General features: G+C 43.5%; 3 protein-coding genes across 5 annotated transcripts in view; 1 reads left to right on the top strand and 2 right to left on the bottom strand.

Annotated features, from left to right (window-relative positions):
- RNASEH2B (ribonuclease H2 subunit B) overlaps positions 1-10,826 on the top strand; it is a 46,254-nt gene extending 35,428 nt beyond the window's left edge. For 2 of the 3 annotated variants that reach the window (XM_077752598.1, XM_077752599.1), the window contains 4 exons: positions 2,633-2,714; positions 4,309-4,351; positions 8,609-8,689; positions 10,382-10,826. In XM_077752598.1, coding sequence (XP_077608724.1) covers positions 2,633-2,714; positions 4,309-4,351; positions 8,609-8,689; positions 10,382-10,498 — 323 coding nt within the window. In that variant the 3' untranslated portion in view covers positions 10,499-10,826. The remainder of the gene's footprint in view (positions 1-2,632; positions 2,715-4,308; positions 4,352-8,608; positions 8,690-10,381) is intronic. The other variant, XM_077752600.1, reaches the window with a different exon arrangement.
- Positions 10,827-38,886: 28,060 nt separating this feature from the next.
- LOC144222155 (guanylate cyclase soluble subunit beta-2-like) lies at positions 38,887-116,686 on the bottom strand. Its single transcript, XM_077752669.1, has 16 exons — positions 116,628-116,686; positions 103,537-103,610; positions 89,761-89,855; positions 76,846-77,006; positions 72,731-72,830; positions 71,691-71,887; positions 70,572-70,683; positions 69,053-69,156; positions 67,084-67,300; positions 64,323-64,643; positions 61,077-61,225; positions 60,362-60,508; positions 53,794-53,948; positions 51,386-51,537; positions 48,661-48,756; positions 38,887-39,128 (listed from the first exon to the last, which is right to left on the bottom strand). Exons 3-16 carry the CDS (start codon positions 89,825-89,827, stop codon positions 38,983-38,985), a joined length of 2,124 nt encoding a protein of 707 aa, XP_077608795.1. The 5' UTR covers positions 89,828-89,855; positions 103,537-103,610; positions 116,628-116,686; the 3' UTR covers positions 38,887-38,982.
- Positions 116,687-122,210: 5,524 nt separating this feature from the next.
- On the bottom strand, positions 122,211-142,408 carry CUNH13orf42 (chromosome unknown C13orf42 homolog). The gene is made up of 4 exons (XM_077752668.1): positions 141,992-142,408; positions 124,646-124,778; positions 123,560-123,800; positions 122,211-122,385 (listed from the first exon to the last, which is right to left on the bottom strand). The coding sequence occupies exons 1-4, from the start codon at positions 142,406-142,408 to the stop codon at positions 122,211-122,213; spliced, it is 966 nt and encodes a 321-aa protein (XP_077608794.1).
- Positions 142,409-144,179: the final 1,771 nt, after the last annotated feature.

Here is a 144,179-nt window from a genome sequence, read left to right as displayed (position 1 = left end):
TTTCAGAACCAAGTAGTATTTCTACCGTAGATCACTTCTGTCACTAATCAGTGCTTAAATCATTCCTTCGGCAACTATTTACTCTGCACTAAAAACCACCCTAACAACTCTAGCTGTCGTTCATTGAGGGTGTGTTGTGTGCCAAGCCCTTTGCCGATTTGCCAGTGTAAGAGTAAGTCTCGCTTTACAGTAAGAGTGTGGAGGCTGCGCCCAAAGTCACATGACTGGTAGTGGAGAAGCCGAGCTGACGGAGCCAGCCTAGCTCTAGGCCCGCACCCTTACCCTTTCTGTTGGACTGCTGTCTGTCCCTGGGCTTCAGCGGGCTGCATCTGTTTGCTTCTTACTCTCCAGAAGTGTTAAGTCCTACTGCTGATCTTAGTATTTTGATTTTAGATGAAAATTGATTCCCTTGGCAATTTTTTTCTTTTAGGTTATTAAGGTACATTTTTTTGCTTTTCCCAGTGTCGCATCCCCTCATTTTTGTACGTGTACTTGAGAAAAACAGCTATACAATACAATTAACATTCTCAAATGGTGGGACAGAAATTATTCCGAGGGTACCCACGTGGCTCAGTCGGTTAAACGTCCGACTCTTGATTTCTGCTCAGATCATGATCTCATGATTCATGAGATCAACCCCACCTCAAGCTCCATGCTGACAGTGCAAATCCTGCTTGGGATTCTCTCTCTCTGCCCCTCTGCTGTGCTCACTCTCATTCTCTCAAAATAAATAAATATTAAAAAAGAAAAAAGAAATGATTGGGACTTTAAACTCCAATTCACCATTCTCCTGTTCTGGACAGGCATACAACTCCAAAGCATCAGAATTTCATCATTCAAAAAATTAAGCCTAGGACCAGGGATCTGTTTGTGATTGAAGGTAATTCAGGCCGTGTTTGATTTGCAGAAATCTACCTTAAAACATCGTACACATGTAGATGGCAGCAGGCTCCTGGCATCCCAGAAGTGGTGGACAGCTCTGCTGAGCTGAGATTGCTGAGTTTACTAACATCACTGGTTTTGATTTGCTTTAACAAAAGAGAAGGGTCAAATGAATGGATGGACCACAGATTTTTTTTTTTTAAGTAGGAGAAGGGATGTTAGACATTTTTTAGATAGATCTCATTTTATTTTTTTATATTTTTAAAAATTTTTATGATTTTTTTATTATTGAGAAAGAGAAACAGAGCAGGGGAGGGGGGATGGGCAGAGAGAAAGGGAGACACAGAATCCAAAGCAGGCTCCAGGCTCTGAGCTGTCAGCACAGAGCCTGATGTGGGACTTAAACCCACGCACTGGGAGATCATGGCTGGAGCCAAAGTCGGATGCTTAACCGACTGAGCCACCCAGGCGCCCCAATAGATCTCATTTTAAAAGTGAAGAATCATAGTGTCAGAGAAGGAGATGACTTATCCAGGGTCACCCGTCATAGCTAGTAGGCTTCTGTCTCTGAATCCAGTGTTTGAACCAATCTCTAAATATAAGAGTCTGGGGGTGGTTATCTTGCCATTTAGGGTCCTAGCCATAAAGTCAGCTTTACAGTATTTTTCATAATTTCCGTTTTTTTAGATCTTTAGTTCAGTATGCTACCAGAAGAGGCAAACCAATCATGTGTTGGCTTTCTTAGTTCCCTTTGTCTCTATACAACTTATTGGATAATTACTAACCTAGAACCAAGAGCACATTTAAAGAAGTGTCCCATGGTAACTTTCAGTTCTATGTTGGCGGTAAGGGTCTCTCACTGAAGACTCTTTGAGATTCTGTGGTCCAGGCAGCAGTGACTTCAAAAGTTGGGCAAATTATTATCTCAGTTTTAAAGCAGAAGAGAAAGAAAAGAAGAGGCAAATGAATATTCCAGCAACAAACCTGAGATAATGATTTTGGTGATTTATATCCCCATACGTTTATCCCGTGTATTATGTTTTATTAGCCTCTAGTATTCTGCATAAAATACTGAATTAAAAACCAGGGTTTTAAAGCAGATTTTGTTTTATGTTACTGTATTTCACTGATACCACAGCTGCATTTTAGTACTAAGTGTCCAGGTGTTTTAGAATTAGTGATTACATGTTCTACCGAGGTTAGTTTTTTACATTTTTGAAGGCATTTTTATTAGTTTGAGAGTATATATAATGTTCAGAACTCTTATAAAGCATATGCTTGACAGGTACATGTCACGTATTATGTCTCTCAGATGAACATATTCGTTACTATTCATTAATTAGATTTATTCTATGTTGAAACAGACCTAGAAAAGATTACTCTTTAAAAGACATGAATATGTCATCTTATTACAGCTGATTTTGAGCTTTATTTGTATTCAAAGGCCCCAACTAAGAAAACAACCCTGAATTTTTGTTTCAACTGTCATTTAGTGGGCAACTGCTGTGTTATATCATCTCCTCATATCTTTGATACCATCCTGTCATATCTCACCCATGAAATCACTCACCACCCTAGCAACTAGACATTAGCATCCCCATTTTACAAATGATGAAACTGAGGCTATGAACTTAAGTGAGACTCTAAGGCCAGATAGAGCCAGAATTTTAACTCTGGTCAGTTTGACTATAAAACTACCATAATTGTTACTAATTCTTTTTTCTTTCACTCTCCATTCTGTTTCTTTCAGAGGATTATATTTGTTATGCCCATGGTCTGATATCTGATTACATCCCTAAAGAACTAAGTGATGACTTGTCTAAATATTTAAAGTAAGTATCATTCATCTTTAGTCATAATTAGGAAGTACCTGCAATAGGTTCCTTTATGGCTTATCACATCACTGTTTTTGATAAGAGAGTATCCTTAAGTTCTGTTCTAGACTGTGGTTTGAAGGTAATTTTTAGTGGACACTGATGGATTGGAACAAATTGATTTGGTAGATACTGATTGCAGAAACTCATGTTAGGACTGGATATTTGGATTGGTATGATTTTAGAGGGTAAACAGTATTAAAATTGATCCCCAGTTACACTTAACTAATTTGGTTCTTATTATTTTAAGAGAAATAAAAGAAGGAAAGAAGAGAAGGCATGCGGAATGTTCTTGAAAATTACATTTAAATAAAGGCTTTGTACCATATTCACTGTCATTAGATCCTCCCCAAATACCTTCATTATTCCCAGCACTTGAAGTTCAAAAGATGAAACATAGTCTGTGTCAGAGGGCAGAAAATGAGTTTAAGAAGGACTTGATTTGTGCTATGTCCTTCATAAAGATATTTAATGTAATATAAAGGATACCTTAGGCAGAAAAGAACATGTTTATTTTCTAGATTTTAGCAACTATTGTTAAGATTCTATTGGTGTGATAATAGCTTTTCCGGATTTTCTAGTAGCATTCTCCTCTGATACATAAATATAACATGACTTCTTAACAGATACATAGTTGCTATTTTTAGCAAATTGCTTAGGTCCTACNGCTTAACCGACTAAGCCACCCAGGCGCCCCATTTAGGTCTTAATTTAAAAAACAGTTAGTGGTGGCACCTGGGTGGCTCAGTTGGTTAGGCACCTGACTCTTGGTTTCAGCTCTGGTCATGATCTCATGCATCAGGCTCTCTGCTGGGGGCACGAAGCCTGCTTAGGATTCATTCTCTCTCTCTCTCTCTCTCTCTCTCCCCCTCTCCCCCCTCTCCCTTTGTCTCTGCCCCTTCCCCACTCATGTTGTCTCCATCTCTCTCAAAAATAAACGTTTAAAAAAAAAAAACAGTGGAAACTGGTTTCTATAGTAGTTAAAGTGGTTGGAAAACCTGCTTTAAATCAATAACCCTATCTTTCTGTTTAATATTTCCCTGGGTTTCTCGGTGCCTGTTTGTCTCATTAGAGACCTATGTCTCTGTACTCCCATTATTTTTTAGATTCCTTTCTTTACTCTGAAGTGTTTAAAGATTTGGGGAGACAGGTCAATTAAACTTCTCTTTAACTGAAGGAAAGTAAAGCTTGTGTGACTTTTTGTCAACAGTTAAAATAATTTTTCACTTTCAAATATGTGCTGCATTCATCATTTTTGAAGAAAAAAATACTACAATGCCAAATGCAAATTTCTAGAGGCTAAAGTAAAGCAATTCCATTTCAACAATGAGTTCTAATTTTGTTTTTTTAGTTCAGACAATTACTCTACAAAGAGAATGAAGATTTCTTCATTTAGAGAAATTTCATTCCTTACACTGAGGTATTTGTACAGTTAGATACACAGAGGTGAAGCTATTCCATAAAAGGGGCACTTGCTCACCCTAAGTTGGCCCAGTCTCTGTTTGCTGGTCTATGAAAAACCATGCCTCTGATTCTTATTTTTCACTCCTAGGCTTCCAGAACCTTCAGCTTCATTGCCAAACCCTCCATCAAAGGTAAGGAGCTGTCCCTAAGCTATCTTTGGGACACTTGGAAAAATATTTCATTTTTACCACATAAGTTTAGTTTGTTCTAATACATTTTAAAGCTTTTTTTTAAGTTTATTTATTTATTTTGAGAGGGAGAGAGCACAAGCAGGGGAGGAGCAGAGAGAGAGGGAGGGAGGGAGATGGAGAGAGAGAGAGGGAGAGAGAGAGAGAGAGAGAGAGAATCCTAAGCAGGCTCCACACCATCAGTGCAGAGCCTGACATGGGGCTCAAACTCACAAACTGTGAGATCATGACCTGAGCCGAGATCAAGAGTCAGATGCTTAACCGACTGAACCACCCAGGCACCTCCATTTTAAAGCTTTCTAAATCCACCTTGCATGGACTGATGTTGTGTGAATTGAAGACTATAATGAGCTGTCCATCGGCATTTTTTATTTTTGTAGATTTTACCTGAATGGTAAATAAAGTGCTATGAAAAACAGATAAGACTTGCTTTTGGCCAGATACCTACATAGAAATCTTGTAGATACATAAAGAAAGTTCAATCTTCTTGAGTTAGCCAGATCCTGTAATTAACTTTCTTAATCATCAGCAAGACTCCATGTATAACTTAAACTCATTTTGCCAGATCTAATTGTTACTGGCACAGAAGTGAACAGAGCATGATTTTTGTAACACAAAGAATCCTTTGAGCAAGAATAGCCAAACTTTTTTTTCTTCTGTGCTTGAAATGATCAACACGATCTGTATTACACAAAACCCTTCCTCTTCCAGCTGTTCTCCGACCGCCACCCACCGCTCCCCTGTTCCGTGGGCCGCGGCTTGTTTTTGTCTCCCAGATACGGAGACTGGAGAAGGCAGCCATGAACCACACCTGACGGCACACTGCGGCGTCCCCCAGTCCAGGCCTGATCTCAGACAAGTGGGCGCTGCTCAGAGACAGGGAAATAAACACACGTACCAGCTTGTCAGTGAGGTCATTCTCCTGCCCGCAGAATAATGGATGCCTTGAGAATGTAAAGTGGACACGTCACGGACGTTAAAGAACTTTCCTTTTTCCTGGCTTTCAAGATGGCCAATGTGCTTGGGTTTTTTTTGTTTGTTTGTTTCTCTTTTTTGTATCATGTCCTGTTTGAAGGACAAAAGTCATTCCTTTGACTTTTAGAAAAGGACAGATTTAAAGTGCATCAGCGGTAGCTATGGGCCATTTTCAGCAGATTATCAGAGGAGGGGCATCCTTTTCTCTGGAGGAATAGCACTGGGCAGCTGGGCAGCTGCTAAGGTCATTCTAGGTCAGGACCCACACTTCTTCCACTCTGGTAGTTAATCTCTGACAGTAAGTAGCTCCGGGGGACAGAGGCATGATTGCCTTGCTGTAACTAAGAAGACGGCATATTTGTTTCTTTCTTATATCTCTCCTTCCAAAACCTAAGCCTCTTTCTTCCTCCCAAATACCTGTCTTCCGTAGTAACTTAGAGATCATCCGTGAACAGATCTAAGCCTGTTCTTGAACGTTCTGGCCTCTGATGCCGTCCCGGGTAATGCATTTCATATGTTTACTTTTAACCCGGTTTTCTGTTTTCCTATTTTAATTTCCAAAGTTTAAATCGTTTGTGATGTCATTCATCACTTATGATTTAGACCGGAGGTCAGTGGACTTACTCTGCGAAGTCCAGACAGCGAATTCTTGAGGCTTCCTGCAGCAGCTGCTTTCTGTCACGGCTGCTCAGCCCTGCTGTGGTAGCGCAGGCACAGCCACGGACGGTTCCGAAACTTCCTAAACGAAGGCAGGCGGCTGCATTCCAGCCAAACTTCATTTATCAAAACAGGCAGCCTGCGTGGCTCCGCCTGGAGGCAGTTTGCCAAGCCCCGATTTAGATCTCCCAATCCTGTTTCCCCTAAATCTCAGCCTCATCTCCCGGACTGTTCAGCCGCTCTCTGAGGTCCCCCGGCCTGTGGTGTCTTCCTGGGGCTGCAGCGTACAGAGTGCAAACTGCACCGGATGGCGTAGCACAGTTTCAACGCACGTCGGATAATGTCTTCTGCTGGCCTCTTGTCCGCGTCCAGGATTTGATTGATTTTTACAGTAACAGAGTTGACCGTTTTCAGGAAATATGTTCCAGTGGCTATTAGGTATCTTCGTATCTGCCTGTAATGATAGCACGAAACCTGTCATCCTTAATATGTTTTGCATCATTTTCTTACTGTCACGGGTTTGCCTATGTTGAAGCTTGGCTTCCGCCCGTCACCCCCTTCCATCATCTGAATTTATCGCGGCAGCTGAGCTGAGTGCAGTCGATGGGAAACGCTCCCGAGTTCCTTCTTGCAGCTCATTCGTAAGAATCAGACCATCCTAGCATGGGTCTCTGCGGTATTCTGCTATTCGTGCCCCTCTTTCCAGAACTGTACCCACTTAGTCATACCCTTTGTTACTGTCTTTCTGAGCCCTTTTTCTATTTCTTCTGAAACACTCCCCCAAATCTATAGTGATTTGATCTTTTAAATAACAAAAATTCAGATAAGTGTAACTATGATTCTTTCAAATGTGTTCAACGTGTGCTGTGAATAACATTCAAGAAAGTTCCGTGCAGAGCCTTCCACAATCAGTTTTTATTATTATAAGCACTGATAACCGGTGTCTTGCTTGGTAGTGAACCAGTTAAACACCAGGACAAGTCCATCATCTTATGAAGCATTTTATATTTATAAGGAAGCACTTTTCATCTTAAACTCTTGTCTTGAACGTTTTTCATTTGACTTCCTTTTCAGGGAAAAGTAAATACGCCCAAGGGTTTATAATGACACCTGTAGTAGAACATTTTGCGACCGAGAAGAAGCCAACCACCTTATAACGTTAAGTTTTTTGCAGTTTGCAGTAATCAGGGCCTTTCCCATTATTCCCTTGAATTCCACTCTCCTGGCTGAAGAGACTTTTCTAGTGAAAATATGCATCACCTAAACACCCTTTACTGATCTTAATTTAAGTAGAGACATTTATTCTTAAGTTCATACTTTGCTGGTAGGTAGTTCATTCGTGATAAGCTAGTCTTTTTCTTTTGAAGGTCCCCTTCTTAGAGATTGCGGTGTGCCCAAGCGAAGATTTGACCTTATGGATTTCCAGTATTCCCCCATTTTTTTAAAGTGCCACATGATGTTACAGATTTCCAGGAGCCCCCCGCCTCCCGCACATTGTTTAGAATGAAGCCTTTCTAAACAATGTTTTATTCCCTTGGGTTTCATACGTGTGCTGGGGCATCTTTTCGCCCTAGCTCTGCAGGTCTTTGTTTAGCAAAAGCTGGGCTATGAGGAGGGAAGCTGGGAACGAATCTGCATTTCCTAGGGAAGAGTCACGTAGGGTCTTGCCCACCAGGTATCTGTCTCCACAACCTGAAGATCTATAGAAGACCAGGTTGTTGTCACTGTGCAGTCAGTTCTCTGTGTTAATCATCAAGACTTACCTGCCCTGTTGTGCACCTTTTACACAGTAAATGTGTCACATTCCTTCTATAATGGGAACATTAAGGCCACAGTCTGTCTCTGACAAGATTCTCCCATTCCTTGAGGCAATGGCTCCCGTGGATGGTGACAACATGAAGTAGAGGTGGGCTTGGTTGCACTGGGCCTCATGGAAAGAGCACTTGTTCAGAAATGGAGATCTCAGCCCTTGTCCTCTGCTCGGTGGCCTTAACCATTTGTTTAACCTCTCTGTGCTTCCTTCTTCTGCTGGCTGTGTGCTTTGCAAGGTTTGTCCTTGTGTGAACAAAATGAGATAGTTGAATTGAAAGGAGGTAAGAACGTGAAGCTATACAAAAATGGTAATGACAGAATAATGGTGTGCCTTATTCCTCACTGGACATTATACCATCCCAGGGGGGTTCTGGCTGGACACCTGGCCCCCTTAAAGGAAATTCTTATCCTTGACTTCTGTGCCTGCCTTTACCCCCTTAGACTCTCCTGGAATCAGCAGTCACCTAGATGCCTCCTGGTCCTGGTACATACACAATATGTGATCAGTACCACTAGGCGGCCCAACGGGCTGGGTCATGGGCTCACCTGATCATGACCCCCCATCACCAAGGCTGCTTCTCAGAAGGGACGTATGGCTTCATTCCCCAGATAATTGACAAAATTCAAAGTAAGCCCTTTGCAGGGTCTGCTGTTCCATTTGGCTTGATGTGGGTCCAGCTTGACCTGGTTGTTTTCATAAAAATGGATTGATGTGTCGAGGTGACGTGACACCACTTCACTGCTCTAACATTGCAGAAAGTAAAGTTATCTGACGAGCCTGTAGAAGCAAAGGAAGATTACACTAAGTTTAACAGGAAAGATTGGAAGATCGAAAAGGTACGTGTGTCCAGTGGTAGTGGCATATTCTTGCATCCAGAAGGTGATCCTGCATGAGCACGTTGCATTCTTGCAAGCATGCAAGAATGATTGCATGCTTGATTGTGGTTTTAGTTTTAACCATGAAGGATTATTAACTTGCATTTCTGCGACTCACTAATTAATTCCAAATTGTGAATGACGATGAATATGTCAAGTCACGAAGACTTGTTACAAATGAAGGCAGTATGCTTAGCAAGAGCATGCCTACCCTTTGCTGTATATTAAGGGTAGGAGGGCACAAAGGGAGGGAGCTTCCAAGGTCATTTTTTTGTCAACTCTGACTGCCTGGAAGCTTCTCAGAACTTATGATGATGACCGAAATTATTAATTACTAACATTAAATAAGGTACAAATAATTTTCTAATTTGTGTTTATTGTTTTGTTGAGTTTTTTTTTTAACAGTTTTAAGTTTTCCTGAGGATTATATAATAGGAATTGTTTCTCCTTGTGATTTTTCTTATTCTTTTTATGCTTAAGACCTTGCACATCCCAAGATAAATTAACTTCCACCTAGATTTTAACATTTAACCCCCTGCCTTAGAGTTTAGTCTTTGTTTATAATTTTTCCCTTTAATCTACATGTAATTCATCTGGGCATGTGATGTCTGCGGAGAACCCAAGCTGAAATCTGGCAAGATAGCTAGTCATCTCAATGGCTTCTGTACGCAGGGCTNCCCGAAACTGCTGCTTTCTGTTGTATCTACTTGGGCACCGCCCCCAGGGAAATGAGGGGCTGGACCAGGATGTCTGTTAAATACAGGGGCTAACTGCCACTTTTCACCATCCCATCAGAAAATAAGCCTCCTAAAATATAAGTGATAGAACATGAGAAACAAGGTTTCAGAGATCATACGCTGTGCCCTTAAAAGGTTCTCTGTCAGTGACTATCTCACAGTTCACAGGGAGACACGGGAGTTTTTTCCTTCACTGCTTCCCATCACATATGCTTCTGCTGGCGAGGCTGTGATGCACTCAAGGATAATCGGCTACTATTTACCTTCTGTTAGTGCTCCTTCCAGGACGTTGCAGAACAAAACAAAACAAAACAGAACAGAACAAAACAACAGTGACCAGAGAAAGAGAGAAAGTTACTTGAAGTCAGCTTTTTGATAAGTTCTTTGTTGTAGGAAACCTGGTGGGGGGTGGTGCGGGGGTATCCTGATGGTCCGGTTTGCTCTCCAGTACAGGTTATCTTTTGAATATAATATAGTGCTGGCCTTGGTTTCCCGGAGAGCCTATGAATAAACTCCAGCAGTAAATTGTTGTGAATTATTCATCGTGCCATAATACCAGGCTGTAATTCCTCAGCTGACAATCGCAGCCTCTGTCAGTTCCTTTGTTGGTGTTGTGATTGCACTTAAAACACCCTCCAGAATTATTCCCCTAAAGGAAACCATTGGTTGTAACGTTCCACTCCTTAGAAGGCGGCCGTTTTGTCTCCTGCTTCTTTTAACATATTTTATGTCTTAGATCTGAATTCTGAATAGAAATCAGAACTTTAAAAAATAATAATAATCATTCCCTTATGAAGCACGTTACCAGCAAATACTTCCCTTAATGAACCTTGAGACATGCATGGTCTTGTTGGATTTGCAGGTATGATTCATAAATGTGCATTTGTAACAATCGTCCTCTTATTTTCCTTAACAGAAAAATAGCAAAATGACTGCGGCTCAGAAGGCTTTGGCGAAAGTTGACAAGAGTGGGATGAAAAGTATCGATTCCTTTTTTGCTGCAAAAAATAAAAAAAAAATTGAAAAGACTTGAAACTTTGAAAATGAAATCTAGCAAAAAAATATTTGCCTTTTATATGTTCAGTTTTTGTCCTTCCTCCATGCCCTCTACCTCCTAACCCTTAATTACCACCTTTTGAAAAAAATTTAAAAAAATAAAATAAATTAGGCCAATTTTCAGAGTCGAACATTTCTTGGCATTTGATTTTTGTGTTTCTGAACAAAATATGGGAAAGTAATTGGGTTACTTCATGGCCTGTGGCCTTCAGAGTCTTGTTTGACATCGTGAAAAGTCATCAAGTGAATAGAGTTAATCTGTAGCTAGCATCACAGTTTCCTCAATAAATGGACATGTGACAATATTTGAGTGTATGCCTGTTATTTTATGCAGCTTTGCCACATGGTCGCTATAGCCGTGTGATTTTCAGCATACCAAGAGAATTCAGATAACAGAGCTATCAGAGAAACTGCTAGTTTCTGAAAGCTTTTAGTTTTTGGTACATCTTTTAATACTTTCTATCTTATGAGTACATGTTCTCTGCAGAAAATGGAGAAGGGTATAAAATTAAAATTCAAATCTCTCACCTTGACGTTACCTGGAGATAATATGGCACGTGTTTTTATAATAGTTTTTCTAAGGAATTATTAATTTTATAATCTTTTTTCTTGACAACATCATTTCATAAGCATTTTACCAGGCTGCCAAAGTATTTCTCATAAATATACTTTTTAAATGATGGTCATTTTTAATTATTTGGATATTTGACTATTTATTGACATGACCATGACATTTGGATTCCTTACACTGTTTTCACTGTTTGAAGAATCACATTATAAGTATTGTCCAAAACCTTTATTTTTTAATTTTTTAGTGTTTATTTATTTATTTTTGAGAGAGAGAGAGGGAGAGAACAAGCAGGGCGGGATAACGAGAAAGGAAGACACAGAATCCGAAGTAGACTCCCAGCTCTGAGCTGTCAGCACAGAGCCCCGTGTGGCACTTGAACTCACGGACTGCAAGATCATGACCAACTGAGCTGAAGTTGGATGCTCAACTGACTAAGCCACCCAGGCGCCCCTTTGGCCAAAACCTTTAGTTCCTCCCTTAGAATGGATTTTTAGATGTGGGATTCCCAGTTTATAACTAAATTTTCCAAATACATACTTGTGGGAAGATATTGCACAGAAAGTGTATAGGATCTTGCACTGTATTAAAAGATAGTATCTGCTCTTGTCTTATTCAGTGTCACCTCGTTAGCTTTGAATGTCAAATAAGTGGGGGAAAAGGCATTTTATTGTGGTTTTAATTTATATTTTCCTGATTAGTAATAATATTGAATATTTTTTCACATTTCCTTCACCATTTGTCATCTTACAGAGAATTTGTCTGCTTACGTCCTCTGTTAAATTGTTGAAGTGTCAGTATTTTTCTTATGGACCCTAAAGATATTCTATAACTTAAAGACATTCATTTTTGTCCACTGTATTTGTTACAAATTTTTTTTATGGCCTGTAAATTGTCTTTAATTTTGTATATGATTTTTTTGTCATGCAGATGTGTTTGGATTTTATGTAGACATATAAATAAATGTCTACATTTATTCATATAATGTATATGTTTATATTTATATATTTATAAATAAAATATATATAAAAAATAAAAATGTATATATATACATATACATACATATATATTTATGTGTGTGTGTATATATATATATATATATAAACTTTTCCTTTACATTGATGTTAGAAAGATGTTTCCCTTTGCAGGAAAGTTAACTACTTATTTTCTTCTAATTTTTCAATAATTAATTTTTCGTTTTATATTTAATTACTTAAATCATCTACAGAATTTGTGTTTAAATATGCTGTGAGATAAAGTTCTAATTTAATTGTTTTCTCACTTATTTATTTTTCCATTGGATCTTTGGATTATTTTGTCAGGTTCTAAGAATAAGCTCCAATGGGATTTTTTATTGAGATATTGTTAGATCAATAATATTTGGAGAAAACCAGATATGTTTATAAAATTCATTGTTGTTATTCAGGCATGTAGTATTTCTCTATATTTCCTAAAATCCTAACCATGCCTTTCACTAACATTTAGTCCTCCATCTCCGTATAGGTTTTAGATATTTCTTTTTAGGCATATCTCTAAGGTATTTTTGTTGCTATTAATGAAATCTTTTTGTTGTTGTTGTTAGATCTTCTAACTGGCTGTTTTCTAGTAAAGTTCTACATTTTTATATATTTATCTTTTAAATAACCAATTTACTAAACTGTTAATTTAAACATTTTTATTATATTCATATTGGATTTTTGATGCATCAGATACATAATCTTACCTCAAAAAATTATGTGCAATTCTAATATTTGCATCTCTTTTATATGTTTCATATTCTTTTACATGGGTTAATGCCTGGAATAGTGTTAAAGTGTAATCATGGTAGTCAATCTGTCTAGTTTGTGATTTGATTAGTGTACATTTCTGTTAATTCTGACACTAGCTGTTGTTAATATGATAAAGAATATCTATTTTTGACATTTCCTTTCATACTTAGTTTCCTTAAAGTTTTAATTAGTAATTGGTGTTGGCTGTTGTCATACCTTTGTCACATCTCTCGAGATGACAAGAGAGTTTTTATCACTATTGAACTGTACTTGAGTTTCTACCATAAGCCCTACCTCACATTAGATAAAGAATACTGTAGCGCATGCTTCGTTTCTGGTTTAGCCGTGTCACGTCTAGTTTTTAATTTGTTTTTCTGGGGTTTTACCTAGAATTTTGAATATAGAATTGCATCTATATTCAAAAGTAATATTGCTGTTATGTTTAGTGTTTGAGTTTTGCTACCTTTCCATGTTGACCAATGTTCCGGAAGGAATAATTTTCCATAGGAACATTCTATTATCAGAACATAGTAAAGAAAACTGTTAATAAAACCATCTAGCACTGAGACTTCTTTTTCACTGTTGTTGCAGTCTTTAATCTGGAAGAATTTCCCACCTGTTCTTCATCTTACTTGATCTTGACTTTATTGAATACAAGCCAGTTATTTTGTAGAATGTTCTGCACTTTGAGGTTATCTAATGTTTTCTCTTGATTAGATTTGAGTGATAACTAATGGGCACCCACAGAGGTCACAGTATGCACCATATCAGGAGTCACAGTGTGCCCAGTACCAATGATGTTCACCTTGATTAAGGTGGTGGTAACCTTTGATACAGGTGTATACACGGTAGACTTACTACTTTATAAATATAATAAATAATAGGTAATTTACAGATAAATACTCTGGGATTTTTAAGTATACTATTCCTCATCAAACATTCACCCACAAGCTTTAGAATTGACGGGCGATTTTTCAAACTCCTTCATTTCTTCTATTTTTATTTCTTTTATATTTATCTGGCATTTTAAAAATAAGGAATAGCTAGCCCTACTCTACTTATTTTTCATCTATGAAATTATATCAGTACGGACTTGTAGATTTTTTACTTTGTCCACTGTGTTTTATTAAATTACTTTGTTTCTCATATTGTCCCAGAGGGCCAGTGGGAAGCCTTCTAGCTGGCTTCTGTATCTTCATGGTATGTTTTTATTATTCTTTAATACTTCCTTTCTTCTTCTGTGACAGTGTGTTCCAGACTCTTATACCCCTGCCCAAGACATGAGTCGACCTTTTTCCTAAAAATCCAGGGCTCATTATCCTGGAGAATGGTATTTAGAAACCAAAATCTAGGCACAAAATGTGCTCATTGCTTCTATCGATCAATGTGCATGCTTTTTGTGGATTTCTCTCCCACCCCCCAGTTCACCACAAGTTTTGATCAGGAATGGGTATTGAATTTTGCCACATATTTTTTTCCTAATTTATTGAAATGATCATGTAGTTTTCCTTTAATTAAGGAATATCCCTTGGGGCAGCTAAGGTCATGAACTGACAGTTTGTGGGTTCAAGCCCCACGTCAGGCTCTGTGCTGACAACTCAGAGCCTGGAGCCTGTTTCAAACTCTGTGTCTCCTTCTCTCTCTGCCCCTCCCCTGCTCTTGCTCTGTCTCTCTCTCTCTCAAAAATGAATAAACATTTTAAAAAAAGGAATGTCTCTTAATATGTGAAGTATAATGATTGATTTTGGAAAGTTAAACTATTGTTACATTCCTGGGAGAAACACTACTTGGTTTATAGTGTATTATTCTTTTCACACACGGTATTATGTTTTACTTCCTAATGTTTTATAAAGGACTTCGTATCTCTATTTATGAGGGATGTTGCTCTATGGTTTTCCTTATTTGTAATAATTCTGTCTAGTTTTAGTATCTGAGTAAAACTGAATTAGCAAATGAATTGAGAAATATCCTCTCATCACCTATTTTCTGAAAGAGTTTATATGAGATTAGTAGTTGTTGCTTCCATTTATGTTGGACAGAATTCACCAAATGAATCTATTTGGGCCTGGAATTTTCTTTCTGGTGAAGTTTTTAATTACTAATTCAATTTCTGTAATAGAAAGCTATTCTAATTTTCTTCTGTGTGTGCACGAGTTTTAGTAATTTCTGTCTTTCAAAGAAATGTGTCTGTTTCATCTGTGTTGTCAAATATTGGTATAAGTTATTTTTCATATTTTTATTATCTTTTTTTTATATCTGTGGATCAGTAGTGATTTTATTTTTTCATACCTGATTGGTCATGTGTGTCTTTTTTGTTTTCTTGGTTGATCCAGCTAAAAAATTTTGAACTTCTTTGATCCTGTCAAAGAATCATTGTCTTATGGTTTGCGTGATTTCTGATGAGACATCTGTGATGATTTTTCTATTTCTTCTACATTATATAAAGCGTGTTCCCTTTCCTCCCTGGTTTCTTTTAAGATATTTCTTCCTTTATTATTAGTTTTCAGCAAGTTTATGATGACGTGTTGATGTGGTTTTCTTTGTGTTAACTTGTTTGTGGGTCTATCGAGTTTCTTGAATCTTTGAGTTTGTAATTTTTATCAAATTTGGAAAATTTCTGGTCAGTTCTTCTTTAAATATTTTTCTGCTTTTTGTTCTCCTCACCCCCCTGAGCTTCTAGGATTTCATCCAAATGTAGGTTAGACCACCTGATAATAGCCCACCAGTCCTCTCACTGAATTTCTGGGTTTTGTTTTATGTTCCATTTTAGACAGTTCTCTTATATTTTCAAGTTTACTTTGTCTTATACTGTTTTGTCTCCCATTAATTTCAGCTAGTAAAATTTTATTTCAAATATGGGAATTTTCAGTTCTGGATCCTCCATTTGGATCTTTTTTATGTCTATCTATTTCTCTTCTCAAATGATCAAACCCAGGAAATTTACAATAATGCAATACTGTTAACTGATTTACCACCTTATTTGAGTTTCACCTGTTTTTACACTAATGGTTTTCTATTCCAGAATCTTTTGAAAAAGAATTTTAAGTTTTTTTTTATTTTGAGAGACAGAGAGAGAGAGTGAGCAGGAGAGGGGCAGAGAGAGAGAGGAAGAAAGAGAATCCCAAGCAGGGCTCAAACTCATGAACTGCAAGTACATTACCTGAGCCAAAACCAAGAGTTGGATGCTTAACTAACTGATGCTTAATGGCTAACTAGGTGTCCCTTTGCTCCAGAATCTCATCCTCCATCATCACACATTGCATTAGTTGTCATATCTCCTCTATTTTTTCTAACATGTGAGTCTCTCAATATTCTTTTGTCTTTCAGTGACTTTGATAGTTTTGAGAATACTTGGTCAGTTATTTTGTAAAAATGCCCCTCAATTTTTGAAACTATGCTAATATCCTATTTTTCATGTGATAATTTCACAATACTAATAACTGACGGTTCTAATAACCACACACACTGTATAGCATTTATGTAGTAGTAGTGTTCTGAGTACTTTACATACTCATTGAATCCTCACAGTAGTTACGGTCATAGGGCAGGGTGACACAGGACCAAGAGAGTGACATCTAACCCAAAGAGCTTACTGAAATCCCTTGGTCCTTTGCTTCTTTTACTTCCATTATTTCTCTTTTTGATTAATGTGCTGAGTTTGGGGTCAGCTTCAAAAATTTCTGCAAACTATAAAACCACTTATGTACAGCCTCCGTCATGTTCACCAAACCATACATATTTCTGAAAACGGATCTCAGATGATCAACATTCTCTTTTATGTCTGGTTTCTCTTCATTGTAGATGTCCCCTGTACCCTGGCTCTCAGCCTCTCTCTTCTTTCAAGGCTTATACTTCTCTGGTTCTGCATTCCCGAGATTCTCCATCAGGTTTAATGTGGATGTCAAGCGCATTGTGCTGTGTTAGTTCGGGTGTGTTTCCAGTGTGCTGCAGCCCATTCCCAGGATTGCGTTTCTCTTATGAGGAGACTTAGCAAGACACAAAGGCAATTTGGAAGTGAGAAACTAAAAAACATTCATTTACTTACCAAATGTAATGTTGCTTTTGTTATATGCAAACTTATGACAGTAACAGGAAATAGATCTCTTAATCTAAAAATGTAATAAAGGGAAAAGCGAGCAACCATGTTTCCAACTAAACTAAAAAGTTTTAAAAAGGAAAAGCAATTGGTCTAAAAAGACCAATTAATTTTAAGTAGCTGGATTATACTGTCCCTGGTTGTAATCCTGATCCTGCCTTAACTCTGTGGGCCCAGAAACAAATCACTAGCTTTGGCCGGCCCGCAGTCGTGTCTTCCCTGTGAACTGAGACTAGATCAGTGAGTGTTTTTATGTCCTTCCCTGCAATTGCTGCTGCATGGAGAGTCTCAGCTCCTTTATACTCAGGAGAAAAATGCTTTTAGAGTTAGTATCCATCCAGTACTTACCATGCATCAGGCACTCCTCTGAGATCTTTAAATGGATTATCTTACCTGTCTCACTAGAAGAAAGTCTGAAGGAAATCTGCCAACACGCTCATTCTGGCTCTTGCAGTGTGCCTGGTACAGATTTGCCTCTTTTCCTCATTTTCCTTAGATTACATTACCTTGCAGTCAAAAGAAACATGAAGAGCACAGTTCTTAGGAAGTAATAACAAAGGCTGACCAAGTGCTTTGCTGATTTTAAGCACTTTTCACATGGATTTATGTGGTTGATCCTTCCAGAATCCATATGGTACCATTGGTATTATTTTCCCCATTTTACAGTTGAAAAAGCTAAGGTCACCGTTATTTGGCCAAGGTCACACAGCTGATAAAGAGCTGAGCCAGCAGCTCACCTCAGGACCTCTGACTCCCAGATCAAACTGCCTCCCTGCACAGGGACTGACTTGCATTGCACTCTGGGAAGTCACACCCTCACTAGATTTCAAAGATAGTCTCCTCACTTGGTTAGGATGGACTTCCTCTGTTATTAAAGGTGATGTAACTTGACTAGACACCACGTATCACATGTGTCCTCCCACCTAGCCCTCTCTTCAGGACTCATCCGAGCTTTGGGCAGCTCCAGAGTTAGCCGCACCGAACAGTCAAACCTCTCTGTGGAAGACAAAGCGCTCCTGGTCCAGGAAGGGGGGTGCACTGGAATTTTCTTATTGTCCTTAGGAGCCGGCCACAGGCTTTGACTCACCTGAATAATGGGAAGAGAAAATCAAATTTATACACCTTTCATGCACTGGTGTTTATATACTTCTTAGGGTCATTAGACTGACAAAGTGGTTTCCTACCTTATGTTTAATAGTCCTTTATGGTTTCCACAGCAATCACTTCTCAGTAGCTGCACTGATCTTTGTGACAACCCTCTGAGGTAGACCAGAAAGGGAAGGTATCCCTGTTCCACGTTGGTCACAGTGGGTGGCACAGACTGAAAGAGGCAGAGCCCACCACTGCCCTTTGACCCTCCGGCCCAGGCCTCTTTCCTTTCCACCTACGTTGGTGGTACCTCATTTGCAACATTGTGTGTGTAGCTTTATGGCCCTTTCTCCTTCACTAGTCTGTTTCAATTGTGAATTTTATCTTAAGGAAGGAAAAATTCGATTTACTGTGCTTCATCTTCTTGCTCGATTCAAAACGAATTCTGCAGGTTCGTTTATTCTCGCAGTAGTGAGCCAGAATTTAAGTAAAGCCTCTACTTAGCTGGTGCATTTGCATGTCACGGCTTCAATTCGGCTGTCAGCTTTTTAGCATTCACTGTGCTTTTGTTAATAAATTTTATTTTGATGGTCTCAAATTAATCAAGCCTATTTGAGAGGGAGGAAAAACACCAAAGGTGATGTATAGAGGAATCGACTTCTTCATAGATGTTAAAAGAGTTGTTACCTTACACATGTGTTTTAATCGGAATATGCGTGAAGTTAAAGTCATGGTATTCATTTTTTAAAAATTTTTTTAAATGTTTTATTTATTTCTAGGAGGGAGAGAGAGAGAGAGAGAGACAGCGTGAGCAGGGGAGGGTCAGAGAGAGAGGGAGTCACAGACTGAAACAGGCTCCAGGCTCTGAGCTGGCAGTCAGCACAGAGCCCAACACGGGGCTCGAACCCACGAACCGCGAGATCATGACCTAAGCGAAAGTCGGACGCTTAACCGACTAAGCCACCCAGGCGCCCCTATTCATTCTTTTAAAAGAGAAAAAAGCCAAGGGACAAGCGCAGATTCATATATTCCTTTAAAAACATATACCGAGCATTTGCTACACACCAGATGTCCTAGGCACTAGAAATGCAGTTGTAAACGTGGCCCAAAAAATACCTGCCTTTGAGAAGTTTCTGCTCTATGAGCAGAGAGGTAGGCATGTCACGTGGTGCCAGGACTGTAGCAGAAGGGAGGAGAGGGTGATAGGCCCGGGGAGGCAGGGGGTTTGGGAAGGTCTGACCTCAGCTTATCCACATTATGGCACAGAAATCAGATTTCCATTGACTTAAAAAAAATCTTTGAGAACACAGCTCCAGAATACATGATGTTTGAACGTGGACACAGAAAACAGCATATTGTAATTACATGTATTCAGATTCGGTCTTCTTTAGGGACTCCTACTTCCACCAGCAGGTCTATAGTTGCCTACTTTTTTATCCACTGGAGTCCACATAAGGCCTCCTACTTTTTAATAAAAGGATCTGGGCTTTAACAAAAAAGAAAGAAAAAGGAAGAGTAGAAAGACGATTTAAGAATCAATCACCCTAGAACCTTGTTTTCATGTTTCTTATATTTTGTTTTCTAAAATGATGGTGTCCATTCTATAAATTTCGGTGAACTTAAGACTTTATCTTTCACTCCATTTGAACAGTGAAAGAAAATATGATTCCGACCCACCCCTGCTCCTCGAGGAGACTAATATTATCTCTAGGAGGAGCTTGAGGATGGAGGCTGGCCACAACAGGAGCCCTGTCCCTTCCTTACCTGAGTCTTCCCTCCCAAGCAAACGTTTAACTGGTGCTGTTTCTCAGACCTGGAACAGCCCACCTTATTTTCTGTTCTGGAAGTTGCAGATGGTGCTTGGAGTGTCAGGTGACTGCTTCTCCTCAGCAGAATACAACATATGTTTTCCTTTTCTCTCTAGATGGCAGCACAAAGACAGAAAAGGGACAAGTGACAGCAGTTCCACGCAAAGCTTGGCTTCTTCTTCTAGAACTTAAGATACCCTTCAAAGGGCTAAGACATTTTCTTCAGCACCTTCTGGAAATTCTCCAAATGCTAAAAGGTGTATTTTAAAGAAGTAACCACTAATGGTTTATTTCTTTGATTACTAACCCCCCAGTCCATTCGGTGAACGGCATGTGGCCCTAGAGGCGATTTTGCCTCTGGAACTTGAAAACAGCCCCCGCGTGGGAATCTATGGTCTGCAGAGCTCCAGCCACGCCACCTCTCTGCCCACAGCCTGTTTCATGGCCTCGTGCTTCTGATTTCAAAGCAGTGGGAGGAGAAGGCTTGTGAAATTGGGGTCCTTTCGAAAACTGGCCCATGTTGGCCTAGAACTAATGCTTTCCTAGGGTCAGGTGACCATGTTTTAGGTATGTGTGTGCTGACTGTAAGTACTTGATTCCATACACTAAAAGCTTGGACCAACCAAGTTTCTACCCTTACAAGAAAAAGAAAGAAAAGGAAGGAAAGAAGGAAGGAAGGGAGGGAGGAAGGAAGGAAGGAAAGAGAGAGAGAGGGAGAGAGAGAGAGAGAAAGAAGAGAAAGAAGAGAAAGAAAAGAAAAGGAGAAAGAAAGGAAAAAGCTGGACTTTTCTTTATTCTTCATTGATTTGTCAGCTTCTAATTCAACATAATAGCTAAACATGTGTATCTTATGATCTGCTGGAGTTATAAACATTGATTCATTTTTAAAAGAAGTCTAGTATATGTGTTATTACTACTTTTTAAAGTGAGGACATAAGACATGGGGGGAAGTTGAAAGTAGATGCCAAAAAACTTCGTGGGGAGTGTGATGCACAATGAGTATGATTCAGGGGGCAGTGGAGGGATGTGTGCAAAGAATCCAGGGATTGGAGCTGGCTTGTCCACTGGACACACAAAGGGAGTAGAGTCGAAGCCGCTCAGTAGTCTTCCTGCATTCGAATGGGACCCCGAACCTCTTGTTCTGGAAATAATTTTGTTTCTGGTTCTATAACTCCAGCAGGTAAGAAGAGCCTGATTCTGGAAAGTACCTTGTAATTTTTTACACATCTTCCACATGTAGAAATTTGCATTAACCTTGAAGGACTTTTAATATTCCCATGCTCTGTAGTTGATACGTGAACCATCCTCTTCAGAAACCTGACTCTAGAGAATCAGCTGTGGAATGCGGGTGTGCTACAGGCTCCCAAGAAGGTGCACTAGGCAGAAATGACCTGTTCGGAATCCAGACCATTTGGATAAGAACCAAGAGCCTGACACCGAGTTCAACATACAGTTGTAGGGGTAAAATCTGGCCTTTTCTGACCTCTCCTTGCATAATCTCCAGCACTGTCCTCAGAGCCCAGTGTGTATTTGGGCTCAAAGCAGCCACCAGCACTGCAACCACCAAAGCAACTACCACTACTGCAGAGTGTGCTGTGTGTCCTCGAACAAGTCGGTTTGCCTCTCAGGACCTGGTATCAGGGCAGGAGAACCAGCTGATATGATGCCTGTCCCTTCTCTCTTTCTCCTCCAGAAAGACACTTCTGGGAAGCCTTGGGTGGGCGCCAGGCTCCCACATGGATGGGGCTGCTCACCTTGAGAAAGGCTTGTTGGGACGGTCCTGTGTCTTCCGCTAGATCCACTTACTGATTGTGTCCTTGCTCCTCTGCTTCTTTCTTTTCTCCTCTCTCTCTCTCTCTTGCTATACACACACATACACACACACGTACACACACACACACATATACACACACACACACAGTCACCCAAATATAACGCACACCTTGGTGGCCAAAGTCACTGACTACGGGTGACACCTAAGTTGTTACTGGAAGCCCCACTCTCTTACCCGTGCGCCAACCTCCTATTTCGCTGGCCTCTGAACTTTGAAGAACTACTATCACTTTAAATTCAACATACCTAAAATTATAAACATACATTACCTTTTTTATCTTTGCACAGTAATTCATGAGACATTCCCCAAGAGTTTAAAAGACAAGAGAAGGCGAAAACAACCTCTGCCCTCAGCTCTGCTCGGGCTCCTCTAGGTGACTGTTTCATTGGCCCAGAATCAGCTGCTTTTCTTAGCTGTTCAATTTCCAGTCCTTTTTCCAGCTGGCAGCCCCCCACTCACTTTTCGTGCGGTCTATTTCATTGCTTTCTCTATGTTGTTTTAATGCTATATACTTATATAGGTTGTACATATCGTATATTACTATGTTGTCTTATTGGCTCCTTATTCAGAAATACTTCACAGGAAAACTAAAATTAAAATAGATCAATGACAATAAAACCCCAGCACTTTCGAAAAACAAAAAGCCCATTCCTCCGACGTGCCCACTGCCACCCAGTATAAGGCCGTTTCCCACCCGCGCTGTCGGGAGTCCTGAGGGTAGAGACCGAACGGCCTGTGTCTCTTGTGCCCACAGAGCTGACTGTGTCTCACGTGCTCCACACTCAGCACAGGAGTAACCGCTGCACAAATAAAATGAGATCCTCCTTCCTGGTCAAATTGTCAAGGACTTTTAGAAAACAGTCCCGCACAGAGCCGGAGAGGAAGCTGGGAATGAACACTGCTAGGGAGAATATAAAAAAGGGCAACTTCTGGAGGCCGAGTGGGAAAAAAATATCAAAGGCCTTAAAAAGCTGCGATCCCGGGGCGACTGGGTGGCTTAGTCAGTTAAGCGTCCGGCTTTCGCTTAGGTCATGATCTCGCGGTTCGTGGGTTCGAGCCCCGCGTTGGGCTCTGTGCTGACTGCCAGCTCAGAGCCTGGAGCCTGTTTCAGTCTGTGACTCCCTCTCTCTCTGACCCTCCCCTGCTCACGCTGTCTCTCTCTCCTAGAAATAAAATAAAACATTAAAAAAAAAAAAAAGCTGTGATCCCTTTGCCTCAGCTATGCCCACCATTAGAAATAGAAGAAATAATCACGAATGTGTGCAAAGCTTTAGCTCCCCTGGGTGACCCCTCACGGGAGGGAGGGCAAGAAGAGAATGAGGAAGCTGCACATGATTTCTCCCCACTCCACCTGTGGTTTTGACCCTTATGATCTGGCTGTGTGCCCTTCATGCACTGCTGTGATAAATCTTAGCTGGGGATACAGCTATCTGCCAACTCCTATGGGTCCTTATAGCAGAGCTTCAAACAAGGGAGTGGTCTTGACGACTCCCCCAACACCACTGTGTCCCCAGAAACTTGCACGGCGTTTGACATTTATGAAGTGGTTTAGTACCTATTTTTTAAATGAAAGTGAAAATGACTTCAGAGGGCTGGGGCTAAATCTATCCTGTGGAAATTCTCAAAAGAACTAAGAAATATTATAATTTATTAACTATATCCCCATGACCCAAATAAAGAATGTACATACCGCCCAAAAAAGCGGAATAAAAAATGATTCAGGAAATTTAATACAGTCAAAGCCAGTCAGAATTTTTTCTCATGACAATGAATTTTCTGTGCCTAAAGTGGGGGGAGTCGTGGGGAGCAACAGGCTAGAACCTTCACTCTGGCCCAGAAGAGTAGTCCCTGGCTCCCCCACCACACACGGGCTATCACCTAGAGGGACACTCAGTGTGGGCAGTAGTGAGTGCTTCCCAACTTCGGCTGCACATTGGGAATCATCTGGAAGTTTTAAAGCACAACAACGCTGGAGTCTTTGCTCTAGGGATTCTGATAGAATTGGTCTGAGGTGTAGTCCGGGCACCAGGATTTCAAGGTGCAGCCCCTCCCGACACCCCCAATGCCCTTCTCCCCCACCTCCCAGGCCCTGCCTTTTTGACAATCATGCTTCACAAGATCCAGGCTTCCACTCAAGGCCAATTTATTCTTATTTTTGAAAGAGTTCGTGAAACTTCTGTTTTCCAGTGTCTTAGCTCACAACCCATAGGCAGGCACACTGATAAGAGGAATAAATAGCACCTTGTCACTCAATAGCTCAAGAGGGGAGCAGTTAGGACGAGCAATTAGAAGAACGCAAAACCATAAAAATCGGGGTGATCTCAGAGTGGGCCCCTCCTAAGAGCATCCCTGTAGTTCGTGAAAACGTTGTGTTCAAGAGTGACCAGTCCACACCACCACTTAGCACCACGCTTCATTTTACGTAGAAGCTGAGGCCAATTAATTTTAATATTGATTGTGAGCATGTGGCAAGAGGTCAACATCAGTAATAAGGACGCATGTGTTACTGTCTTGGGGAAGCTCTTTCCTCCAGCAAACGTAAACCCATTTTTGCTATTTTTTAACTTTTCTCTAGGGAAGAGATCACAGACTGGGAGGCGCAGCAGCTGTTAATTGGCAAAGCCATGAGCTATCCTTGTAAGACCCAGCATGGCCGCTCAGGGAATCCGGATCTTGAAAGCCAGGCAGGGGAGTTTGGCTTGGAAATGGATGGAAATGTAGGTTCTCAAACAGAATCGAAGCGCCACAAATAGAAATTCCGATTGTGGGATGTAGACTGGAAGATTCCCTGGCGAAGGGGTGCTTGGCTGGGAAGATTGGGACGTAGGCAGGGGTGGCCTGAGGGGAGGCCCCGGGGCTGGGGAATGAACCGCCCATGCGCAGACTGTGCGCGCCCAGCCCTTCCTCAGAATGAGAAGCAGATAAGAACTCCGGAGGAGGCAGCCCCAGCTCCTAGCGGTTTGGAGAATCTCTTTGGAATATGATTTCACTTTTCTCTGCCAGGTGCCATGGCCTAAAGGTGGCAGCGATAATTCCAAGTTAAGTGGTGGTTCAAACCTGTGCTCCAAGGAGACATCACAAAGGCCGACTAACGGGTCTGTGAAGAGCGCCTGTCCAGGGGCTCTGGGGCCGGGCAGGCCCAGGCAGGGCCCCAGGAGACCCCCCATCTACCCAGGTGCGGAGGAGTCAGCTTTCAAAGCCCCTCAAGTCAGCTCTCTGTGGTTAACAAGCCCAGAGGTAAGTAATCACTAAATGGGCACTAATCATTTTACTGCTCATTTATCTTCCCAGCGAATGCTTTTCAACACAAGTGTTTACATTTCCAAAGAATAAAGACTTGTAAAAAGGGTGGTGGGGTTTATGGCTGCAGGAAACTGGCTCCCAGTTTGCTCTGCTGACAGGTTTATGAGGCCAAGGAAGTTCATAAGGTAAAAAGAATTTCTAAGCAAATATATTTTGAGGAAATGAATTTTTTGCCTTTTTTCCTTTTAATAAATATGAAGGTTATTTGCATTGATTTCATTAGTGAACAATGAAAAATAGCCAAAATGCGGTATGTAATGTTTTTTAAATGTGGACAAAAGTACAAGTGGGTTTTTTGTTTCCTTTGTCTTGTTTTAAAAGATGAGCTCAGTGAAAGATGCCTTGGGCCTTCTAATGCATGTATTTTGTCTATTTTTAAAATGGCTGATTTGGCTAAAATTAATTAAAGTTTTAGTAAATGAATACCGTGTTGTTTAGAATATAGTTTCCAGAGCATTAGCCTGAACAGGCATAACGTAGTTACCTTAGCACAGCCTAGATTTAGCCATTGGGGGATTAATAGCAGAGGGGGTCCAATTACCTTGGTTGCACTCATGATTATATCAATACGGTGTGTATTAAAACATCTGGTCTTTTAAATAATTACCATGGAGATGGGAAGGAAGGCAGGGAAGCAGAAGGCCTTAGTGACTGGGAATGTTACCACGGCCCATGCGTTTCAGGCAGGACGGGCCTGCACACCAAAGAGAGTTGCCCTGGGAAGAGCACTGGGCCCCAAAACCAAAAAGGTCCCAGGATTTCTGTCTTGGCTCTGCCGTCTTGAACAAGTTATCCAACCTCTTAGAACCTCATTTTCCATGACTCTAAAATGGAGCTGATAATAATACCTGCCCCCAGGAACATTAATGTATGTTAAGTTCCTAGCACAGAGCCAAGCAGATGGTAACTTCTCTCTACAACTTAATTCTCTTCTGTCTACTTCAGGGCTCCAAACTTCTCCCCACCCAAGTATCCTCATGCCTAAGTTTCACCACTAGTGATTACTTTCTTGGAGTAAAACCTTGGGTTGTCCACTCTGTGGAATCTTAAGGCTTTGGAGATTCTTTCCCTTCATTGGAGATATGAGGTCCAGAGAGATAACTTGCCCAAATGATAAGCTAAGAAAATATCCTGAATACTTTAAATCCATTTTGCAACTTCAAAACATCACATGCTCTCGAAAGTGAATCCCATATTGTTTTTCTTTAAAAGATTTTCAAAATTAGCTGCTTTAATCCTTCAGACTCTTGACACTGAATTTGAAATTTGAACATCCATGTACTTTTCTTGTATGAGTATAAAGATGGAAGGTCTGTCTGTCTCTTTCTCCTCCTTGAAGTTGTGGAAAGCAAAAGTAAAACAAGAAAGGAAATAAAATATCCATTTGCAGCAAAAGTAGGAGGGAGTTAAGACTCAGAACAGCAAAGTAGAGGGAAGGCCTGCAGACAGCAGGGGAGCATGCTGGGAAGTGGAGAAGCAGAGAGAAGAGTACGTGGCCTCAGATATTAGGATGAGTCAGTAAAATACCATTGTTAAAAGGGCAAGATGAGGTGAGGAACAGAATCTGAGTCTCATGATTTACTACAGAGGGAAAAACGTACAAATAAGGGCAGCAAGAACTTTCTGGACCCAATTTGGTTGTGATAAATAGAAACAATAGGGTTAACACACACACACACACACACACACACACACACACTCACACCTAAAGGGAAAGCCCATCTGTCAGCAGCAGAAACGAGAGGTGCTTTTTTAAAACCCTATTGCTGCCTGTCTTGATTGGCCGGGGAAACGAGATCTAAAACTCCTGCACAAAATCTTGATTCAAAAAAAGAAAAAATTCCTACTAGGCTAGGATGTGACCCTTCAACTGTTTGGTTCAAGGAAAACTCACTGACCCCAGAAGTAAGACATTGAAAAGAACCCTCCCCAAATTATTCCAGAGACTCAAGACATAAAACAAGATCAGGAAGACAAAGTGGCAGATAAAATGTTCCCAAAGAACAGATGGAAATAATATAAAGTATTGTACTACAAATGCAAAATATTTAGTGATACAGTCACCTCTACCAAGTTGGGGCACAGTAAAGAGGCACAGCCTTCCATGAGTAGTGACAGCAAGACAAGACACCAAGAGTGAGTTAATGACATCCAGGGTAGAAATGGGAGAAATAAATGAACCATCAAAGAAATGAGGATGAATTGGGAGAGAAAATGGATGATAATAAAACATCATAAGGAACATAGAGGATCAAAATGAGAAAAGCAAACAAAATGAAATGGATATGGGTGTAGGAAAGATGTATTAGGCAGGACACAAAAGTGAGCATAATATTGAATTAAAAACCTGATAATAATTTAAAATAATGTAAAAAAATTTTTAAATGAAATAATTTTAAAATACCGACGCAAAAATACAAAGTAAAGTTCTACCAAATTAGACTGAAGCAACTCCTTAAGAGAATAATATAGCATGACAAAGTGGCATTTATTCCATGCAAAGATGGTTCAATTTCAGAAGGTCTGCTTCTATGCATTCACCATATAAATGATCAAAGAAAAAAACTATGTATTTATCCCTTAGGTGCTTTGAAGATATGTAGTGAAATTCAACTTCCATTATTGATCTAAAAAATTCAGTGAAATAGGAGTTGATGTGCACCTGCTAGGGTAGGCCAACTTGAAAGTCAAGTCAACATATGTTTAAAGGAGAAATACTGGGGCTCAGCTGGTTGAGCATTTGACTCTTGATTTAGGCTCAGATTATCATCCCAGGGTCTTGGGATCGAGCCCCACGTTGGGCTCCATGCTGAACACGGAGCCTGCTTGGGATTCTCACTCTCTCTCTCCCCCTTCCCACTCATGCTTTCTCTCTCTCTCTAAAAATAAATAAAGGAGAAACACCAGTATCATGACTACTAATGTTAAAAATAAGCTAAAAGTATTATAAACAAGAAAGGAATTAGACACATAAAGATTGAAAAGATGTAAAATTATCATGATTTGCAAATTATATATTTCTATGATTGGATGACCCAGAGGATCACCTGAAAAAGATTACAAAAATAAGAATTGAGTGAGTTGGCTTAATAGAAAATCAATATATAATTTTCAAAAGCTTTCATTTGTTTATGAAAGCAACCGATTAGGGGGTGTAATGGAAGGCTTTTTTATACTTAGAATAACAATGAAGAAGCTAAAATAACCAAGAATAAGCCTAAGAAATGTCCAAATCCTTATGAAATAAAAACTTTAACCTGAGCCTGAAAGACACATAAGCAATTTTAAATAAATGCAGGAATACCATATGCTTGGGTAAAAGGAGTGTCTTAAAGATGTCAAATCTCCCTAAATGAAATCTCCTGTGTTGTAATTCCAACCAGTAAACTGCCAGATTATTTGTGTAACTCAACAAGTTGACTCTAAAGCTCACATAAGAAAATAAGTTAAGGAGAATGTTTAGAAGAATCCTTTAAAATAAGAATAACAAGACAGGGGGTGCCTGGGAGACTCAGTCGGTTGAGTGTCTGACTTTGGCTCAGGTCGTGATCTTGTGAGATCTTGTGAGATCTTGTGGGCTCGAGCCCCATGTCGGGCTCTGTGCTGACAGCTCAGAGCTGGAGCCTGCATCAGATGGTCTCCTCTCTCTCTCTGCCCCTGCCCCACTCATGCTGTGTCTCTCTGATTTCTTTCTCTCAAAAATAAATAAACATTAAAAGTTAAAAAAAAAAAAATAACAGGACACCTGGGTGGCTCAGTCTGTTAAGCAGCCGATGTCAGTTCAGGTCATCATCTTGCGGTCTGTGAGTTTGAGCCCTACTCCGTGCTGACAGCTCAGAGCATGGAGCCTACTTCAGATTTTGTGTCTCCCTCTCTCCTCTGCCCCTCCTCTGCTTGCTCTCAATCTCTCTCTCTCTCTCTCTCTCTCTCCCCCTCTCTCAAAAATAATAAACGTTAAAAATTTTTTAAAAAATAAAAAAAGAATAACAAGGCCTACACTAGCCATCTCACATACTAAACTGTAGCTCTATGTTACAAAAATTAAGAGTGCAGTATGGAGGAAATGAATAGATGATAAAAAATCAGAATAAACATACTACAAGTAGACCTAAATGCATACTAAAACTTAGTATATGATAAAGGTAAAATTTCAGATCAGTAGCAAAAATATGGATCTATTTCATTCATGATTTTAAGACAAGTAGCCATTTAGAAAAAATAAAGTTAGGNAAAAAAAAAAGAAAAAATAAAGTTAGATGTGTGTATCGGGGTGAATTCTAAATGGATCAAAGATTAAATGATAAAAGATAAAAGAAGAAATATGGGAGACTTAAAAATATAATTCTTCCTGGCGAGAATCAATATAAGCAAAGTCCAAATACAAAATAAATGGGAAAGACTATTTGTACCTCATTTCACAAAGACCTAATTTTCTAGAAACTGAGAAGTAAAAGAACAAGCCAGTAGAAAAAATGCACAAGGATTTGGCACTTTAAATGAATGGAAACTCACCAAATTGCAAATTCATCTGTCTTTTGACTCATATCCAGTTCTGGGAATTTATAAACCTGCAACCTTGCAAAACAATATATAGGTAAGATTACTCATGACATCATAGGTTGACATAACAGAAGATTGGAAATAACCCTAATGTGTATCTATAAGGGGCTAACTAAATAAATTATGCATATCTGCATAATGTGTTTAGGTTATCAATTGCTATATAGCCAAATGACCTCAAAATATAATGGTTAGAACAAAAACATATTATCATCTGTCAGTGTTCTGTGGGTTGAACAGACTCAGCTGGGCTGGTCTCACTTCAGAATTCTCATGGGGTGGCAGTCAGATGTTGGCTGGGCTGAAATCATCCGAAGCATCCACGGTCCTCATTGCCGTGTCTGGTGCACAGGCCAACATGGCTAAAATAGCTGGGGACTGGCTGAGATCTCTTTGCACGAGGTCTCTCCGCATGGCTAGCTTGGCTGCCACACAGCATGATGGCCGCGGGATAGTCAGACTTCTCCCCAAACATCTTTCCCCCCAGGGGAATGTCCCAAGAAGCAGGAAGTAGCAGTAGCCAACCTCTTGATGCCTGACCTATATGCACGGCCTCACTTGCACTGTATTCTGTTAAGTGAACAAGTCATTTTGACCAGCACATATACAAGGGGAGGGAAGTAGACACTACCTCTCAATGGGACAAGGAGCAAAGAATGTGGGGCTGTCTTCAATGGGTCACCTAACGAAAACCTACACAGTTGCAAAGAAAAGAATGAGGATGTTCTCTATACACTGACATGAAAAAATGTCAGGTTCTATTGTTAAGTGAAAAAAGTTAAGTGTAGAGCAATGTAGATAATATCTTTTGTGTAAGGTAGGTAGGTGTGGGGGATAAAAACAGCTATGTGTGTGTGCCTCTAGTTTCATAATGAAAATATTAACAAGAAATTAATTTAACATGCTTATCTATGAGACCAGTGGGTAGATATGTTCAGAAATCAGAGAAAAACATCTTAATGTATGCCTTTTTATGGTATTTTGGCTTTTGAAATAAATTGGAAAAAAACCCCTTAAATCCGAAGATGCTCCATGTTGCTCATTTCCTCAGGGTGCTGGAGCTATCTGGGACCCGTGGAGTGAACTCTCCTTTGACAATCCCATTGGTTTCCAAGACATCTTCATCTCACCATTGCAATAATAAAAATCAGCCCAGAAAACAGTCCATGTGGTCACAGGTTTAGTTACGGCTAATGGCCCCTACTAAGTAATATTGTCCAGAAATTCAGTGCCATATTTGTGCTGGCCAGGGGGTACGTAAGGGGAGTTATTTTCTCTTCCTCAATCCTAAACTGCCATTTAAAATGCAATTTTAGAGGTGCCTAGTGGCTCAGTTGGTTAAGTGTCTGACTCTTGATTTTGACTCAGATCATGATCTCATGGTTGGTGAGACCAAGCCCTAAATAGGGCTCTGTGCTGACAGCAGAGAGCCTGCTTGGGATTCTCTGTCTCCCTCTCTTTCGGTCCCTTCCCGGCTTGTACTCTCTCTCTCTCTCAAAATAAATGAATAAACTTTAAAAATAAATAAATAAGATGTAATTTTCAAATGTTGAAGTTGTCTAAGTAGAAGTTAGCCAACGGTGTGCTAGTTCATGAGGGCGAATTGTTAAATATTCAGGAGTTTCCCAAGCCATTTGTTAAACCACTGGTAGCTTAAAATCCACCATGGTGGCTACTTCCAGTACATATAAACAAATAAGCTAGTGTCAGGCTGCAGTGGGTGTGTGAATGAAAAACACAGGCGAGTGTCGAAGAGCAGGAACTGGAGGAACACTCCCTTATGCCAGGGATCAGGCAATGTGGCTTATGAAAATGATATGACTTCATCAGTGAGACTTGGCGTTTCCACTTTTTCTATTTCTGTAAGAAACTGTACAGACGTGGGCTGTTAAAGGATTTTTCTTAAACGGTTAATATTTATTACACAGTTACATGCACAAGACACTATGTGCTTTGCAAGCATTATCTCACTAGCCATCCTACCAACTTTTTGAAATAGGGACTAAAGAGATGACCCTGAGAGCCCAAAGGTGGAAAATGATTTGCATAAGCCAATGAGCCCCAAAGCCGGACTCCAAAATTGGTGGCTTGGCTCCAGTGCCCATTCATTTAAGCAACATGCTATAAGCCCTTTACATTATTCCTTGGAAAACTAAGAAAGTCAACCATAATTCTAGCTTGTAAAGATGACTGCTATTAACATGTTGATCTAAATCAGTGGCTTTCAGCCGTTCCTTCAATTCAATCCATCTGAGGACTGTGACTCACTTCAGTCTTTCCCTTTGAAAAGATTTTCTCAAGGGTGTGAAGGGTGTAATCTGAAAAATCCCACATGTGTTTTTTTACATGGTCTGCTTGCTGTCTCATTTTATTTCTTCTTCTAATAAATGACATGGTTTTTCAAAGTTCACGTTGTCCATAATCACGTATAAAGAAAGTTGATATGTTTTTACTAGAATGATTAATGGAAAGCTTTCCTGCACTGTCGCATTCCCACTGTACCCTCATTGTACAGCGATCTGCTTTACTTTTCTTAAGATGCTAAGTACCATGGTGATGTGCACAAGTAGGCACATACAGAGTTACAGTACCTATATGACCCGAGAGCCAGGTTCATATTCACACACACACACACACACACACACACACACACACACACACACACACACACAGCTTTTTAGAAGAGATGGGTCAACATCAATTTTGATTTTGCTAATCATACTCACTTTGAAAAAACTCACAATCACANTACATAGGCACACATACACACACACACACACACACACACACACACACACACACACACACACAGCTTTTTAGAAGAGATGGGTCAACATCAATTTTGATTTTGCTAATCATACTCACTTTGAAAAAACTCACAATCACAAGTTTACCATAATTTTCAAATAAATGTGTTAAAGACAAGAAAAAAGCAAAACCAAACATACTTCTTTAATCAGAGGTGTTTTTTTAAAAAAAATAAAGCTTTCAAAATGGTAAATGGTTGAATCTGAAAAATTTTTAGAGATTTCTCTGTGAACTGATTTATTTTTTGTCAAATGTTTACTTAAAAATACTTTTGATATGGGGGTTCCTGGGGGCTCAGTCATTCAGCATCCAGCTTTGGCTCACTCAGATCATGATCTCATGGCTTGTGAGTTCAAGTCGCCTCGGGCTCTGTGCTGACAGCTCAGAGCCTGGAGCCTGCTTTGGATTCTGTGTCACCCTTTCTCTCTGCCCCTTCCCCGTTCAAGCTCTCGCTCTCACTCTCTCTCTCTCTTAAAAATAAACATTAAAAAATACTTTTGATAGGTAAAGAACATATAATGAAGATGTTAAAGTTCTCTGTGGAGAGATATTATATGCTAAACAATCATGGACACTAACCAATTGAATGATATTAGCTATGACATATATTTTGAGGCTCTTAACCTCTGTTTTAGCTCTTTTTGATCTAAAAACAATTTAATGTTTATTTATTTATGGGGCGGGGGCAGAGGGAGAGGGAGAGAGAGAGAATCCCAAGCAAGCTCTGCACTCTCAGTGCAGAGCCTGACATGGAGCTCGATCTCATGAACCATGAGATCATGACCTGAGCCAATATTGAGTCAGGTGCTTAACCAACAGCCATCCCAGTGCCCCAGATTTTTTTTTTTAATTTAAAAAAGTTAATGTTTATTTATTTTTGAGAAAGAGAGAGAAAAAAACAGAGCAAGAGCAGGGGAGGGGCAGAGAGAGGGAGACACAGAATCCAAAGCAGGCTCCAGGCTCCAAGCTGTCAGCACAGAGTCTGACTTGGGGCTCAAACCCAGTAACCATGAGATCATGACCTGAGCAGAAGCCGGGCACTTAACTACTGAGCTACCCAGGTGCCCCCATTTTTAGTTTTTTAAATTCTTGAGTTTTAATTAGTATTCGCATTTTCTTTGCTCCTATATTTCTTCCCTTTGGTCCTTAGTGCTTGGCCTCCATGACACAAATCCTTGCGGGGCTGAGGCTCCTCAGGATGACTGGCCCCACCCATGGGATGAGGGTCCTGCCACTTTGCTGAGCTCCTGAGTGACCCATTCACGAGTGATCTGTAACTTCAGTCCCTTGTGCTTGTCACTAGTGTTTTCAATCCTTTTTAATTAAGGTCTTTGTGTAAGAGAATACTTTAATGATATTTTTCATTTCTGCAATGCAAGCGTATTATTCTAATATCTTCAAACAAATGTGTTCAACAGAAATGAAAAAAGCAAAACTAATTTTCCATAAGCAGAAATTTAATTTATTTCCTAGCCTATGACAAAGCTAATAGTCTAAAAAGTTGTCAATCTTTCTTAAATGTTTTTCCACCCTTGAATAGGGTAAAACGAGTCACGATCAGAGGGTGATGTGTGTGTGACTGGTGTTTATTAGTCACTAGCCAGTTAGCCAACTTTTTGCCTCCAGACACCTCTGGTTTCATTGGATTAATATTTTCTCCCTGCAGTGGTGCTTCATGAACTTTCAAAGTGGCACTTGTTGATCTGAGAAAGCATTAGCGATTCCTATGTAAAGTTGTTTTATTTATTTCGTCATATGCTTAGTTTAAAAATACGGTTTCTGAAAAACAAAATGTCTTTCCTTCTTTTCTCAGTTTTATTTGGCATCATTATTTCATGTTAATCCAAGACAGCCGAGTCATGGGGGAAATTCAGGGACTGCTCAAGTCCAAAGCCATGGGCCAATGCCTGCCCTGAGTTGTTTCTTCCCCGACAAAAGAGAGCAATGATCAGGATTTGGGGGCACTTTACTTCTTGGTAATATAAGTGAATTTAAACTCAGTTTTAGACACATTGAGCGATGAATCTTACTTCATGTTTCAGGCTCCAACTAACCATTTGTTTAAACTGCTGGATATTTTATGGGAAAAAAATCAGTTTTAACTTTCATTTAGGTACCTCCTATTTAATTAATCCAACTATGTGTGTCTGACCCTGGGGGCTTTGTCGAGAGAACAGGAGCAAGCATGCATCTTCCCCCTGACTGTCTGTGGAAAGGTCAGAGAGGCTGCACCCAAGCAGCCAGAGCTGAGACCAGACTTTGGGTGGGAGTCAGGGGCTAGAGCTGACGCCCATTTCTTGCCCTCAGCTCCGTGCCTCTTCCCCTTCTGTAACACTGGATGGTAACAGTGCCCACCTCACACTCATAGGACCAGAGCACTTGGCTGGGGCTTGGCACCTAACATGTATGCAACCAGCGGTAGCCATGAGAATATTGCAGCCACGATTCCCAGCCAGCATGAGCACCTATATGTCTAACATTGAGTGTTGACAGGAAACTGCTCGTCACATAGACCTCAGGCTACCACCAGCTCCTCTCCTCTTTAAGCCAACTGGAGCCCTCTGTTAGAGGGAAGCAAAACAAGTGAAAACACTCTGAAGCTGTGCATTAGGAAGCTGAAAAACAGAGGCGGAGAGGGGCGTCCGCCTGTGTTTGAATGCACATTGTTATCGGTTTTCTAATGCTGCCTTCACGGGGATGAGTTAAGCAGTTCGTTGACATATCATTATCACGTTTTGAAGTTAAACAGCCACAGGATCTATGAACTCGCATCACACAGCTCATTATTCCTCGATTTTTCTGCACTCTTGAAAAATATTCTATTTATTTAACCATCCCCTGGGAGCACTGGTCGCCTTTGTCCCCATGACACAGCCAGTGGTGTAAAACTTCTGCATCTGTCAGATTTCTCCATGTGGAGCATAATTGCCTGATTTCCATTTGAAAGTGCGGCCTTGACGTTACAGCTACATAGACCCACCAATGATAACAATGATGCCCTGACATCTACAAGGGAGCGGGGGTGCATAATGCTGTAATCAACATGCGCACCAACTGCACGCTCGCCTTCAGACGGACCAGGTCTCAGTTTACAGCTGCAGATGAAGTGTTCCTTGGGAACAAAAAATTAAAAAATTTTTTTTAAAAAGACTAAAGAAAAAGAAACCAACAGATTAGCATCCGTGTGAGTCTGTGGAGCCAGATGGCTTTCTGTGGAAATCGAGCTTTCCCGCCTTCTTCCAGTAACCCCGACTAGCAGACAGCAAGCCTGCTAAGAGGGGAGAGAAATGATCTCATTCCTCAGCCAGGCACATGGTTTGCCTTCTTTCTCGGGCTGAAGGAAAGTTGGAATAGGAGATAGGGTGAGAAGGAAGAGGTGGAGGAGGTGGGCTGTGGTAAAGAATGAGTACTGGTACCTAGAGGAAGGGTGAGGCCCCAGCCCCTGCCAGCCCCCAGCGTTTGAAAACCAGGCTCAGGTGGCCCTGGAAAAAGCCCAAGTGGATGGGATAAGGGGTGGCAGGAGGCGCATCCTGGCATCTCATGTCCTCCACCCTCGCCCATGAGCTCCACCCCCAGAGGCTTGGTGTGTAAGGGCTGGCAGGTTGGCTGGCTGTAGAAGCCACAGGATTAAGCTCTGGGCTCCCTTGGGAAAGGATGGTGGCTGGTGTTTTCAAGTTCGTACTAATTAAAATGTCCACCTCTTTCCATGGGCTGGAGGCCAGGGAGTCTGTAATAGTCCTTGGCTCGCAAGACCAGGTCAGAAGCCCTCTGCTTAGACCTGAGTCTGCCGTGCCCAGGACTGTGGCCTGCACTGAGGGGAGCTGAGGGGCTGGCACCAGACGGGGTGACTGGGTGGAATGAACCTAACAGGTGGTAGGTGTGGGAGGGTCCCTCTCCAAGGTCCTAAGGCCCAGAGGGGGCTCCGTGTGGACTCATTGTGCCTTCCCTGGTGAGCAAAGCATTTGCGGCTCATAAATAACAGTCTGTTTCTGGAGTGACAGCCAGGTGTTCAGCTGATGGACATCGGGCAGACCCCCAGAGGTTGTAGGTAGAGCATAGCACCTGCAGAGGCGTACGGAGGTGCAAGCATCCCCCACACCGACCTGCCCTCTTAGTGGATGTTCACCCCGCTTGGCAAGGAGGCTCCCGAGGGCTCCAGCAGTGAGGAGTGCATCCAAGGAAGAGTGCTCCCTGGAGAGTGCCGGGGGCTCCCAGAGCATGGCGGCAGCCTGGCCGGCTTTCCCTGGACACCTGAAGTTTGTCTCCACCAGTGTATACTCCCGAGTAAATAGTAGACTCCAGAGGGATACCAAATGCAGGATGTAGTCATTCATTTACAGCTGGAAATAATTATTTCAATCATAATAAACACTGAACAAAATCCTCTCCATTTTCATGCAAGGCTAGGGCACCTGCTTCACAATTGCTGGCAGTCTTAGGTATAAAAACCGAGCATTCAAGGGGCATATTCTACTGGGGCCAAGGAAGCAAAGCAAGGTGCCGGCGCGGAGCCCAGGCTGCAGGCTCCTGCTCTCCTCCCTCCAAAACCAAAACAAAAAGCCGCCACTCCACCAAACAGCTGTTTTGCTCTCATTTCTCTGGCAATGCTGCCACCTAACAGTGTTCATAGTCTTGGGTTGGGTTCTGGCTCACAGCTGAGCTAAAGGACTTTGAAGGAAAGTATATGGGGAAAGAACAAGAATTGTGAGCTGGATCATTTTTTCCTTGTTTAATAGGCATGTTTAAAGAAAACAGAAATTCCTAGCATTTGAAGAGGGCTTGCAAAGCATGGGTACCTCTTCGAAATGCTTTGTGTGAATAGCTCATGACATTCCTATGTGGCAGGTCCTCTAATTATCCCCATTTTACAAAAGGGACACTGAAGCACAGAGATGTTAAGCAACTTTCTCAAACTTACACAGCTGGTAAGTTGAATCCTGAAGTGGGGTTCAAACCTGGTTCCACCTGGCTCCAGGGTCCATACCTCAGGCCATCCTGCATTTATTTGACCCAAGAACATTGAGCAGAATGTGTCTATCCTGGGTGGGCTATTTGCCAGCACCATCATCAGTGTGATCTCAGGCTGCTGAATCTGCGTGAGTTTGTTCCTTACCTGTTGAGTAGGAACCGCAAGAGCTGACTTATTATGGGATTGTTGCCAGCAGCAGAGGTAACGTGTAACATGTATACGAGGCCAGTGCCTAGCGTGTGTTTGGTGGCCAATATACATTAGTAGCTACTACTATTGTGACTATCACGGTCATATTTGTGCTCGTATTTCACTGAATCCTCACCAAAAAAGAAACCCTGTGAGATGAGCAGGACAGCTGTCACTAACCTTATTTTATAGCTGGTGAGACTGAGATACCAAGATGTCAAGTGGTAGAGTCAGGACAAGAACGCATATCTCTTGACTCTGCACTGCACACTTTGTCTAATCTGACTGAGCGGTCGTCCTGCTGCCCTGCAGGCTGTACCTGCCCATTTCTAGACACAAGACACAGTTGCCTCCCAGTAGGATGGAGCGAGGAATTCAGCTCGTGTTGCCTTCCCCTCCCGTTCAGCGCCTGGGATTGGCTGGGGGACAGAGTCAGGTCCTGACTGAGCCATCCTGGGAATTGTCAGAGACAGTCAATGCCTCTTGGGACAGGGAAGGTCCTAGCAATGATGAATCCCAGAACTAGGCGTGCCTTCAGATTTTCTTTATTATCTAGGTAAAATATACATGCTAAGCTCCTGGCCACCCCCAAATGCAGACACAGGGTCCATAGACCACATCTCTGCCTCCTGCCTGCCCCCAGCCCACGTCTCTGAGAACATCTCCAGCACTCTCTGCGGCAGAAGGTGTTTCCATACCCACAGCTACAAGTAGTAGAGGAGCCTTCTGTGTCGTGAAGGCAGCTGGCCAAGGGGCCTGGGTGTCTGGCTTCATTCTGCTCTGCTTCCCTATCTTTCCTAGGTCTGCCCTTCCTGTGATTTTCACATTTTCCCCTCCGTCTTATGTTCAGAAAATCTCTGGGGAATGCAGCTTTTGTTCTGTTGCTTCACACAATTCCCAGGGCTGGGAATGAAAATGATTTCCTTTCACAACCCCTGGCCGAGTGCCTTTCACGTCCCGGCTGTGTTATGGGGTGATTTATAAACTGCGGGGTCTGGGTCTCTTTCCTCCGCCTCCTCCTCCCCCTTCCCTCCCACCATCATTTAAAACAAGACATTGCACACAGCGTGCTCAGAGGTCAGGGTGTCCTCTGAAGTTGGCCACTGGGGCTTTCGCTCAGAGGCGAAGATTCGGTGGAACCCTAGCAATGAGAGCGTGAAAGCCATTCACCCCTGTTAGAAGAAAACAGAAAGAGGCCCCACAGCTGAACTTCTCATCTGTGGGAGCAAACAAGACGCCGTCTCAAAGTTGGAGGGGGGAGTGGGTAGCTTTGAACTGAGAATGTAAAAGCACGTTTTCCGAACTTGCCAGGATTGGGTTTCATTTCTAGACTTTTATTCTCAAAGGAACCATGAGGAAGAGATGTAGCTTAAGACGTTTTGAAGTGAGAAATAAAGAAGTTACTTTCTTTTGTCTCCATAGAACTGAGTAAGGGAAAAATTAAGCCAGCGGGTTCATTTTCCCTCTGTTACAGCAGAGCGCAGAAACCAGACTGCAGAGCGTCATTAGGAAAGTGAGGTGTCTCTGTCTGATCTGAAGACCGCTGTCTGTCAGCTGCCTCCACGGAGCCCTGTCCTGCCTCTGAACTCCCTTCAGGTGTCATTTCATCAGAAGCTGAAACAAGACAATGAGGTGAGCAAATCAGTCAAGCTTCGGACTGGCTTCTGTCTGAGCCAGGCTCCAGACAACACAGTGTGGCCACCCTGGGCTTCCTTTCCTATCTCCCAAACAGGAGAATGTCTTCGTAGCCAAGGCTGAGAAAGCCCACACGGGCCTCGGCCTTGCTGCTGTTGTATTTCTTTTGTCTTACATTGTGTCATCTTGTTGGTCACATACCAAATCTTTACTTGTGTGTAACTCACAGACTAGCACTAAGCCTCCAAACTTGCTGGCCCTGTGACTGTGTAGGAAGTCTGAGCAGCAGTATGAGAAGGCCGAGGGTCACACCCAGTATGGCCACAATTCATTGTTAACCTCCCTGGGCGTTGTTTGTCCTCATCTGAAAAGTGGGGAAATAATGATTACACCTATCTCGCAAGACTGTTGGAATAACTAAATCAGATGATTTATATAAGGTGATTAACGCAATGATAACATAGAGTATGAACTCAAAAGGCCAGTTCTTATTCTAAGTATGGAAGAGAGCCCAGGGAGAGAAGGTGCTAGAAAAGAACTACCCCTGGGAATGAGCCACACAGGGAGGAAGGGTAGGGAACAGGACTCAGAGAAGAAACGGAAGCAAGAAGGTTGATGGAAGACCTTCTCTCCATCTCTTCCTGCTTTCCCTGTGGTTTCATTTGGAAAAGTTAGCATCTAAGATTTTAAAGTCATGTATCATTCCTGTTTCTCTCTCTCTCTCTCTCTCTCTTTTACACTAATCATTGTTCCAGAGACATTCAAGTTCAGAGAGGTTCACATATTAGATTTGCGGCTCTAGTGTTTTAGAAATTAGGAAATGTGGGAGGGGCTTCTATCTTCAGCCTTCTGCTCCCAAATTAGTGAATGACTTCTTTCACCATTAGGGACTGTTAGCACTTCAGACTTCTTCCTGAACCCGTTTCAGTGATAAACCTTAAGAACTTAAAAGCAATGGGTAGTTTTCAGCACAAACAGTTTGCTGATGTTCTGGTCATTAAAGAACGGTAGTGATGATGTACTAATGATGATGTGGAAAAATTTGGGCTTACTGGGCCTGTCGCCAGTTTCTTCCCTGTCTCTAGCCCAGGATGAGGTGAGAATTTGGGAAAGGACCCTGGAGCAAACAAAGAGGAAGTTCTATGATTCTAGGACCATGTCACTGGGGCAACTCCTGGTGATGGCTCATAGAGGAGTATTCAGCTCATGCCTAAGGTGGGGCTAATCTGACAAGGAATCAAGGTTTGTAAGACCCTCACATGTGGCATTTTTATAGGGTATAGCCAAACAGGAGTTACTTAAGTGGGGATGCCATTAGCTGTATGTTCATTTGAACTCCATAGTACATCCTCCCCCCTCTCATCCCTGCCTTGCAAAATAGTGAATCATGCTTAGCAATGTTATGCTCTTTGGAAACTGTTAATTATTCAGATATGGGTGTTTCTTTTTTGTTTTTGTGTTTTGCTAATTCTCTACAAGTTTTCTTACTCTAAATATGCTTCATCCCTTTCACTTTGAATCACAGAACTTATTGCAGTATAGCTTTTCTTTGTAAAATAAGCACTATTATAATCTTTAAAAGGAAGCAAAGTTTTAAAAAATGGAAAACACAAGATTAATGATAAGGACAATGTGTTTGAAAAGTGTGAGATCAGTTTTGCTGTGGCCTAATGGCAAGCAGAGAGGAACAGAGCTGATTGCTATTGAGAGGACATGGCTACAGCCAGGTCTGTCACTTAACCATCGGCACTAAAGGGGGCAACGGAACTCCCCATCTAATGTCTCTCTGTGCCTCAGTTTCTCCAAATGTAAAAGGATTACTACACAATACATCTGCCTCCCACTCAACTCATAGAAAAGTTATGAGAACCTGTAAGAGAAAATCTCCACAAGATAATATTGTGAGTGCAGAAATTTGTTTTGTGTCTTTGGAATTGTACCAAAAGCGGGGGTCCCTCATAGCGAAGATACAAACTGAACAAGAAGGGGTTGGAGATGCTAAAATAAGGGAATCCAGCAAAGGAAACCTTTTTCTTTGCCTATCGACAGGGAGTTTCTGTTTATGATGTGCCCGTGCTTCCTGACAGCACCATCATTTCTTTGTAACCAAGACGAATAATCTGTTTTCTGGTTTGCTTCTCCCAAAGAATTTGGAAGTAAACTCAACACTAGGAAATAATATTTCACAGACCCTTTAATCTCCCCATTATTTGATACTTTCTCATGTTTTTCTTCCTTCTAATTTCTCTTCTTAAAAAGTTTTCAACCTACTTTTCCTCACTGCTTCATTTCTCTCGTTCCCACGGCACATTTTTCTCTCTTCTAACCTGGTCAGTTTGTTGTTGTTGTTGTTTTACTTTCTTGCCTGTGTGTAACTGTGGTCCTCTTCTCCATTTCTACCCACATTTCCCTTGCACTCTTATTACACTCACTATCTTCCTCTTTCCTTTTGCTGTCCTTGAAGAAAAAGTCCCTGATGGACAAGGAGAGAAAAAATGACCAGGTAGCATTGTGTTGGGAGAACGGAGACAACATATTGAAAGCTACCAGGCCCAACACAGCTTTACTTGAGCCAATGCCACCTGACAATCCAAACAAGCCTTGAATGGCATGGAATAGCAAGATCTTCCTTGAATTTTTACTCATATATATTGGACACTTTACCCAATCCAATTCCACATTCCAGATGAGGAAAGAACTTCCTTGTTTACGTGAGATGAGTTCTCATTCATCATCTTTTGCTCTTATAATACCATTGCTCACACCCCTCAGGACTGCCTACTAGTATCATCATTTTGCTACATTAATGTTCATTATTGTGCATCATTGGGAAATGTAGTGCTATGGTTAAGTTTCTTGCTTGAGTATTACAATGTGCATCTTCCATGGATTACTGATATCGAGGTAACTAAAATAATCTAGACGTCAAAACTAAGTTGAACTATGTTAGTCTTTCCTGGAAACTTTAGAGGCAACTTTAGGACTCACAGAATATCAGGGACCTCACAGATGTATTACAAATTTGCAGAAGTACACAATAATTGGAGTTTCCATTTGATGTGATGTAAATTGGCTTTTGGTCTACAACAGCGCAAATCACATGGGAAACAACTATATCACGTCAAGCACATTATGTCCTTTTTAAAATGTCCCTCTTCTGTTTTGAACTGTGTTTAAATGTTCAAGGGAAAGAAATCCATCACCTCCCAAGTTACAAAACAGCGTATGTGTGACAGTCCCCGTTCTGTGCAGAGAAGCGCCCACATATACACATGCATGTGGACCCTAACATGCTCAAGTTTGGGAGATAGGCATCAAAACATTGTAGTAGCCTCTCTGGGTGATGGAATTACAGGTGCTTTTGCTTTCTTCTTTTGGTTCATCTGCACTTTCTGGTTTTAACATAATGGTAATAATTAAATATTCCTTCTATAATATAAATGAATAAACAAATAATCTTCAGTTGAACAAACCAACACAGCCCAGGAAAGAATTAAAAGCAGCACCAAAACCCACTTCAATATCTATTAAAAATGAATTAAGTAAAAAGAATGGTTATAGAAAGAACCTTCCCTGGCTTCGGGAATAACTATTGCTTATGTAGCATTGTCACATGTGAACTTAGGGGGTGCTGTATGTCAGTAGTGGTAGCCAAGAGGAGTTCTGGGAAATGTTATTGCCTTGGGAAATATACATGGAATTTGGGTCCCTGGCTGGTCATTACAAACAGGACTCCATGAGTCATGAAGAATATGACATGGAGTTATAAGAAGGAGTCTTACATTTGCGACTGAAATAATTCCTTGTCTGCATTCTGCGCCTGTATGAACCTCCTAGATAGAATAAGATGTGGGAAACTGTGTCTTAGTTTCAGTTCTGATTTTCCATGACTGGGGCAGGGGCTTTGGCCTAAGCCTGAAGTCTGACTCTCAGTTGGGTCTTCTCAGTTGTCCCTAGGACTTTACCCAGTTTGGGTGCTCCCCACATGAAGCCTGTAGTTGGGGGTCCCCTCCCACCTGTATGTCTCACCTGACCTGGCCTTTACTCCAAATGATCTCCATGTGTGCAGAACACTGTCTCTCCTCCTCCTTGGTTCAATCTGAGTTAATTTTCCAATGAATCCACCTGCACTAGGGGAAAGTCAGACTGACCACATCATACTGTTCATAGGTGTGAACAGGAAAAGGAGTCACAAATTCTAGAAGTGATATTCTTTGGAGGAAACTCCACCAGTGAGAGAATTTTATCTAGTGATAAAAATGGTGCAGTGGGGCCATCAGGTTTCATGGGGGTGTTTGCCATTCTAGAATTCCTCTCCCCCTTGTCTCCTATTTCTGTCCATGGGCAAAAGAGGTCACGACCTGGAGAAACTAGATCTCCAGCTTCCAGAAGCCCCTGCATTCTCCAGAGATCAGAGAAGAGGCCACATCCTTGATCTGCCTGTCCCTGCCATCACATATTTGTTAAGTGAGTGATTCCCAACAATAAGGTCCCTAATTGACTAAGCAGTTGGCATATGTGACATGCCTTCAGCACTTTACAGTTTTCAGATAATACATAGCTTCTCAAATGTTCCTCAAAGTGACCAGTAAAGCAGGCACTCTGCTTTCAGGCTGAGAAACAAGAAACAAAGTGGACTTGCCCAAACTGACACAGCTGCTTACTCGGCACCAGGATGTGGACACAGGTCCAGGAATTCTGATTTGAAGCTAATGCCCATTCTACCATGATGGTAGTTCCCTAGCCTGGCAGCTCATCAGAATGCCCTGTGGAGATGGTTAACAAACCAGAGTTAAAAGACCCCCTCTGAGCCTACTAAGTCACTCTTGGGGTGACGCCCAACCATCCAAGTCTGATGCCATCCCATGCCTATTGGCTCCTGATGCTACATCCTAGTCGATGATGCCAAGGCTTATAGGTGACTCTAGAGGCCAGTCCTCACACTGACAATGTTCTTCCATTAGTAAACTCCTCATTTGTGAAGAGTTCATTTATACTTCTAGCATCTTCCTTCTACAGAACATTGTTGGGTTAACAGTTCAACTTCTAGAAAGCCTGAGGTTAAAAACAGCTATGCCTCAGGGATACAACGCACAGCATAGGGAATACAGTCAATGGTACTGTAATAGCATGGTGACAGATGGTGATCACACCGTGGTGAACACAGCATAATGTATACACACTCGTTGAATCACTATGTCGTACACTTGAAACTAATGTGACATTGTGTGCCAAGGGTACTTCAATATTAATAAATAAATAAATATGAAGACCAGTCTTCTAGCAAAAACAGCTGTGCCATTCATCAGCCCCAAGTAGAAAAGGTCAGGAAGACTTGACAGCCATGCTTAGAGAGGCCTCAGAAAGGCCGCTGAATGGTCTGAGGGCCAGGAATACAGGCCCAGGCTCCTTCGCCTGGCTCCCAACCAGCTGGGCCCCAGCTCACTGGATGCATCTGGGAAAGGCACTTAACTTGTATTGTCAGGACCCTGCAAAGTGAGGTGCAAGGACCTGCCAATTAAGTGACCGCAGACTCCTCCACCCATTAAGAGGATTGCATGGGGTGGGAAAGTTCCTCCTGTCAGGAAGACTGAGTCAGATTTGAGAGAACGGGCGAAGCCCCCAGCAGGTAGACCACTAAGCTCCGAGAGAGACCCCTGTCACTAACACCCTCCAGCGGAGCAGGTAGGAGTTGTAACAAGTCCTCCAAACTGACTTAACCTGCCATGAACCCAGCAAGTGGACACCCTTGGACTGATTTACAAGAAGGGGTCACCTCCAGAGAGGAGCCTGGGCTACGTGCCTAAGTGCTGTATGCAGGTCAGTCTGCAACCCATTATTATAATTGTCGGGAGAATCAGTTAGGAGACAAGTTGAAGCAAGTTGAAATTTGAAAAACACATTAACAGAGGTCTGACAAGATGCCAGAAGAGCCTGCCAGCAGGGACAAGCTGGAAGGCCAAATTTTTAGTCAATACTGAAAGGTGGTTGCTTAAATACCTGAGTCAACACACACTGATTTCTCTCCGGCTCAATACTCCTGTTTAATTGCACTGGGGAGTCTCTCCCCTGACACTTCTAACACCCAAATACAGAGTGGAGTAAAAGAAAAGAATATTATTGAAGTGCAAATGAGGTCCTGGGTGCAGCCTGCAGGCCCGGGTCCTGCTGGAGTGGCTCCTATTGCCAGGGCAGGCTGACATTCTGGCTGGGGCTCACAGAATTCAGGGAGACCCCCCCCTTTGAAAGAGGGCCTAGGAAAGGGGTGAGTGTCACATCTCAGCTGGCCCGCAGAGAGGGGTCTGTGTGGTTTGCTCCTGGCCTCTGAGCTCCGTGCAGAGAGGGGGAATGGGAGGCAGAGCAGTGCCTCTTCCCACATCTGGGAGCCAGGTCAGATGGAAATGAGTGCCCCTGGAACATGATCGGAAATGTGGCGACCAGGTGACAACCTGGTGAGGTTGATGGCAGATTTGACCAATGAGGTGAGTCTTAAATGTCCTCCTGACTGCCTAGAGGTTGGGAAACCGGCAAAACTTGGAGGTAACAAGAGCCAATATCCTAATCTTCAGGGTTCTGACAGGTTTTGGCTACTAATAGAAGCATGTTCCCATACTAACGCCCACATAGGGGCCAGGTGGAAGGGCCCCAAGGCTGGAGGTAAGAGTGGGGGCTCCTGCAGTGACCTTCTGGCAGCCCTCACCTAGCTCAGTGCAAAGCATGACATTAGCAGATGTAGCCCCAAACCCACGAGAACTGAGACCTAAATCACAATGTCAAGGCAGGTCCAGGGAGCAGATAACATGAATCCTTCAAGGGGAAATTCTATGTCTGCTGCCAACCATCAGAGATAAGGAAGAAGCCTGTGTATCATGGGAAACTCAACTCCAGTTCCCTGGGGAAGTTGTTAAAAGCAATTTCTGATCTGGTAGGTCTGAGTTTGGATAGCCAGAGGGAGGTCCAGTGGCTCTGCTGTGCTTTGTCCTCATTTCCAAGCCTCTGACTCCTACCACACGTTTTATCATTCACCTACACTGTGTGAGCTGGTCCTCACTAATACGCCTGCGAATCGCACCCAGAAACAACCAGAAAGTGGCTCAGTCAGAGCCCAGAGAATGTGAGAGAAACATGGCAGAGCACTGTGAAGCCTGGAGGTCCACATGCAGCGAGCCGCCTACCAACTGGAGAAACTGAAATCGTTTTGGTCCATTGCTCATGTGAATACAGGCTGCCTGAGACAAACAAGCATAAAGATCAAGTCCTACTTCTTCCAAGTTGTGGGACCTCATTGAAATTTTATCACCTTTATGAACTTCAACTTTCTTACCTCTGTTAGGGGAACAGTCACAGGACTCTTGTGTCAAATGAGATAAGTGGGCAAAATGCCCAAGACTAACTAGTTGCCCCACAAATGCCAGTTCTCCACCCATCCAGTTTTCACCCCCAAACTGAAGTGACCTCAGTTTCTCCTTCTATAGTTGTTGGTATTGGTGTATGTCCGGGAAAGCAGCAGTTGGAGGAGATACTGTATCAGGGGCCCAACTGAGAAACTTCTGTCTCCATTTTCTGCAAGAAGTCCGGCCCCTGCCCAGCCCTGTTCATCTCTCCTGTGGAGGGATCCCCAGGTAGCACAAGCTTGAGCAATGAATTTGTTTCCCTTCCTAGAGCATGAAGCGTTCTTAGGCCTCCCATTCTGAGCTGTTTATGGAGCAGTCATTTAGGTACTCGAGTGGCACAGGCTTCTCCCATGGGATGTTCCCAAGGAGTTCCCATAGCTTCCTGCCTTGCCCCTTACTTACACTCAGACTTTCCATATGTGGACAGGAAAGCTCAAGACCACACTGGCCAGGGCTCCTGCTCACCTTTTGTCCCCTACTGTCCCCTTCCTCTTCTACCCCCCTTTAGACACACTGGCCTTCTTATTCTTCTTTGAATTGGCCATGCTCATGTTTGCTTAGGGCCTGGAGCTGTCTGAAAGTCCCATGGCTGTGACTTGCCGCACAGCTGGCCCTTGACCATGCATTTCAGCTTAAATGCTGTCTCAAAGAAGCCTTCATTGCCCTCTTCTCCATTGCTCAGTTTTTCGTTTTCTTCCTAACATTTGTCACTACCTAATGTGATCTTACGTATTTCTTCTAGGGTGTGTGTCTCCCACTACTAAAATGCAGGCTGTATGAAGTTAGGGACTCATGTCTTCTGTTCAGTGAGCAATGGCCAATCCCAGCATAGGTCCTGGCCTCCACTCTCTGTTTCCCTGGAGCATCCACAGTTTTCTAAAAGATGTTGTTGAATTAATCTGTGAACGCTGCATACTATTTACAGCTTGACCGTTTTTCAGAAACATGCAGTTGTAGGAAGGCAGGGAGTTGGGGTGGGAGTACCTCTGGGTCATGGCAGAAAGTCTACTCAGAGCTTCTTATGACCCAGAATCCAAGATTGCCCTGGGCCCCAATCAGAGTAAGGGATGTTTTGCCTTGTCTCCTCTCACCAGAATTAAATGCAAGGGTCTCATCAGTCCCTCAATCTCAGATTCTGGGATTGAACTAGAGGGAAGTATTCAGACATGGGAACAATACCCAATGCCAAGGGCTCAAGCAACATTCCAAAGCTACTGTCTAATAAAAATACCTATGGCTAAACTCTTTATATAGAGTTTATTAACCTGTACTAACTCTTCACATGGGTTGTCTCATTTTCTTTAGAAATGGTCTCAGTGACCAGGCAGGGTTTGGAAAAATCCTTGAGAGATAGTCCTCTGTAACAGACACTGCTGTCTTGCCTCAAAAGCTTAATCCTGCCTTGGACCCTCTCACATGGAGTTTCCAGAAAGCAAGAAGGTGACAGTGGCTGCACAAAGCCAGAGAGGAAAAGTTGGGGGGTGGACTGCCGTGACAGCAATTCACTCTGCAGGCTCATCCCTGTGTCTTCGTCACCGCTTGGTGTCCCCATCCTTAAAACCCATCCTCAAACCTGAGTTGTGCATGGCTCTTGAGTGGAAGGCTCTCCCGGGCAGTAAAGAGTGGACATGGATTGAGGGAAGCCTTCTACCCCTACCTCCTTCAGGAAGAAAACAGAGAAGAGGGTCACCGGGACTGTACTTCTGTTGTTGCTGCTCTGAGCACCCTGTGATGGGAAAAGTGTGGAAGTCTCTGGCATTCCTTATTCACAGATGGCGTGCCACTGAGGGCATGATGTCCAGAGAAACTTTGTTTAGTGGGCATCTGGAGACCAATATGTCTTTCCGAGTATTAGACATTCTGTTGGAGGGGGGCACAGAGAGCCCTTCCAGAATGAGGGCCCTGGCACACTTGGGGTGGGGAGGTGGGTGGGATGAGGGAGTATGAAAACAGAACACATTCAGAGTGCAGTAAGCAGCCATCAGAAGCAGCCTGCCCCAGGGCCCCAGACTCCACCTGAGCTGTCCCACCCCCCACGAGCCACACCTCTGAACCCACCCAATCTCTTTATGTGCCCTGCAGCCCTGGGGAGTGTCTGTAGTGGTCACTGGACTCACCATCTGCTGTGTCACTCTTCAGGGACAACTGCCTGCTGTCCTTGTACTGCATGATGGCAACAGCTGTGCTGTCTTGACAACCTTGAGCACTTGCTTCTGCAAATAAGCACGTGGGGAAGGAAAAGGGAGGATGGCAAGCCGACCTCACGAGCTGCAGAGGTGGGGGCCTTTCTTTGATGCCTCTCAACATCAGCAGCCCCAGGGGCATTTCCTCGGGTGCCCATCGTGTGAAGGACTTACTGGACAGCGGTTCCAACTGTTAAATGTCACTGCTGGGGAGATTGTATGACATTTAGTATGTTTCATGCATTCACCAGCTAGAAGGTGAATCAGTAAATGCACTTGCTTTGTAGAACAAAAGGGAGGAAGGAGAATGGTTTGAGAAAGAGCTCTCTGTGGTGCCTTCCTTTCTTGCTCCTTTTTCCTCACATGTGTCCCCTCATGCCAGGTGGGGGAGGAGCTCGGACCCGCAATGACACTGGGGGCTCACTACTGAGGCCCCCTCACCCTGCCCCACTACAGTCTACCCAGAGTTCTTAGAGCTGGCTGCAATTCCAATCTACTCACATTCATCTCCTTGGACTTCCTCCCGCACTTCCCCCAAATCACCCAAAAAGCTAATGTGTGTGTCCTATGGGAGATAATCTGAGGAAAGAGGCCAATTTGGGAAGAACATTAACATTCATAGTAGTGTTTCTGTGTCCCCCTCCTCCATCATGGGCTTTGAGAGGCTCGGTCTTGCTGTGTGGGACAAAGTCCCTTGGCCCCTGGAGGTTAATGGGATCATGTTCTGGGCCATCTCCAGCACTGCACTGCAGTGGGGGTGGGAGGGGCAGGCACTCACTCCCCCAGGGCTCAAGCCTCAGCTCACCCAGGAGATCCTAGGCTGATGGCGAAAGTGGAGTGACCCCAGGCTGATGGGGAAAGGCAAGTGCACTTGCAAGGAAAGAAGCAAGGAAAGAAAAGAGGCTGAGATCTTTCTGCCATTTCTCTGCATGGAGATACCTGGCCAAGGAGGTCAGGAGGGGGCTGACATCTGCCCAGAGGAATGGGTGACTTTCCTTTACCATAAACTATACCTGGGGAGATATTTACCCTCCAAAGTGTGCTTTTTCCTAGTTTGCACAATGATTCTGTTTAGGATCCAGAAGGGATCTAATGGGCTACCCCCCCCCACACACACACACACACATCTTTTCTCTTTCTCAAGGTTTACAGTGAAATCTTTAACTGAGGCACCCTTACTCATATTTGACTTTGTTGACTTTGTTTTCCCAGCTCAGAACTGAAAGTGGTTAAGAGTCTACTGACACACACCATGTTCTAGAATCCTGTTTCTCAAATGGTCCCATTTGAGAACTCCTGCAGGGACATCAAGGGAGAAAGCAGTACGCAGTCTGAGCTGGGTGCACCGTCTGAGCAGGATTCTGCCCTGTCCTGATGCTAAAGCCTCCAGCTCCGTCTTTTCTCTCCCACAATCAGGTGGCAGAACACCTCTCCCCACTTACTGTGTCTAGTTCTGACAACAAAGAAAAGAAAAGGGGGGAAAACCTTACTTACCCCTTTCTAGCAATCCTGCCTGTGGGGAGGGCATGTTGGTGAGAGAGAGAAGGTGATGTCATGGGTGAGGCACCTTAAGCCTAGAAATTTAGAGGCCAAAAACTCCGCTAAAGGTGCCCTCTGCTCTATCCTAGCCAAAGCTATTCCCAATGTTTAAGTTTAGATCTCTCTATCTCAGTGTCTTTATCAGTAAAATGTGACCCCAATCCCATCGCAGCCCACAGGGATGGTAACATGAGGTGAAGGCACTATGAAAACAATTATTAAAGTTCTTCCAATACCCATCTCTTTATTGGGATTGACCTACTTAAAGAAAATAGTAACCTTAATTCATGTGTCCCAAAGAGACTTCCTGCACATATGAGCAATGAGAAACCTCTGGATTTTGAGATTTTTCCTTTGCAGGCCCCTGGAGTAACTAAAGATTAGCTCCTGTCAGAATGAATCCATTTCCGCCTCCACTTTACTTTGGAGGCTCAGGGAGGTTTGCCTCCTGCTACTGGCTTTCCCCTTTGGGTCAGCACCCCCCCAGCACTGACCAGGGCAGATGTCACAGGGCCCTGACCACGTGGGGTGGAGGGACCCCCCCGGCGGTTGATGGAGACCTCCTCAGAGGATTCCAGCTGCCGCGGCACCCAGAGCCAAATGGTGATCCCTGGGCTGGCTTAGTACTGGGTTGTTTTAATCTAAACTCACCCTCCCGTCCTTCCTGGAGCCCCGTGAGTCACAGATTTTGTCCTTCTACCCAGTTTTAGAAGTCAGCAGAAAATGAGAAAGGCGGAAGGTTTCTGTGTGGGGGGAAAGCCTGTCCTGGAGCCTACTCGGAGGCTGAGGAGCAGAGCGTGAGATTCTCAAGTCCCCCAGCTACAGGCGAGGCGGATGGGAAAAGACCCCCTTTCTGGGACAGGCAAGAACCTTGAAAATGAATGCATGAGGGACCGTTTAGACTGGACCCATCAGCCCAGCTCAGGGGACATCAAACTATCCCAGATGCAAGTGTTCATCCTGGGTGTTCTGACCCGTGGGAGCCTCTACCCAATGGGAGTGGTGCAAAGGGGTGACCCACCCATGCTGACCCTGCATTCCCGAGGGCCACACTAAACACATCTGAAGCTGTTAGTGGAAAAAGCATCCGACACTGAGATGCGGCTTCTGTTGTGCTCACCCTTGTGATCAAGCAGGCTGAGAGGTCTACCCATGATCTCCTCCTCTGAGGCATGCAGGTTCCGGATCAGAAAGTACGTGGTCATTTTCCCTTTCCCTTTCACTTCGATTTCACCCCTCTCAATTATTTCAAACCCTTGATTTTCCAGAGCTCTGCAGAGAGGGAAAAAAATTCCATCAGATATCAAAAATCATGGGTCTATAACTTGAGCATTGGCAACAACGGAGAGGGCGATGCAGGAGAAGTCTGGGTCCTGGGGTGCACAATGGGCTGGGGGTGCGGGTGATCCCAGGACATTGGCCAGACCAGCTGAGTGGGGCAAAGAGGCAGCTGGGGAGAGAAGTGAGCATGGAGCTCAAATATGCTGAACAGGGTGCCAAAGGCAGAGTGAGTGCACAAGGGACCCACCCAAACCCATGACTATCCCATCTTCCCTTCCTCCAACACATTGCTCAGACCCACAGCCCACACGGTGTGGCAACCATGTCTTCTATGCTGGTGTGTGCACCAGCCCCTCAGACTCCAGATTTCATCCATGCGTGTAGTGGCACCTCTACCTAGGATGCTCCATGGTTCCTTTGAATTCAGCATGTTCAAACCCGAACTCATCATCTGCCACTGTGAACTGGAAGCGCTCATACCTGTCCTGGTCTCCAGTGGTGAGATTCAGGTCCCTGTCACCCAGGATGGAGGCCTGGGAGATATTCAAGACTTCTCCCTCTTTCTCATTCTCCATTTCTAGCAATTACCAGGTTCAGCTGATTTTACTTTTCCCAGAATTCCCACCACCAGTGCTGCTCTGGTTCAAACCCAACTCCTTTTTTTTTTTTTTTAATGTTTTATTTATTTCTGACAGAGAGAGAGGTAGTGTGAGCAGGGGAGGGTCACAGAGAGAGGGAGACACAGAATCCGAAACAGGCTCCAGGCTCTGAGCTGGCTGTCAGCACAGAGCCCGACCTGGGGCTCGAACCCATGAACCGTGAGATCATGACCTGAGCCGAAGTTGGACATTTAACCGACTGAGCCATCCAGGCGCCCTCAAACCCAACTCCTAATAGACCTTCTCTGTCTTGTTTCCTGATGCTCAAATCTGTCCTTGCGCACTCTTTTTTTTTTTTTTAAGTTTATTTATTTTGAGAGAGAGAGAGAGAAAGAGCAAGTGGAGGAGGGACAGAGAGGAGAGAGAGATAATCCCAAACAGGCTCCACACCATCAGCGCGGAACCTGATGCGGGGCTCGAACTCACAAACCATGAGGTCATGACTTGAGTCAGTAGGATGTTTAACCGACTAAGGCACAAGGGTGGCCCCTGTCCTTGCACGGCCTTGAGTGTCAGCATCAAACAGGACCCTGACCCCGCCATTCTCCAATCTCAGCTCCCCAGCAGCACTACTTTGTGCTCCACATTGTCCACTCAAGCAAGCTAAATTGTTCGTAGTTCTTTGCTCCTACTTTACATCTGTACTTGTACTGCTGGGTTTTCACGCCCAGAACCTCAGCTTTGGCTAAATCCTACTCTGAACTCCTTGTTCAAGATTCAGCTCAGGAATCTCTTCCTCCCCAAAGGATTTCTTTACTGGATTAGGCACTCCTGCTTAGGCTCTTAAAACACACACACTCGAATTACCTCAGGCATAAGAGTACAGTGGATAAAGCGGGGACTCAGAGCCTGACCCCCACATCGTATCTGGGCTATTTTCTTTCCTAACCTACTTGGGGCCTGAAGCAAGTTGCTAACTTTTTGTGTCTGATTTTTTTTTCCTCCTCCATAGATAAGAATAATACAGTACATTTTCACAGAGCTGTTGCAAGAGTAAATGAGCATATGTAAAAGAACTCAGAACAGAATTTGGTTGGCTTCCGGTAAGGTGTCAAGAAACCATAAGTATTATTTTATGCTTATCTTTACCATTGTATTTATCACACTTCCAAGTAATTATTAGTGAATACTTCTTTCTTTTTCTGCTAGACCAAGGGTCAGCACACTTTCTTGTAAATGACCAGAGAGTAAATATTTTCAGCTTTGCAGGCCATACAGCCTCTGCCACAGCTACTCCACTCTGCTGTTGTCACCTGAGAGTAGCCACAGACAACGTGTAAATAAAAAAGCGTGGCTGTGTTCCAATAAAACTTTATTTACAAAAAACAAGCAGTGGACTGGGTTTGGCCAATGACCATACTTTGCCAATCCCTGCTTTAGACTGTATGCTCCTTGGGAGCAAAACTATCTTATGGAAGAGGCTGAAGAATATTTATCGTCTGACACGGTGTGTTCTGTAAGCCAGTGTGGCACGAGAGGAAAACCACCACGGGTTTCCTTCACTACCCCCATCCCATGGCTGCGAGGCACTGTGTGCATTCTGGAAGTAGGAAAAGACAAAGGAAGGCATGAATAAATGAATGGCTACCTGTAGGCCGTGGGGCTGAGGTGCACTTTGTTGGGAAGCCCGTGACTTTCCATCCTGGAAGCTGTGTTCACAGTGTCACCAAACAAACAGTACCGCGGCATCTTGTCTCCCACCACACCTGCTAAGACTGGTCCCGTATGGATCCCCACTCTGATCTGTACAGATAGAACCTCATTGAAAAGGGGCTATCGAATACTCTTGCTTTCCTTTTTAAATTAAGGTATAATTAACATAAAATAAAAAGACAGATCTTCAGTATGTAGCTCCATGAGTTTTGACAAGAGCACTTACCCTAAAATCCACCATCCAAAATAAAATACAGACTACTTTCATTGCCTGGCAGAATTCTCTTATGCCCCTTTCCAGTTAAGTCTTCCCTTCTCTGCAGGGGTAAACGCTTCCTTATTTCTTTTACAAAGAATATCTGCCTGTTCCAGGACTTCGCACAAATGGAATCATAGGGTATATTGTTTTATACCTGCCTTCATGTATCCAGTTGAATGTTTCTGAGATTCATCCATGTTGTTGTATGTATCATTCATTCATTCTTTTATTACTGAAGCTGTTCTATTGTAAGAATATACCACAGTTTATTTGTCCAGGTTTCTCTTCGTGAACATTTGGATTATTTCCAGTTTGGGGCTTTTAGGAACACTCTCATACAGATCTTTTTGTGGACATACATTTTCATTTTTCTTAGATAAGTGGAATTCCTGGATCACAAGGCAGATGCATATTTAATGTTACAAAAAAAAAAAGCATTTGCTAGCAATTTTCCAAAGTGTTTGTACCATTTTACATTCTTATCAGCAATGTGACACTCCAGTTGCTCCACAGTCTCGCCATCATTTGGTCTTCTGGTAGGTGTGAAATGATATTTCGTTGCGGCTTTAATTTGCATTTTGCTGACGGCTAATGATGTCAAGCACATTTTCATGCAGATATTGTTCGTTCTTGTATCTTTTTTCTTAAAAAGTCTGTTCAAGGTTTTGCTCCTATAAAAACTGGGATTATCTTTCATTGTGAATATAGAGGAGTTCTCTACTATATATTTGGATGTGTGATACACACGTATTTCAAATGTTTTTCCCATTCTGTACATTCGTTTCCCTTAACAAGCACAAATGTTTAATTTTGATGAATACATTAGTATGCCAGGGCTGCCACAACAAGATACCCCAAACTGAGTGGCTTAAATAACAAATATTTATATTCTCCCAGTACTGGAGGCTGAAACTATGAGATCAAAGTGTTGACAGGCTTCATCTCCTCTGAAGAGTCTTCCCCTGGTTTATGGATGTCCTCACAGTATTTTCAGTGCACATGTGCATCCCTGGTATTTATTCCTATTCCTGATTTCCTCTCCTCATAAGGACACCAGTCAAATGGGATAGAGCCCACCCTAACAGCCTCATTAACTTGACTGCCTCTGTAAAGTCCTTATATCCGCATATAGTTAGATCCTGAGGCCCTGGGGGTAAAATATCAACATATGAATTTCAGGGGGAACACCATTTGGCCCACAACAATGAGTTTATCAGGTTTTTTTTCTTTCATGGTTAGTATCTTTTGTGTCCAATCTAAGAAATCAGTGCTTACCCCAAATTCATGGAGCTCTTCTCCCATATTTCCTTCAAAAAGCTTTATGGTTCTAGCATTTATGTTTAGGTCTGTGATATATATCAAATCAATTTTTATATATGAAGGATTTGAGGTACATTTTTCTTTCCATATGGATTTTCAGTTGAAATGAACCATTTCTTTTTGTTTTAATATTTTAAAATATTTTTATTTCTTTTTGAAAGAGAGGGAATACAAGAGAGAGAAGCCACCCAGGGGGTCCCAGAAACGAACCATTTCTTAAAAAGAAATTCCTTGGGGCGCCTGGGTGGCTCAGTCGGTTAAGCTTCTGACTTCAGCTCAGGTCATGATCTCGCAGTTTGTGGGTTCGAGCCCTGTGTCAGGCTCTGTGCTGACAGCTCAGAGCCTGGAGTCTGCTTTGGATTCTGTGTCTCACCTTCTTTCTGCCCCTCCCCTGCTCACGCTCTTTCTCTCTCTGTTTCTCAATAATAAATAAATGTTAAAAAAATTAAAAAATAAATAAATTCCTTTACCTGCTGACCTGATTTTGTGCCTTGGTCAAAAATTAATTGGCGTTAAATATATAGTCTCTTTCTGGGCTCTCTATACTGCTCCAGAGATCTATTTGTTTCTCCTTCTTCTAATTTCACCCTGACTTTGTTAGCATAGCTTTAGAATAAGTCTTGAAATTAGGTAGTGCAACTCCTTCAGTTTTCTTATTTTCCAACATTTAAAACTAAATTTAAGTAGTTTGTTTTTATTTCATTTTCCAAATTTTTGTCCTTAGTATATACATATTTAACTAATTTTTGTGAACTGTCCTTAGGTCCTGTGAGCGTGATATTTTGATATAGTTTGTTGAGGTTTTTTAAGTGTACCATGGTCTCTGTAAAAAGATCATTTTACANTTTGTTTTTATTTCATTTTCCAAATTTTTGTCCTTAGTATATACATATTTAACTAATTTTTGTGAACTGTCCTTAGGTCCTGTGAGCGTGATATTTTGATATAGTTTGTTGAGGTTTTTTTAAGTGTACCATGGTCTCTGTAAAAACATCATTTTACGTCCTCCCTTCCAATCTTTGTGTCTTATATTTCTTTTTCTTGCCATATTGCATTGAGTAGGACTTTTGGTATAAAAGGCAAGAAGTGCTTATCTTTGTATTTATCCTGTTTGGGTTTGCTAAGATTTTGGATATATAAGTTGATATCCTTCATCAATGTTGGGAAATTCTCAATCATTGTTTCTTCACATATTTCTTTTTTTTTTTTTTTTAATTTTTTTTTAATGTTTTATTTATTTCTAGGAGAGAGAGAGACAGGGTGAGCAGGGGAGGGTCAGAGAGAGAGGGAGTCACAGACTGAAACAGGCTCCAGGCTCTGAGCTGGCAGTCAGCACAGAGCCCGACGCGGGGCTCGAACCCACGAACTGCGAGATCATGACCTAAGCGAAAGTCGGACGCTTAACCGACTAAGCCACCCAGGCGCCCCTTCACATATTTCTTCTGACCCATTCTTACTCTATCCTTCTAGGATCCTGGTTCCATTCATGGTAGTCCATTTTGATATTTTCCTACAGATCTAGGATGTTCTGTTTCATTGTTTTCACCTTGTTTCCATCTCTGTGTTTCAGTTTATTATCCGTCTTCACAATCCTTCATCTTTTCCTTTACTGTGTCTAGATTCTGTTAAAGCCATAAAGTGAATTCTTTATTCCTGATTTCTGATATCATGGTTTTCATTTTCATTGGATAGTTAGGTTAATAGATAGTTATAGATAAAGAGCATGCATTTCCCATCTGCTCAAGCCAGTTTTCCTTTTCTAGTAGATCCAGTAAAATATTTATTGTATTTATTGAAAAGATTCTGTCTGATAATTCCAACATCCAAGCCATTTTTAGACCTGCTTCTGTTGACTATTTCCTCTCTTGGCTATACACTGAACCACATTTTTCTTGTTTCTCTTGCATCTCATATTTTTAATTATTTCATCATATTTCTCATATTGTGTGTGAAAGTACAGTAGAGACTGAAGTAGAGAATATTGAATCCTCAGTAAGGTTCAAATCTTTTCTCTGGCAGGCTGCTAGAGTGGAGATTGATTGAATTTCATCTGTATTTGTGTTGCATCTGGGCTTTTTTTCAAAGATATTGCTAGATTCCATGCAATATCTGATTTCAAATATTATGAAGGCTAGATCAGGACTTTCTCCCCATCAGGGCTTGGGATGTGAGCACCAGCAAGGTTCTGGAAACCCTCTTATACTTTACAGCAAGTCTCCAGCTTTTTAATTGTGGAAGATTTCTTTCTGATTTACAGCCTAATGGCAAGGTGAGGTGTTTGGGGGTCTCCTTGCTCTTTAGTCTCATGCTGGCTCTCTGCACATTGGGAGATTTCTCTTTACCATTCTTCTCTGCCCCCAGACTTCAAAGTGTCATTGTAGTGTACTTAGTAAAGGCCAAGAATACCTCATAGGGATTTCTGTCTGTTCTCTGACTCTAACACTACCCATCCATGGGCCACTGACTTGCATGTGGAGAGGGCCTCACATACCTCAGGGATTGGGGGTTTCTCTCAGCTCTCCTTCCCTAACCCCAACCTTTGCTGAATAACCACAAGTACTTGGTGAAGGCCGTGCGAGAGTTGGTAGATGGGTACAGATTCTGTGGCTAGAACTTATCAAAGACAGGATCTTTGAAATTCTAACCTATCATGCTAGCCTCCATGTGGCCATTAAAGTTCACCAAAATTCAGACTGGTTTCTTTCTTTCCTCACCTGCAGCTCTACTAGACATGAACGTAACCAGAAAGCTGGTTGCTTTCTGAAATCAATTCATTTATATTTCTTTGCTCACTGATTTTTTTTAACTACTAGTATGGGAAAAGCAGTCTCTTGCAGCTTTCTATATCCTAACCAGACTTAGTTATCTTTTCATGCCAGATTTTCTTCTCCCTGAAATAAGAAGATACATTCCTCTAGGAAAATGAGCCTGTCAAACACCGAGTCATACTGTCTCATGCAGAGTAGGACCTCATTACTTGTATACTGAGGGAAATATGAATGAAATAATAGAAGATCTCAAAGAGTACTAATTTAAAAATTGTTGAAATGGCAGCACAGTTCTTTTAAGAGAGAGAAATCTTTCGAGTCCTTTTCCCTACTTCCTTAAATAAATCCACATGGTGTGTTGTTTCTGTTAGATATTTAATGATGCTCCTCACTAAGTCCCTGTTCTTATCTTAAACTTGATAACATCTTTTCCTGTTTTCTTCTGGGTATTTCACTATGATAGTTTCCAGGAATTCATTGTTTAATTTCATTCTTATTGGTAGGGCATTACTTTCATCTCTATAGCTATGCCTGCACATACACAATTTACACAACAATAATATATTTTCAATTCTTTTTTTCTTCCATGGCTTATAATAGAGCCCTGTAACTGAAACACATATATCTTATCTGACATTCTTATCTCATTCCCTCATCACCCCCCCATCTTGATTTTTTATTTATGATACAGGGGCTTTTATTCAATAGCTGTATCTGTGTGTTTACAATGGACCAAATATTGTGGATATGTAGTTCCTGCAACTACATGAAATTACTCTTACTCAGACTCTTGCAACGCACACAGTAACCAGAACCTTCAGTGATTCTCAGCGTCTAACTCGTGGTGAGGGTGCGCAGAATGCGTCTTCAGAATCTCCTATATAGGGGTCATAATTAGAAAAATCCCCTTCAGTCTTATACTTGTCTTCCTGATTTTCAGTTGGCTACAGTTTATTTCGAAGACCTGGCTGCCAGGATCAGAGAAGGGATTCCATTTTATTTTATTTTTAAATATTTTTTATTTATTTCTAGGAGAGAGAGAGAGAGACAGCATGAGCAGGGGAGGGTCAGAGAGAGAGGGAGATACAGACTCTGAAATTGGCTCCAGGCTCTGAGCTGGCAGCCAGCACAGAGCCCGACGCGGGGCTCGAACCCACGAACCGCGAGATCATGACCTAAGCGAAAGTTGGACGCTTAACCGACTAAGCCACCCAAGTGCCCCGGGATTCCATTTTAAAATGCAGAAGCCCCACTCTAAGGCATCTCAGGGCAGCAAGAATCTGCTGAGCAGACAGAAGAGGACACCTACTTTTCGTCTCCAGAATTGTCCGTCTTTTATAGTGTGAACAAACGTCCGTGCCTCGAAGAGTAGGTTCTTGTGAGAAAGGAGAGCAGAGAAAGGAGAGAGTAGAGGAATGCTACTTTAAGCCTCCCATGGCACCTGGTGCATGGATTGCTGGCTGGAAGCAGTTTCCCGCCTCAGCCTGACTTGTGCACCTGGAAGAAGGCAGGCTGAGGACACAATTTCCCCAGGGGCGGGAGGGGGTGAACACTTGTTAAATGGAATGCTCAAATAAAAAAGCAGGAATTATAAAAGAGCCAGATATAGGGGTTATTGGGTGGCTCAATCAGCTGAGCCCTGACTTCAGCTTAGGTCATAATCTTGTGGTTCATGGGTTCAAGCCCTGTGTCAGGCTCTGTGCTGACAGCTTGGAGCCTGGAGCTTACTTTGGATCTGTGTCTCCTTCTCTTTCTGCCCCTCTCCTGCTTTCTATCTCTCTCAAAAATAAATAAACATTAAAAATTTTTTTAAATAAAAGAGCCCAATATCAAGATGGATTGAGTCCTGTAAAGTAAATGGAGAGGTGTGCTCAGCACTGTCCCAAATTATAGAGAAAGAAGCTTGTGGTAAATCACATGAAAATCCCAAGCTTGAAAGCCTCCTCTGAAATTTAAGAAAAGTTGGGATGATAATACTCTTACTAATATTTCTATTACTTAAAACCTATGCAAGAGAAGACAAGAGTTGGGAAAAATAACCCATTATAATTACTTTAACATGCCCAGTAGCTATCTGAGCAGACTAATAAACAGAATTCTCCTCTTTAGTGTATGATATGGCTGGTAGCAAGCAAAGTTACTCAGTTTCTCTCTACCTGGATGGGCTCTCCAGTAACAGGATTCATCACTTCTTTTGCAGAAATTCTCATTCCCAAGGCAAAGTTAGCCACTCTCTGAGCATGGCTTCCAATGGGCACAGGGACGCCCCCTACCACCATATAAGCATCTCCTATTGTTTCCACCTGTCAGGGGGAAAAAGGGGATATTCAGATGGTTTCCTTAATACATCAAATATATCCCACTAAATATTTTTGTCATTGTCCACATTTTGACAGAAAGACCCTATCAAAACTGGTGGTGATTTGCCAGGAGGATAAGGAACATAAGGGAGGGGATGAGAAGAAAAGTGACTCAGAAAACCACCATGAGATAGCCCAAAGACTTTCTGCTTCTGGTGGAAGTTCCAGAGAAGACAAAGTTCCTGAGTTAGTGTATGATGCTATATATCAGACATACATTATTTAGATTAGACTCTCTGCTAAATTGAAGGGGTAAAGTTATTCTCTGGGAAAACAGTGTGCCCCTCAAAGGCATTTTAGCACTGGGTATTATAAAAGGATTCCTAAAAAACTAAACTTGCTAAAATATCTCCAATTCCCTTTTAGCTCTACCTCCTCACCCCACTCCCATCGACACCAAACCATAGGACAGTGAAGAGAGAGACAGAGGAAGACTTATAACCAAGTTCCCGCCCGGCCTAAACACACTGTGACACACACACACACACACACACAGTCCGCAAACACTTACTTTGTAGACCTCATGGACGCTGGTTAATCTATCAAACTTGGAATACATTGAATTCAGCATGTTCACTATTTGGATAGGTTGGCAGGCGGCGCAGATGTTAGTAAATGTCACCACGTCACTAAAAAGAATTGTGCAGGTTTTAAATTCTCCTGTAACATAAACTGAATGTCAGTGAGAGCCGAGGTTATGGGATAATCATTCTATGAATTCTAGATCCAAATGCCCTTTGGGAACCAAATCTGACTGAGCCTTGGGAGAAAGAAGCCAATTCCATTCAGCCAACAGACGCTCACTGAGTGCCTGCTACGAGCTAGTCATCATTCAGGAGACACGTGTAACATGGAGCAGACGGGACCTCTGCCCTTAAGGTGCTCCCGGTCCAGTAAAGGAGATGTAGGAGTAAATAAATACTCAGTAAGGTGTGATGAGAGCCGTGGCAGGAGAGAAATAGGTTGGGTCGGCACTGGCTTACAGAGAAGCTTCTGGAAGGTAGGCTGCTGCAGAGCCTGAACTACAGGAGGCCCAGGTTGGGGCTCACAGAGACTGGTCACATGAGGTGATGAGTTCCACTATCTGTGTGTGACGGGGAAGCTACCATGTCCTCAGCATGCCCTCCTAACTCCATGGGCTGCTCCCAGTCTTGCTAATTGCCATACAGCAGCCAGATGATGTGTTTAAGTCAGACCCTCCAAGTCCATGACTTCAGCGCACTGAGACTAAAATAGAAAATCTTTGGGGTGCCTGGGTGGCTCAACCGGTTGAGTGCCTGGCTCTTGGTTTTGGCTCAGGTCATGATTCCCCGGTTGTGGGATCAAGCCCCACATCAAGCCCTGTGTCAAGGCTCTGTGCTACTTAAGATTCCCTCTTGCCCCCTCCCCCCCGCCTCTTCCCTGCTCATGCACTCTCTCCTGCTCAGAAACAAACAAACAAAGGAAAGAAAATCCTTATCATGGCCAATAAGGGGTCTCCTCTGTCCCCACCCTACATCTCATGTCTCTTTGCTCTCTGACTTACTCCACTCCAGGCACACTGGCCTCCTTGGGGGTTCGCAAGTGCCTCCTGCTTAGGGCCCTTGCACCTGCTGTTTCCTCTGCCTCTTTTCTCCGACCTCTCTTTTCTCCAATATCCAAGGGGCTCTGTCTCACATCTCAGAAGTAACAACCTCAGTGAGAACTTCCTTTGCCACTCTATCTAGAATAAGAGTCCCTAGACTCTATCCTTTTAGCCTGATTGCTGCTCCCTTCCCCCTAAGCCTTACATGGCATATTTTATATGGTATTTTTATTTGCTTACTGTCCCTCTATCTTCCCCACTGGACTGTAAGCTCCATGAGATGAGACTTTGTACTCTGCTGTATCCCCAGCACCTTGAGCAGGGCCTGGCATGTAGTAGATCCTCAATAAAAACTTGTTGGATGACTAAACATGCGACTGCCTGAACACAGCTGGGTGCCCTCTGTATCATTTATACCTCTGGTGATAATCCCTCCTTCATGGAACTTTCTCTTCCTTCTGGCTTCTGGCCTACCCTCTCTTCATATTCTCCCTATCCTTCTGAGCTCCTTATTTTACATATTCCACTGACTTTTCTTCCTTCTTAAATAATAGGTGTTCCTTAAGCTCCAAAACCTAACTCTCTTCCCTTCTCACCTTCATGCCCCCTAGATGACCTTCTTTAGAGCTCATAGAGTCAGTGTTTACCCACCACCCACACTGCAATAATTCCTAGATCGATAGCTGACCCTGGGAATTTCCTTTGAGCTCCCCCCGCAGTTCCTAACTACCTACTGGTCGTGTCATGTAGAGGATCCTACAGGCATTTCAAACTCAGCACTTCTAAAACCGACCATCCCACCTTCCCCTCAAACCTGCCCTTCTTCCTAGTTTTGCCTCAGAATAAAGTACCACGTGTTTCTATGCCAGAAACGTCACACCCAACACTGACTCCTATCTCTTCCCTTCCCTGTCTTCTCCGTGATGAAAATCCTGCTGATCCCCACTTGTGCTGCCTTAATTCAGGCCTTTACTATCACTCACCTGCACCGTGATTGGCTTTGAGGCTGCCCCCCTCTACTGCAGCCAAAATCCTATTCATTAAACTAATCATGAAACTTCCCCTATAATGAGAACAAAAAACCACACCTCAGGGAATCCTCCCCTAAGCCTCACCCTCTGTGCCCAGCCTCACCTGGCACCACTCTGCCATGGACCCCCATGTTCCACGGACAGTGCCCTACGGTATTTATCTTGAGGTTGCCTCACCTTTGCTCCTATAATCCCATTCTCCCAAAGTACCTTTCCCTTCTTTTTTTTTCTGAAATAAAGTCTCAAGGTTTAACTCAAGTGCCATATACTTGATATATACAAAGCCTCACAGTCCCTGCCCCCTGTCTCTTCCTTTCTGACATCTATTTATCATTAATTTCCCTGGCATCTGTATTTCCACACCTTTGTAATGGAAAAAGTATGGATTTTGGAGTTAGATAGACTTCTGATGAGTTTTCAGCTCTTTTACTCATAAACTGGAGTGAACGTAGATTAGTCAGCTGTTTTGGATAATAACACCTCGCTCATAGAAAGTTCAGAGAATTAAATGAAATGGCATGTATAAAAATGTCTAACACAGATCCTGGCACAATAATTGCTCTTTAATGCACATTAGTTTCCTTTCCTTTGGCTACCACCGCCCCGGTGAAATTTCTGTATATACCTGTCAAACCCACAGGACCAGGAACTCCTTGGGTCCTCACAACCTGGCAGCACCCTGGCATTGAGTTTACCACGCATGTCTGGGGGTGAACACGCACCCATCGCAAATGGAAAGTGAGTTCAGAGTAAACATGACATCCTTTCCTCCAGAAATGGCGTGCCCTCCCAGAATGGTCTTCAGAGGCACCCTGTGATTTAGCTAATGTGTGGGTGTATTTTTTCCAGTTAGAGTAACAAACCCTATTCGTGGTCACTAACAAAAAGGCCAGTCTCAGGCCATGGCTTTCAGGTCTTAGAGAATGTGCTGTAGGTGGGTGTCATTGACAGGCACTTTTATTTAATCCACGTTTCACTCTGGTATTACTTTTATTATTCTTAATGTTGGGAGAAGAAAACTGAGGACGTGCAGCTTAAGTAACCAGCCCAAGGTCATGTTGCTAACAAGGGACAGAGCCAGAATTCAAACCCAGATCTGTCTGGTTTCGGAGCCTGTGCTCCGGACCACAGAGGCCCCCATGAAGGGGAGGGAGTGCTTTACCTGCGGCGACCTTTTTGCCCTCCTTCAGCTGATTGGCCACATGTTCCGGCAGCATGGCATAAAGCAAGGTCTCTGTTTTCTTCTTTTCTATGGCCAAATGCTTGGAGAGGACCCGCAGCTCCTCCTTCTTCCTCTCCAGCTGGTTGGACAGCTCGATCTCAGCCAGCCGCTGCTGATTCAGGAGGACGAGGTCCCGGGTGGTGTCGTGCGGGGCAATGTCAGACAGGTGCATCCTGCGCTCCTCCATCTCTTGCAGGCTGCGGACCTTCGGGGAGCACAAGTATATCATGCACCGCACGGACTCCATCCAGATCATCTGGCCTTCCCGTGACAGAGAGAAGTGACAATATAGCACGTCACCAGATCAGCACCCGCACAATATGCCCTTGTATCCACTGCACAGTCTCACCCCTTCCCTTTTAGCCAAATTTGAGAGCCATCTGTCTATACATCCTGTCTCCACTTACCCATCTTCCCTGGCTCACAGCGCCTATTTTACTTGGAAGTGGCCCCATCTATGGCCTCCAGACTACCTACTCCAATACGGGTCTGCTTCTCTCTCCCTTGCTGAGGCCTTCTGCTGTAGGATGGTGTGCAGAGCTCCCTCCCTGAAACCTCACTTTCAGGAACTTCCCTGACACTTCTTTCAATTTTTCCCCTTAGATTATTTTGCTCATTCCTTCAGTGCTGGTGTTCCCTGGGGCTCTGTCTTGGTATTCTCTCTTAGTATCCCACAATTGCATCCTACACCATGCTGACAATGAATCTGAATTTCCAGAGAAAACTTGCTTCCTGAACTCAAGATGCATATCTCCTTAAAAACAGATCTGTTTATTATTTTATTAAAAAGTGGTACACATGCATTGCAGAAAATGAAAACTGCTGAAGACGATAATAAATATCACCCATAGGGGGCGCCTAGGTGGCTCAATTAGTTAGGTGTCCGATTTTGGCTCAGGTCATGATCTCACAGTTCCTGGATTCAAGCCCCGCAGCGGACTCTGGGCTGACAGCTAGCTCAGAGCCTGGAGCCTGCTTCAGATTCCCTGTCTCCCTCTCTCTCTGCCCCTCTGCCACTCACACTCTGTCTTTCAGAAATAAACAAACATTAAAAAATATTTAAAAATAAAATAAATAAATAAATAAAAGTCACCCATAGAGGAGCCTGGGTGGCTCAGTCGGTTAAGTGCCAGACTTCTGCTCAGGTCAAGATCTTGCGGTTTGTGGGTTTGAGCCCCAGATCGGGCTCTGTGCTGACAGCTCAGAGAGCCTAGGGCCTGCTTCAGATTCTGTGTTTCCCTCTCTCCCTCTCTCCCCTCCCCCCACTCATACTCTGTCTCTCTCTCTCTCTCTCTCAAAAATAAACTTTAAAAATATTTTAATTAAAATTTTTTTTTAAATCACTCATAATCACACCACTCAGATAATTACTAAAAAATGGGGTTATCTGCCATCTTTTTTCTGGAATCTGAATTTTTTCACTTAAAATTTATAATAGATATATCCTTCCATGGCATAAATGTAGATTACATTGTACTTTTTGGCTATATTGATTATACTGTATTTTATTTAAGCAGTTAGCTAGCATTGATTATATTATGCCCCTTTTTTCAGCCTATAAACAGCATTGCAATGACCAAGCTTAAGGTAAGTCATTGTGTATAATAGTGACTATTTTGTTAAGGATATAATCTTAGAAATGGAATTACTAAGGCAAAGAATATGCTCATTTTTTAAAAAAATTTTTAATGTTTATTTATCCTTGAGAGAGTGAAAGAGACAGAGAATGAGCAGGGAAGGAGCAGAGCGAGAGAGGGACACAGAATCTGAAACAGGCTTCAGGCTCCAAGCTGTCAGCACAGAGCCCAACACGGGGCTCGAACCCACAAACCGTGAGATCATGACCTGAGCCGAGGTTGGATGCTCAACCGACTGAGCCACCCAGGCGCCCTGAGTATGCTCATTTTTAAATGTTTTTGATGCATATTGCTAAAATGCCCTCTAAAAGGATTGTGACAATTTATACTCCCATCAACAGTGATTTTTTTTAAATTGCCTATTAATACTGATACATGGAAGTCTGCAAGTGAACTCACCTTCAAGCTCCCCTGCAAATCTTCTGTTTAATTACTTCATCACACATGTACTTAGTCCCTACTGTGAGCCAGGCACACTGTTTTAGGCATGGAGGATACAGCAGTGACCCAAATGGGCAAAGTCCCTGCCTCGAAGGAGTTCATATCATGTCTTTTCTCAGTTAATCACACCTTCATCACCCAGGTACAGGGGCAAAAACGCTGATCGTTTTCTAAATATTTTCTTTCTTTTTCAATGCCTGTATCCAGTCTCCAACTTCCGCCTTAATTATCTCCTGAATCTGTTCCTTTGTCACCACCCGGCCATGGCTTGCTACACTCAGTGTTTTAAAGCTCCTCACTAGGGGCACCTGGTGGCTCAGTCAGTTAAGCGTCTGACTCAGGCCATGATCTCCTAGTTTGTGAATTCAAGCCCCGCGTCCCGGCTTTCTCTCTGCTGTCAGCATAGAGCCCGCTTCAGAGCCTCTGTCCCCTTCTCTCTCCCACTCTCCTGCTTGCGTGTGCTCTCACTCGCTCTCTCAAAAATAAAAATAAACATTTAAGGCTTCTCACTAGTTCTCCAGTGGCAGCCTCCAACTTTTCTGAGGAAATCGGAAAACTGCCTGGTCCCTTTCTGAGCAATCTCCCAAAGGGCAGAGAACAATGGGAAAGGATGAGTTACTTACCTCGCAGTTTGAGTGCGGGTTGACTTCTCCATGCCTCAGGCATTCTTTCTCTTCGTGCCTTCAGGACAAACTGACTGTTGATAAATTTGCAGATGCTGAAAATGTTGAAGGTAACTTGGGGATGAACGATGGAGAAATACTCATCTAATCGAATCTTCTGGGTTTGGAGTCCTGGTACATACTTCTGAATATTCACTCCAGCTTGCTTGACCCTCAGCTATCCACAGAGGACAGGTGTGAGACCGGGGACAGAAAGCAGCCTGCCCCATGAACTTACCTTTGCAAACATCATCCTGCATGCTTTGCGACTCACGAAAAGGGATCAGTAATGGTGAGACACCATAGAAGTAATGAATATTATTTAAAAATCAAATCTGCAGCTAATCTCTGAAAGAGGAAAGGATAGTGTGGGGTGCTCGAAAGCGTTATCATTGACTAATGAGAAACAGAGGTTAAATGTTTCATTTGGATTAACAGTTCTTCCCTAGCTTTGTGGGACTTCTCAGAATTCATTAATAAAGAAACTAGCCACTTCTGTAACTTAGATTTGACACCCAGGCCCAGGTGAAGGCATTCATCATGGAGGCGGGGAGACATTTTTTACTGCTGTTTCCAGGGAACACACAGAAGAAAGAAGCAAAGTGTACATAAAATATCCCATGCCTGCAAAAGCTGTCCAGAAATACATAACTTCACTAACCACAGGCACTCTGTCAGGCTGCAGAAATCAACTTCACATTATGAAATAACTATCATCAAATTTTATGTTATTCTCTGCCGAAAACTTAAAAAGAAAAAGAGGTTTTAAAAGGACATCAGGGGCACCTGGGTGACTCAGTCAGTTAAACATCTGACTCTTGATTTCAGCTCAGGTCATGATCTCACAGTTTGTGAGACTGAGCCCCAAGTCTGGCTCCGTGTTGACAGTGCAGAGCCTGGTTGGGATCTCTCTCTCTCTCTCTCTCTCTCTCTCTCTCTCAAAAATAAAAAAGTAAAAAAAAAAAGTACACCAGAATTTAAAACATTATAATAGTAATAATAATATCCTCATGTTATTGGAGGAAAGCCAAAGTACATTACTTTATAATTCCCTAGTTATTGAGATCATGACCTGAGCCAAAATCAAGAGTCAGACTCTTAACGGACTGAGCTACCCAGGTGCCCCTCCCTAATTGTTTCTTATAAGAGTATTAGATTTCCTTAGTTAGATCAATTCTTTGCAAGCAAAGATGACCCTCAAATGAGTAAATTTCTTAGAATCTGTATCCAGCAGTCAACTGGTAGGTGATCATTCAAACACATCTCTGCATTCAAATAAATAGCAGAGAAAATCACAATTACCTGAAGCCATTTTAACTGATTTTTTGACCAAATTGATTTTGCCTAATTGCCTTTGAAATGAGCTCATAATCACTTCAGTTGATATATATTTCATCCCAGGAAATTGATAACAACCAAACATTTGCCATCAGTGGTCATCCTCACAGCTCCCACAGGACAGTGGCATGAGTTGGCACAGACTTCTCCCCTGCCTTCCAGATGCAGAGAGAGAACCCTAGTGGGACCGAGATATCCACAGTGGCCACTAGGATGGCGAGCGGAGGGGGTCACGTCTAGAATTCCACCCTGCCATTACTGACCACATTCTTTCTTCTCTTGGTGTCCCATCATTTTTCTCTAATGACAAACCTTCCCATGCACTCATCAGTGCAGACCCTTGGTGCTGCTGCCTCCCCACCGCCCCGCCCCCACCCTCCCCCATGTCTGTAGAGAAGACCCTGCACTCTGGTTTCTGTAGGATGCCACAGTGAAAAGGAAGTCAATGGTCATGCCAGGCTAAATCCTTATCTCCCAAACTCTGGAGACAACTCAGGGACTTGAAAGTCCCCACCAGCCGTGAAAGACTATACGACACACTCCCTTTCCAGTTTATCCCCAATCCAAGCTACAGAAGGAAAGGGCCCCTTACTGATTCATCAAATACAATGTGGAAAGGAAAAGCATTGCAGAACGTCTTCTGTTCAATCCAGAGCCGCTGGGGGTAAACTGGCACAAAGGTGTTCACGAGATGCCCTGGATGTAGGAAAGGAGAGTCCTGTTCAGAGGCTGCTCACACCACCAACCTGGTGCGGAGCAGAGCTTGGGAGGGTGTCTTAAATGTTTTGTGGCCACAGAGCAGTCCCCACTCTCTATCTCAGGCCCCCTCGGCGTCTCCAGATGGCCACAGCGATTCTTCCAAATTAAAACAAATAGAAAACATGCTTNGCCGCTGAAGAGTCTCCGGGCCAATTGAGTACGTCTCGCCAGGAAAACAGAGCCGGCATTGAAACGGTGACAGCCAGACAATGAGCTAGCAGAGCAGAGCGTGTGTGCCCGGCCCAGCGTCAGGGACATTTGCCATGGAGCGTTTTAGACTGACAGTTTTGGGTGGCACATGAAAATTTAACCAACAGCCCTATTTGGCAGGGGGTAGAGATTCGAAATGGAGCCTTTTTGATATGAAAATCTCCCAGACAAAGGATGTCAATTGCGTGTTTGACTCGCTTGCCATGGCTTGAGGGACTCAAAATGCAGCCTTTTGAGCCCTGCAGACCTCCTCTCCGATGCATGTCACCGTGACCCACAGGGCATGTTGGGGAGGGCTCTAGCTCCTGGCTCCAGGAGGGGCAGGGCTCTCGTTCTGGCTCAGTCATTAGGTGCTGATCATGAGATGGGCTCAGTGTCAACAAGGGCACCTTGAGAGCCTGATGCCTTCATTTTTCACATGGAGGATGGAGGCCCTTGCTCAAGGCCATACAGCTCCTCAGGGACAGAGCCAGCAATCTGCTTTCTTGGCTCCTAATCCAGCATCCTTTGCGCTACTGGGTACTGTGGTCATTAACCACAGACTTCCAGGCCTGAAATGCATCCCAGTCCAGAAGACCTGGGAAGCTGGAGAAAATTCATGTTCTTGAGAATATATCAGTGTTCATTCCTCCTTCCTTTCAACACAGTTACCAGCTGGGACAGATTCCCCTCCTCTCTCCAGTGACTGTCCCTGATTACTGGGGACACTGTGTCTCTGTGCCACCCAGCACAAATACAAGGGGCAAAGGAGGGCAAGTTAGAATCTGATGTTTTATTTATTTTTTAATGTTTTATTTATTTCTGAGAGCGAGAGAGAGAGCATGAGCAGGGGAGGGTCAGAGAGAGGGAGACACAGAATCTGAAACAGACTCTAGGCTCTGAGCTAGCTGTCAGCACAGAGCCTGACGTGGGGCTCGAACCCACGAACCGTGAGATCATGACCTGAGCCGAAGTCGGACGTTTAACTGACTGAGCCACCCAGGTGCCCCTAGAATCTGATGTTTTAAAGTGTAAGATCATGCCTGCCAAATCTAAGCTCTGCAGAAATCAGTGACATCATAATCATAGAAGACTTGCCCAGTTGTATGCACCAAGCAAGGATTCTGCTCTGAGAGCCAAGGTCGGGAAAACAGCCCACTCACCTTTTCCAAACATGACTATACTTCTCACAACTTCCCAGTGGGATTTCTTCACAGGGCAAACAGAGACACTCAAATATTTCTCTTTCATCCTCAGGGAAGCTGCCTCCAGGGCCTACAGACAGCAGGGAGAGAAGCATGTGTGTCTGATCATGTGACTGGTCATGTGACTGGAGACACACAAGCCCCTTCTACTATAATTGGGACCAGAGGAACAGCAAGGCCTTGCAAGGTCACTTTTAGCGAGACATTGTTATCCCCAAGATTTTTATCTAATTAATCCTCATGATGTTTCTCTGCCAAAGGCAGCAAGAACTTTTTTGCAAATCTCAAGACAGGGCTGGCAGAAAAATTACACATGAACATCTTGTCTTCTTGTGGTTGAAGATTCTGTAGCAAACAGACTCTGAGGTGGGCTTTGAATGCTCTAAGATATAAACACCGTGTGCTCCAGAAATCACAGAATTATCTGGATATTTTTTATGCTATGTGGGCAGAGAGCTGTGTACCTAATATATGTAGTACCGAAATAGATGTGCACTACACAAAGTGCAACTAAGCCAATCCCAGGATGGCGAATTGACTCGAGACCCCTAACTGGCCCCAGCTATGGAAGTGAGCACTAAGAACTTTAGAAGGTCAATTTGTTTTAGAAGGATTGCAAAATAAGCCACCAAATCCAAATCTTCAGCCTTTGTATTGGTGTTTTCAGAGGTGAAAATGTTCCAGGCTAAGGTTCATCCCAGAATACTTCCCAATGTTTATCCAAGTTTTCTTAACCCAGAGGTTCTCAATGAGGAATGATTTCTGTCCCCTACCCCTGCCCTGGGGGCACTTGGCAATGCCTGGAGACATTTTTGATTGCCACAGCTGAGGAGTGGGGAGCAGAGTGCTGCTTGCATCTAGTGGGTAGACTAAGCATGTGGCTACACATCCACAGGGCAGCCCATCATCACAAAGAATGATCTGGTCCCAAATGCCAGTAATGGAGAGATTGAGAAACTCTGCCTTCAATCCACTATCAGAAGGTCCATTTGGTTCTGTCCTTTGCATAGATTGTTCTAAGACTGGTAAATCCACTAGGAGGATCTGGGCTTTCTGAAGACATAGCAAACCCAGTACCTCTTGGTCTCTCTGGATGTCCTGATTGCCTTGTAACCTGTTTGGCTTTGCCCTTCCCCTCTGCCTGTGAGACTTCTGCACAACCAGAAACACAACATGCTCTTTCTTTCCTGTCCTCTCCTCTTCCTTATTCATGCTGAGGATATCCATGGTCACATCAATGTCAAAGAAGTCTTTAGCCACGGCCTCAATGATACCTGCAGCAGGAAGACACCTAGTGTGAGGGATGGCAAGAGGGAGCCAAAGTCATAAAATAATCAAGTTACACAACTTCTGATGAACATTCTAGGGTTCACCAAGTCCAGGCCCTGCCTCAAGACAGGCAGCATATGATAGATTAACAAAATTCAAAAATAAAATAACCTACAGGTAGAGGTTTAAGTTGTACATGTCTGGATACCAAATATATCCCTGCCACTCTAATTTCTAGTTCAGCATCTATTCATTTATTTCAGGAAGGCATTTAACTCACTAAACAAGCAAACTCGAGAGATAATGTAAACAAAATTTAGTTGTAAAAGCATTAAGGGTCATGTTTTTAAAAAGAGGTCCTCCCGAAATCTGTCCCAGGGTTATAATATAAACATGGGAAAAGCACGGATGAAGATATTCACCACAGCACTGGTTACAATAGCAAAGGAGTAGCATCAACTACCAATTCAACAGTGGGGGCCTAGTTAATTACCATATGAAATAGCATTCAGCCATTGAAGATGGATTTTAAAGGCCATGTAAAAACATGGAGGGATTCTTTCTCCATAATGCTGAATACACGAGAAAGGTTGATACAAAATAATATATGCAGAATTATCATAACTATGCAAATACCTAATTTAAAATGTTAAAAATGGAAATGATTCCTTCTTTTGGCAGTTCGGGAACTTATTTTAAAGGCCCAAAGACTTTGGGAGTAATGGTCAAGACAGCAAAGAATCAGATTATGGAGGGCTGGGCAGGCTATTAGCCGTCCTGGAGAACTGTTGAGGGGACCATTCCCCAGGAGCCCTGGAAGTTGTGGGACTGGTTAAGACGTCCCATACCTGGTACGATGTGGCACAGACCGCTCCTATCAGAGTAGTAATGGAGAAGCATTCGCCCGTCCGCTCCTCTCTCCACGCGGAATGATGGTGCGTTCATCTCCTACCCAAAAGACAAGACATGTTTCTCCCGGTAAACCCACGTTGTTTAAATTAGGCTTTGAGACTTTGTGAAACAACAGGGCTTACCCATGACAGCACATAGAATTATACCCCCAAGCACATAAAATCCACTATGGCTTTGGCCATGGTATGTCAGGAATTTGATATTTTCCCTAATTCCCTAACCCACCCTAGATGGCAAGTATTATCTCCCTTTTAAAGAGAAGAAACAGGTTCAGTGAGGTCCAGGATAAAGTAACTGAGGAACAATGTTTGGACCCCCCTTGAGCCTTTCTACTACACGTGCCGCTTCTGCCCACACTCCAAGGTGGGACCAGCGGCTGTGCTTGGCCTGGGATCAAGGGACCGCAGGCGTCTTCACCCTCAGGAAGATCAGAAGCTCAGAGCAATTTGGAGAGGAGTTCATTTCTCATCCCAGAAATAGAATGCCCTCTGCAGTATAAAGTTACACATTTGGAAAATCAAGATACGTCAGGGGCGCCTGGGTGGCTCCGTCGGTTAAGCATCCCTCTTCGGCTCAGGTCATGATCTCACAGTTCGTGGGTTCGAGCCCTGCGTCGGGCTCTGTGCTGACAGTTTGCTCAGAGTCTGGAGCCTGCTTCAGATTCTGTCTCCCTCTCTCTGACCCTCCCTGCTCACGCTCTCATTCTCTCCCCACTCTCAGAAATAAATAAAAAACATTAAAAAAATCAAAATACATCAGAAGAGATCCTGTGTCTCCAGGAATAAACGTTGACATTTAAGTATGCACTGTCTCATGGTAGATGTATGTCAGGAACTAAGGATGAAGACTTTGCCTGCAGGAGTCCCCGAGAGAAACAACTTTCTCCCCATCCTGATGAGTAGGTACCTGAGTACCCCGGCTGACAGCTGTGGTTTGAGTGAGGGAAGAGATTCCAGAGGTGGGCTCTTACCAAGATCTTTGCTTCCTTCTATGGTGGGAGGGTTTCCACTTAAAATGAGTTTATTTCTTTAAAAAAATGGTTATCTTTCAAAAGCGTATACATAGAGAAAGTATATGTATGTATGCGTGTTGACATCTTGATTAAATCTTAAAAGGATTTGAGGCGGCACATATAAAAAGTATGGAATAAGACAGGAAATTAAGGCTATTTCAAAAACTTACATCAAACTTTATACAGTGGATAACAGAAAAGAAAAACAAAACAAAACAAGAGTCCAGAAGGGCTAAAATGAAAATTCATATGTTCTTGCTACCAACTCTGACCTCACTCCCCACCCCCAGCTGAGGCCTCTTCCCTGATAGGGTCTTATGAAAGTAGAGAATCAGGGCAAAGGGAAAAAAATGGGAAACGGACCAGAGCTTGGTCTTAGGAGACAGATGCGTAGGGTTGTGGCCGGGCTCAGCCACCACAACCCAGCAACTTGGGGCAAGTATTTGGCCATTCTGAACCTGTTCGCTCATCTGTATCGTGAGAAAAAAAATTAGAGTACCTAATCTTAGCGGTGTAAGGAGGATAATTAAATGTTTATCAATTACTTAGCCCCACACCTGCTTCATAATTAGCACCCAATGTAAGTTAGCTAAAAAATTTAAAAAAGGATTAAAGGCACAGCTATAATCAGAAATGTATGCCTTAAGGCACTGACAAATTAGTAGAGGCAGACATAAAAAAAGTCAGCATTACCTTATTTTATTTTTGCCTAAAGAGACATAACCTTCCATCCAGTGTAAAACACTGTGTATCTGCACCGGACATCATTGCATGCATTTATTACAGCTTGCATATTATAACATGGGAGCTTTTTATTCATCTCATTATGTGCAAAATGTCCTCTTCTTTAGCATGGGTTTTGGCACGTGAAGGAATGACCGATGACTGCCCCAGAGGAAAGGTGGTAGGAGCGGATGTGCAAACAACAGTCTGGGACGTCAGACTCTCAGTCCCATTTACACTCACCCATAAGAGCGGCGGTAATATGGTGAGTGCAGATTCTGAGCACATCCATGCATTAACATGAATGGAAGAGTATTAACTTTTTCTAGAACTGTGACTTGAAATATTAGCCAAATTTTCAGATAAAAGATGTCATATTAAAGAATCTTACGGAAGATTCTGGAAGGAGCCTAATTGTACTTCTTTGTATCCTAACAGCAGTGCTTTAGCTAAGAAATTTGAAAGGAAGTTGCCATATAAATTATTGTAGTTTTTAAACCAGCCATATTGAACAGAGAGAAAAGGGAAAAGAAGGAAGTTATTATGATTTGTGAAATGCCTTCTCTAGACTGATTATGATCCTTGGGACTTCCATGGGTGAGCTCTTCTAATTCACATGATATATGAGACAGGGTTTTTTTCCTATTTATTCCTCTTCCTCTCTGTGTTTGCCCAATGCCTAAAAACGGGCTTATTACAGAGTAAATGCTCAATATGTATTCCTGAAGTGAATAAAGTGAAAAAACCGAGGGCCAGAGAGGGCAAATAACTTGTACAGGGTCACACAGCTAGTAAACTGCAGAGCTGGTCAGGCAGCACAGTAGGTGCATCTGACCCCGTATCCAGGGCTCTTTCTATTCTCTCTGTCCTTGCGTAGTTCACTTGATTAACAACAGGACAGACCCACATACTCATCCCACTTGAAGTCAGTTAAAGTTTTTCTTATGCCTCATGTGAAAAATGGAGAAAATAATCGTTTTCCCATTGAACACATATAAAGGTGCATGATGGTTGATGAGCCACTTTAGCGCATCTAATCCCATTTTATCTTCATGACAACCCTTCAACGGTGGTTATGAGCATTAAATATAAAAATAGTGGAGAAAGAGCCTGGTAAACTATAAAGGGCCCTAAGAGTGCCCAGGTGGCTCAGTCAGTTATGTGTCTGACTTTAGCTCAGGTCATGATCTCATAGGCTGTGGGTTCAAGCCCCACATCAGGCTCTGTGCTGACAGCTGAAAGCCTGGAGCCTGCTTCAGATTCTGTTCTCCCTCTCTCTCTGCCCCTCCCCCACTCACACTATCTCTTCCTCTCTCTCTCTCTCAAAAATAAATATTAAATATTTTAACTAGAGGGGCGCCTGGGTGGCTTAGTCGGTTAAGCGTCCGACTTTCCGACTTTCGCTTAGGTCATGATCTCGCGGTTTGTGGGTTCGAGCCCCGCGTCGGGCTCTGTGCTGACTGCCAGCTCGGAGCCTGGAGCCTGTTTCAGTCTGTGACTCCCTCTCTCTCTGACCCTCCCCTGCTCACCCTGTCTCTCTCTCCTAGAAATAAATAAAACATTAAAAAAAAAAATATTTTAACTAGAAAGGGCTCTAAAAATAAATATAAACAATTTATATAAAATAATAAACTATTATTTAAAAATATGTAAATGCCTATTTGCCTTTTTAATAAGGCTTTTTCTTTTCAGAAAAAGAAAAGGAAGTCTAGGCATTTAATATTTCCAACGATGTCTACAAAAAAGAAAACCAAGGAATGAATTCCAGAAGGATATATCCCAATAGGGAAATTAGTTTCTTAACACCTCAGGCGATCACCCTGCGGGCTAATCAGCATTGGATGGTTTCCGACTCTGGCTCTTGGCCCTATCAAATCTTTTCTTCTGATATATGAATAAATGAATCTGGCTACAGAAGCTATTTATCATCTCCATCCAAGCCGGGTTTCCACCTGAGGAGAGATTTTGCAAATCCACTGCAACCTGATTGTTTCCCGGCCTTTGTTCCCACTGTGACCAATCTTCCAGATCTAATTCGAAGCCCACATCAGCGACTATCAGAATAGACCATCCTCTGTCACAAAGCCAACCTCTTCAGCTTGTCCCTCATTGGTTGTTGCTGGCCAGTTAATAAGAGTGGCCAACAGGTATTCACTTTCCATTCCTTTCCCCCAGAGGGCTCCTGACACCTTGTACCGGGATCCTGCACATCCCTTCCAAATGCACCCCTCTTGGGGGAGGTTGGATGATGACCCAGAGCCTCCACAAGCATTTGCTTCCTCACCAAGCCACCAGACCGGACTCAGATAGCCTTACCTGATAAGACAGTGCAAGGTAACTGTGGAGGGCATCTAGGTTCTCAATAAACTCGGCGAGGTTTCCTCCCAGTGTCCGTAACATCCGATCATAGCCAGACATCTTACAGAATTTAAAGAAATATTCTCCAAAGAGTTTCAGAATGACTTCCATGGAGACACCTGTGGAAGCCAAAGCATACCCCCAAAATAAAAGCACCTGGAAAATGTTTATTCTCGTTCAGGGGTGGTGGTGTCTTCATTGATTTTCAAAGAGTTAAAACCCTGGGGTGCCTGGGTGGCTCAGTCGGTTAAGCGCCCAACTTCAGCTCAGGTCATGATCTCACAGTTTGTGGGTTCGAGCCCCGCATTGGGCTCTGTGCTGACAGCTCAGAGCCTGGAGCCTGTTTCAGATTCTGTGTCTCCCTCTCTCTCTGACCCTCCCCTGCTCATGCTCTCTCTCTCTCTCTCTCTCAGAAATAACTTTTTAAAAAAAAGAGTCAAAATCCTGACTATGTAATAACATGACTGAACATCTCCCTAAGGTTTCACTTTGGTCATCAGTAAAATGCCAATAATGATATCCCTCTCTCAGGGCCACCGTGAGGAACCCAGTAAAGCCCTGGCTTCTGGAAGGTGCTCATTAAACTGGAGTTTCTCTTACCCTTACCCCAATCTTTTCTGCAGTCCCCATAGCATAAATCCCTCTCTGGTCCATAAGGGGATGGGAAGTTCTCATATTCCTGTGATGGTGAGTCTGGCACCCAGAAAGAGGCTTGCTCTGGGCAGGGTGGTGTATGGTCCTCTGTGGTCTCCCCTACAGCCTCTGGACATTTTCAAATGCAATGGCTTTAAGCAAAATAAAAAGCCATCTTTGAGAAAGAATAATACTGTGACTACAAAACAATACTGACAAACTTATCTTGATTTACCCAGAAGATGAGACCAAAAGCTTTCAGTGGCTTCCCCTTTCTCTCTCCCCCTTTCCACACCCTGGTGTCCCTGTGGGGTACACTTTTCACATCGCATCCTTCATAAAGATTTCTCTGAATATCCTACATCACACTGAGTACTCTTCCTAAGTGTGGCATTTGATCTTCTTCCTGACTCTGTGATAACTCTGTGGGGCAATGACCTCACTCTGTACATTTTCTATGTGAGACACAGAGCAGGTGCTTAATAAATACCTTGGGGCAGATTTGTGGCTTTAGTTGGGGCTGCTGCCCCTGTCTGCACTGCTGCAATAGACAGCTTGTGATCTTTGGCTTTATAGAGAGGCAGAAGTGTTTTTAAGGATATTTTACAGTTCCTGAAGCACTCAATCATTAAACGCTCATTAATCAACATCATCAATTATTTTGCCCAGTGCTTGCCAGAACCTTGTAAGGTAGGTAATCTTATTATCATGTCCCCTTTCTGAGGTTGAGCGTCATCTTTGTGAATTCACCCAAATCACGCAGAATGGCAGACACTCTAACTCTAAATTCGGTGATTTCCATACCATATCCCACAGCCTCTGGAGCAGCAAAGAAACAAGAGTTCTCCCCAGGGTGAGGGCTACTGATGGCTTGTCATCACTGACACAGGAGACAGGGAATTCATTGATGCTGGTGGCCTGGCACATCTGTGAGAGAACATTCTCTTATTTCCTGTGGGATGGTGACTCTGGTAGGTCCTGGGGGCTGGAAGAAGGTCTGGAATGCCTGGGTTTATGGGAGCCCTGCAAAATTCACAATCACCGTAATCCCTGGCTGGATCCTGTAATGCTCTGGCTGGATCTGGAATTCACAGCAAGAGCTTTCCAGTCTCTTGAAGTATACATGTAAGAACAATTCTTGCACGGGTGGCAGGGGGGGTCAGAGGAGGTCTGGGCCCTACCCAGCCTCTGCCTGCTTCCAGAGGTGGTCAAATTACCTATAGCTGGTAATCTGGGATTACTGGGCAGATAGTTGTTCTGCAATCTAAGAACAATTAGATTGTTCTTAGATTAAAGTTCCACTGAGTTGGTCTGGTCTTATCAGGGATGAGTTGTACACACATCCTAAAGATGTATCAACCAACTTTTTTGAATCTAGACAAAGCCTGGGATGGCAGGGTGGAGGTGGTAATGGCTTATGCAAATTGCCTCTGTTGGGTTCTCTGCTTATAGGTCCCTCCCTAACTGGATGCAGGCAGGCTTCTCTATAACACCAATCGAGAGCCACCTGCTAAGCCCCAAGGACCTGAGATAAATCCCACTCAAGTCCTTTCCATTGCAATGAGTCCCCGGAAGGAGAAATCCTGAAAAGTACATGGACAGGTGTGGGATTGCTCCTTCCTCTTCCCTCCTTCACCCACTCCTTTCCTGTTAAATCTAGCTTGTTCAAGATGAGAAAAAAAAGCTGTGCTGTGCGTCCCCCACGCTGGAGTTCTGAGCAGGTGAATCCTGTTACCGGCCAGGAAAGCACACATCCCAGAGGCCTCCTTCTCCCGGGAACCATGCTCAGGAGGACTGGGCTGTCTGCAAGCCACGCAAGGTACAGTAAGGTGACAGTGGCAGGCTTGTGTAGAAAGACTATCTGCTTAACTTTTCTTTTAAATCTGTAAACCTACAAAAATCCATGAAGATGCTTGTCCCAGACCCTGGTTATTTTGTTTCTGGGCACCCAGCTCTGTTAACAGGAAAGGACGGCTGGCTCAGAGACGGTTGCTTAAGCACGGACCTCGGGTTTGGATGCAGCATTTTCCATCTGTGCTGGGTTTAGGGCTTCTCAGATTTTTGGTGGAGAATGCTTGTCTAGCAGAGGACGAAGTTCACTTAAAAACAAACATCGTGTTGTGTTGTTACACAGTGTCCTCTCCATGAATTTAGGATTCCATGAGTTCTCTAAGTCACAGGGAGTCAGAGACATATAGGAAATGGCGAGGAAATGTGAAAACTAAACAAGCCATAGGTGCCTTAACATATATTTTAAGTTTCTTTATTTATCTTGAGAGACAGCAAGTGCATGCAAGCAGGAGCAGGGGAGGAGCAGAGGAAGTGGGAGAGAGAATTCCAAGCAGGCCAGGCACTGTCAGCCAGAGCCTGACGCAGGGCTCCATCTCAGGAACCATGAGATTATGGCCTGAGCTGAAATCAAGAGCCAGATGCTTAACTCACTGAGCCCCCAGACGCCCCCATATTTTTTTAATGTTTATTTATTTTTGAGAGAGAAAGAGAGAGACAGAGTGTGAGCAGGGGAGGGGCAGAGAAAGAGGGAGACACAGAATCTGAAACAGGCTCCAGGCTCTGAGCTGTCAGCACAGAGCGTGACATGGAGCTGGAATTCACAAACCATGAGATTATGACCTGAGCCACCCAGATGCCCCATATTTTTTGACACTGCAAAGGAAAATCTGTAGTATGTTTAGTGTTTTATCTTTTGTGTTGTAGATCAGGGGAAATAAGGAAATGTGCATCTGCTTATTTGTGCAAAATTAAACACCGGAAGTGTAAACCAGGGACTATTGAGATTACTTACCTAAAGAGCATTGGTGGGAATCAGGTAGAAAGGCTAGAAAATTGGTGGGGGTTGGGGGACTGACATGCTCTGAGCATAACTTTTTGAACAATTTTGGTTTTGGGGAATCATGTTAATGACTAGTGTAGTGAAAATAAAGAAGATAAATACAGTCAATAAGGATAGGGAAAACCCTGAGATAGAATACAAACAGAAACAGATTAACAGAACAGTATTTGAACAGAATAGTTTTGAATAATTGAATTACCCAGGAAAAAAAAATTAACCCAGTAACATTTGAACATAGGATTAAGACTGCTTTGTCTTCAGGCTCAAGATGAAAACAAAACAAAAACAAAACAAAGCAAAACTTTAAATAATTGACTGGTATTGGTAAGGAATTCTGAAATGATGTTCTGAACAATTGAGGATTAAAAATATAAGTAAATATATTATGAATAATGGGGAACAGTTTCCTCACTGTGTGAGAAGTTACAATTATGGAAAGGGGAAAATGGAATGAAGTCTTTTGGGGGTGGATTATCAAATCTACCATAATAAAAGCACAAGACCCATCATGCTTTTAAATGGTTGGATAGATGGATGGATGGATGGATGTGTAGGTAGATAGGTAGGCAGATAGATAGATAGATAGATAGGTAGATAGATAGATGTGTGTGTGTGTGTGTGTGTGTGTGTGTGTATGAATGAGAGAGAGAATGTGTGTGTGTTCAGGTCTCCTTGGAGAAATGGCAGATTTCAAGGCTGGGCCAGGGAAAGGATAAGATGAGCCTATAACATCTAGTCATGCCATAAAGTACAGAAGTAATCAATTAAAGGGGCACCTGGGTGGCTTAGTTGGTTGGGTGTTTGACTTAGGCTCAGGTCATGAAATCATGGTTTGTGAGTTGGAGCCCTATATCGGTCTCTGACAGCTCAGAGCCTGGAGCCTGCTTCAGATTCTATCTCCCTCTCTTTCTGCCCCTCCCCTGCTTGCACTCTCTCTCTCTCTCAGAAATAAATATATAAAAAATGAAGTAATCAAAGAACGATGACATGTCAAAGGTGGAGGGGCCCCCACTGTATAAATCTTAGAAAATTTGAGCATCAAAAGAAATAATGAAAGCAAAGGATTACAATCTATCTAAAAAATTAGAATCAAGAGTTCACATTGCTAAAAATAAATAAATGGCAAAGAGGGAGAAATTCTTCTTTATAGTATAAATCCAACTAATAAACATAAAAGGAATGATACACCATTTGGCCACCATAATTATGGTTTCAGGCAAAAATCACCAATGAGTACTAAAACTGGGGAGGGAGGAGTTTGAGAAGCAATAAGACATTTGCATAGTCTGAATGTATCCTCTCACGAGCTACTGAATTTAAAAGGGAAAGATAGGAACTTATAATAGAGAAACCTGGCACATCCCACCTTAAGCAATCAAAGTTAGTACCTGTAATGGGACAATAGAACAAAAGAACATCATATCCACCCTGCTATGATGAACTGGGAAGGACAGAATATCACTTCTGTGGTCTTCCTGCCAAGAAAGCATAACCTGAATTGAATCAGGAGAAACTATCAGATAGTCTGGAATTGAGGGGCATTCTGCAAGGCAGCTGACCAGAGTTCGCCAAAGACACGAATGTTATGAATCACAAACAAAGGCTCAGGGACTATTCCATATGTCAGAAGATGAAAGAGATATGACAATTGACATGATCCAAGGTTTCTCTTTTGTTCTGAAGGATGTCATGGGGACAGTTGGAAAAATCTCAATAAGGTCTCTAGATTAGATAATAGCCCTATATAAATGTTCATTTCCTGAGTTTGATAGTTGTTCTGTAGTTATGTAAGAGAATTTTTTAGGGATAACGAGATATCTGCAACATACTAATGATTCAGGAAAAACAATATAGATCTAGAGAGAAAGATAGAGCCAATATAATAAAATGTTAACATTTGGGGAATATGGATGAAAAGTATATGGGAATTCTTTGTGCAATGCTTGCAAACCTCCTGTGAGTTTGAAATTATGTCAAAGTAGAAGTTTTTGCTGATTGTCCTGAAAAGACCTTAGCAAATCTAATATAAAAAGACCACAAAGACCACATTTATGCATGGCCAGCTGAGATACAGCTGGATTCTGGGCCTCTGTAATATTATGAATTTTGTTAGGTATAATCAAGGCATTATGATTATGTTTTAAAATGTCTTTATCTTGTTAGAGACTCATACTGAAATATTTATGGGTAAAATTATGGGAAACCTGAGATTTGCTTTAAGACATTCCAGCAAAAACAAAACCAGAAAAAGAGTGGAGGGACCAGAGAAATGAAGCAAGATTGGTGAAATATTAATAATTACTGAAGCTCGGTGAAGGATACAGGCACTAGAATGTACAATTCTCTCTACGTGTGTGTGTGTGTGTGTGAAATATTCTATTAAAAGGGTTGTTTTGGGGTTCTTTTAATGGAAGACTTCTTTGTTGGCAGAAAAATAACTGTCAGGAGGTGTCCATTTTCTAAATGCTTGCCTTCCCAGAAGAAGTATGGAGCCGTTTAAGAAGTTTTTTTATTAGAATGATGTATAAACTCAGATTTTCTGACTTAATAAGCCTGGCACTTCAGCAGCACCAGGAAATGTTTGCTTCTTCCTGGGTGACAGCTCAAGAGACTGAAAAGAGCAGAGGTGGGCTATCCAGGGGAGAAGATACCCGCTAAACCCTGAGTGGGGGCTGATAGGCAGAGGGATGCCAGAGACACAGCTGTCTATTCTGGGCCTTCTGTGCACAAGGCCCACCCAGATAGAGCCCACCTCCCATCACCCAGATACAGAGGACAAGAGCTTTTCCTCATAGGGACCCACCCAAGGCACCCAGAGAAAACATCTTTTCTTCCACAAGACAGGGAAGTGTATGCAGTACCTTTTAGAAAATTTTCCATTGAAAATGGGCATATTTTCCCCCAAGGCTTACATATCCAAAAGAGTAAAGCTTCAAATGTCTGCAAAGAGCCTGTTCATCTAGCCTACTCTCCTCAAATAATATCACCTAAGCCAGGCATGAGATAACGGGTGGTGAAAATCTTCTGTGAGTAGGAGAAAAGAGTTGAAGAAAAGCAGGAAACAGCTACCCATGTGAGTACCACACGCTGCAAGGTGGAAACAGACTTTACGTTGGGAGGGTTGGGGTCCAGAGGTAGCAATAAGTTTACCCAGGGCGTAAAGAAAAGGCAGCTTGGCCGTAGATCACACCAGCTCAGGTGGGAGGTCCTCTGCGGTGATGAAGCAGTGTCACGTAAGCCTGGTAGATCACAAACTGCCCGCTTCCTGGCAAACTTTGGAACAGGGAAGTTGGCCTAACCAGGGTCTACTGGGTCAGGCTGAGGGAGGACAGGGCAAAGCGTCTGCCTTGTTGAGTATCCACTCTCTGTGAGGCACTTTGCTCACGTGATTGTGCTTAATCTTTAGGACAGTCCTCTGAGGTAGGGGAGGCAGGCATCACGGATACTTACTGAGGGGGAGTTTGCCCCAGGTTACATTATTAGGGGACGGTACAGCCAAGGGTTCTACCCAGGTCCATCTGATCCCAAAGTCCTTGCTATAAGCCTCATGCCCACCAGCCAACTCCTCCTCCAGCCTGTGCCGTTCAACACAGGGCTTAGAGCCAGGACGCCAGAGTTCAGGTCTTTGTTTTCAGTTAGTCACCTTTCCTGGGTTACTTGTCCCACCTCAGAGGGCCATGGGAAAGATCAAACGTTATAATGCCCAGTTTGGGGACTTTGTAAATTTTATGCTGTTACTCTTATTTTAAAAGGAGTGAGCACAGAGAAGGCTTGTTGGCATTTGCTGCTAGCTAACTGTTGAAACACATTTTACTATTGGTTTCCTAGCAAGCAAAGTCTAGACTGACACAGCTGTGCCAAATGGCTGTTGTGTGTTGTTTTGCATTTTGTCACTTCGGATCACTAATAACCCACTTACACACTAAGTAGGCACTTATTCATGTACAGAACAATTCCTTCTGCAATGCTTAACCTGCCATCTGGTCCCATCCTGAATTATGCTAATTGGAAGCACAGAGCTATGCAGTGGCAGAGAGGTCTGGAGAAGTCCCAACAATTGCTTAAAGGTAGGGAAATTGCATTCTGGAGCTCACTCAGAAGGCAAAGCATTTGACTAGTAGTAACTAGCATGCTTTTTTTCTTTGTCTAAGGGAAGAGTTTGTCTCAAAGGACCAGTATATTTTGTTAAACTGTTAAATGTCCTTTCTGTAGACTTCCCCCTGGCAGGGCCATGCTCTCTCTGACTCAAGGAATATATGTGTATGTGTGTATTTGTGTGTGTGTATGTGTGTGTGTGTAGAGAGAGAAACCATACAGCCATGTTTCTCAGAGCCATCCAGATTCCAACACTCATGCACGTGTTCACTTGATTTTGCATCCTGACTTTTTCTTTGAAAAATGCACTCACCATATGTGTATACCCCTTCAGGTATAGGCCAAGAGGTGCTACAGAGATACGCAACTGGAAGTTAGAGAAATCTCAATAATAGGCTTTGGCTTTGGGTAGAAAGCCCCACAAACTATAAAGTTTCTAAAAGTCTATAAAGTCATTGCTGCCTCTAAATGCATTGATTGTTTTGGAACTAGGAAAGCCTGAGGGCAGGTATGGGAAGGCATCTTTCTACTAAAAGTACTACCACCCCAAATGGTGTTCATGTTCACACATGGTTACAAAATGGCCTGAGTGTGATATCAGACGTAGGAGGTATTTCTTTCCGGAGATGTAAAGCTTACTTGAGCTCCTACACCAGTCTGCTTGGGCTGCTACAGCAACATACTGTGAGCTGCTGGCTTAACAGAAACTTATTTACTCACAATTCTGGAAACCGAAAGTGCAAGATTAAAGTGCCAGTGTGGTCAGGTTCTAGCAAGAGTTCTCTTCTTGGTTCCTCATCACTTCCTCACGTGATGTGGGGCTGAGGGTGTGAGAGAGAGAGAGAGAGAGAGAAACCACACACCCATGCTTTCTGAGAGAGAGAGAGCTAGCTGTCTGATACCTCTTCCTATAAGGGGACTAATTCATGACCTCGTGTAAATCTAATTGTCTCCCAAAGGCCTACCTCCAAATGCCATCACAGTGGGGGTTAGTGCTTCAATATACAAATTTGGTGGGGATTGAACATAGTTCGGTCCATAATAGTTTTCAGATAAAAAGGGATTTAAAAAATCTTGAAAAGATCCATTCTCCAGAGCATTAGATGACAAAACTGTTTTTTGTAAAAGGCAAATAATAAATATTTTCAGTTTTCCAGGTCTCTGTTGCAATTCCTCAACTCTGCCATGATGACACAAAAGCAACCATAGACAATATGTAAACAAATGGGCACAGCTGAATTCCAATAAAATTTTACTTACGAAAACAGGCAGGGAGCCAGATTTGGCCATTGGGCTGCATATGGTTTGCCAATCACTGCCCAGAGGGCCCAGAACATTTTACCACAGTCGTTTGAGGTGAACAGCAAAGCTCATCTCTACTTTTAGGGGACAACAGCCAGAGATCCAAAACATAGAAATGTCCCTGCTTTCCTTTCAGACTCACCATTCAAATTACATCTGCTGCACACCCATTTTGGGCCACGCATATTGCCAAGTGCCTCACATTTGTTGCCTGAACTAATTTCTTCCTTCCCATGACCGTTTGAAGTCAGTATGATTTCTTTTTGAGGAGGAGATCAACTCTCAGTGACCTTTTTTAAGTTTATTTATTTTGAGATAGCATGAGCAAGTGAGTGGAGGATGGGCAGACAGCAAGGGAGAGAATCCCGAGAAGGCTCCACATTGTCAGTGAGGAGCAGCCCAATGTGGGCCTTGATCTTATGAACCGTGAGATCACGACCTGACCCAAAATCAAGAGTCAGATCCTTAACCAACTGAGCCACCCAGGCAGGTACCACTGTCAATGAATTTCTATCACTGGCCCAAGGTCACAAAGCTGATATGACAGAGCAGAATCCAACCCCTGGCCCCCATTCTAGAATTTGATAGGATGCCCTTTGACAGAGGGCTTGGAACCAAACCAAAACTGCATGATGTAGCCATCACAGCCCCCTGCTGCTGGGATCCCTTGAAAGAAAATCAAGAAAAGACTGAAAAAGAGCTCCATTACACCATCTAGTTCAAGCTATATTGACCTTTTATTTCCTGAACTCTGTCAAAACTCTAGCTTTACAGGCCAAGTCTAGAACCACCTCCCAGTACAAAACCCCCACCTCATGTTTTTTTTATTCTATAGGAGAAAAGTAACCAGATGCTTTCTTGACTTTATCTGGGAGAAAGGTGGCCATTATAATCTCTCAGACTTGCCTGGGGGCCCACAAGACTGTGTGAGGGCCAGGCCTTGCATATGTGGGGTAGAGCAAATCAGAATTAGGAAGGGGTCTGCCTGTGTGGTTTGAAAATCATATTTAATACCATAATCACATACTTGAAAATACTAAAAAGTGATGTGTAAGAAAATAAACCACACAATCTTTTTGGCAGGTGTGTTAAACAAGGAAGCTGAGAGGTTCGCTGTGGTGCGGGCAGGCTACGCAGAAAGGCTGCTACCCAGGAGGTGAGCTGGGTCTAGAAGGTGGGTCTCCGGGCTCCCAGCCCTGGGTGGGCCCCACAGCACTATGAAGAGTCTGACCTGGGGTCAGACTCCTCCTGAAATCCTGACTCCACCTGCTTTTTGATAGCCCAAGCTCCATATAAATTCCCACTGGCATCAACTGTAGGAGAGGCAAAGGGCTAAAAGGAGCCCCCTAAAAACAAGTCAGACAGGGTAGAGGTGGGGTTCATAGGTGCTATTGAGATACCCCAGGCCTTGGCTCATCTTTTTTATAGAAACCCTCTCTGTGAACCTCTTTGGAAGGGGGAGTGGGGGCAGGTGCTTAGCTATGATTCTGAGATGCCACATGAGTGCTGCCAACTTCCTTTGCCTTCCTTCAAGGATCACTACAGGGGGAGGCTGTGCACTGTCTTTAGAAGACATCCAGGAGACATTGCTGCTCTTGGAGCCCAAGCCCCAAGAGCTGAAGGAGGAAATGAGCAGTTCATTCCTTACCTTATGTCCAGTCTCAGACACAACCTTGTCTAGTTCTTTTAGGAGGTATGGGTGGCAAGTGACCAGGAGCTAACACACATCTGCTTAGAAGTTCATGACCAGTTGTAGCCTGGATTCCTCCCAGCTCCAACTGTCATCATCCCACCAGCCCTTATTGGCCCTTACTTGGCCCTGTGGCTCCAAGACAGACCAGAATAGCCAGATGAGCCAGGGGTCTCACAGGACAGTCACTTAACACAGAGGATCTGCTCCTCATGCACACTCACCTCCCTCACCCTCAAATGCTTCCCCCCCCCCCCACAGCCTGCTTTGCAGAGACTTGGGGCTTCTTCCAGATGCAGATACTTGAAAGGTTTTCTGCATCCAGGAAATGACCAGTAACATGAGAAGAGACACAGCTGTCAAATTGCTGGGTGAAAACAAGGGGAAAACCTTTTCTATTGGATCCAGGTGCATGGGGTTAAAGCTGGCACATTTTTTTAAATCAGAGAATTCCTCTGATATTGAGAGGAAAGAGAAAGAAGTTCATTGCCTCGCCCAACACAGGCACGTTACACATCTGCGCTCTGGAGAAGCCACCTGTCTCTGCGGGCTTAGTGTTAACCAACTGCCCTGGGGTGTTCTCAAGCACATCTGCTGGACTAGGTATTGTGTGCTTGGGGGTGGCCTTTCCCTGTGACGCCCCCGTGGAGGAGGTCCTGAGGACATGAAGGCTGACTTGCTGGGCCCTCAGAGACTCCATGAAAAACAGCTGGAAACCACAGCCCCTGTTGCCCAACCCCCATGGGCTGCACAGGAACCAGCCTGAAGCTCCCAAGAGTCACTCACACTTCCAACAATTCTGCCCCAGGGTCTTGGGTACCAGGCAAGGATGTTGACACAGTGTGTGCCAACCATAGTCCCTAGATACCATCTCAGCATGACCCAAAGCCACAGTGGCGGAAGGAATGGGCAAAGGAAGTTCAATGGGGACCAGAAGAGGGGTGTCGTAAAAGAACCTGAAGATGCCGGGGTACTTTCTCTGCTTTCTGCACAAGCCCCCTGGAGCCTGGGCAGCAGAGGCTGGCGGCCCTGCCTTCCTCTCCAGGTCCCAGCTCACTGTGTGCGCCATGCTGGCGAGAAGGGAGAGTAAAGGAAAGGAGGGTACACTGAGTTGAAGTGTCTCCTCAAAGTCCATGTCTACTTGGAACCTCCAAATGTAACCTTCTTTAGAGATGGGAAATTAATGCAGAAAGCAAGAGGGAAGAAAGGCGGAAGGAAGGAGAGAAGCAAATATATTTTGAGAGCTTATTATTATGGCAGAGACCACATTAGACATTTTCACATATCTCACCTCATTTAATCCTCAAAATAAGTCTGAGGGGTAGATATTATTATTCTCATAGACCAATGAGAAAAACATTTCTAGATAAACACATGTGTGGTTTGTATAAGAAGATTTTCAATGCTGTTCCTCCTGATACCCGGGCTAATCGTGACAATCCATTTCAAAGTTATTACCTCTGTCAAAGCCATCATCAAGGCCAAACATGAAAGCGGTGTATAGATGATAAAGCTCAGAGTAACACTCATGATGTTTGTCTGTAAGAGGCTATTCAAACAGAAAGGATGGATTCCTGGGTTAGGGTGGGCCCTAAATCCAATACGACCAAGGTCCTTATGAAAAGAGGGAATTTAGATGTAGAGACATAGTCACAGGGAGAAAATGGCCACGTGAGGATGGAAGTAGAGAGTGGAGTTATGCTCTCCCAAGGATCACCTGGGGTCACCAGAACCTGGAAGAGGAAGAATCCTTCCCTAGAGACTTCAGAGGGAGCGTGGCCTTGCTGACACCTTGATTTCAGGCTTCCAGTCCCCTGAACTACGAAGAATAAATTCCTGTTGTTTTATATTTTTTTAATATTTTTATTTATTTCTAGGAGAGAGAGAGAGAGAGAGACAGCGTGAGCAGGGGAGGGTCAGAGAGAGAGGGAGATACAGACTCTGAAATAGGCTCCAGGCTCCGAGCTGGCAGTCAGCATAGAGCCCGACGCGGGGCTCGAACCCACGAACTGCGAGATCATGACCTAAGCGAAAGTCGGACGCTTAACCAACTAAGCCACCCAGGCGCCCCAATTTCCTGTTGTTTTAGACTGTCCAATTTGTGGTATAGTCGATCCTCATTCTTTGCAGATCCCATATTTGCAAATTGACTCACTCACTAAAATGTATCTGTAACCCCCCAATCAGTACCGCAGAACTTTTGCCGTGATAGATAGAACAGAACTACTGTGGATGATGAGAATTGATTGCACTTTGTTACCGCAGCCTTAAGAAACCAAAACAAAGCCCTCTTCAGACTTACCAAGAACCTTGCAGGCCTCTTGGATGAGCTTAATGGTGATGATGTCATCATACACTGTGTAAGTCATGAAGGCATCTTGCACTTCTGCAGAAGTTCTGAAAGATAAACCATGAAGCAATGAAAACCCAGAAACTGGAGCTTTGCCTCAAGGATATACTCAGTAAGCCAATGAGATATAATATAGCAATAGCACTCTTGATCATAAGGAACAGGAGAAAATGGAGTATTTAGATGTTCTCTCCTCCAAGAAGTCTTCTCTGGATCCCAGCTTCAGACAAAAGCTCCTTTCTTAGGTATCCATGGTAGGCTAGGTGTTTCCCTAATTTATATCAATATTATTAGTCTTACTCCCCTAAACTGTGCTCCTTGACCATGGGCATTGTGACTAACTTTTATTTTTGAACCCCCAACAAGAGGTACTATGGTTAGCACCTAATGTTAAGAACCTAATACGTGTTAATGAACATGGAACTCTGTGGTCACAGAACCTCATTCTCTAAAGCAAGTAAAACAGCTACTTGAGAATCTCACTGCTTTGCAACATGGTTAGCTATATTTTAGGAGTTATTGACCGACTTCGGTCTTACCACAGTTAGCCAAACCTGGTTAAAAGTGGCTTAACCTGGGAGTTATGCTCTTGGCTCGCTCCTTGTGTGAACCATTAAACTGGAGTTAGATATTGAGCCAATTCCAGAGGCTGGGTTTGGGAATGATTCCCTGAGAAAGGGAGGTTTACAGAGACTGAAGGATGGATAGGCAAAGATGAGCATTATGGACAGAGTGAATAGCCTCCAAGGCAGCAGAGAGAATGTTTGAAGGACCAAGAAGAATACAAGACATTTGAGCTTATCCCAGAACACATCACAGAATCTTGGAATCAGAAGAAGTGTGAAATTGTCTAGTTGTCCAATTCTCCCATCCTATACTGCCTCTGACTGCTAGCCTTCTAGTTTCTTCTTAAAGGCCTCCAGTGCCAGGAAGCTCACTCTTCTGCAAGGCAGCACATTCCATTTACAGACTGCTCTCTTGGATAGAAAGTCTTTTCTTATGTTGAACCAAAGCCTACTTCTAGACATTGGTAATACCTTCTATTTGTTGGGCATCTGCTTTTGGCCATGGAGATGACAGATTATTTCTGATCATCCCTTTTACTGTTCAGGAACCTGAAGCTCAGAGAGGTTCTCTTGCCAGCATCCCCTAGCTGTGAGGGATTTGGGTTCTGAGCTCTGAAGCCCACACAGCCCCAGGAACTTGCCACGGCAGCTCCCCTCACTGGTCTTGGATCTGCCTCCTGGGGACATGCCGATGGCACTGATCCCACCTCTGAATACCAGCCCTCTAATACTTGAAGATCTTTATTCATTCCTAAAGCTTTTTTTCTCCTCCCTGGGCTAGACACTCCTTTATCTTCCTGGACTTCATCTTCCTCACTATACCTGTCCCACATTTCTGGCAGGAGTATTGATGATTATAAAAGAGGTTAGCTGGGGCCACCTGGGTGGCTCAGTCGGTTAAGCATCGACTTTGGCTCAGGTCATGATCTCACGGTTCATGGGTTCGAGCCCCGCATTGGGCTCTGTGCTGACAGCTCAGAGCCTGGACCCTGCTTCAGATTCTGTGTCTCCCTCTCTCTTTCTGACCCTCCCCTGCTCATGCTGTCTCTCTCTCTCTCTCTCTCTTAAAAAGGGTAGCTGGAGTGAAAGGAGAGAATAAGTGCAACACAGATGCAAGGAGGAGCTTCAGTGACAAAATGAGGGCACAGAGATGGCATCCTGTGTCAGGGATAGCCTAGCCATGGGTCAGGAAACTCTGGTTCCAAATCTATCCCCTATACAAATGAGCTCTGAGGGAAGATGACTTTCTCTCTTTGCACCTCGATATCCTTACTGGGAAAGTAAAGGAGGTGGTTGGTAAGATCAGCATTCCTTAACCTTTTAAAAAAATCTTTAAAAAGTTTTTTTAATGTTTATTTATTTTGAGAGAGAGAGAGACAGAAAGAGAATGGGGGAGAGGCAGAGAGAGAAGGAGTTGGAGGACCTGAAGTGGGCTCTGTGCTGACAGCAGAGAGCCCAATGTGGGGCTTGAACTCACAAACTGTGAGATCACAACCTGAGCTGAAGTTGGATACTTAACTGACTGAGCCACTCAGGCACCCAAACCTTTAGTTTCAATCCATGTTCCCCTCCTAACCCTTCACATATTTCCTAGAGCTTCTCAAAGAGCCCTATGGGGCACTTGACCATCATGAACGAGAACCTCTCCGGGTTTCTCTCCCCTTCTAAGATTCCTATTTTGGTCCATGTCTGTACAGTGCTTTCTAAGCATCATCAAATGGAACTGTTCAGAGAAGCTAGATGTGAGGCCCAAGGCAAACAAAGGATGACGCTAACCACCATTACTCTCTTTGGTGGGAGGCTCTCTGCCATGTTGTCATCACTCTCCATCTACTTGCCCAGGGCCTGTGGGCCTTTGTGAAACCTTGGACCCTGCTTCCATGCCTATGAGTAAAATAGAAACACTATGAGCAAATTAAAACTTGACATGTTATCAAAATTTATTCAGAAGGCCCCCCAAGGGATTATGTCATATCCAAGACCCTTGGAAATGTAACAAACTCTGGGTCACCTCCCAGGCTTCTGGTGGGACCACCCATCCATCCCTGTCTGAATCTGGAAGCCTCTTCTTTCCTATAGGCTGAACTGATAATGTGTTAGTGTCAAATATTTATTTGGTTTGTATATATGTTGCACGTTTTTGGGATGCCAGACATGCCCAGACTGTTATGATTACACAGGAATTGTCAGCCTTGTTTATTGATCTTCATGATCTTATATATCACACTTCCCTCAGAGTCAGTGTACACTTTGTACATAGTCGTTCAAACTGCTATAGTGAAACAATATGTTCACCAAGAATAAAAATAAATAAATAAACCAATTGATAACTTTTCAATGGGATGGCAAAACCTCTGATATCAAGGAGAGAAAAATGGCCATTGGAAAACATTTGTAAAAGACTGGTAGTTGGAGAAGCAGTGTGGGAAATGAAGTAAGTTACCATTTCAAACTCACACAAAGAGGAGCACATTTCATGTAAAGTGAAAAATGCCAACCACAGAGGTGGCCACATATACACATATTCAGGAGATCTGACGAATCAGTCTTTAACTGGAATAGTGGGCTATTAAATGCACGTGGGGCACCTGACTGGCTCAGTTGGTTGAGCATCCAACTTCTCTCGGGTCATGATCTCACAGTTCGTGAGTTTGAGCCCTGTGTCGGGCTCTGTGCTGACAGCTTGGAGACTGGAGCCTGCTTTGGATTCTGTGTCTCCTCTCTCTGCCCCTCCCCACTCACATGCTCTCTCACTCTCTCTCTCTCTCTCAAAAATAAATAAAATGTTAAAAATAAATAAATGTATGTGCCTCTTTAGTTAGTTTTAACTAGTGATACCCGGAATAACTGGGCAGAAAACCAGAGCCAGGCTGTCTACTCCAGAAAAACTTGGGGATCAAAATAAACATACAGATTCCTGGGCCTTGGAGGTGGTGCCTGGAAATCCATGTTTATGTTTATTTAACCGCTCATCTCAGATGGCTCTCCAAGCCTTAAAAATCACCACTCAGAAACACTTTCTAGGATTCAGTCTGGCAAGGCCACATATTACAAATTATAGATCCTACATTGTTCACAACTGTTGTAATGGTTTCTAAGAGTCCGGAGTGAGCCATAAAGCCCGCAGGAAAAATAAATAGCACGTTGTAGCAAGTTTCAGGCCAAGAAAATGGGACCGATTCTAAGCCATGGGAAATGGCTCCTTCAAGAGCCTCTTTCTGGTAGGTAGAGAATCCATGTAACAAACTTGTGTAAGCATGTGACTCGAGGTGTAGTTGGGAAAGAGGAGCCCTTAGGAGTTGGACGGCCTGTCCTGGTATCATGACCACCTGGGATTTAGAAGAAGCCCCAGCTTGTCATTCTAGCCAAGCTAGAATGTCACAAAAGCTTTCGTGACAAAAGTCCAGACTCATTGGGTTGACACACACAATTCTCCAGAACCAACCCCTGCACTCCACCTCTCACCTCCCTCCACCCCCCCGCCCCTACTCATTCCTCAAGATGCTCAAAGTTTCTGTCACCTGCCATGCCAGACCCTTCCCATGGTCTCTCCCCCAACTGGAAGGTCCTCACTCCCTCTTATCTGGCCAGCATTTGTTCCTCCTTCCCAACTCAGCCTCAGAATCACCAACTCGGGTCATCAGGAGCTGCAGTCAGATTCCAGCATCTCTCCTCTGAGCCCTTGAATCTCCGCTATTTACCTATCTCAACTCTGGCTGCACTGTAACCTTTGATTTACCTGTCTGCAGGCTTCTGAGACTGTGGGCCCCAAAGAGCAGGAAAATGTCATTTGATTTCCTGTCTTTAATACCTGGCATACAATAGGAGCCAGATAGGTCATTAAAAGAGGTTTACAAAGTGTGAGAGACATAACCTGAGAGAAGCTTATATATCCACTGCCTGTGAGTCAGAAGATCCAGAAATGAATCCTGGTCCTACCACAGTTGAGCTGGATGACTTGAAACAAATTACCCTGTGCCTCCATTTCTTCATTTTTAGTGAGAGTATTAGGTTAGGTCAGTGATTCCAAGGAGAATTTGATGTACAACTCTCCTTTCCCTGTCCTCCATTCTTCCCAGCCAACATACAATGTGATTCACTGAGAATGACTCACACCTAAACCAGCAGTTCTCAAAGTATGTTCTATGGAACCCTTGGGGGGACCATAAAAGGCTTATCAGGGTCCATGAGGTCAAAACTATTTTCATACTAAAATTAAGACATTGCTTGGCCTTTTTGCGGGTTAAAATGTGATCTACTGGTTCAAAAGCTTGGTAGTAGATCTGCTAGTGCCTTAGCATGAATCAAGGCAGTGGCGCTAAACTGTACTGAGAAGTTTTTGTATTCTTCGCTACCACACACTCATGGTAAAGAAAAACAAAGCTGGTTTCACTTCAAATTGTCCTTAAAGACACAATAAGACTGGGTGCCTGGGTGGCTCAATTGGTTAAACATCCAACTTTGGCCCAGGTCATGATCTCATGGTCCATGGGTTCGAGCCCTGTGTCAGCTCTGTGCTGACAGCTCAGAGGCTGGAGCCTGCTTCGGATTCACTGTCTCCCTCTCTCTCTGCCCCTTCCCTGCACACGCACTCTCTCAAATATAAATAAACATTTCTTTAAAAAGATGCAATAGAACTAATCAATTTTGTTAAACCTTGGCCCTCAGTACACATCTTGTGAACGTTCTGCATGACAAGGTGGGAAGCACACATCCACAGAAAGCACTTCTCCTGTATACAAAAGAATGATGGTCAGCTCAAGGAAGAAAACTGTTACTATGGTCTTTGTGAGCTGAAATAGCTACTCTTTTCATGGGACATCATGTCTCCTTGATGGAACCCCTGACAGACCACAGTTACTCAGAATTGGATATCTGGCAGACATTTTCTTAAAAAAACAGAGCAAAGTTGACTTGTCACTTCAAGAAAACTGACTGACAGAACTTGTTACCAGAGATAAAGCTCAAGCTCTCAAATGAGAATTGGAATTTTGGAAAACTCGCATCTGCTACTGTGAGCTCATTAGCTTCCCATGATGAGAGTGTGGTGATATTAACAAACGTGATTTTGATATTATATACTGCATTAGGGCAATATTCATAAGATCTACATAACTCTGTCAGCTCATATTTTCCAAATGACTAATGGTGATAGTGCAAAATGATGGTGAAAGATATTTCAACATACAACACCGGCCAAAGGATTCACAGTCAACATTGTAACTGATCTTTGAGAAACTACCAAGGCAGAGCTTTGGTGAAGTTTAAAAGAACCTCCACAATTATCTGAAAAGAACTTTAAAGTACTTCCTCCTTCTATATTTTCTTAATATATTTCACCGAAAACACAGATCTCAATAGATACAGCAGAGAAAATAGAATCCAGCTCTCTTCTAGTAAGTCAACCATTGAAGATATTTGCAAAAAATGTAAAGCAATGTCTCTCTTCTAATTGTTTTATTTGGCTAATAGTTATCTTCCATAAAAATATGTTATTTATGTTCACATGTAATAGGTTTATTATTGCTATTTTTGGGCAAATCAATAAATAACCACTTATCAAAATTTTTAAGTTTAATTCCCAATATAGCAAAGGCTAATAGATAAAAGCTCTTAGGGTCTTCAATAGTTTTTAAGATTAAAAAGGTTTCCTAAGGCCAAGTTGTTTGAGAACTTCTAATTTAAACCCGAAGTGAATCAGGTTTGCTTTGGGAATGAAGGAAGCTGAGGTTTCTGGGGAAGAGACAGCCCTGCCCAGCCTCCCTTGCTTGGAGCCGCCCCAGTCTGGGAGGGTAGTGGAAGGGCCACCCTATATGCCCTGATGATGGTGTAAGGCCCCTCTGGGAGGGACTGGAGACCAGCCAGCTCCCAGAGCCATCTCCTCCTGGTAGACTCAAAAGCATCCAGACCTTAATGTGACCCCTAAAAGAGGCATCTGAAAGAGACTTCAGCTCCCTAATTGGGGACCACCTGTTGCAGACAGGAACTGCCCTAAAACAGCAGTGGGAAGGTGGGGGCAGAGAGGTGAGACCACAGAAGTAGATAAAGGGCTGGAATTCTTCTAGAGCTTGCCATCAGGAAAGAAGCACACCCCAAATAACCAAAGCAATCTTGCAAAACAGAACCAAAGCTGGGGGCATCACAATCCCAGACTTGAAGCTGTACCACAAAGCTGTAATCATCAGGACAGTATGGTACTGGCACAAAAACAGATGCTCAGATCAATGGAACAGAATAGAGAACCCAGAAATGGACCCATAAACGTATGGCTAACTAATCTCTGACAAAGCAGGAAAGAATATCCAATGGAATAAAGACAGTCTCTTCAGGAAATGGTGCTGAGAAAACTGGATAGTGACGTGCAGAAAAATGAACCCAGACCACTTTCTTACACCATACAAAAATAAACTCAAGATGAATGAAATACCTAAATGTAAGAGAGGAAGCCATCAAAAGCCTAGGGGAGAAAGCAGGCAAAAACCTCTTTGACCTCAGCAAGTTCTTACTCAACACATCTCCAGAGGCAAGGGAAGCAAAAGCAAAAACGAGCTGTTGGAACCTCATCAAGGTAAAAACTTCTGCACAGTGAAGGAAACAATCAGCAAAACTAAAAGGCAACCGACAGGATGGGGGAAGGTGTTTGCAAATGACATATCAGATAAAGGGTTAGTACCCAAAATCTATAAAGACCTTATCAAACTCACCACCCAAAAAACAAATAATCCAGTGAAGAAAAGGGCAAAAGACATGAATAGACACTTCTCCAAAGAAGACATCCAGATGGCCACCCGACACATGAAAAGATGCTCAACGTCACTCATCATCAGGGAAATACAAATCAAAACCACAATGAGATAGCACCTCACACCTGTCAGAATGGCTAACATTAACAACTCAGGCAACAACAGATGTTGGCGAGGATGTGGAGAAAGAGCATCTCTTTTGCACTGCTGGTGGGAATGCGAACCGGTGCAGCCACTCTGGAAAACAGTACAGGGGTTCCTCAAAAAATTAAAAATAGAACTGCTCTATGATCCAGCAATTGCACTACTAGGTATTTATCCAAAGGATACAGGTGTGCTGTTTCAAAGGGGCACATGCACCCCAATGTCTATAACAGCATTATCAACAATGGCCAAAGTATGGAAAGAGCCCAAATGTCCATCGACTGATGAATACGTAAAGAAGATCTGGTATACATATACAATGGAGTATTACTCAGCGATTAAAAAGAATGCTGTCTTGCCATTTGCAACAACGTGGATGCAACTAGAGGGTATTACGCTAAGCAAAATAAGTCAGTCAGAGGAAGACAAATATCGTATGACTTCACTCATATGAGGACCTTAAGGAACAAAACAGATGAGCATAAGGGAAGAGAAGTGAAAATAATATCAAAACAGACAGGGAGACAATCTATGAGGCTCTTAAGTACAGAGAACAAACAGAGGGATGGGCAATAAAGAGGGCACTTGCTTGGATGAGCACTGGGTGTTATTCGTACACGATGAATCACTAAATTGTATTCCTGAAATCATTATTACACTATATGTTAACTAACTTAGATTTAAATTTTAAAAAAAGAACCTACAACACAGAGAGAAGCCCTGTAGCCCCATCCACATCTCTCCTAGTTTTGACTTGATAATCATCCATCCATCTAAGCATTTATTTATTCCTCATAAATCATCCATACATCCATCCCTTCCCCCACGCACTTGTTTCTACAATGGAGAGAATATGTCATTCATGCTGGCTCTATCCAGAACCTCTTCAAAGGGATCCTACCTTCTCACGTCCACCTGATTGGGCCAGGTATGGGCTCCTGACCAGTCAGCCCATCAAATCCTCTGCCTCGGGTGTCTTGAGTTGAGATACTGAGAAACTGAGTCTATCAACCTCTTGAATTGAAAGGGCATATAAAAATCGGGAGAAAAAGTAAGAGATGTGCAGAGAGAGACAGGAAAATAGAGTAAATATAAAAAGATACGTGAGATGGAGAAAGGCCACTGACCTTCTATTTCCTCTGTGGTCTCTCTGTGCTTTCCACAGTTGAGCTCTGTGAATCCTACTAACTCTACCCTCTGGCTCCTAACTGACTAACTTCATTAAACTTTAGCCCACAGAATGAATTGCTGATCTCTGCAAGCAAAGTCCTGGACTGAGTTCCCGACTCTTCTCTATGTCAGTCCTCTCAGTCTTCACAAGGGGGTAAGGTGAGTACCATTATTATCTCCTTCAGAAGTGAGGGCACCAAGACCCAAAGACCTCAGTAACCCATTGCAGTCAGAATAAAATTCCCACCCCTTTCCCTCTTTAACCACATGTATATTCTGATCCTTAACCATGTCTCCACTTCCATCTCCTACCAGACTCTCAGTCATGATACTCCAGTCACAGTGAGTTTTTTTCAGGTCTCCAATTTACCAAACCCAGACCTACCTCAGGACCTTTGCATTTGCTGTTCTTTCTGCCTAGAACACACATACCTCCCTAACTCAAAGCTGGCTTCCTTCCTGCCTTTCAACTCAGATATCACTTTGTAGAGAGGCCTTTTCTCACCACCTCAAGGAAACTGGCATCTTCTATCCCTGGTCACTAAGAAGTACCATATATTTTTACAGCACTTAGTATGATGCTTGCGTATTGTCTGCCTCCAGCCCCATGCTGGAATACACATTCCCAAAGAACAGAGCCTTCATCTGTTCCATTCATCACTGTCCCCAGTGCCAGGAATTCAGTTTGGCGCATACTAGGAGCTAAACAAATACTTGAATAAATAAACTTGCCTATGTCAAACAGCTAGTAAATGATACAGGCAAAATGTAAAGGTTGATCTGACTCCAGAGGCCTTACTCTTCCCAACCTCTTAGCTGCTTCTCATTGTTAAGTTTGATAAAGATTTAGCCAGAAGGTTATAAAAGAGTCGTTTGTAATTAGAAATCTATAAATCTAGGTTATATGAGAGAGAAATAAACAATGAAGGCAAAGGAGGAGAAACATCTGTTTCTGATTATATCATATAAAATACAATTTATGTCATAAAGTCTGGAGACATACTTCATTTTACCTAATCATTCCTTCTTAAAATTTATGTAGGAATTGATGGATTTTTCTTTTTCAGCTAAAATTCTATTTTAAAAGCACCAGGGAACTTGTTATTTAAATGTAGCCTGAAGCAAATACTTTTGCACAGCAAATAATCTTGCCTTAATTTGCATTATGTAAGTTGAGTTTTCTGCACTATCGTTTTTTTTTAATGAGTTCTAATATGATGCAATTTCCATTGCTGGTTAAGCTTGTTAGATAGCTTTTGCTTTGGGTTTAAAGACGCATTCCCAATGTGATCACATAGGTGTCTAGTGCCATATATGCAAATATATCCTCTGAGACTCAATTAAGCAGAGGGTTGGTACTTCAAGATTAAAAGATGTAAAACCTAGCTGTACAGACTCCAGGTATGGCCTCTCTGGGGTCTCTGTTCCTGGACATATTTCTCTGACTCTCTTGTAGTCTTTTGCATCCCTCCTTCTGTGTCCTGTCATCTTGGAGTCCCTTCAGATTCCAGGACTTGCTGATTGTTTGAACATGCCATAAGAAATGTTCCTCAGGGGCAGGAGGAGGAAATATCCTATTCTTCTCGGTGGAGACCCAAGGATCCAAAAAGGAAGAAACCACTTCTATCTACTTACACATGGAAAGCTGGGTTGTTTTTTTTTTCCTGGCTTTGCAAAGATACTTTGGATATCTTAGCCGATCCAGGTTCTAGTAGCTGGTCATGCTTCATCTCCGTGACATTGGGGAGCACAAGAGGCCTTCCATAAACAGTGTGGAACACATTTGCTGTTTTACCTCCACTCGTGTCTAAATGCACCAGCTATGTCTGGTTATTTCCAGAGCCCTGGCCTTTCTCCTGGGCAGGACAGACTCTTGGGCTACCTACTAAGCTAAGGCTAAACATTATAACCAGGAGTTCAGATGGTACAAGCATCATGAATCAAAAATCAATCAACAAAAGTCAATTCCCTTCCCTCTGCCTTATAAGCTGGTCACTAGTATTTATGGGGGTTCTTAAGACAGGGCTGGGCAATGCCTATACTGGGTTTTGGGAGGACCAGTTGAAAAAAGGAACAGTGGCAATGACATCCACCAAGTGATGCTAATATCAAGTCTCCTTCTCTGGGCAAAGAGAACATCTTAGAGGAACATCCTCTCTTCAAGATGGAAGGTGTAGTTATCTGACCTGCCGTGGAATACTGCCTATTAATGTTGAATGTAGTCTAATCCTAATGTGACTCCTGCATATTGGAGCAGAAACAAGGCTTACTGAGTATCCACTCAATCCTTTCTTTGGCCTTGGAAGATGAGTGCCTCACCCCCCTTTTATCAATGACAAAGCAGCTTCAGAGAGGTGACATGACCTGCTCTAGGACACACAGCTCCAAGCAGCAGAGCCAGAACTTCATTCCGGTGGGATGCACACCTTACTGCCCCTCCACCCCTCCCCAGCCTGCCTGAGGACCAGCATCTTGAAAATAGTGAACGATAATCACCACCTTCACTAACCTCACATTTGTTGAGTGCTTACCATAGATCAGGCATTTTTTCTAAGTGTCTTGTTGGTATTATCTCATTTAATTCTTACAACCGCCCCATGCTACTTCCATTGTCATTGTTTTATAATGAAACACCTGGGTCACAGAGTGGTTAAATGACTTGCCCAGTGTCCCATGGACTGTACTTGAGCTTCATCCCCAAGTGCAGTAGCTCCAGAGCCCCTGCTGACACCAACTGTGACTTCCTAGGGACCTGCAGCCATATCTGGTGACTTCTCACAGTACATGTACCATCTTTCCCAAGTTGGTTCCCAGTCCATGTCAGTGTCCACCCAATGGCCTGACTTCCCTTCCCACATCTTCCTTCCTTTTCCTCCTCCTAAAACTGACCACACCCTGGTAAGGGCAGCTGGCCCTCAGGCTGACCTGCTCTGTGGCAGAGCAAACGGTCCCAGTTTCCCATCTGACATGGGCCTTTCGCACCCAGTTCCTATGTTCCAGATATATATATATATATATATAAAAGCCAGGCAAAATGGCTTACTTCATTATTTAATCCTCCAGTGGTTTTTTTTTTGCAGAGACAGTAACCTGCCATGCTATGTTCTTCTTGAGCTTTAATAAGATCCTTATGGAAGAGGCCTGGCCCAAAGTAAGTGCCTAAAATAAGACTATTATTTCCCTCCTTTTCTTGCTGACTTTACTCTATGCAATAGAATAGCAGTTTAAAAAGACAGTCTCAGAGTCTTCAAATGCTTCTCTCCTCAGGGTGGCTTACGGGATTGAAAAGGAGCACTTTAAGATACTGACATTGCATCCTGGCCTTATTGCCTGCTTGCTGTGCACTCTTCAGCAAGTCACTTAACCTCTCTGGGCCGCAGTTTTCTCATCTATATAATGAGAAGATCCGGTCCAGATGATCTCTCAAGCACCCACCAGGCCAAGTTTTCTCTGATCATAATTACTCAGCACTCCTCCTTGAAATGTTTGGACATGAGTATTCTTGGCCTTTAGGAGCCAGAGATCCATGATCCCACCCAAACTTGTGGTGCTTTAAGAAAATTACCCCAGAGATGCTGTAGAAATGGCGTGGGGCTTCCTTTCCAGAAGAGGGTCTGGCGCTTTATGCGTCAGCAGTTGGCTGCTGTGATTGGCGTGCAGTGGGGGTCCAGGGCTCTGGGCCTGCCTGGTTCCTTCTAATTTAGCCCCATGCTTGCAAGTGCCCTGCACCCTTGGCTCTAATTATTTTATTTGTAAAATGGAAATAGGAAGGGGTGAGGGAAAGTTTGCACTAAGCATTTCAAGCTGTTTGGACATTACAAAAGCAATGAAAATATATAGAAAATTTGGGAAACAGATATTAGGCAAAAAAGTCATCCAACACGTCATTTTTCTAGTTGAATTACTGTCCATTACTTGTATGGTCTTTCTCTTTTTTCTTCACTTTTGTGATTTATCTAGTAACTATGGAAGTTTGTGTCTTGTGGGGGTTTTTCTTTTGTGTTGTGGTTGTTTTGTTTTTTTGTCTTTTTGACAATATTATAATATTTTACAAGTTGCTTCATAATCTTTGCAAGCATCACATATAATGATGCATATTTCTTGTTATTCCATTTGTCTGTTGATTTGTTTTTGAAAGCTAAAGATATTTTTTCTTTTATTATTTATAAATATAGGGCTGTGTTACATCTGTGTGTGTGTGTGTGTAGATATGTTTATTTCTAAGGGACTAGATTCTCAAGAGCAAATTCTCAAGAATGAAATTACTGCTTTAAAAGATTTCATCATTTCCCCAGCTTCTGGCACATGTTGTCAAATCGCTTTCCAAAAAGCCTGCACTGACTCGCATTGCCATCAGCAATTACCCATTTTGCAGCATCTTAACCAGGATTGGTCATTATCATTTCAGCATTTTGTAGATTTAATAGACAAAGCAATGCCAAATTGTTTCAATTTGCATGCCATTGATTAATTAAGGAAGCCAATCATTTTTCCATACTTTTTTACTCTTCCCTTTTCACAAAACCAGGAGATCTAGGAGACCCTTCAGCCCAATCCTCTAACATTTTAAGGCTGGGAGCCTTCAGGAAGGCAGATGGATAGTACAAGTTTACAGGAGTCAGACAGGAGACCACGTGGAGATGTAATTAACCGTGTTCAGCGTTTGCTGGGTGGAGGCAGAGAGGAAAAACTGTAACAGGTAACTGAAGAATCCGTATCCAGGGATTCTCACTAAACTCAAAAGGGTTACCCCTCTTCTGTGGGATTTCAACAGCCCCATTTATTGCAGTGGAATTAACGTAGTTGCTTTCTCTTCCGTGATCAAAAGGAGGAAATAAGAATTCATTCATGAAATTAAAAGTAGAATAATTATTCACATGGGGACCCTGTTTTAAAGATGGGTTTAGTAATTAAGACTGATACCTTCCTTAATGGTAGATATGGTATAGCAGATTTTTCCTGTACCTAGTTGGTATGTTTGAGGTGCTTGAATTGATGACCCTAGTAACAACTGTCTTAATCAAAAGGTTAGTAAAAACCCATGACCTTCAGAACACTGGAGGCTTATCCCCAGGGGTTCTCTGTCCTTCCTTTAATATACTTACTTCAATTTTTCCCAGGTCTCTTCACCAAATTTCTCTATCACAAGAGATTGAAGACAGGTGTTGATAAATCCATACTAGAACACAAAACAAGAGGGAAAATAGAGATAATGAAGCATGAAATTCGCAGTCATAGACATCTGAACAGTGTCTTTTAGGACAAGTGTAAAGGCATCTTCTGGAGGAAATTAATTGTACCTTTCCCCTGTTACTCCTGAGTTTACTTATTTGATAGTTACGCTTTTTCTCTCAACTTACAAGAAAGTCATTTCCACAGAGAAAACCTAGGAGCTAAATTTGAAATCAGACTAGAATTAGAAGAGGTTCCTTGTATATGGTAACTAACCTGGGTTTAAATTAAAAAAAAAAAAAAGAGGTTCCCTGTAATCCTCTCTAAAAATAAGGAATCCTTTGGTTAGAACAAAGAGTTCAAAAACGCAACAGGGGCATGGGGCGGGGGGTTAGATTTGGGGAAGAGGAAGGGCACGCACATCATATGTCAAAAAGGCAGTGAAAGGACAATTTTCTTTATAAAAATAAGCCAGGAATGAGTATATTTGTGGACGAAGATATAAAATGTGAAAGAAAATAAAGGGAGAAAAAAACAATAACAAAGAAAGAACAATGGGGTTAACAGAGTTTTCTACCTGGCCCCTTAATCTGTGATCTTCCTTCTTCCCTTCTTCTGATAAGGAAAAACTTTTTAAATAAAAAAGGGCTTATAAATACCTCTGCCTGGTGAAGAGCAGTGCAGCCCATGTAGGTCACCTATCTCCACACCATGGGGACACCTAAACTAAGGGCTGTGGTGACTGGATTATATTTGAAAACCTCAAGGGAACGCCATTAAAAAAAATCTTCATAAAATAAAAAATCCTTCTCTCTCACAAATATCAGGCTCAAGACTTATAAGTTTGGATGTTTATATGTGGGGATTTCTTAAAAGGAAAGAGGCCAGTGCCAACAAGAAGGAGAGGGGTCTGAGCTCTAACAGCTTTTTCTGGAAACAGAATGGATGCCCTGCTTGGCTGTTTCCAGTAAGTACCACACCAAACTCAGTCTTTTCCCTTCACTCCATCTCTTCCTGGCTCTACCTGTCCCCACAAGACACTCATTACAATACCACACTGTAGCCTGGCATTCAACGTAGTCTCTAGAAGCCTCTAAATTTGTGTTTCCATTATCCCTACCACTGCTACCTTAGGCTTACCCAAAATGCCTTTCTCTTCTCCCCAAATACGGATGGCACTTCTCTGATAGGTTTCCTTCCCTTTTGCTCAGTGCCTTGGCTCCATTGTTGTCTTGTCTCTAGAACCAGTTCCTCTTCCCCGAGCAGATACTGGCTGGCATTCCCTGTGTCCCAGAATCACTGCTGGACCTCTCCGTGCCCTCATCACCACAGGCATGTTATGTTTTGTCATGTCATGTCATGTCATGTCATGTCATGTCATGTCATGTCATATCACATGTGCACATATATATTTCCTGTTTATCTACATATCTATCAACCCATACATGCGCATGCGCACGCGCACACACACACACACACATTTTTACATTTATTTTTCCCTCTTCTTTGCTAAATTATAAATTCCTCAGGGTCTAGGTATAATTTATCTGTATTTCAACTAAAGTACCAAGAGGGTGCCTGGCACGGAGTAGGTATTTAAGAAATACTTATTGAAAAAAAAGAAGTACTGAATTAAAGCCTAGAGTTTGAAAGCATGAAAAAATTTAAATACCTCCAGGCATTTAAAATCAATTCAATGTTAACAAAGATAGCAACTGTTTATCCTAGCAATGTTTGCAAAAGAGTGCGGAGGCCAGTGAAAATATCTTGCCTGCTGCCTAAACCTCCCAGTGTTGAACAAAGGAAACCAAGGCACGGGGGAACCCAGAGGTCTGCTGGTGGGTTATAACCATACGGGATAATGTATCTCAAGTTTTGATGAATTTAGGGTCAGTGGGGCATGTGCTCCAGCACTTGGTCTTTGGCATTCAGTGGTCTCTGAAGCCAGTGGCATAGATAGTCCTTTGGGGACTCTGAACATTTAGGTCAGAGAGCAGCCCCCTCACCCTCTGCTAGTTATAAATGTGCCTTTCTCCTAAATGCTACAATCAGGGGGCTTTCTCTGCCCCTGGAGAGACCAAAAAAAGGCAACTGACAGGCTGGTCCTACACACGACTTTGCTTTTGTGTTTGCTTCTCGCCACCAGATCACAGGGATTCTCACTAAGATATGCTCTTATATACATTTGAGGGCCTGATTCAAATGGGCGAGAATGACAAATAGCACCCAAATTCTCTTACACTCGGGCACTAGCATTATTAAACTAGCTCGATCATCAAGCCTGTAGGAACACTCCTTGGCTGGCGGCATCCAAATCTTTTGAGAGCTCCTTGGATATGGTACCTGAAACATCAGTGTTCAAAAGAAGTAATCATTTCCTTTTTTTTAAAAAAATGTCAGAAAATGTTAAGTTTAGCTACATGCTTCTCCTGTAAAGATCTCTTTGCATGTTCTGTATCGAATCCAGCTCCCTGGGCCGCCATCTGTCGGCTGGGGGATGGAGCCCCATCATATAATACAGCCTCAGCCCAGAGAGGGGGCATGGCTTACAGGAAATAGCTCGCACTCTGGAGCCAGATGGCTTTCTGTCTTTGTGCCTTACAGCTTCATGGCTTTGGGTAAATTACCTAACCTCTCTGAGCCCTGTCTGCTTAAGAGCTAAAGTGAAATGATAGTGCTTACTCTTTTGTAGTACGATTCTTAGGGTTATAAGGTAACGATTCCAGCTACCCAGGTTGATAGCCAACTCCACATTTTACCAGCTGCCTGACCCTGGACCTTCACCAAATCTCATTCATCCTCAGTTGTTTCATCTGGAAAATGGGGATGACAGTGACCCCTTCCTCACTGGGTTGTAGTAAGGATTAAATGAGAACATAAGTATGAGGCACTTAACACATAGCAAGTGCTCAGGAAATGATAGCCATTTTTCTTAGATAATATGCATTTTGAACAATAGCTGCTCAACAAATGGAAGCCAAGGGGAAGTTAGGACAGAGGATGCCCAGAGGGTCTTACCATGTTGCTGCGGAAGCTGCCTTCAGGCAAAAGCAATTGTGGGGAAGCACCAAGCCCGTGACCTAGCGGTCAGCCCTGGATCATTCAGAAGAATCCCTGGCCTCCCCTGAAGCCTGTCTTGTAGTGTCTGGGCATCCACAGGGAAATCAGGAGCTGTTCACGGGCCTTCAGGCAAGGAGCGGACTGCTGAGTCCTCAGTCACCAAGGGAGCAAACAGTAAGGCTGCCCCCACCAGCTAAAGCATAGGACCCGCTGCCAGATTCCCCTAGGGGTGCATAACCCCATTACTAATTCCTTGGGGGTTCATCCTGAAACTTGAACATCTCCCAGAGGTACCAACACAACAACAGCACCAAGCCGGCAGCTTGGAGTCCCCAGAGCCTGGAGCCAGAGGAGGCCTGCAGAGCCCCCAGGGGGCGGCGGCAGCCCTCACCAGTCTGCTCCCCTCGTGGGGGACAAGGCTCCAAGGGTGAGCACATCCTCATCATGCTGAACTCCGCAACTTATTTTTGCTTCCCACCTAGTCTTGCTGCAAATTCAAAACCTTACTTGGCTCCCTCTCCCACTCAATTCCCCCACAGAGAGGCTGGCATCGAATTCTCTATGACGCATTCTTTCCTAGCTTGGCGTAAGTGGGAGGCCCGGATTCCTGAAGCCCAGGAAGCTATCACTAAGTCGTTCATCCTTTCATGTGACAGATCACAGTCATCTGTGCGGTGTCACCATGGTGAGCACCTGTGGCCTACAGAGCCAGAGATGGGGATGTGTTCTCAGGTAGCCGGTCACAGGGCCCTGTGCCCCAGAGCATTCTTAGAACCCTGACCCTGACTTTCAGGATGCCCTTGGGATCCTGCTGCAAGTCTGCCTTGCAGAGATCTCTTTAGTTCTTCTTTAATTAAACCTCCTTGGACGTGGTCCAAAAATGGCCTGCCTTGACCAGAACTTGACTCTATAATATAACGTGAGATTCCCCGGTGCCTTAAAGCCTTACTTTCCTCCCCAGCCCCGCTCCATTCAGGCTCTGGTAACCTATTTCCTAGGAGGTCTATTTCCTCAGTGTTGTCATCAGAAGTGAGAAACGCAGTCACCAACCGTGTCCAGGGAATGTTGCCTACAGTGGTTCCAACAGACACGCCAGCGTTGGTGTAAAAACAAGAGTAAAAATAAATACAGTAAGATCAAGGGGTTGGGTGAGCCCTTGAGCTTGCACTGCCCTGCTCTGCAGAAGGTGAAGGACAGCTATGTGGATGTGACACATGGCCATGGCAGCATCTCATGAGCCTACAATGCCAGGCACTAGGCGTTCCTCTGAAACGAATGCCGGACATCTGGCGTGCCCTCCTTAAAGTACAAAGCAGCTTCATCTCTGTACCCCCAGCACCCAACACATACAGTCAAATTCCAAATGATGTTGAAAGATTTCTCCCTTCTCAGTAGGCTCTCCTTCCCCACCCCCACTCAGACGCCTCTCCCATCTTGCCTCCGCCTCTTTCTGCACCCCCTTCGAAAGCTCTCCTTGCCTCCCCACCCATTAGGCCTTTTTGGCTCCCTTGTCTGTCACCCTCTCCTGTCTTCCTCACACTACCCCCTCCACGGAAAGACCTAATAGACAGACGGGTACTTATTTAAGACCCTTCTTCTTCCTTTCTGAAGTGAAGACTGCTTATTCTCAAAAGCTGGCCTTTCTCTGTGCTATTCCTGTGTGGAAGGAACATGTGCTCAGGAGGAGGAAAAAAGGCTCTGGAATAGGTGATTTCCATAATTATGCTTCCCAAGCCTCTGCCACCATTCAGCTGACAGTCTTCTTTCTCCCCTGCCAAGTGGGCTTGCTCTGGCTCTCTCGTTTGCACCCCCAGCCCTCAACCCTGCTTTTTCAAACACGCCAGCACTCTTAGATTTCACAATAAGTAAATGGTTAAAAAAAAAAAAAATCTCCATTTTCTTTCTCACGCAGCAGATGGCAGGTCTCAGGAACTTGGTGGAAATTAGGCTTTCTGATTTTCTAATAAATTTCAGTATCTCACACAAAAAGCACAAGCTCATTCTGATTCTGATGTTAAGTACCATATGGCGTATCATTCGTGAGCGGTGTCAGGGTAATAAGGAAAGGGCCATCTTTCTTAGAACAATGAGACTGAGCTCGTATGGACCAATTGGATTCTTTGGTGAACACCATTTGATAATAATATTGTATATGTCAGTGAAGCAATTATCTGTCTTTTATGGTATGTGTTAATTTTCACTGCCAGTTTTCCTAATTACAACCGCCACCCAAAGGACTACTTTTTGTAAATACTCTGTAAACATTTGAAAAGACATAGGCAGTGTGTGCGTGGAGAAAAACGTCTCTGGATTTTGAAAGTGTCTGGAAAATTGGCTGACATTTTATATGTTTTTCAATTGCATCAGCAACGTGGTGAGGAACTTCCCATATATGGAAACTCCCTTCTCTCTTCCATGACAAAAGGGGCCTCCTACCCTGACTGTCATTGTTATTCTGGGGGCAGGGAGGGGGGGCACTTTTCACTGCTATTTCTTTAGGTCTTCAGTGTGCAGTTCTATGAGCTCTGACAAGTGTCTACACCTGTGTAGCTCACAGACTGTCACCGAAATAAAAAGATAAACCATCTCCATCCTCACATACCTCATACTTTCTCAATCAGCCCCATCACCCCCAATTTCTGTTTTGATAATCCCCATAGATTAGTTGTGCTGGCTCCTGGACTTCAGAACTTCATATAAATTAAATCATACAGCATTTTCTCCTCTGTATCTGGCTTCTTAACTTTTAGCCCACATTTGGCGTATTGAAGACACTCATTCCCCAAATTATATGTATGTCTGTAAACGCATGCTCCTTTATACATCTTCTATGATACTTAATGAGATCCTATAAGACACCTCTCATCTCTTGTGGTCTACAGTCTGTGTCTTGTGTGTAATGAGAAACACACAGTTTCATTTTGCACGTAAAAAGGGGGGAAGGTGAGATACCATAGGGAGTTTACTAGACCAATCTGTACCAGTTTGAGGAAAGAAATACAAGAGGGCAAGGAAAGAGGATGTGGGAGGAAGATTTTCTCTGATAAAGTATCACCATTATCTGATTTTTGTTTGTTTGTTTTTGCATTTCTAGGAGTGTAGCCGCCTGACTTTGGGTGAGCCCAAGAGGAAGAAACTGGCATTAGCTAGTATTCACCTGGCTTGCTGAGAGGCACTGACACGTAGAAGAGATAAACTTTGATGTGAGTGCATCAGAGAGACAGAGGAGGAATTTCACTGTAAGCCCAAGGTAGAGGGTGCTCCCTGGGACGGGTGATTCTACACCACTTTCCGTAACTCACACCACGGGTGCTGCCTTGAGGTTGGCCTTGATTTCCTCCCGGTGGGACTAATATCTCATTGAAAGATGGGTTGAGGTAGAGATTACTTGGCTACAGGTAGGGCTGCGAAATAGAGCCAGATTTCTTTCAGGCATATTTTCATATTTGGAACTTTAGCATATGCCCACAGCAGGGTCACTTAGCAGTAAGAATCTTCAGGAAAAAAATTCCAGAAGACAAGGTGATTCCTTTTTTAAATTTTTTTGGCAGTTTTATTGGATAATAACTGGCATACGTCACTATAGAAGTTTAAGATGTACAGCGTGATGATATGATTTACCTATCGTCTGAAATGATCACCACAATACAGTCAGCTAATGTCCACTTCTCAGATACAATAAAAGGAAAAGAAAGAATAAAAAAGGAAAACGATTTTCTTCTTGTGCTGAGAACTTACAGGATATAATCCTTTAATAACTTTCCTATATACCACACAGCTGTGTTAGCTACAGTCATCATGTTGTACATTGCATCCCTAGTGCTTAGTTATAACTGGAATTTGTACTTTTTGACCACGTTCTTCCAGTTTTACCTCCCTCCAGCCTCCACTTCTGATAATCACAAGTCTGATTTCTTTTCCTATGAGATTTTTTTAAAGACTTTACATATATGTGAGATCATACAGTATTTGTCTTTCTTTGTCTGACGTATTTCACATAGCTTAATTCCATATTGGGTCCTTCCATGTTTTTGCAAACGTTAGAATTTCCTTGTTTTTAATGTCTGAGTAATACTCCATTGTTTTCGCATGTGTGTGTGTGTGTGTGTGTGTGTGTGCACCACAACTTCTTTACCCTCTCATCCATTGATGGACACTTAGATTGTTTCCATGACCATTGTAAGTAATGCTGCTATGAACAGGGGGGTTCAGCTTTTCAAGTTATTGTTTTCATATTCATTGGATATATTCCAAGAAATGAAATTGCTCGATGATTTGGTAGTTCTATTTTTAATTTTTTGAGGATTCTCCATACTGTTTTCCACAGCAGCTGTACCAGTGTACAACCTCACCAACAGTGCACACAGGTTCCCATTAGCATCATCCTCACCAGCATTTATCACCCCGTCTTTTTGATAATAGCCATTCTAACGGACATGAGGTGATATCTCATTGTGGTTTTAATTTGCATTTCCCTGTTGCTTAGTGATGTTCAGCATCTTTTCATGTGCTTGTTGACCATTTATACATCTTCTTTGGCAAAATGTCTATTCAGATCCTTTGCCCGTTTTTTTTAATTGGATTGTTTGGGGTTTTTTCCCATTGAGTCGTATGAATTCTTTATATATTTTGGATATTAACCCTTTATCAGATGTATAGTTCGCAAATATTTTTCCCGTCCTGTAGGTTGTCTTTCCACTTGGTTGATGACTTCCTTTGCTGTGCAGAAGATCTTTAGTTTGATCTAGTTCCTCTTCTTCATTTTTTATTTTGTTGCTTATGTTTAAGCGTTTTAGGTGTCATATGTAAAAGCATTATCACCAAGACCCATGTCAGGGTGCTTTGTTCTTATGTTTTCTTCTAGGAGTTTCATGATTTCAGGTCTTACATTTAAGTCTTCAGGGGCTCCTGGGTGGCTTAGTCGGTTAAGCGTCCGACTTTCGCTTAGGTCATGATCTCGCGGTTCGTGGGTTCGAGCCCCGCGTTGGGCTCTGTGCTGACTGCCAGCTCAGAGCCTGGAGCCTGTTTCAGTCTGTGACTCCCTCTCTCTCTGACCCTCCCCTGCTCATGCTGTCTCTCTCTCCTAGAAATAAATAAAACATTAAAAAAAAAATTTTAAGTCTTCAATCCATTTGAGTAAATTTTTGTGGGTGGTGTGATATGTGGATCCAGTTTCATCCCTGTACATGTGAATCTCCAATTATCCCAGCACCATTTTATAGAAGAGACTGTCTTTTCTCCATTAAGTACTCTTGGCTCCCTTGTCAAATATTAGTTGATTATATATGCTTGGATTTATTTCTGGGCTCTTGATTCTATTTCATGGGTTTGTCTGTTTTTATGCCAATACCATGCTGTTTTGACGACTATAGCTTTATAGTATAGCTTGAAATCAGTAAATATGATGCCTCCTGTTTTGCTCTTCTTTCTTGGGATTTCTTTAGCTCTTTGGGATTTTTCATGGTTCCATATAAATTTTAGGAATGTTTTTCCTCCTTCTGTAAAAAAAATGCCATGGGAATCTTGGTAAGGATTTCACTAAATCTATAGATGGCTTTTGGTAGTAATCATATTTTAACAATATTAATTCTTTCAATCATGAACACAGGAAATCTTCCCATTTATTTGTATCTTCTTTGGTTTCTTTCATCAGTGTCGTAGTTTTCAGAGTAGAGATTTTTCATTTCTTTCAATTTATTCCTATATATTTTATTATTTTTTGTGCTTTTGTAAATGAAGTGAATTGATTTCTTTTTCAGAACATTTGTTAGTGTATAGAAATGCTACTGATTTTTGTATGCTAGTTTTATATCCTACAACTTTACTGAATCCGTTGATTAAATCTAGTAGATTTTTATTTGAGTCTTTAGAATTTTCTATACGTAAAATATCATCTGCAAGTAGGCACAATTTTACTTCTTCCTTTCCAATTCTAATCCTTTTATCTTTTTATTATTTTCTAATACCTATTATTATTTTTATTTTATTTACTCATTTTTACCTGTCATTTCTTTTTCTTACCTGACTGCTGTGGCTAGGACTCTCAGTCCTGTGTTGAAGAAGAGTGTTGAAAGTGGGCATCCTTGTTTTGTTTCTGATTGTAAAAGAAAGGTTTTTAGCTTTTAACCATTGAGTATGATGTTAGCTGTGGTTTTCTATATATTTCTTTATTATGTTGAGATATATTCCTTCTGTCCTAATTTGTTAAGAGATTTTATCATGAATGGATGCTGAATTTTTCAAATGCTCCTTCTGTGTCTATTGAGATGATTATATAATTCTTTTCTTTCATTCTGTTAATGTGATGTATCATATTGATTTGCATATGTTGAATATTCCTTGCATGCCAGGAGTCAATCCCTCTTAATCATGGTGTATGATCCTTTAATGTGCTGCAGAATTCAGTTTGCCAATATTTTATTGATGATATTTGCATCCATATATATCATGGATATTGGCCTGTAGTATTTTTTTTTCTAATAGTGTCCTTTTCTGGTTTTGGTATCAGGATGGTGCTGGCCTCATAAAATGAGTCTGAATGTGTTCCCTCCTCTTCAATATTTTAGAAGAATTTAAAAAGGATTGCTGTTAATTTTTCTTTAAATGTTTGGTAGAATTAACCAGTGAAGCCATTGGGCCCTGGGCTCTTCTCCATTAGGGGAATTTTTATTTCTTTAATGTTTTATTTATTTTTGAGAGAGAAATAGAGACAGCATGAGCAAAGGAGGGTCAGAGAGAGAGGGAGACACAGAATCTGAAACAGGCTCCAGGCTCTGATGAGCTGGCTGTCAGCACAGAATCCAACACAGGGCTCGAACCCACAAACTGTGAGATCATTGACCTAAGCTGAAGTCGGATGCTTAACTGACTGAGCCACTCAGGCAACACGAGATTTTTATTTCTGATTTACTCTCCCTACTAATAATTAGTTTATTTAGATTTTTTATTTCTTCCTTTCTTTCTATTCTAGTCCTTTCTTTTTTTCAGTCTTAGTTGTGTATTTCCAAGAATTTTTCCATTTCTTCTAAGTTGCCTAGTTTGTTAGCATACAGTTATTTGTGTAGTCTCTTATGACCCTTTGGATTTCTGTGGTATTGATTGTAATGTCTCCTGTTGCATTTACAATTTTATTTGAACCCTTTCTTTTTTCCCCGTGGTTAGTCTAGCTAAGGCTTTGTCAATTTTGTTTATCTTTTCAAAGAACCAATTTATAGTTTGGTTAATCTTTTCTATTTTTTTCCACTTTCTATTTCATTTATTTCTGCTCTAATCTTTATTATTTCTATTTTTTCTGCTAACTTTAGGCTCAGTTTGTTCTTCTTTTTGTAGATCCTTAAGTCATAGAGTTGTGTTGTTTACTCAGGATCTTTCTTGCTTCTTGATGTGTAGGTATTTATTGCTATGAAATTCCCTCTTAGTACTGCTTTTCTGCATCCCACAAGTACTTGTATGTGATGCTTTTATCTTCATTTGTCATGGTTTATTTTCTAAATGTTCACAATAAATGTTTATTGTGATAAATAACATGCAAGCTGTGATAATAATACCTCATTTCTACCAAGTCTTACTATGTGCCTGGCACAAAGTACTATAGCACGAACTACATGAAATTGCTATTCCTGTGGGCCAAGAACTTGAATATTGGCAATTTCATTTGGTTCCACGTAATATTATTTCATCCTTACCACAATCCTATAAAGTAGGTCCTATTATCGTTAATTCCCTTTAAAGGTGACAACAATGAGGTACAGAGAAAGTTAAGTAGCTTCCTTGAGGCTCTAAAACCAGTTAATGTCGGAGTTGGTATTCAAAGTCAAGCCCAAGTCTCTATAACCTCCAAGAAAAGAATTAAAACGGTGGGTAATAATTCTTTTCCTTTTTTCAGAAGCTGAGGCTTCTTGAAGTCAGGTGGTATCTTCAGAAAAATCTTTCTTCAAGAAAGTCAAACTCTGGCCCATGGGGGCCCCCTTTCTTTTATCTGCCATACTGGTAGATGACATTTTACTTTGGACCTGGAGTTGGTGCAATGTTGGGGGGTGGAGAGCCCTGGAAAATGGGCTCTGAGTGTGGAACTCTGGATCTTCCCATTTGGGGCCAAAGCCTTCCTCTTAGAACTGAGGAAAATAGCAAACACTGACGCTTTTCCTCATTAAACTCTGTGCTTTCTGACAATGGTGTCTGTGCCATTCTAAGAGGTCCTGCTTCTTTCTCTTTCTGTTTGAATTTCAAACTTTCAGGGATGTAGAAAGAGGACCAACAGAATTACTAGGCATGAAGTGCCACCATGTGGCCAAATGACCACATTCCAACAGCCTGCCGTATAATTGCTCTGCTGTAAGGGAGGCCGTGGTATGTGGCTTTGAATGGCCACAAATCCAGATCAAGTGGAGGAACACAGCTCAGAAGAGTAGACTCAACTCTGATTTCTCCCTCTGGGACTGGTTCCCAAAGTCTGGATTAATCATGAAAATGTCATCTGTCTTTCCCAAGGAGCAGCTCCCCTCACTGTAATATGGAGCTATGATTTCCAGGGGGGTGGAAGTCCAGGAACTGAAAAGTGAAGACATGTTCACCTTTACAAGTCACATACAGAAGCCAGGCAAGCCTGGGGACAAGGAGTCAAATCAAATGATAGCTCTGACACTCCTTTAAAGACTCATTTAACACCAAATTCAGCAAACTTCAAATGTCACCTAATCTACACTTCCATTTAATTTGGAGAAAGCGGAAAATAAATGAGACAATCTGGAAGCCATTCGTAAAGGAAGCATGACAATAAAGGATTGTCACATTGTAATAACTTATATATTGATATTTTTCGAGGGCTCATAGTAATATTTTTTTTAATGTTTGTTTTTGAGAGAGAAAGAGTGCAAATGGGGAGAGGCAGAGAAAGAGGGAGACTGAGGATCTGAAGCAGGCTCTGTGCTGACAGCAGAGAGAAAGCCTGATGCGGGGCTCGAACTCATGAACCCCGAGACCATGACCTAAGCCCAAGTTGGGTGTTTGACTGAGACGCCCAGGCACTCCTTAACTGCAGTATTTATGGTGTGCTTGCTGTGTGCCCAACACTATACAGAGTACTCTGTGCATTTTTGTATTAGGTGCTTGTATAGCTGTGAGGTAGTCACTCATCCTGTGGTATTTTACAATCAGGAAACTGAGGCAGAAAGCAGTCAAGTATCATGTCCAAGGCCAAACATCTGCTGGGTGAAGGAGCTGAGATACCAGCTAGACCGCTGACTCAAGAGCACATTTCTAACCTTATTTTGGTTCAGTGCTGTCTTCTTCCAAATGGTTATTTCAGGAGGCTAAACGACTTCTAATCAGGTCTTAAACATTTTAGAATTTCTCTTTTATAGCTATTTTCAGAGTGTGTGGCAGAAGTTTTAACTCTTCTGATGGCAAAGCATCATCCTTTAATATATGCGTAGTTAACGATTACTATCTAGCAGGCCCTTTAACCTTCATCATAACACTGCAAGTTAAGAACTAGTGTTATCATACCCAATTCACGTTTGACAAAAATGAGGCCCAGGGAGCCTAAGTCACTGGCCTACGTTTCCACCCTGGGCCTGTATGGTCTGCCGAGGGCCACAGAGTGAGAGCCAGTCTTGTTCATTGGAGGAGGAAGGGTCAGCCACCAGGGTGTGATGCCACCCAGCCCCACCCCCACCCAGACACTGTGGCTCCCTGTGAGATCCTTGCAGCCCTGGTCCATTACACTCCACTGCCTCTCAGGAGCGCTTGAGTTTTAGAAACAGCCAGAAGGAATCTGGAGCTGGGCTTTGTGAGTAGGGTCAGTGAGCTCTCTGGACATAGACAATCTATTTTGAATCAAGGTTAAGACTGTCCTTCTCGCCTGGCTTTGGTGCACGCCCAGTGGTGCACGCCCCACTGGCTCTGCACTACCCCCCTCCACTATCTGTGTTCTGCCCCCCCAAACTTGGAGCATTTTCTTTACCTCACACCACACGTGCTCCCTCTCTTCCGTGCCTCTAAATGTTGGGGTACTCCAGCTGATCTGCCACCTCACTGTCCTTTCAGATCTCCATGGGGTTTCTTAGTGACTGCATTGCCTCGTGGCTTCAGATTCTGTTTCTATGGTACCAGTTCCCAGTCTTGCACCTCAAGATCCAGCCCCTCCCTGGAGCTCTGCACAAAGGTGTCTAATTCCCCAGCTGGAAGTGCCCAGAAGGCTCTAAATTAATACATCCAAAATACAGCTTTTGATTCCCACCCCCCCCCCCAAAAATCCTGCTAACCATCCTCTCTGTCATTCATTTTAATAAAGGGAATCTGTGGTCACCTGTACCTCAAGAGAGAGCCCTGTGTCTCTGTATCCAGTTCGCAGCCAAGCCTAAATACCCACATGTCCTGCTTCAGATTCTCTCCTAACCCAGTCCATTCCCCCCTTCCAGGCAGCCAGCCTCGTCTCTCATCTGGCCCACTGCAGAGTGACCCAGCTGCTGTCCCAAGTTGTCCCTCTGAGCCCTTTAGTCAGATCCCCATCCAACAGCCACAATCCTCTCTTAAAAACTAAATCAAATTCTGCTACTCTCCTGTTCAGAACCCTCCAAGCATCACCCAATACATTTCTTCCTGCATCAAGGCTCCCTGATGCTGGGCCTTTGTGCGGACCCCTTCCTTGGCCTGACCAGTCCTTCCCCTGATATCATGTAATCCCTCTCTCATTCAGGGCCCTGTTCAAGTATCACCACTCCTGAGAGGCTTTCTCTGACTAAAAGCCCCACCTTCTGCCTATCTTCTCTCTAGCCCATTTTCTATTTTACTTCACATCATTTATCATTACCTGACACATTATTACATTTCAATATTTGTGTAACGTATGCTGACTTATTGCCTGCACACCTCTCTCCACCAAATTTATAAACTCTGAGGGCAGGATCTGGTCTTCTTGTTCTACTCTCAGGGTCTGGGAGATTTCCGATCATATATGAGTGCTCAATAATACCTTATGAATAAATCAGTGATGTCTTTGAACTCACTCCAATGGCATACTCCCTCCAGCACAGAACCTTTGTCCATGATATTTCCTCAGCCGGAATCTCTCTCTACAGCCCCCAACTCTACATTCTGATGCTTCATATTCCCCAAAAGATCTCAACTCACTGTCATTTCATTTATTTATGCAGTCTGTCAATCAGTCATTCAGTCAACAAACAGTTGTTGGTGTAGGCACTGTTCTTGACACAGAGGATAGAGCATGAACAGAATAGACTATGCTCCTGCTCTCATGGAGCTCACAATCTAATGGGGACAAGCATGCATATGTGAATGTATATGAGTGAGTGTGTGTGAGTGTGTATAATCGTGTTAGATCATAGTAAACACAGTGTAGCCAGCTAATGTATGGTAGAGATTAAGAGCAGTGGTAGTTGAGATAGGGTGGTCAAGAAGACCCCTTGGAGGAGGTGACATTTGAGTATTTGAGTAAGGCAAATGAAGCCATATGGGATCTAGTAAGCCCTCCCCAAGCCACCCTGCCCCAGTCAGCTCAGACGCCCCTCCCCCCTTACAAGTTCCCTGTGACACCTTCCCAGCCCTTACCGCAATTCTGATCTGTGAGCACTGGTGTAATCCTTTGATTAAGGTCTGTCTCTCCCACCAGACTGAAAGCTCCATGAGAGACTCTTTCTATTCTCTCCCCAGACATAGGCTGGGACATAGTACATGCTCAGCATTCTTTGTCAAATGACAAGCAAATGGACAAATGAACAGGGGCAATTCCCCCAAGAGAATCACCAGCAGGCTTTGACATCCTCCGTGGCCTGGGAGATCAACCAAAATGGCTACATAAATTTATTTACACACTGTGTCTGTCCAAACCCTCCCCTCACCACCACCACACTCTTCCTGCCCCTTTCAAAGAGAGCTGCCATGACCCAGGGTGTTGATGAGGAATGGGGGGGAGGGGGGAGGGAGGACTAGAACACTCTGTGTTTGATTGGGGGGTGATACCTACCACAGCTGGAAACAGATACCACCTGAGAATGCATGTGAACCACACAGGGACAAGATCTACCACAGAAGTCAGATCTGGAGCCTGAGAGCCTCACTTCCTGAGACTATGAGAAGTTGGGACTGGTTGAATCCCACAGCATTTCAGCAGCCAGTCTCCAGGCTCACCCCCCATAACTGTACTGCATCATTTGAGGCTTCTGTTCTCTACACTTTGGCTCAAAATGAGATACCACTCAGTTCTTTATCCCCATCTGATCAATTCTACTTGACCTCTATCAATCTAGCTTTCCATGGCTGCTCAGTAAAAACCCCTGTCAAGGCATCACCTTGCTGGCCACTCCCATTTCTGTGACTTTCCTAATAACCGTCCTTTTACATGAAGTGACAGGCTTTAGCGATCCTCTGCCAGAGACTAAAGCTGTCTTTCAGGAGAACCTCTGCCATGAAGGTCTCCCTGACATCTTGAGCTAAGTAGGCTCCCGGCAGTCTTACAGGTGGACAGAGGTGCTCCGTAAAGCAACAAGTGCTCAGCACTGTTTTATCTGTGTTTGTCCTCTCTTCCCCCATTGAGGTGCCAATTACCAAAGGACAGAAAGTGCGTCTTATACTGTTTTGCTTGGTAGACAGCAGTTTCGTAATAAGGACTTGATAGTTTGATCTAGTCTTGAAGGACTTGAATACACTGTGTGTGGTGGGCTGAATAATTGCCTCCCCACAATGTCTGCATCCTGACCCCCAGAATCTGTGAAGGTTACCTTATGTGGCAAAAGGGACTTTGTAGATTCGATTTGGTTAAGATTTTTGAGATGGGGAGACGATGCTGGGTCGTCCAGGTGGGACTGATGTAATCACAGAGGTCCATATAAGGGGCAGGCAGGAGATCAGAGTGAGTAGCTAGAGATGTGAAGCGAGAAGCAGAACGTTGGGGTCATGTAAGGCAGGACACACAAGTCTCTGAAAGCTGGAAAAGGCAAGGGGGTGGATGATCCCCTCAAAGCCTCCAGAAGGAATCAACTCTGCCCACACCTTGACTTTTCTCAATCAGCCTGATTATAGTTCTGACCTCCAGGCTCTAAGAGAATAAATTTGTATGGTTTTAAGCCCCTAGATTTGTGGTCATTGTTACAGCAGCAGGAGGAAACGAATTCACCATGAAAAGGCCATCCATGATGACAGGAACGTAGCCTCCTGTTAGAACCAACCTGGGTTCTGTGTCTAAGAGTGGACCCCAGAAAGCTCTGTCCCAGAAGCCATGTTCTGTGTTGTAGAGCTACGAGCAAAGGGCTGAGTATATACCATTTAAATTAAACTCCTCATGTATCTTCCTCCATGAAGAAGACATTTTGCAATGGGAGGTAGAAAACAAAGCCTAAAGTATAAGCCAGTTGCCAGGAACTCACATCCTCTTTTTTAGACAGAGGTCTAGAGATAGGTAGATTTCCCTAAATCAAAACCAAGACAATCCTAAGAAAGGTAGAGCCACCATAATGCCTCGAGGAGCAGCTGATTGAATAACTGGCCAATCCATGGGGGAAAAGAATCAATCACATCAGCTGATTTTACTGAATTGACTTATATTGCCTAGAATTTTATTTATCTCAAGACCTCAGTACATGCCATCTTGGGATTCCCTAGACAAAGCCCAGATCCTGCAGTTTATCACCAATTTCAAATACCTAAATCATCCCAAAGACTTGCCAGCCTTCTGTTTCTGAATCATGGGATTTTTCAGGCAGTCTGTGTATAGTCTCATTAAAGACAAAAATATACAAAATGTGAAGCATAAGAGAAAAGCATGACTTCATGTCCCATAAGCAATAAATGCTAAAAAAAAAAAAAAAAAAAAAAAATCGAGACTCCAAACATCCTTTCTGTCCTGTTTATTTTTTTCTTATCTGTAAAAGCAAAATGTACACAGAGTCTTCACCACATAATGTCAGGGTCGAATCAATGATAAACTGTAGTTTGATAAGAGGCAGGGTAAAGAGACCTTCATTCTGAACTTATCCTTAGCAGTGAACTTTTATTTGTGGGGCTTCAAAACAAGGCCACATTTGGGGAAAAGAAAGAGACATGGTGATATTAACTTGGTGTGCTTTAATGCAGTTTATAAAACAAATCTCCCAAACATTTATTTTTCAGTCAAGCTTCTGGCTAGAGAGGGCTTAGGATAAGCAACAAAATGAAAGAAATCTCCTAAACATTGACATTGGCACTCAAAAAGAAAATAATAATAAAGACAAGTATTAAAACATTTCCAGTATATTTTCATCTGAAATGTGTTGATATAAAATTGCTAAGAATGCCACGTAATTTTTAGGGGGTTTTTTTCTCATAGGAGTTTTAAATACTTAGATTCAGATAGTCAAGTTCACATAAATAAAGCACTCTTTATAAAAAACTGAACAATCTGACTATCATTAAAAGGGGCTGGCAGAAGGAAAGCTCTGTTCAGTTCTCAGAGTGACCTTAGCCTAGAGGATCTTGGGCTTAATTTGGATTATTGGTTTGTCCTAGCCTGTCTCCCTCCTTTACCCCCAAGAGCACTCTTGCATTTCATGAGCATGCACTAACTGGACAATTTCTTTCTTTATAAGAAAATACCAGAAGAAATAATAAGAATGAGCAAAATGCAGTGTGTTCTCCAAGCCAGTGGTTCTTAAACTCGAACAGGCAAAAATGCAAAAAGTATATGAGAAATGCAAAGAATATATTTAAGATGTAGTTCTTCCTAACTCAGTTACTAAAATCACAAATCCTTTCTAGTCCTAAAGAACTCGAGGATGTTGATTTTCCCTTTTAGTAGGGAGGGGAGAGGCACAGCCTGCCATAAACTGGCCGTATGGGTGTCTTCAAGGATATTCTGGACAATAATTAGAAGAAAAGCACCACTCATCTCCCTCCATCCCCAACCCACCACCTGTGGGAAGTAGAGCTGGGTTTCGGGCTGAGAGAGATAGTGTGGTCCCAAGGCAGGGGCCTGGGACACTCCTTCCCAATGCCAGGGCACTAGACCCATCTTCAGTATAATCCTGCAGAAGTTTCTAGAAGTTTCTAAAACTGTGAAAGTGTTAGTGCGGAAGGAGGTGCTTCCTGAAGTGTGTTCTGCACAAAAGAAGGCAACCTCTGTAATCAGGGTATTTCTGAGCCCTGTAGAGACAGGAACCACCTTTCTGAAAACTTTGGCCAGAGAGCCATGGGTGGGCTCATTTCCTGTACTGAGCACAATGTTAGCAGCCACGTGGACAGATGCACAGAGAACTGAAACAGGCCAGGGGAGGCCAGGGAGTGAGCCTGGACACTCCCACTCCCTGCTAGGAGACTAGCTGGGCTGTAACTACCTGCTAACTGCTGTCCCAGGAGAGCCAGACTCCAGAATCTCCTAAGGCTGGTTCTCTGGGAGGCCGCACGTGTGTTTGGCACTAACTGGGCACCAGCAGGCAGTGCCGATGGGCTCATGGGCTTGACTTTGTTCCAACTTGCATTTTTAATTCTACCAAACACTTGTGCTACTGTGAAGCAGCCACCTTCTCAGGGATCTAGCTGAATGGCCCAAAGGGCCTCAGGGCACGGTTCGCTCCCACAGTTTCTCTCGAAGCAGCCACTGCCCTCTGGGGTTCTCTGTCTCATGGTAGTCCTCCCCCGTAGACGCCGAGGGCTCCAGGGCAAAGAGCTCTGCATCCCACTCCATGTCTTCTCCTGAAAAGTTGAAGAGGATCTGTCTGGGGCTTCCCAGGCTGGAAGGGAGGAATGAGGCAGAGGGTTTAAGTTTGGTGTGGCTGGCTGCACAGAGAAGCCATGTTCTGATCCACTATTCCAATGGAGACCATCAGATGCTCCCGGGTGCTGGGCCATGTGGAGGACAAAGCAGTATCACCATGGGGGCTGGACCCTGGGCTGGCCTTGAGGGGGAAGCCTGGATGATTGGATGATGAGGGCTGGGCCCTGGTTTCAGTACGTCCAGTACATAGTCCATTATTATGGGAGGAAAGTGCTATTTAGAAAAGCTCTGAATCCATCAGAGTTGAATGGCTCTTGTACAAACCTGAACCTAGATAGACCCCCTTCTGCTGTGAAAGGTAAGGTCCCTACAGCATGGGCTGCACTGGCCAGAGCAAGAGAGCACTTACTGCTCCGCATGAGTAGTCACAGGAATTTGGAGGCTAAAGATGGGAACTAGTGTTGGGAGAGTTGGGTCTGGAGGGAAAACGGCCGAGAGATGATGGCAAAGTGGCCAGGGGGAGCCCGGCCAGCAAGTTCTCCATCTACGGCCAATGCTTTTCCCAGGCAGGGGCATCTGATTATTCTGGTGTTGGTTCCTTCTTGGTGCTATGCCCTCCTCAACCCTAAACTCTCATAAAAAATTCGTAGCACACAGGGTGTCAGTGGCACGGGGTGGGAGGGGGGGAGCGGACAGTGAAAGAGAGTGGCACAGAGCATGCAGGCTAGGTAGTCCAGAAGGAAAGGCAGGGAGATCCAGAGCGGAAGTCACAGTTAGGAGACAGCAGTGAACCACGCTGGAGTATATCAATAGACTAAGGGGAAACAATCGTTTAATTTTTTGTTAATGTTTATCTATTTTTGAGTGAGAGAGACAGCACGAGTGGAGGAGGGACAGGGAGAGAAGCGGACAAGAACATGAAGTGGGCTCTATGCTGACAACCTAATGCGGGGCTTGAACTCACAAACCATGAGATCATGACCTGAGCTGAAGTTGGACACTCAACCGACTGAGCCACCCAGGCAGCCCTAGGGGAAAAAAATAAATCTTTAACCAAGATCACCTTCCCCCAAAATCTATAAAAATCATTTTTGGTAGATAGAATGGGGACTCAAGGCACCTTAAGAACTACCCCAGGACTCTGGAGGACATGAAAATATCTCGGCTGTACCATTGGTCCAAGCACTTACTTTTTTTTGCAGGCTTTGGGCTTAAATTTCAAGGTGTTGAACGCCCCTTCCACAGCCTTGGGCAAGTAAATGGGGTGCCTCTCAAGCCTCCTCTGGGTGCCAAAGGTCCTGCACTCCATGCTCCTTCGAAACTGGCCATCTGTCGTGTGCACAGTATGCCCAGCAATGTCCTCAGAGTGCCGGCGCGGTGCCCTCAGGATCCAGTTGGAATGCAAGCTGTGTTCCCGGGAGCTGGTGGCCACTGGAAGAGACAAGCAGGGGCCCGGGGAAAGGAGGGACTCGCCATCAGAAAGGAGCAAGAGAGGGTGACCCAGGCTGAGAACCTCCGACAAATGCCTGGATACAACAGCAGATGCTTAGAAAGGCTGGGACAGGCGAGCATGGGGGGAGGGGGATGATCTGACCCTGCAGTTATAGGGTAGGGATATGGCAGAATGTGTATGAGTCCAGAGCCGGTCCTGTGGACGGCGCCAAACTAGCTCAGGCAGAGTCAAAAGACAGATTTTTAAAAAGTTTCTCTGTCCCTTTGTCTTCTTTTAAAACAAAAAACTAGTGAAATACACATAAAATTTACCGTCTGAGCCATCTTCCGGCGTGCAGTGCAGGGGTGTGGAATATATTCACATTGTTGAGGGACAGCTGTCCAGTCTTCACCTTGCAATGCTGAACCTCTATCTTTCCACGCATTAACACCAGCTCCCCTCCAATCCCTTTCTTTTAATGATTTTATTTTTTATTTATTTTTAAAAGATTTTTTAATGTTTATTTAAGAAAGAGAGAGAGAGAGAGAGAGAGAGAGCACTAGTGGGGGAGGGGCAGAGAGAGAGGGAGACACAGGCTCCAGTCACAGAGCCCAAAGGAGAGTCTTGAACTTGTGCACCGGAGGTCATGACCTGAGCCAAAGTTGGACGCTTAACTGACTGAGCCACCCAGGCGCCCCTCCAATCCCCTTCTTGACCCATTTGTCTCAGCTTTGGCCAGTGGACTGCATACTTGTCCAAATATGGCCAGGGTAGGCTGGGTGCCGGCAGCTGGGACAACTAAATCAAGGAGCCCAGAGAAGAGCGAGGCCCAGTCTGGGCCTACAGANATAGGGAGGGTCAGCCTCAGTGGCCCTCGGCCTCTTCTCTGTATCCAGCTCTGCAATGATGGAATCAAAGAAGGCCATGGCCTCCGCCACATCCGCGCTGAACTGGGAGTACTTCTTTGTGGTTGCTTTCTGCTAGAGGTGAAGGGCAGGAGGGAGAGAGTAGCCAGAGCCAGCCGCTGAGGACCCACACATAAGCAAGCCACAACCGCCAAAAAGAACTCCTTGTTGCCGAAATTAATGCGTGTGAGGTTATGAATTTGCAGAGTTTAAAAGGTAAATTTGAGTAAGTGCCCTGTGGAAGGAAGGTGAATGCCCCGGCCTCACAATTTACCTCTCCAGTTACCTCAAGGAGAGACGAATAATAAGAACTACCTCTTTCTAGCTCAGGGACTGTTATTGATCTGGAAGCAAAATACTTAGTCTTCCTTTGGACTTTTTCCCTGCTGGTAAGCAGTTAGGGGACCGTTAGGAGATCATACAGCTTCTTAGGAAGGAAAGAAAGGACAAGGTGCCAGAAATGCTCTGAAAGAGTTGTCAGTACCTAAAGTGGCCAAGTTAGGCTCAAGCCATGGAATAAATTGAAAAGAAATTAATATGATTGTTTGAAAAGTATATGGAATAAAGGCGCCTGGGTGGCTCAGTCAGCGAAGCCTCCGATTTCGGCTCAGGTCATGATCTCACAAGTCCTGAGTTTGAGCCCCAAATGGGGTTCTTGTGCTGGTAGCTCAGAGCCTAGAGCCTGCTTCAGATTTCCTCTCTCTCTCTCTCTGTCCCTCCCTTGAGAACTAACATACCTTCCTATTTCTCATTTATTTATTTATTTATTTAGAATGTTTTTATTTATTTCTNCCCTGTGCATCAGCTCTCCTGTATCCCTTGGGTAAATTCCTAGCAGTGCTATTGCTGGGTCATAGGGGAGTTCTATTTTTAATGTTTATTTATGTTGAGAGAGAGAAAGAGAGTGAGTGAGCAGGAGCAAGCAGGGAAAGGGCAGAGGGAGAGAGACACACACAGAATCCCAAGCAGGATCCAGGCTCTGAGCTGTTAGCACAGAGCCCAATGTGGGACTCAAACCCACGAACTGTGAGATCATGACCTGGAACTGTGAGATCGTGACCTGAGCTGAAGTTGGATGCTTAACCCTAGAGCCACCCAGGTGCCCCTAGACTAGTCTTTCTTTAAATTCATAACTGCAAAAAGTTTTTACCTTGAAGTTGATTTTTGCTTTTGTTTCCCTTGCCTTAGGAACTATATCTAGAAAAATGTTGTTACAGTGATATCAGAGAAACTATTGCCTGGACTCTCTTCTAGGGTTTTTATGCTTTCAGGTCTCACATTTCGGTCTTTAATCCATTTGGAATTCATTTTTGTGTACAGTGTTCGAAAGTGGTCCAGTTTCATCCTTTTCATGTCGCTGTCCAGTTTTCCAAGCACGATTTATTGAAAAGACTTATCTTTTCTCCATTGTGCAGTCTTGCCTCCTTCATCATAGATTAATTGACCCTATAACAATGGGTTTATTTTTGGAGTCCCCGTTCTGTTCCGTTGATACATGCGTCTGTTATTGTGCCATGTTGTGGGCATTTTTAAAGGGGGGATGATATTAAAAGTAAATATGATTAAATTACAGACTGGAATGTTGGGAAATAAAATGATGACATCTGTCTGTACATACAAGATGTTGGTGAAATGCATGCATTTTGTACTACTAGAAAATCTTTTTAAATAGTGGGGTTTTTCCTTTTATATTTGTGAGGGGCTTTCTTGGGGAAAATTTTAAATAAGCATAACATAGACTTACATCTTCTCTGTGAAAAGTGGAAAACTATCCACATATCCTTCAATGAGCCCACTGAAGTAAAAGCAGGGAGAGCAGGAAAAAGAAGCCCCTAATGACAAAGAGAAAAGAGGGGCCACGAGGGAAAGAGATATTTCCAAAAGCCTCTGGCAGTTGCTAAGCAATTGAAGAGGGCAAGCTGATGTAAAAGAGCAAAAGGACCAGACTTCCAGAACATCATGGGTCAGGGAAGCACCTAAAAGGAGTACAGTTTGACCCTCGGGAACAGGAAATGCACCAGACTTGGCGACACCAGGTACATCAAGGCTTGGGAGTGGGACGCAGGACTGAAACTTGAAGGGCTGGTTGGCCGTCTGTATGAGCCCAGCAGGTCACCTCACCAGGCGTCCTTCCTTCAGGCCAGTGACAGGAGGACTCATCCCTGACGGCAAGTCAATATTCTTGTCCTGCCTCTGTTTCTTCTTACTGGTCTCTCCGCCTTGAATATCTCATGGAGCTGAGTCCTATTCATCCATCAAGACTGGCTGGGTCAACACATTCTCCAGGTAGACCACCCCTCTCCTGGGCTGTTCTCTCCTCTAGGCTCTATGGTCTTCATCCCTACCTAATTCTTCTATGACACATATCATTTTAGAGATTTTTTTGTGAAGTGAAAAAGTGAGAAACAATGAATGGGGAAAGCCACACAATCTGAACTGAACCCCAAAAGGAAGGATAAATGTTATTCAATAGGAGTACAAAGTCTGTAGGTCTTTGTATCTCAGAACCCATGGAGAGAGCACCTCTACATCTCTGGCAGCGACTTCCATCAATGTTTGGCTTAATACAAGGGTCTCAGTCTTACATGTGGGCATTGCATTCTTTTTTCTTGAGGGGGGTCACCCTACAACATGATCTAAGCTCTTCATTCTGTAGCGTCTTCAGGAAGTAGACTTGGGCCAGCAGCTCAAAGCAACCTGAAACAGCTGCTTTCATTTATTAAAGAGTTTAGAAAAGAGTCAGGTTTGGTGTCTTAACCACCAATGAGCTCAGAAACCAATGAGCTCACCACCATCAGTTACATTGATATGTGTCCTTGACTGTGGCCTCTTGTACATCTCCAGAACCTTGTCATGTTTTGTCCTTTGAGGATCACATTTTCAAATTAAGAAATAAATCACTACCATATGTATTGCCATCTTACCCACTGTACTTTCTGTCTATCAAAACTAGTGGACAAGAGCCCTTTCAGCTCCACGCTTGTTGGTTATTCCCACCAAATACTCAACTATACTGCTTGTTTCCAAAGCCTCAAGCTTTAGGATTTGAGACTGAGGTCTCCCTCCAATGCCTTGCCCTTTATACCAGGCTAAGAAGCAATTGCCTTCTGGGGACACCTCAGCCAGCTCTGGAGGCTCTGCTCTTCCAGATCCCACTTCTGGAGTCTCTGCTGGGCCATCCACTACCCTGCCATTATAAAACTTGCTTCTGTTAAAAGAGCTTATGGATCCTGGTGTGTCCGGAGAATGAGACATTGGTGACATTATCTGTGGCTGACCCAGACATACCTGTGTGACCCAGTCTCACCCTAAAGGAGAACTTTTCCCACTTGCCCCAACTGCCTTCATCAGGTCCCCCCAGGCCCTTCATGGGATAAAGTTGGAGCATAAATAAATATAAATGAAGGAATAATTGCTTTCCTTCCTTAGCCCTGTCTTCCTTCCCTGCAAGTGAAAGCGGCATCGCTGGAATGAGTCTGAGAGCCTGGCCTAGGAGACGGTGATGGTATACCTCTCCCGCATCCTTGTCAGGGTGGTTCCATAACCGGGGAGCCCAATTCCAGTGGGACATTAGAATCTCCTGGGGTGCTGTAAAAGAAGGTCTGTACCTAGCCCTTTCCCAGACCAGTTAGTTCAGACAATCAAGTGATCCTAATACACAGCAATTGTGAACCACAGCTCTATAGGGGTCCGAGCATCAGGGACAGAACAAAGGCACCCACAAATCCCCACCTTAAGGTATTATTTAGGATAGAAATCTTAAGTGCCAGTCATATTCCCTGGCTTTTCAAGAGCAGACAGGAATGTCTCTATCAAGATAAGGACACAAGGAACAAGACTCCAAGGGATAGAACACAGGTCATTGAAGAAAGAGGACAAACGCCCTGGATTTCAGGGCCCAGATCCCCTGTGTCCTCTGCACATGGAGGGCCAAGTAAAGCAACTCCGTCCGCCCTCTGATCCTCTCCCCGTACCAGCAGGGAGTATACAGCATCCCCCACAGGGATGTACCCAACATCTACCTCTTGTCCCTGTCCCCAAACTTGACCTAAAATCACCTCCTGGGGAGGCATCCCCTCTCCCTGTATTCACGCAACTTTGTTTGCTTCCTGGGTTTAATGTTTGCCATTCACCTCCGCGAGACTTCATGTTGGGTGTATGCCAAGTTTCTTGTTTATCTCTCCATTGTTAACTTTTGAAAATATAAGCACATGTGAACTTACATTTGTGTTTACCCACTTTAAAAAAAAAAACAAAAGGTAGCCCACAACATACCACTGTAAACACTGCTTTCTTCACTCAGTATATCCTGAGGATTACTTCCCAGCAGAGGAAGAGATCCTCCTCGTCCCTGGTAAACCTGCCTATCGCTCCAGTGTGCAGACTCACCATCTAAATAAGCCACAGTGCCCTGCTGTCAGATCTTTGGCTTCTTTGTAATCTTTTGCTGTTCAAGGTAGTGCTATGTGCATATATCATCTTGCATTTTGCCAGTAACACCCCAGCTTGGGGTAGGCTTCTAAGTAAGTACCCAGCTCTCTGTGTACGTGCTTCATGGAGAGCATGGTAAGCAGCAAGTGACCCGGCAAGTCAGTTACATGGCATTTGGTTCACAGAGTTTCTATTATACTTTAGAACGTACACTTTTACGTGTCTCCAAATGGACGCTGCAGCGATTTTTCTGAGTACCGAGGCTGAGCTACAAGTCTGTTCTCCCCGGGCCTTTCCAAGTGCTGGTTTAAGCCCAGACTGATTCTAGCTTTTTGTTTTTGCCTCCCACAGCTTCCGTGGGCCTTTTCCCCCTCTACTACCACATTCTCTCGCTAGCACAAGAGTGACAACTGAGGCGCAGGGTTCAAGCCACAGGCTAATATCACAGCAGAATCCACTTTACAAGGAGGTAGTTGTACAAAATGGGACATGAATCATCAACACTCCTGGGAGGAGTGTGATACAGTTACTGTTCCCTCTCTGAATTTGGAAGTCCAGATACAAGAGGACTGCTTCACTTCCAGTCTTGACTTTTTCCTAGCCCAGAACTTTTTTTTATGTTTATTTATTTTTGAGAGAGAAAGAGAGAGACAGAGCATGAGCAGGGGAGGGGCAGAGAGAGAGAGAGGGAGACACAGAATCAGAAGCAGGCTTCAGGCTCTGAGCTGTCAGCACAGAGCCCAGTGTGGGGCTCAAACCCATGAATGGTGAGATCAGTCCTGAGCCGAAGTTGGACGCTCAACCGACTGAGCTACCCAGGTGCCCCATCTAGCCCAGAATTTTTTAACTACTTCTTTGGAAAGGCTTCCTCTTGCACCTGCTCAGGCCCCAGTTCACAGGGCTCATGTTCCTTTGATATGGGCCCCACAGCAGCCCCAGGGAGAAGGAACCTGGTCTGAAAGCATCTGGATTGCATTGCGGACTCCAATCCCATTTGCTTTTCACATTTAACCTCCAGTGGCCTTGAGGTTATCATTTTCCAAGCCTCCCTGAACCAGCCCCCTCACACCAGGCCTGGGTCTCAGATTACTTTTCCCAGATAGAGCCCTTTGCATTTTCCCAAACCAAACTCCACTGCATTTCTCGTCTAATTTCTGAGTCCCTCGGTGCAGTTTATGATATTTTTCTGCCTTTCATATCAGCTGCCACCCTGCCTGCTTTCATCTGCCATCTGGGGTCCTGGCTTTCTCCAATTTGTTGTTGTTCTTCTGGGATCTCTCAGTATTTGTCTATGAGAAGTCTGGATTCTCCAAAAACTTCCGGTTGTAAACAGTAAGATTTTGTCAGAGGTTAGAGTCGGGGTTCCTTCTAAACCCACCCAAAGCCAAGATGGCCGCCACTAAACATCTACCTTCCTCTCACCTGCCCTGGTTGGGCGTCCCCCTCACATCCTCAGGAGGGCCAGCTCCTATGTCACCTCCCCTCCCTGCAGCACACAGACCTGGCATATCTTACCTCTTCACATGTTCTGTGTGGTGTGGATAGTCCACTACACCACATTGGATTATGTCCTCAGTAGCCCCACACTAGACCACTGATCTTTCACCTCTTCCTTGGCAATGCTTTGTCAATTAACACTCACAGATACGACTCTTGTGATAGATGCTCACCACCAGCCACTGCCTATATGAGCTAGGTTGTATACACAACCTATATACACAACTCCCGACATTCTGATTGAAACTCTACCTGTTTCTCTGCCAAGAAACTTCGACACACCAGTGTGGTTCAGACAGTTATGTGAAGTTTGCAGCCTGAGACTGTGGGCTGTGTCAGGGCAGACACGCTGCCTTTTCACCTATGAATGCCGAGCACCTGTTTCAGTGCTTGGCACAGGGTAGTAATTATTCATTGAGTGGATGAATATATGCTACATACATGCCATTACATAATGTTTATATTCTTGAATCAGTTTGCATGTTACTAATGTGTCCTTTGGGATTTAACTTGGCAATTTTTAAGAACTCTATACTCCTTATTTTTATGGAGTACTGATAATACTCTCTAGAGCATATAATATCTGGAAATATGAATGTCAGTATACCGTGATGAAATTTCCAGGACCAAATGTGGAACTAGTCTGGCTTGGAGAGATCATTTTTCCTCGGACCATTCAGCTGGGTGAAATTAAATGCAAAACAGCTCAAGTTTATTCACAAGCAACTTAATATTACCAAAAAGAAAAAAAAAAAAAAAAAGAGCTTTTGAGGATTTTGAGGACAGACCCTAAAAGCTCTAATACATCTTCTCTGCCTTCTGTCGTCTTGGAATGCATATTTAAGACCAAGTCCAAAGTGATAACTTACCTTTTATATTCCAACACCTAAGGAAGTGTATACCTAATCGAGGGGTAGTTGTAAAGAAAGAATGGATGTTTATGATACAGGAACTGAGCTATGAGAAGCAAAGAAAAGGCAACTTAGAAAAAAGTACAATCATTGAAATTTAATTACATACATACATATACCCATATACACCTTTTCAACAGATAAGCTAAATGGTACCCTCGCCTGAGCTGAAAAAAAGACTGGCAAAGTAGACAAGAAAGCTGAGAAAGTCACTCCAAAGAGATAAAAAGAAGGAAAAATGTTGTCACAAAGTTTAGGATAACTCAACTCCGGCATTACCTATCAAAAATAACATTACAATCATTTTGGGAGTATAGGCACACATCGCCTGTCTTTGACATTAGAGATTGTAGACTCACAGGTTGATAGGTTCAGTTTGTTTTCTCACTGCTTTTTCATCTTTAGACCATTATTTCTTTTGCCAACAGCTGGTAGCTGCTCACCTTACATGTCATCTAAATGATCATCCCACTGAGTAAAAAAATTGGCTCACAATTATCAGTTAGAAGCCCGATTAAATTGAAAGAATAACCTTGACACATACTACCAAGCCTACACGTACAGCAAGTGAAACATTACAATCCGGTGAGAGAAGGGATGGATTTGTCAATAAATGGTGTTGAGAAACTTTGCCACTGGGGAGAACTCAAGTTGGATTCTCACTTCCCACTTCATGTCAAAATACATTGCTGATTGACAAAAAAGTTGGGTTTTTAAAAATGGAACTACGAGGGCACCTGGGTTCCTCAGTCATTTCAGCATCTGATTCTTGGTATCAGCTCAGATCTTGATCTCTCATCTTCATGGGTTCAAGCCCCGCATTGGGAGCCTGCTTGGGATCTGCTCTCCTTCTCTCTCTACCTCTCCCCTACTCATGCTATCTTTCTCTCTCAAATAAATAAAATAAATTTTTTAAAAAACTCAGTGAGAGGGAAAGAATCCATAAAATATAATATTAACTAAAGGATTATTAAGAAGTATATGGTATAAACCAAATTTAGTAAATTCATAGATACACATACATTAGGGTTGTCAAATTTAGCCAATAAAAATATAGAATAGCAAGGGAGCCAGGATGGCCAAGTTGGTTAAGTGGCCAACTCTTGGTTTTGGCTCAGTTCATGATCTCAGTTTGTGGGTTTGAGCCCCACGTCAGACTCCTCACTGACAGCATGGAGCCTGCTTGGGATTCTCTCTCTCTCCCCCTTGCTCTCTGCTCCTCCCTACTCACACTCTTGCTCTCTCTCAAAACAAATAAACAAAAACAAAAACAAAAAAGCAAACCATAGGACAGCAGTTAAATTTCAATTTCACATAAACAATGAATAATTTTTTAATATAAATATATACCAAATATTGCATGGACATAATTATACAAAAAGAATTCCATCACTTATCTTAAATTCAAATTTAAATAAGCATCCTTTTAGCTGACAACCCTAATATACGTATATGCAAATATACAGGAAATAAATGATTGAAAGAAAATATACCTAAATATTTTATAGTGACTATCTCTAAATGGTAAGATTCTAAGTCATTTTTATTTTATTTCTTATATTTTTCTGTGTTTTATACATTTCAGCTAAAGAGCAAATATAATTTTATCACCCATTTTTTTTAAGTTTAAACAGTGTCCTTTTGATGGTAAATTCTGAGCTATTACACACTGGATGTTTTCATATTAGGATATGATTCCATATAAATATATTCAAACTATATTCTACGCCTCTAAAAATAAGAGAAACATTTCCACTAAGTGAAAACAACAGAACTACTACTTTTCTTTATCTTCCACCAAATTTTGCAACAATTTTCTTCTTAATCCTTCTTAAAATACAGTCGGAGTTTCTCAGCTTGTTGGTTTATTGAATGTCTGCTATGTGCTTGGAGCCATGCAAGAGGTTGGAGGTAAAAAGATAAATAAGGCACAGTGGCCCCACTCAGTGAGCTCACAGCCAGTAGCAGAAATAGCAAATGAACAGACAATTACAGCACTGGGTACTGAGTGCTGGGTGCTGGGTGCTACACGTTAAGATGAGGGTCAGACACAGGAGGAGGGGGAGTCCACTGTCTTACACTGTGGATGTGAGAAATGGCTTCCTGGGGAAATAATGTCTCTGCTGTTAAAAGGCAAGAAGAGAGCCAGGTGTACAGGGTGTGGTGAAGAGGGAAAAGGGAGGAGGAAGTACTATTTCTAGGCTGAGCAAACAGCACGTGCCTGGGAAATAGATTGGGGAGTATAATCACCCATCCTGTAGGTCTAACTGAGAAGGGCTACAGGAACTATGTGCTTTCTTATCAATCATTATTATACTGTTTGTCATCTTGTAGAGAACTCTGCCAAGCAAAATAGAATATTCCTTGCAGCTCATATTGAATTAGTACTGCCTTTCAAATCTGCAAACCAGACATAGGCCAAGTGATAGAGACTTTCCCGGTAACTGGTGCTCACAGAAAACCTGCATTTTAATATTGCTGTGTTTGCATAAAGTCTTCCCAATAGATCTGAAAAGTAATTCCTAGAGGTGTAAAAATAGATCTAGAACCTACTTTCTATCCCATATGAAATTATATAGACATATTATACATGGATGACTTGGAGTCTTTTGAGATGAATTGGATTCGGATCCTCCTGCCATAGAGGAGAAAGAATCTTCTATTTGCTGTTGACATGGTCTTATTTGATGAAGCAGGATTGGATGGCCTCAATAGAAAACTGATTCTGAAAACAAACTATGGCCAGAATAAAACTACTTTAAATAAAAATCAATTTCTTTTGGCAGGCATTCTCTAGAATTCCGTTGGTTCTTTTTAAACCATTGTAGCAGATGAATTTCTTTAGCTGGAGCGAGGTGGGGTGGGTGCAGGGATGGGTATGCATCTGCAGCTAGTTCGTCAAGGCAGACATATCAGGAATCCAAGCTGCTCAGAACCAAATGATTCATAGAGAATTAATAACATTTCTTCTGGTTGTGGTGTGTGACTGATATTCCTGGCTTTGGAAAATGACCAACCCAAACCATCTGGGCAGTGTTCCTTGGGTCACTGCAGCCAGTCCTCAGCTGCCTCCGTGGGCCAGCCTAGCCTCTGCGGCCAGCCTCCCTGAGGCCACCTCGACTGGGGTCCACTGACATGGCCCAGTTCTCATAGAGGCAAGGATGCCTGCTGTGGACCTGTTTACCTGGCCCTAACAATGCGGGGAGCTGTCCTTAGAACCCCAAATGCTAACAAGGACTCTGGTCAGAGTCAACAAAATCTCAAACTGTTCCTCTTCACCACCCATCAAAACCCAGGCTGCCTGAGCAGCCTGTACAAAAGGAAGGAAGCTCTGACATGCGCAGCAATAGGGATGAAACGTGGAAACATGCGGAATGGCGGAAGCCACTCACAGAAGGATGAATACTGTACGGTTCCATTTAGAAGAGATTTTTAGAGCAGGCATAGCCGTAGAGACAGAAAGTAGAAGTTAGGGGCGGGAGGAGCAGGACAATGGAGCATTATTGTCTCTTGGATGGAGACTTGCTGTCCGGGTGATGGAAAAGTTCTGGAAATGGATAGTTTCACAACAGTGTGCATGCGCTTCATGCCGGGGAATTACACACTTGAAAATGGTTAACGTGGTCAAGTTTTTTGAAGTTTATTTTACTAGAAAAGGCTTTTACACTTTAAGAAATAAAGAAATAATTGTCAGACCTTATGTAAAAGCATTCTCCTGATTCCTAAATGAAATATTTTTAGAGCCTCCCTGACCTCTTAATGGATTCATTTTCTAGTGTGCTACTAATACATTTCATAAAGGTTCTAAAAATATATTAACTCAGGCTTACTAGTCTCTTGGGTGAATTATTGTGGGCGTATATAAACAGTCATTTGGAAAAATTCATGAAAGAATAGTGTGAAGAACTCTGGTTATTGTCTGATGAGTAACAGCTTGAAAGGTGCCTACATTTCTCTTCAAAATAAATTTATATAATATCATCCAAAGAGAAACAGTTTCTTTTTTTTATTTTTTATTTTTTATTTTTTTACATTTATTTATTATTGAGAGACAGAGAAAGACAGAGCATGAACCGGGGAGGGGCAGAGAGAGGAGGAGACACAGAATCTGAAGCAGGCTCCAGGCTCTGAGCTAGTCGTCAGCACAGAGCCCGACACGGGACCTGAACCCACAAACCACGAGATCATGACCTGAGCCGAAGTCGGTCGCTCAACTGACTGAGCCACCCAGGTGCCCCAAGAAACAATTTCTTAAGAATTCATTCATTGCATTATACTTCATTACCCATAATCAGGACACTCAAAAGCACTCATTTAAGGCACTCATTTAAGGTGCTAAGAAGTACCATGTTGACTTTGGTACGTATTACGTTTATTTTGCCACACACACACACACACACACACACACAACTGAAATAGGTGATGAAATGTTCTAGAATTAGATAGTGGTGATGGGTTGCACAATTTCGAATATACTAACCACCGAGTAGTACAGTTTAAAGGGTGAGTTTCATGGTATGTAAATTAAAGCTGTTATTTCAGAAAACAAATCCAAGCTGAGAGAAGTGGCTTTTATGAGGAGTGGAAAGAGAGAAGTCAAATAGCCCAGCACCCCTCCCCGCAGCTGGAAGAAATTTCCTAGAGAACCAGGGGAGGAGAGAAACACAGAGCAGAGGCCGGTCACGTCCCAGACAAGACCCCAAAACAGAGTGCAAGGGGAGCAATTCATTTTCAGGGATGCTGATAGAAGAGGGAAAAATAGCCAGAAACATAACAGGATAGCTTTTTACTTTTCACAGACCTTTTCTCTCATGAATGCACCACGCCTTCAGGGGATTTTGACAAATATCTTTGGGAGAGCATGGGGTTCATCCGTGCCTGTGGCATCTGAATTCTCTGCTGGATCTGAAAGGGACGGGCAGAGCTTATGTGCCCAGGTGCCACTCCCCGGACCCTCACTAAGATGCAGTGCAGGGCTGTCACAGCAGGGGCTCCGAGAAGTCGCCACCATACACAACGTGTGTACTGGTTTATTGCCTTAGGTCTCCCACAAGAGTGACCACCCATGAGGACAGGGACTTTGACTTGCTCACCCGTATTTACAACAGTTCCTGGCACACACCCTTTTGCTGACAACAACAATATACATTGATGGACAATGGAAGGAAGGAAGGAAGGAAGGAAGGAAAGGAAGGAAGGAAGTTGTTACATAAATATTATTGAAGGTATTAGAAACCACATCACACATGGTTCTCTCATCAGGACCCATATGAGCAATTGGGGACTTACAGCTGGAAAAAAATTTCCTTTCCACTAACCAAAGGGTATGATTCCTCTCAGAATTTTTCAGTGAGTCCTGCTCTTTCTTTATTGTAGCGTCCAAGAGATGCAGAACCAGATCTAAAGCTCATCTATAGCCGCTGAGTTAGCTGTATAATCTGCATAGTCTTTTGAATGTTCCTGATTTTCTGTTGATGTTTTAGTGCCTCCCAACTTTTCAATTTCTGCTGCTACTCTTTCTGCTGGTATGTGGCTCGCCTGAGATACTTAGAATGAGTTAGGAAGAATGAAAAGCTATTTCTTTTGAAATGATTTGAGGACACAATCTGTCCCATCGTGAACTTGTAGCTGTGTTCACACTGTTTACCCAGCCTTCTTCCTCGTGCAAGAGTAGGCACTACAAACTCGGAATTTCAATGCTACAGAGACCAAGAGTGAAATTTGGACTCGGAAGTAGCCATGTGAAGGGAAGCTGAAGGGAGAGGGAGGGAAATTTGACTCCTGGATTGTGGAGGGGAGAGAACTTGATGTGTACCTTCTGGGCATGCTTCTGGCCTAGGTTCCTCCTGGACAAGGGAGTCCTAAGCCATTCAGTCCCCATGAGAGAGCTTTGCCCTAGTACAAAATCTGGGTGGAGTAGGAGGCTGGTTCCTCTCCGATGACCCTCCTTGACCCAGGTGTGCAGGCTAAAGAAGCCTGCTTACCTCATCCTGAGGTGCACACTCCCCCATCAATATTTATTATACAAGCTCAAAATGCGTTTTCTGTCTGAGAGGCGCTGTGGCTACATTGACCAGAGTGTGAGCTCTGGCACACACACTGGGTTCAAATCCTGGCTCTCTCTTCATCAGGTGCACAACCTCACATAAATCACTTAATGTCTGACCCCGTTTTCTCATCTGTAGAATGGACTAATTAATACTCAACATGCTGGGTTTAGAGGATGATTAGAAGTCAGGAATGATTGCTGATGGTTCCTGATTGTGCCTGGGCTGTGGCAGAGGAGCAGCGGTGACGGAGGAGGGGGCGGTGTGTGGAGGAGATTGGCAACACTCCTCTTCCCTGACAGGAACACCTGAGGTGCCCAGGGCAGGGGCTGACTGGCTTTGCCTTATTGGTTCGGAAACTCTATGTTCCAGGACAGGACCCATTTCAAATAGGCTCTCCTTCTGCCGCATGAATGTTACACTGTGTTGGAAATTCTTTTTTATTTTAATGCTTTATTTATTTTTGAGACAGAGCATGAGTGGGGGAGGGGCAGAAAGAGAGGGAGACACAGAATCCGAAGCAGGTTCCAGGCTCTCAGCTGTCAGCACAGAGCCCGATGGTGGAGCTCAAACTCACAAACCTTGGGATCATGACCTGAGTTGAAGCTGGACACTCAACCGACTGAGCCACCCAGGCGCCCCTGTGTCAGAAATTCTAAACAATGAGTCTCAAACTACAGCTCATACCGAATACTGACAACAAAAGTCTTCAGATGTGGGGTTTTTGTTTTGATTTCAAAATGTTGTAAAATGTGCGTTTCGCTCATTTTTGTAATGATCTCCTATTTTGAGGGAGAAACAGATTGTCACGGAGCCTGGCCACGACCTCCCCATGCAGGGGCCCAGGCGGGGCTTCCCACACCCACCCCAGGCTTGCCTCACTTCTGGCCTGTGCTCACTTCCTCCTCCCATCTATGCACGTGGGGACATCCAGTCTGTCTTATCTCCAAAGCTGGGACAGCACACTGGTTGGCACCCTGGTGTGTAACGCCTTAGACATTGTTCTCCCATCCAAGTACTAACCAGGACCGACCCTGCTTAGCTTCCGAGATCAGACGAGATCGGGTGCGTTCAGGGTGGTATGGCCGTAGACGCCTTAGACATTGTTAACATTTCAACAGGCTCTGCTGGAATGCCTTCGTCTGGGGTATGAGAAACCGTGGGTCTTGACCTTGTAGTAACTTGTGAAATAAACTGAGTGTGTCATGACCAACATTAGAAACAAGCAAGAATAGTATAGAATATTTTGTAAAAACATCAGAGGACCAAACAGAGAACAGGAATACGTGTATTTCATGAAATTTTTGTTTTGGTTGTTTGTATTGAGTCAACTGGGTCAGTACCTAAAATATATTTCTTTTTTTTTTTTAATGTTTTAATGCTTGTTTATTTTGGAGAGAGACAGAGCACAAGCGGGGAAGGGACAGAGATAGAGAGGGAGACACAGAATCTGAAACAGGCTCCAGGCTCTGAGCTGGCTGTCAGCACAGAGCCTGATGCGGGGCTTGAACCCACAAACCGTGAGATCATGACCTGAGCTGAAGTCGGACGCTTAACCGACTGAGCCACCCAGGTGCCCCCTTACTGAGGGTTTTAAGTGGAACAGTCTAAAAGCCATTATCTTTACAGAAAAGAGAGACAGACAGGGGAACTTAAGTTCTGTGGCCAAGGCTGAGGGCTGGTATCTGTGGGGAGGGAGAGAAGGTCTCCGCATGGTGCTGTGGTGCCCAGAGAACACTGCTCACTCCCCACATGAGGGCCAGCTCTTCCAGAATCTACGCATGGAAGACCAGACTTTAAAGTGTATAAAGCATCCATCAGCGACCAAGAAGTATTCCCTGCTGTGCTCTGTGGATAGAAGAATGGCCAAGATACTGTTTCAACTTTACCAAGCTCACCAGAGTGGCCGCCATCTTCCAGAGGAGACACACGTGCTAACAAGCCACAGTAGGGTGGGATAACTGCTAGAACAGAGATGTGTGTAGACTAATGTTGGAGAAGAGAAAAGGCTAGCTCTGTGGAGGGCTGTCCTTATTTCCCAGGGCCGTCAGAGCAAAGTACCACTAACTGGGCCACTTAGCGCGACAGAAACTTATTGTCTCAGTCTGGAAGCCAGAAGCCTGAGACCAAGATCTTGTCAGCGCCATGTTCTTTTTGAAGCCACTTCCAGGGCTCACCCAGCTTCTGGGGGGCCCTCAGCATGTGCCAGCCAACTTCAGACCTCGCCCGGTGGCCTCTGTGTGTATGTGGCCCAATTTCCCCTTCTTATAGGGACCCCAGTGGTGTCAGATTAGGGGCCCATCCTAACACTTGCAATCAATCTAATTACATCTGTAATCAGCCTATTTCAAAACAAGGTTACCTTCTGAGGTACTGGGGGGTTAGGACTTCAACATATGATTTTGGGGAGACACAAGTCAGCACATTGCAGCGGGTCAGGGGAAACGAATGTTGTTTGCCCTAAATCTGAGCATCAGTGTGCATTTCCTACCAACACAGGAAGGTGACAGCATTCCAGAAGAAAGGACCTCTCTGGTCCCCTCTGGTCCCCCTGCCATGCACAGAACCAGGCAGCCACAGGCCACCTTGCTAGCCTCGGTGATGGCACCCATTATTTCTCCAGCACACCCAGCACACAGCTCTTTCTTGAGGGGCCAGGAAGGAGACTGCTTGTCTGCAGGTGGATAAAAAGTCTCCTGCACCTTCCATTTCAGAGTTAGTAAACACTGGACGACCTAATAAGTGCCAGGTCCTATCACGGGCAGGGTATTGCTTTTTCCTCACAAGGTGTACGCTTATTTCCATTTGTATGCTACAGAAACGAAGGCCCAGAGAGGCCAATGGAACTTAAAGGCACACAGTGGGTGAATTCAGAACTAAAATTCAGTGTTAGCTGACTGCCTTCAAAGCCATTTTAAAACCTTTTTTCTGGTTACACCATGGCAAGAGGCACCTCCTGAGGACATCCATGCTTTGTGTCATTCCCTTGACAGCCATTCCCATTTGGCCGGAGCTGGTTACTCTGCCCCTAGCCCTTCTTGTATCTTCAGACAGCTGAACTATAAGAGGAGCGCATGGACGAAGGGAAGTAGGCTTTATGAAGAGAGAAGGCCATTGGTTCAGGAAAATGTAGTGCCTGGAGGGAAGCTAACCGGGATCTAGAACCCCAGGATACTCAAGCTGGGAGTCCAGAACCCACTGCAGCCCTTTCTGTCATGGGAGGTAACCCCAAAGGAGGGGTGTCAGGCTCACACTTCTACAGCTGGCTGGCCACGGATTCAGTCCTGGAACCCAAGGGTAGGTACTGAGACACTGACATACTTTGGGAGTTGAAGTGATTATTTCAGCTGCCCCCACCTGGGATAAAATACAGACAGTAGAAACCAGCAGGGTGAGACCAAGCCCTAGAGATTTGAGAGGCGGCCAATCAGTCATTCAATGTTAATGAGGCTTGCTCAGCCCTTAGGACATACTGTAGGGAAACGGGATGTGGGAAAGACAGGTCTGCTCGGAGTACCATGGAGCCCAGTCATCAGGAAAACATCTGATGGGAACTTAAAACAGCCTGAAACCTCAGGCATTTGAAAAAAAAAAAAAAAAGGGTTTGAGGAATGAAGGAATGAGTCACCTAATGAGTTGAAGGTCCTATCGGAACAGGTCATCCAGTCTGAGCTCGCTTAGCTGTGACACGGGAGTTTCTCCTGCCTGACCTTCCGGTATTGTTAGATGGCCCCAAGAAAGATGATGTGTACAAACACCACGGTAAGTGTAAACAGCAAGATCACTGACAGTTACTTCTTGCACTCATTGCCCGCAGGGTGTGTCTGGGCCTGAGGCCTCCAGGGCCCAACAAGGTCATGCAACCTCCAGGAAGCCACGGGCACCCTCGAGGCTGTGCCTGAGTTCCCAGCATACCCGGAGCCAGAGGTATAGACAGAGCAAACCCTCCAGTTGCTCGGCTCCCATGCAGCCAAACACCTAGCTAGTTGAGAACATCTAAGGCTCATGAAGATTTTGCTTTTCACTGGGATTTTTAGGTGCCACGCTAGCACTCTCTCATCCATAAAGTGGGTGGTAAATGACAGAGGTACAATGCCTACACAGGACCACCTGACACCAAGGCCCAAGCCCTCCCCACCCAGGCTGCTCTGTCCATACCACTAACTGCTCTTCCCCATCACCTCCTCCTGAAAAACAATCAACTTGGTACCGGTGACCTTCCTCAGGCCGAGGAGGTGGCCGCGGAGAGTCTTAGGATGACTGAGCCATTGTTCAGAACGTGCAGGCTAATTAGGCTGTGCGTGGACGGGAAAAGGGGGGGAGGCGAGCCAACTTTCCAACCAGCATCTAGGCTCTTGGAAGAATTCTCATCTAAACCGTGCATCTCAACAGCGCTTACCTTTATTTCCTTGGAGGTGGACTGGCCAGGGGCCTTTTCCGCCCTCTTGGAAGATTTGGAGGAGGTAGAGGAGACGCCCTGGGCGCGGTGGGGCTTCAGGTCCTGGAGGCTGCTGAGATACTTCTTCCGCAAGGCCAGCAGCTCCTGTAAGTACTGCAGACAGTCCTGGGTGCGAGAGTACATCCACGCCCGGTCGCCTTCGTGCTGCATGTAGTACAGGCTGGTGTCCATGCTGCTGGTGCTTTTGTACTTCTTTAAGGACTCGCTGAACTTCTCCCCGTGGTCCCCGACCACGTACATGGAGCTGCTGCGGATCAGCCTCACGGCCGGGCTGGCTCTATCGTAGCAGGAATTCTCGGCCACCTCCGCCTTCCTGTGCGGGCCGGAGTTAAAGAGGGAGTGCAGCTTTCTGAGCATAGTGCTCGAGTTCCCCGTGCGGGTGCCTTCCAGCTGCCTGCGCCGTGCCACTTGATCTAGCTGGGGGCAGAGGCGCCAACGCGCGGGCTTCTTGCCATCTGCCTGCCAGGAGGCCTCGGATCTCTGGAATCCCAGGGAGCGCGGGCTCGGCCGGCCGGGCGAGCTGCCTGGGCTTCTCTCATGGGGGGGACATTTACATCCAACAGCCAAGATGCCATCAAGCACCCGGAAATATGAGGTCGTGCCCTGGGAGCTTAAAAGCAAGGGCCCAGGCTGCCTTTGGGCACTACCAGAGGCCAATCCCTTCTGTGCCTTTCCATCGAAGGCTCTGGCTGGACGTGGAGAGGGCAGCAAAGCCTTTCCTGCTCAGCTATTTTCTTTCCTGTTCCTTTTCCATTTCTGGACGTGGTCTCACCCCGCCCGATTTGATCTGGGTGTGGACTTTTTACGTTTCCACCTTGGCTGACCTGGCTCTGGTCCCCAACGCCTCGCGTCCAAAATGGAATCCTACTTCGCAGAAGCACCGTGAAGCCAAAAGTCGTGTGTTGGCTCAAGGTAAAACCCAGTCCCCTGAGCGAGGCCAGGGTGGACGCGGCCCGGGCCGTTGGCAGGAGGCTCTCAGATCGTCGATAAGCTGGGCCCTGAGCAGGCACGCCAGCGTCCTGGAGGCGCCTGGCCCTCCCGTAATGAGACCTCGCCGCAGATACCGGATAGCCGTCCATTGTGGACACAGGAGGGTTCAGATATCGGGACCACAACTTTGTGCACAAAAGCCTCAGTGAGCGGAGGGTGGCCCTGTATGCAGGGCAGTCCCATTCTTTAACTTGAACACATTTTCATTTAAACAGACTAGTTATAATCAGACACAAACTGTTTTTCCAGGAGCATCATGTGAATACATTAGAATCTCAGGGATGTGCCCCACGAGGATCTTTCTCAGGCAAATGGCAAACGTGATTATTACATTCATTTCTCTACATAGTCTGTGTCTCTCCCAGACTCCACTCAGAGGGCTGTAGCCTCTGAATCTCTAGCACAGGCATTTGCTTAAGCTGGGATAGGTGTTAGCAGAAGACGGTGAGACCCCAGACATTGTATGGGAAGTGTTCCCAGATGTGTGTAGCAGCATGGTTTATTTTTGCTGGGTTTTTGTTTTGTTTGTTTGTTTGTTTGTTTGTTTGAAAGAGAGGGAGAGAAAGCGTCAGTGATGTTTGTCAGATACTCAGAGAAAATTAATGTTTATATACTGCTTCAGAGCAATAACTATGCTCTTTGAAATGTAGCTAGCAAAGGGCATTGTAAGTATATTTGTATTGAGCACATCTTCTGTATGTGACCTTATAGGCACCATGTTGAGATGACCTGGAATGTGCAGGGGTCCTTAACGTTGTACATTAGCAGAGTGCATCAGGGCTAATCAAATGTTTCCATACACATTGATTTACTGAACCATCATGGCTTCCTTAGGAGAGAAGTGTCCTTCCTGTTGTCATTATTGGTCCTCAATTCACAGATGAAGGTGAGCCTGGAGCAGTTGGGAGATGTCTAAATTGGTGAGTGAGAAACTTGTCCTCAGACCCAAACCTCCTTCATCAAGCTTGTGACATCACACACTCTGAGGTCTCTGGAGGGGAGGGAGTCTCTATCCTGCCCATTTCTCTGGATCCACACAAGCATGATATCAGAGCACTTAGGATAGAGAAGAACTGACAGAACTTCTTCCTAGAGGAATCCAGGGACTGTGACCTTTCCCAGCCACTCATCATAAGTG

This window comes from Crocuta crocuta, unplaced genomic scaffold (assembly GCF_008692635.1).
Source record: "Crocuta crocuta isolate KB4526 unplaced genomic scaffold, BGI_CrCroc_1.0 scaffold190, whole genome shotgun sequence".
Lineage (NCBI taxonomy): Eukaryota > Metazoa > Chordata > Mammalia > Carnivora > Hyaenidae > Crocuta > Crocuta crocuta.
The sequence above is the reverse complement of the archived record's forward strand: the minus strand, read 5'-3'. Positions and strand labels throughout refer to the sequence as shown.

Coding starts and splice junctions, on each gene's coding strand:
- LOC144222155 (XM_077752669.1), bottom strand. CDS start 89,827: ATGACTTACACAGTGTATGATGACATCATCACCATTAAGCTCATCCAA. Junction 61,226..64,322: donor GGGCAAAAAGGTCGCCGCAG/GTAAAGCACTCC, acceptor TTTATGTTACAG/GAGAATTTAAAACCTGCACA. Junction 60,509..61,076: donor GCGTCCATGAGGTCTACAAA/GTAAGTGTTTGC, acceptor TCCCCCTGACAG/GTGGAAACAATAGGAGATGC.